Raw genomic sequence first — 144,179 nt, forward strand, 5'->3', positions numbered from 1 at the left:
AAGAAAAATAAATTTTCTTTCTCAAAAAAAAAAAAGAAAAAAAAATTTTAATTAAAAACAATATATAAATTTATAATTAAATATAATAAAGGGCCCCATTTAAAACTTTCGCCTAGGGCCTCCAAATTCGTTGAGCGGGCCCTGGCAACATTGTAAAATTTTTTACAATTGGCACAATTTGGCAGTCCGAATGGAGCATCATTTTAAAGGTTTGATGGTAAATCAAACCTATATTTCCCATTTCGCAGTCCCAATAAGAATGCTCTAATTGATATGCGTATTTTGTAGTTCAATAAGACATGAAATACCAGTAAATATTGATGTAAATCCGAAATTTTTTTTTTTTTTTAAAAAAAAAGGTATATAGTATTGTAGAAATGGACCAAATGACTAGCTAAGCTAAAGTCGCCAAAAAAAAAAAAAAACATAATTTAGCAAGTTATTAATGGTGGATTTGAGAGCTCAACATTTGACATCTATCATTTAAAGTTTGTCATAAGGTGAGTCACGGTAAAAGGTGTAAAATTTTGCATATACTTGACATTTTCCACCAAATGACCAATAGCTTATAAAATTAGAATTTTTTTTTGAAGGCCAAACAAGCTTCGTTAGGAAAAAAATAAATACAAAATACAATTCAAAGCATCCTTCATAATCACATTTAGACCTTCTACTAAATTTTGAGAGCCGTTTGGTTTCAGTGTTTAAACTCTAAAAACTATTGTTCCAAAAAAAAAATATATATGTTTAGTAGAATGGTTTTTTTAAGGGTGTTAGAAAAACGTTGCTCAAATTAAACTGTTTAAAAATTTATTTTAGAAAGCCCCTCACAGTAGCTTTTGGGTTTTAAGCAATATATTTCAGCGGCACGTTCGTAAATATATGCAAATCAATAGGGCCCATGTGCATTAGACAACACACCACACAGGTATCCCTCTCTCCCACGCATCCCCTCTCTCCCACGTCAGTTGTCCTCTCTTTCCTTTCTCTCCGAATAAAAAATTATAAAGTGGTAAAACTTTGTTGTTTTTTTTTTTTGTAGTACCTTCGAGTATTGGTTAACAATTCAATTAAATAAAATTTTTATAAGAAAAAAAAAGTAATTAATGTTTTGATAGTTTCTTTTATTTTCTATAAAAGTGATGTCTAAATTTTCTCAAAATGGATTATTAACTAATGCCCTAAAGGGTACTCATAAGCATTTTTTTTAATATAAAAAACACACATACCCAACACACAACTCATAATAAAATTGAAATATGATATCAAACACATTTTTTTATGGGCAAAACTTAGATATAGTTCCTTATATATTGTTCCTTAGGTTACCCTCTTAAAAATCTATCACTTCTAATTAAATAACTAGACTAACACAGTTTTAACGCCGTTCTCTCTCTTTGCTTTTCTTTTTTTCTTTTTTCTTTTTCACTTGCGCGTGTGAGAGAACCCGACTGCAAATTTCTTAAACTTCTCCCAAACAATATCAGAAAATAAAATTTGGCTATGGCAATAGGTCGAGTTCAGGTCGGGTTTTTTGATACCCGGACCCGACCCGCGACCTGGCCCAATTATTAAACGAATTTTTTTGGCAGGGCCCAAACCCGCCTGTCGGGCCTCGTCTAGCCACTTCTGCCGCCTATTCAGAAGCCCAATTCGATCCAATCATTAAAAAAAAAAAAAAAAAAAAAATTACAACCACAAATTGTTTCGATCACAAACATAAACAAAACTACAAATCAAACCCATCAAAAAAAAAAATACAAATCACAAACAGAAACTATTTTCAATCTTCAATATGATATTGTTCTACAATTCAAAATAAGAGTTTGAAATGATAAATCAAGTTTTGCTATCAATCACTAGACATATTATAACATTTAAATTTAAATAAGAAAGAACAACATTAGCTCTGTGTGTGCGTGTGCCGGTCCTTAAACCATGGACCCTTTGGTTTGCATTCATCACACAAAGCCAACAGAACACCAAATAAAAGAAATGGAATCACCAATTGAAAAAAAGCTCTTGCGTTAGAAATGTTTTGTACAGGGATCTACATCCAAACTGAACTACATGTGAGACAACACAGTATAGAACTAAAATGGTGCTACTTCAAAGGATAATCACCCTGTGGCTAAAAAAAATTAAATATATATATATATATATATATATTTGGAGGCTCTATGCTGCAAGTTGAAGCAACGAAGAGATGGGATCGTTGAGAGGCTCTATGCTATGACGGCGTGTTTCAGTCTCACAATCAGATTTTCGATGAAGATGATGGTGTAACGCCAGTAATGAATCAAAGATGACGACTACGACGACGGTGATGAGAGATGACAGCGACAGTAAGGATTTGGATTTGTATTGTGGTTTGTTCGAAGATCAGCAAAAGTAGGTGGCCGGCTGCAATGTGTGGGAGCCTCTGTGAGAGAGAGAGGGGCGGCTGAGAGGTGAGGGTTAGGGTTTGTAGGTGGCCTGCGGCAGTGCGTGAGAGCCTCTGTGAGAGAGTGAGAGAGAGAAGGGGGGGGGGGTTGAGAAGTGAGGGTGAAGGTTAGGGTTTGGGAAATGAAATCTGACCCATTCCAGTTTTTATTATATATGTATACAGGTCGAGTTCGGGCTGGGTATGCATAAAAGCCAAACCCGACCCGGACCGATTCCAGTTTTTTTTTAAATCCATATCCGACCCTATTATTTATCGACCTGGGTAAAATCCGGCCCATTAGGGTTGGGCTGGACCAAGTATCCGCAGGTCGGGCTTTTATTGCTATCCCTACTTCAGAATAGAGCTCCATAATTTTTTTTTTTTTTTATAACTCGATTTTGAGAAAATCGAGTTTCAAAATAGGGGCATTTCTCTAATTAGTTTCGGAAATTGGGCAAAATGCTGGATTTTTTTTTTTTTTTTTGAAAGGGGCATTTGCCCATTTTCTCCAATTGCTGTACATTTAAATTTAACAATAATGTTTCTTTATTGTTTGTTTAATTGAAAGTATTTTCTTGTGTTATAAAATTAAGCCCTTTTTATAGACTTGTTTATTAATTATATATTTATATTTGATAATAATAATTTACACATTCATTTCAATTGTTTGGTTTTTTTTTTTTTATCAACATATACTTTAGTGTTTACTTTTTTTAGACGTGACTAGATTATTAAATTTAATATTTACATTTTCAAAGTGTAAGTAATTTATGGGAAACTATCCACAATTGATGTATATTTGAAAATAAAATAAGTTCAAAATTCAGCAATTACTAGTCAATGTACGAGCAATTTATGGGAAATATCCCGTTAATGAATTCAATAAAATTCATTAAAGTATCTCAAAGCTGGGCCATATCAACATAAATGTGAGAATTATAAATTGTCATAGATTTTGTTCTAGTTGGTTTGAGAAGTTTTGTTCATGGTTAGTATGTTATCTCACTTGTAAGCCAATAGGATAGAGTAGTGGGACTTCCAAACCCAAAGGAAAAATTTATAGCTTCGCCACTAATGGGCTCCACTCAACTTTTCCCTTTGATCTTGTTTCATGATTTCTCGCTTGCCTCTCTCTTTTCAATTTTTTTCTTTTTTCATCTTAGGTGTTATAATTTTGGGTCGGTGCACTCATTTCACCCAGCATGCCAAAATTTCGGCCGAAATATTGGTACAGGCCGGCACTTGTTACTACATGAGGTACTCTTTTTTATTTATTTATTATTTTTTTAACATTGAACAGAACGGCAGGAATCATCCACGGTCTTCAAACCGGGTAGTTCAACTTCGTTTCTCACTGTTCACTACTTTTTGTGCATAGAATGGTTTCTGAGATTAGAGAACCATCTTGATGAATGGTTCCTGTTTTACCATGTTGGACCGTACAGTTTGGTCCGGGACTCAAAACCTTGCGCATTACTACACATAATTCTCTATTAATTTGTGGCCAAATTGAAAAGATTTTCCATGGAGAAAGTCCATTGAGAAAGTACAAGAGTCCATGATATGGACCTAATTTTTTTATAGTGTGATTGAAGCCTTGGGAAACAATGCCTCTTAATTTGATAAATTGACTACTTTGAAGAAATTCAAACCTTCACGTTTGACTATTTAACAATTTGTAACACGCATAAATTCAAGGTTGCTCTTTATTTATTGTCAACATTTGAATTTAAATAAGATAGACTTCCAAATAAATAGATGCATACTAGAATTCATATAATCTATCAACAAAACTTATCCTAATCCAAATTCAAACTAATTTAATTATTTGAATCAATAAAACGTATTATCATTATTTATCCAACAATTTTCAAACTAAACTAATCCTCCTGAAGCATAGGAATCACGAGTGCCAATGAAATTAAAGGGTGAGAAATGATATGTCCACAACATTTTTACAACAAATTCTAAGTGGCAGGTTATTACTGGTTGTTATTGTTGGGGCAAAAAAGTAATCTTAGTGTTAGGTTCAAATTTGAACCAATAACAACTAACCACCTGTAATTTGTTGTGAAAATTTTGTGAATGTAGCATCTCTCATTAAAGGGTAAGGGTAGATAAAGAAGGCACTTCCCAGGGTAAATTCTATATAAAAAGGTACTATTAGAGCATCTCCAATAGTATAGCTAAAAGCAAAATAATCTCTGTAATAGAAAATGAGACCAAAAAAATGGTCTCCAATAAATTCTCTAAACCCTAAATTTTTTTTGGGTCATGAACAGTAGCTCATCAAATCTGATGAACTACTGTACATTAGCAATTGAATTTTTTTTATTAAAAAATTATACTAGCTACTATTATATCTGTAGGGTCAAGATTTGTGGCTCAAGCCTAAAAGATCTAGAGTATAAGCCCAATAAACCCAAGATAATGAATTTGTAGGGAGTGGGTGAAAGAGCTGGACTGATGGTGAATTAAACAACGTTCAATAATGGTTTTACTGATGAATCAATGTAAGAACAAACTTAAAAATTAGATATATTCCTGTCCGAAAAGAAAAACCTGTGCATGAATCATTCTTATAAATCTCCTAGGCCCCCCCCCCCTCTGGGAGACCTCTTACATTATATATATCTCTTTTTAGATCATCTTGATCATACACTTGTTAGTCATCTGAACCTTCACTTAAGTGTATATCACATCTAGCATTTTCTATGGTTCTCTGTGAGTGGTGGTGGTTGATAATGCACTGTTCAGGGATCTTCTCCACATTAATGCGGCCAGAAAAGTTGCTGCAGTGCATTTAATGTGGTGGTAGCAGCTTTTCCTCTAGATATTTATCTGTTCTTATCATCTCTATGCATGCCTGAGATTTATCCTTATCATTGGAACCGTCAAGACAGTCACTCGAACCTCCCAGGTACTTGCTTAACTGAGATTCTTTATATCCGAGGACAACACACTCCTCAGACTACTGATGCTCTCTTTGGACTATGTTCCTCGATCATTTCCAAGTATATCTATCCCACCTGGGGTTTTTCCCAATCGTCTATTTCTCTTCGGACAAAATTTTAGTCTTCAAATAGGGCCTTAGGCCCAATATGTAAATTTGGGCTTTTATCCCCACAATAGCCCCTCAAAATTTTAATTTTTTTTCTCACATCCGAGGAGAAAAAATAGGATTTTGATTTGTTATAGAGAATAAAAGATAAAAACGCGAAGAATACCTGAGTTTACATGTGTGTGAGCATAGATCTAGGCGCTTCATCATTGCCGCTGTTGTTTCGGTATTTACGAAGTGGTATTAATACTCCAGGCAGTGTTTTGTCTCTTGCATCCAACGGTGGATCATCGACCCTACGGTTGATGTCTTTCCTTAGAATTTGGGTGAGATAACTCCCACCCACTCTCTGGCCCCTATATAAAGCCTTAAAGAAGACTCTCTCTCATTTACTTTGCGATTTCTTACTCTCCAGCAAACCCAAATGTTCAAGCTCATCCACTTTTTCAAATCATTCGTCTTATTTCTACAAAAACTCATGCAAATTCTTCCAAGGATTTAAGGATCACTCCCCAACCCTGTTTGTCTAAGTTTTAATCTCCTCAAACCCTTCATTTTCCTCTCGGCCAACGCTCTTGGCCCTCAAACTCTCATTTCTCAGTTACTATTCTGTGTCTCTCTCTATTTAACCAAAAATGGGTAAATTTCAATACCTTGTCGATAGTCCTGCCTTAATAGAGGCATTTAAGGAAACATATGTCATACCACAGGGAGTAAACCTGAGGTATTGTCCCCCAGAAAAGATATTATCCGACCGAAGAGAGGGAGAAGTCGTAATCCCTATGATAGCCTTCATAGAAGGAGGAATGACTCTCCCTATGGGTCCAGATACCAAAAATTATCTTCGTAACCATAGGCTTTCTCCTAATCAATGTGCATCAAATATGTTTAGGATCTTAGGGGCGATTGACGCTTTGAATCATCATTTAGGACTAGGGCTCACCTGGCTTGATGTAGTACACATGTACGAATGTCATAGCCAAAAGGGAGCGGGATATTATCTTAAATCCCGATCCGACATCGTTAGGCTCATTTCCTGCCTACCCAAATCTAATAAGGGGATGAAAGACGACTATCTAATCATCTCGGGCGCATGGCATGACGGTCTTCATTGCCCAACCCAACCAGGAAAGCCAGGTGAGATATCCCAGATTTAGGTTTCCTAACAATAGACTTAGGCTACCTATCGCTTAACATTATTTTCCTTTTCTCCATGTCAGCATCTGAGTTTCTAATTATTGTTGATTTCGTTGTGATGTTAACAGATAAAAGGCAAGTTGCTCCTCGGCTCAGCCTGAGTAATACTGACGCACTCAATTATTTACTGCGATCAGATATTTTCGTAAGTAAAGACGGACAGCTTCGGGCTGCCCATCTTATTCTCGGTTACACACCAAAATCAAGCGATTTTCAGCCGGTCGGCAACGCTATAACGCAAGGAGACTATCAGATTAATCGAATAGACGTCTCTCGGCGTAATTTTCTAATGCCATTCGACCTTGCCCCCATGCCACATCCAAATCTGCAGGCGGTACCATTGCTCATCCAGCCGGTTCAGCAGGTTCCCCTCGAACCAGTAGTAGTGGGTGAAAGAGTTGCTTCCTCAACTTCTTCACTTGAGGAGCAGATTGATAAGTTCAAATTTGAAGGAGAGGCCTCAGGAAGGGTTCCAGTCATTCAAGTTTCAGACGCCGAGGAGGAAATTGACAGGCAGTCCAGTGTTCGCAATCCAGTTTTGATTACTGCCCTGCCAGACGATTCTTGGGAAGAAGAGGAAGACATGTCAAGCCTGAGGGATTTAATGAAGGCCAGGAGAAAGGTGCCTGAGGCCAAAACGACTGATACGTCTCAACCAACTATCATCCTTCCTCCACCACCTCCTCAGGTACCTTCAGATCTCGGCCTATAGCCATTGCCAGATCAAAAAAAGAAAAGGCCCCTTACAAATACTGAAGAAAGGGAGGTGGTGTCTCCAAAAGGAACCAAGCAACAGAAGGTGGTCAAGGACTAGTGGAACAAAAGGGCTTCATCTACTGATAGCAGAGATGACCCTCTTATTGCTGAGGTGGGCCGAGGGCCACGCACCTAGTCCCCTAAACTGGAACTGGACGGTGCTCTCATCCCCTGGGATACCTGCCTCAAAAATTATCACAGGGGGAGGGTAGGTCTAGTTGCTGAAGCCCTGGAGCAATCTCCCATTCTTCCGAAGGACATGGAGTCTTACAGGTGCTTCAGCCAATACGAACTCTTCTTATCCCTCAAAAGGGATTTAGCCATGGTAAGTGAACTGATCCACTTCTTCAATTAAAATGTTGATCTTTTTTGTTCGTTCCTTTTTCTTTGCCTTATATTAAAATTTTTCATTCTACTATGTAGATTACCCAGCAAGTTTATGTGGCCGAAGAATTAAATAAAATGACTTATAATAAAGCCCAGGCCGAGGCCCACACTCAGTCTGAGGTTGAAAAGTCTCTGGGTAATCTAAAGGAAGATTACTCTTTGCTGTCTGAGCAACTAAAAGAAATAACTAGCCAGAAAAATAATCTTGATGCTGGCCTGAGGACCGCTAAGAAGTAGGCTGAAAACCAACGCAAGCAGTTGCGCATGACTAAGATCAATCTGGAGACAGAGCAAGAGTTGGTCAATGGTCTTCGAGCTAAGCTGCAGACTGCCAAGGAAGCTGCCAAATTGGCCCAGAAGAGCGCTCAGCTGGCCAAGGAGGCAGTCGAGGCCGAAAGGCAGGCAACCTATACACTCGGGGTGGAGGAGACCCAAGTCAGACTTACTGAAGAGTTCACGAAGGTCTGCAGAGAATATTGTGATATGACTTGGGATAAAGCCCTCAACGCTGCTGGGGTCCCTCCAAAGTCTAACTTGAGGCATTCCGGGAGTATTTATTATCACCTTGACATTTTCGAACTCTTAGAGGCCTCGGAGTAGCCTCCTTCCAAGTAGACCCCTCCTGCTCCTATTGAAGCTACTAAAGAGTCTGGTCATGGTGATGGTCTGGGTAAGCAATCCGAGGGTGTTCAGGAAAAAAATAAAGACCTAAAGAAGAAGAGAACTCCTCCTGAAGTCAAAGATCAAGCCTCAGACACTGCTGTTGCTCAGCCTAGCTAGACATCCGACCCTTTGGCTCAGACGAAGACTTAGATGTCTAGGAATTTTAATTTCGTACTTGTATTAGCTCTTTTTTTTTTTTTTTAAGTAAGGGATCGCCATGTACTTTCTTTCTAATCAATAAAATTGTTCATTTATTATTATTGCAAATGGCTGACTTGTAGTTAATATAACATAGGCAGTCTTAATAATGATATCATATTAATGATGAAGACAATTTACTCAAATACCAGAAGAAACATGTTGTATAAGAATTATTAACAAACAATAAAGGCAGTGAATGATATAAAGGCCTCACAGGTTTTTTTGTATACTTGCGAAGAATACTATTGAACACTGACTTTATCATAAGCTAAAATTTATTCAAATACTTAAGTTTAAATACCTAGAAAAATTGTAAGGGACTGTTAACTAATCCAAATCATCCGGTCCGTGAGCTTTAGGCATGACTGGATTTAAGCCTAAACACTTACGAGAACTGTAATGGAGTGTTAACTAACCCAAATTATCTGGTCCGAGGACTTCAGGCATGATTGGATTTAAGTTTAAACACTTAAGAGAATTGTAATGGAGTGTTAACTAACCCAAATCATCTGGTCCGAGGACTTCAGGCATGATTGGATTTAAGTTTAAACACTTAAGAGAATTGTAATGGAGCATTAACTAACCCAAATCATCTGGTCCGAGGACTTCAGGTATGATTGGATTTAAGTTTGAACACATATCCAAAAACTTTATGTAATAAATTGGCATATTGATCAAAGAAAATATTTGATTAATAATAATACTTTTTAAGGTTGTTTACATTCCAGGGGCGTAGTATTACATGACTATCTAAATCTTCCAGGAAAAACGCCACAATGCCAGCCCTTGAGGTAATACGATATGACCCTTCCCAATTGGGTCCTAACTTTCCCCAAGCTGGGTTCTTCGCTGTGCCCACAACATTTCTGAGCACCAAATCACCAGGTTTTAGAGGCCTTAGTTTTACGTTGGCATCATAGCCTTGCCTGAGCTTTTGTTGGTAATGTGCTAATCAAACCATTGCATTTTCCCTCTTTTCATCAATCAGATCCAAACTCTTCTCTAACAGCTCACTATTGCCAGTCGGGCTGAACGAACTAGTTCTCAATGTTGGGAATCCAGTTTCCAAAGGTATGACAGCTTCAGCCCCATAGGTCATTGAAAAGGAGGTCTCTCCAGTAGACCTACGAGGCGTAATTCTGTATGTCCAAAGTACGTGTGGCAGTTCTTCCACCCATTTGCCCTTCATGTCATCTAGTCTCTTCTTTAGTCCATTTACTATGACTTTGTTAATGACTTCTGCTTGCCCATTCCCTTGGGGATAAATATGGGTGGAGTATCTATTTGTGATCCCCAACTCGTCACAATAATTCCTGAATGCTTTGCTATCAAACTGAAGGTCATTGTCCAAGATGAGGGTATAGGGAATCCCAAACCGAGTGACAATATTTTTCCAGATAAATTTCTTTGCATCTACATCCCTGATGTTGGCTAGGGGCTCAGCTTCAACCCATTTGGTGAAATAATCTGTACCAACCAGAAAGTACTTCTTATTTCCTACGGCCTTGGGAAATGGACCCACAATATCTAAACCCCATTGAGCAAATGGCCATGGGTTAGATAATGAATTAAGGACTCCTCCTGGTTGATGTATGTTCGGCATAAACCGTTGACACTGATCGCATTTCTTAACTTATTCATGGGCCTCCTTCTGCGTGTCCGGCCACCAATAGCCTTGAGTAATGGCTCTATGAGCCAAAGATCTACCTCCAGTATGGCTACCATAGATTCCTTCATGCAACTCTTCGAGGAGTGATTCAGCTGCTTCAAGATGCATGCACAACAAGTATGGTCCTGAATAGGAGCGTTTATACAACTTATGGTTCTCGGATAACCAGAATCTAGTTGCCTACCTCCGAACTTTGTCGGCTTCCAACTTCTCTTTAGGAAAAATATCATCCCTCAGGAATTTAACTATAGGATTTATCCAACTGAACTCGGCTCTGATTTGATGAACTTGAACAACCTCGCTCCTTGTTCCCGTAGGCTTATGCAAGTCTTTGATGAGGATAACTCTAGGCAAATCTTGCACCGAGGATGTGGCAAGCGTGGCCAAAGAATCAGTATGTGCATTTCCACTTCTAAGGATGTGCAGTAAATTAAAAGATTTAAACTCTGACTGCAAGCATTTAACTCAACTTAAGTACTCCTGCATTCTTTCATCTTTCGCCTCAAATTCACCTTGTACTTGTCCGACAACTAGCCTTGAGTCCAAGAACACCTCCACTGACTTTCCTCCCATTCTCTGAACCATAGCCATTCCCATCAGTAGAGCTTCGTATTCAGCCTTATTATTTGTGGCCATGAAGCTTAGTCTTAGTGACTTTTCGTTAACAATCCTCTCTAGAGATATTAACACCAGCCCTACTCCAGAACCTTTCTGCTTTGTTGCACCGTCTACATACACCTACTAGAGTGATAGGCATTTCTGAGAGATTACGCCAACCGATTTTTCATCTATGTTTTGTGTTGGTATTAATTCTTCTAACGCAGGTTCAACGAACTCGGCTACTAGATCTGCGAGGATCTGTCCCTTTACGGAGGTGTAGGGCATATACTTGATGTCAAAAGCCCCTAGGATAGTGCCCCATTTGGCTATTCTTCTTGTGTAATCTGTGCTCCTAAGTATGGAGGTGTGGGGCATATACTGCCAGGATGGCCTTCTTTAGTGGCAAATATTGAATCTCAGCCTCATGCAATGATTTACTCACATAGTAAACTGGCCTTTGTACACCTTGGTCCACTCGTATCAACACCAAACTTACAGCATAAGGGGCCACAGCAATGTAGGCAAACAAGATCTCATCTGGCTCAGGACTAGACATGATTAGTGGCCGACCTATCTGCCAGCCGAGAAATAAACCGATTCAGAGCTGCAGCCATTCCAGTAAATTTCTAGACCTCTCTGGGATTTCGAGGAGGTTGTAAATTGTTGATGGCCTTTATCTGATCTGGGTTGACCTCAATCCTCCTATGGGTTACCATGTAACCTAGGAATTTGCCTAATCCGACGCCGAATGAGCACTTGGAGGCATTTAAACACAATTTGTATCTTTTAAGAACTTCAAAATTGTTTTCAAAATCTTTCATATGCTCTGAAACAATCTTGCTCTTCACCACCATGTCATCTATGTAAATCTCAATACTCTTACCTAACTGTGACTCAAACATCTTCGTCATCATTCTTTGGTAGGTGGACCCTGCGTTTTTCAAACCAAATAGCATGACTTTGTAGTGGTAGTTCCCAATAAGGGTGACAAAGCAGTCTTTTCTTAATCATCCAAGGCTAATGGTATCTGGTGATAACCTTGGAAGGCATCTAGGAAACTCATCCGAGGATGGCCGATAGTGGCATCTACTAGCTGATCAATTTTAGGCATAGGAAAATGATCCTTGAGGCAAGCCTTATTTAAGTCAGTGAAGTCTACACATACTTGCCATTTCCCATTCTTTTTCTTCACCACTACAGTATTTGCTAGCCACTTAGGATGGAAAACTTCCTTAATAGCTCCAGCCTGCTTAAACTTTATTACCTCCTCCCATACCGCCTCAGCATGTTCTCTGGATGGGCGCCGAAGAGGCTGTTTCTAGGGTTGACTAAAGGGTTGACATTTAGGTGATGACATATGAATTCTAGATCTACCCCCGGGGCCTCATAAGCATTTCAAGCAAATATATCGATATTTCTCATAAGAAATTCTACAAGTGCATCCTTCTCTTGAAGAGGTAATTGAGATCCGACCTGAAAGAACTTCTCTGGATCATCTCCGATGGCAACCTTAATCAAATCTTCACATCTCACACCCTTGGCTAAGTCATTGGTGTGCAGTGCCAGATGTTTTGATTGCTATAAATCCTTTCCTACATGGGTCGAGGACTCAATCTCGGGTTTATGCTGGATGGCAGCCACCAAGCATTGCCTCGCCGTAGATTGATCTCCCAGGATTTCGTTAACTTAACCCTTGAACGAATACTTAACTTTCTGATGTAGAGTAGAGGAAACAGCCTCTAGTGTATGAAGCCAAGGTCTAGCTACAATTGCAGTTGAATGGTTTTAGACCCCTTAAAACAACCAGATTAACCTAGTTAATTAGCCAAGTGATTAACTTAATCAATTTAAGCAATTCTAGGTTACCACAAATATATAATCATATCAAAAGTATAAAGCAGTGGAAATATAAAAGACACAATGATATGATCACTCAGGAAACCACACGGTAAAAACCTAGAGAGGATTTGACCTAGCTATCCTCAAGGTAAACTTGAATCCACTATGCGAAAGAATCGAAATTCATACAGAATGACTTACAAGCTCCTCGCTTGACTTCCTAATGCTACCCACCAGTAGAACTTACTAACACGACCATGTGCAAGCTCCGAATCCACGAACTCCTTCTTTCTTGGATTCTCCAATCAGCTACAAGCACCCACGCTTGATATTCTTTAAGCTTCAATAGTAGCAATCGAGTTGATCATCAAGATGCTGAAGTAATCTCTACCTTGAAAACCCTAAGCTTTATGTAAAGGAAAGCTCCTCTAGATCTCACAAGAGATTTACACAAAACAGTAAAGTATGAGCAACAACTCAACTGGAGCAACTCTAAAAACGTGGCTAAGGTTTTTCTTTATATACCTAGGGTAAAAACAGAAAACCCAAAATGTTTAATGAGTTAGGGCTGAGCTGGAAAATTCTACAGAAAAACATTCTACCCGAGATTCGATCGATCGAGTCTTTCTTTCGATCGATCGATCGAGCCAGGCCAAAATGCACCAATGCATCTGCAGCCTCTCGATTCCAACTTTACATGAAAGACCCAACTTTGAGCAAGCCTAAACAAGACTAAACAACCTGTTTTGATCATGGTTTGCCAACAATACAAATTAGAGTTCCAAATACATAAAATTCTAAATCTTTAGAACCTAACAAACTCCCCCTTTGGCAATCCGTGACAAAACACAAACACTGAGCTCAAAGTTTACAATTAAAAAGCCCTTTACAAAAATAATGCTCATAAAAAAAAAATTCAATCCTAACTACTATCCATCAGTTGCAAGTGTAGACAGCAGCTCAATTGAATTAACCTGTTTATTCCTGAAATACTCAACAAACACATAAACGCATGTGTGACAGAAAATAGTATATAAACAGGTATAACATTCTTGTATGATTCACATAGCACATAATAAAGACATATATCAAATGAATAACTCATAGAATATAAATCAATAAACAGTGAATCCAAAGCAACAAGAATAAAAAAGAAAACATGTATATCAATCAATGTTACTCCCCCTAACATGAATATCTCCAAAAAATGATATACAAGGTGAAGCGCCTAAATACAATCTAACAGCTCCACTAGCTCCTCAAAAAAAAAAAAAAACTCTCCCTAACTACAAAACTCCTCTACAAACTCTACTCCCCCTTTTTGTGATGGAATGCCAAATGGCAATCACAATCCATCATCAAAAGGAGGCGGTGAGGGTGAACAAAGATGTGCCAGATTAGCTCGCAACGCACGGATCTCGTCAAGCAAGTCCACCAAAATCTGACTATGAGCCGCCTGAACGGTCATGACAGTCTCCAAAGTACGACGAATATCAAAGTCATCTGATAGAGGTGGAGGAACAGTAGCAGTAGCAGCATCATCATCAGGATCAGGAACATCCTCACTAGAATGACCTGTAGAAGAAGAGGGAGGAGGTGCAGACCCAGAAGGTGTAGACCTAGGGTGTTTAGAGCTAGCTCGAAGGTGAGCAGCCCTCTGTCTAAGAAAAGACACACCTATAGGACCAATGACATGCACAGGCTCAGAGGAAGGGAAACCACTAAGATCAAGATAAAGAAGAATCCTATGGATAAAAATAGGATGAACAAGGGCATGAGAAAAAGATGAACTCCTATACACTTCGTTCAAAGAACGAAGGAACAAATGGGGAAAACTGATAGGAGCATCAGTAATTAGAGCATACAAAAATACACACCTCTCGAGAGGAATTGTGTGCAAATGAGAAATGGGCCAAAAGCAGTGACACGCTATCCTAAATAAAAGATAGTGTAGCTCAGAAAGTTCAGCAGTGGTGATCCTAGGATCAGAACCTCACTAGATAGATGACCCAGTGATGTAAGACATGACATCACTCAAAACTGGAGACTCATCATAAGGGTAGACAGGGTGCTGGACCAAGGGTACCCCTAGAGCATCAGCCACTACTATAGGAGTAATGGTGTACTCTACGCCTCGTATCCAACTCTTTACCAAAGTGTTGGAATCATAGACGCAGATTGAGATGTTCGAGTAGAACTCTCAAATCAAGGTAGCAGGTGGAGGAGGATCAGAAATATTCACCAAGGGTAGCCAGCCCCTACGCTCTAAGTTTTCCCTAATGGCAGGATCCAACTCATCTAGAATGACAAACCGCTCAAACCAAATCTTACGCCTAAGGTTCAGCTTCTCAAAGATTTCCTGGTTTTTCTCACGACGAAATTTCTCACGGTTAAAGGATGGAGGGGAAGGAGTAGGTGAAGGGACAGACCTACGAGCCCTAGTTTTCCTAGGCATGATGCTAAGGAAAGGACAAAGACACAAGAGAAAACCAAAAGAGAAACAAATAAAAACCAAGGGCAGACTACAAGTTAGCACCAAAAAAATATAGAAAAAAACTATATGATGCATGAACAGTTAAAATGGCATGATGCATGTACTAATGCAGTAAACAAAGTTCAATTTTTAGTTCAATTTCATAAAATTGGCTCGAGCAGAGAGTTTCTAACCAAAAACCCCCAAAAATTTGAAAACCACTTGTAAAATTTTGAGGCACATTGATGAATTAAGCAGTACAAAACACAATACAGAGATTATAATGCCTAATTACATCCAATCAACAAGCCAATTTTATCAAATTCAACCTAATTGAACAAAATCCCCAATTCGGAACAATTATAAACCCTAGAAATTTTAATTTTCCAAAAAGCCCAAAATTGATCAAATTAAACTACCAAGAACATGTTTATAGATTATCCCCATAAAAACCCATTGATCAATTTCACAAAATTGGGCTTGAAACATCAAAAATTCCAAAAAGAGAGAGGTCTGAAAATATAAGGTAAAATGCATGAAAAATGCAAATAAACTCAAAAATGAGGGGCAAAAGAGACTTACTGGCTTGAGGAAAGAGAAATCTTGCAAAAATTTTGGAGGAAAACGACAAAAAATTCGCTGTAGATCCTTGCCTAGTTGGAGAGAGAAAAGGAGGTTTGAAAAAACTTTTGAAAAAGAGGATGAATCAGTCAAAGAGTACTGTTTAAAAAAAAAAAAAAAAACCTGATTCATGACTTTTGATTGATCGAAAATTACTTTCGATCGATCGAATCACTCCGAAAGTTTTAAAAAGAATTTTAAATATTTTCGATCTATCAAAAATCAGAATGGATCAATCGAAACAGGCAGCGGATCACAGTATTTTGAGAAAAATTATAGTTTTGAAAAACTCAAACCAATTTTTGAAAATAACTCCTCAAAGCATTAAAATCAATGAAACACAATGCATGAGTATGAGATGAAATTGAATGCTTTTTCAAAAACCCAAATTTGTAATCCCAGTTTCTCCAAGGAAAGTATCAGCCAATTCTTCCTTTAAAATCACACGCAAAAAAAAATGTTTTGCATAATACTCAAGGTATTTTCAAACTTGGTTGGTCAGACCAAAAACACACACAATAACATGTACAGTGTTTAGCAGAGAGTAACTTGTGTAGTGTGTGCAAACTAGCAAAAACTTGAGATACATGTGAGGTCATATGTGAATAGAAATCAATCACAAAGTCTACAAAATTCATCACACAGAATTTAAAAGACACTATCACCCAAAGAGTTACATCATATAACTCCCACATCTCCTAGAACAAAAGCTTGCAATCATATAAGTTTCTTGAAATTTTTTTTGCCTCATAGTTATGTGAGATGCCATCAAGCCTAGTAGTACACACCAATTTTAATTATGTGAGATGGCATCAAGCCTAATAACACACACCAATTTTAAGCATTAAGCAATTAAGCTGAGGCATCACCTTATATTTTTTTTGTACATGTGCTACACTTTCTCGAGCACAGAATCTTATGATATGTACTAAGGTGTTCATGACTGGCTAGTGAACAGTGGTGAGATAGTTATTTATGCCTTTCTCAAAAGGATCAAGTCCGACAGTCAAATAACATGTGACTTCAAGATCAAGACAAAGTGATCAAAAACCATAAACATCTTTCCCACACAACATGCACTACAAAGATTCAACTAGTCAAGTGCAATAAATAAGCTCATCAACGCTAAACAAGGTACATACGACATGTTATGTGTAAATAAATTGATCAACCTTATTTTCAAAAACCAAGAAACATAGTGCCATTAACATCTTTTGCTTTTCCCTTTTTTTTTTAATTTTATTAAAAGAGAAAACAAATAAATCCTAGAATGAAATGCATGAATGTAATGCAATGCAAGTCTAGAACAAAAAAAAAACACAAAAAACAAATAACAATGGTCACTAAGGAATGAGCAATGAAGCACAAGGACCAAGAAAGCCAAAAGAGACTAGGGACACCGAAGCACACCAATCACTTGATGAAGGGTTTCAAACTTACTTCCATCAAGTGGTTTAGCAAAGATGTTAGCATTTTAACGATCAGTAGGGATATTCTCAAGAACAACAGTTTTCTTTTCAACCAAATCCCTAATGAAGTGATATCTAAGTTTAATGTGTTTGGTCTTAGAGTGCTGAACAGGATTCGTAGATATATCTATAGCACTAGAATTATCACAATAGACAACCATGGTGTCTTAAGAAATCCCATAATCACTCAACAGCTTTTTCATCCAAAGAGCTGAAAACAGCAACTCCCAGCAGCAATATATTCTGCCTCAGCAGTGGATAAAGAAACAGAATTTTGCTTCTTACTCATCCAAGCCACAAATTGGCTCCTACATAAAAACACCCCCAGTGGTGCTTTTTCTGTCATCTGCATTCCTAGCCCAATCAAAATCAGAAAATCTAGCAAGAGACAAATTAGACTCCTTGCTATAAAATAATCCATAATCACAGGTTCCACTCACATATTTATAATTCTCTTAACAGCATTTAAATGAGAAACCTTAGATTAGACTGAAATCTAGAGCAAACACCAACACTATAAGATATATCAGGCCTACTAGCAGTCAAATATAAAAGACATTCAATCATGCTTCTATACAAAGTAATATCAACAGACTCACCTGAGGAATCAATTGTTAATTTTGCATTAGCAGCCATCGGTGTTCTAGCATGAGTAGCCTTGTCCAGTCCGAATCTTTTAACCAGATTTCTTGCATATTTAGCTTGATTGATGTAGATTCCTGACTCAGTTTGCTTTACCTGTAATCCCAAAAAGTAAGTCAGTTCACCAACTATGCTCATTTCAAACATTGCCTTCATTTCATCTGCAAAAGAATGAGCAAGAGAATCATTAGTAGCACCAAAAACAATGTCATCAACAAAAATTTGAGCTACAACAAAACCAGTTTTATCCTTCTTATGAAAAGTGTTGTATCTGCAAATCCCTTTGAATCCATGCTCAGTGAGATATACAGTCAATCTGTCATACCAAGCCCTAGGAGCTTGTTTCAACCCATAGAGGGCTCTCTTCAATTTGTACCCTTGTGCAACAAGTCTTGATTTATTTCTGATCATAGTGCCATGTTCATCTGATTTGTTCTTAAAGATCCACTTAGTTCCAATCACATTTACACTCTTCGGTCTAGGAACTAGTTCCCACACATCATTCCGAATGAATTGATGAAGTTCTTCATGCATGGAATTTACCCAATCAGCATCTTGAAGTGCTTCATCCACCTTCTTCGGTTCAAATTGGATAGATAGCATAAGTGAGTAATCACATTCAAGGCTTTTGATATCAATCTCATGTTATCATTCAAACTACCAATATATTTGTGGAGGGATGATTCAGTCTCACTCTAGAGGATGGACCTTTAACTAAAGATGTGGAGGTACCATTCTGTTCAGATGGAGGACTGAGCTCACTTTGTACCTATTGAGTTTCACGAACCGGAGTGGATGGTCTGAATTTGATGGTACTGAAACTATATCATTTAACACCAATAACTCTTCCTCACAATGTGAAGAAATTAGAGATGAGTGCAGCGGAAAATAAACTTTAAACGGATCTACTTCATTCAATATTGATAACACGTACTAAGTGAATTTCAGAATTTGAAAACAAAGATCGTACCTTGAAGCGGTGAATTTCAAAACCGAAGATTGAAGCACTTGGGACTGCTTTTAATCTTCACTCCAATTCCACTAATGCCCAAGATGTGTGGTCTCTTAAATCGGTAACAAAAGGATGACTTGTGAGTGACAAAAACTCACATACACACCACTTCAATGTTTTTTTCACACACTGAAAATCTGAACGTTTTTCCCTTTGTATCTAACCAATTTATCTAATTGGGCTGGCCTTTTGGGCCTTACCAATTGGGTTTAAGTGTGTGGCTTGGAGTGGGACCAAAAGGGACCAATAAAACACTAACTCCAATGGGCCTTGGGCTTTTCTGTCAACTCTTGACAAGTCCAAAGTTACCATTAACTATATTTAATACCACTATATAAATATAGTTGCACTCTAGGTCTTATCTATAAATTATATCTCAAGACTTTATTATACATGCAACCCCTTCATAAAATATTCGTAGTAATACAAAGTCATTAATATAGACTGCCACTTTGTAAATTACTACATCTTAATCCTTGAGTACCCGGTTAATCCTTAACGTTATTCATTATATATTTATGAAATCCAATTCCATAAATATATACTTTACTCTTACTAAAGTGGTTAGGCCTAACTCTCTGAATAACAAACTCATTAAACTTATCTCAATGGAATACTTTATATCTCCGTTAAGAGACTATAAATTCCATCTTGAGAATACATGTTCCATCAACACTAAATGTGGCTGCCCAACATACTGAGGTTTTGACCATAACTTTAGATCTCACTCCTGATATATCAAAGCAACCTACACCTCATGATCAGGTCCATTACTCTCTCAGGATTAAGAGTTCATGCAAATACAAGTCGTGAGATTTATTATTCCTTGACAGTCTTTAGGAGAATAATAAATCTCACAGCGGTCCAGTTCAATATGTCTTAACTCTTAAAACATATTAACACATCAACCAGAAGTCACCACTTCCATGATCAAGACAAATCATCATGATTGATATGTTATAGTCTTCGTAGATGAAATGCCCAATTTCATCACCGACTACGAACTATAATTCTGAGTTTACAAAGAACTTGTGATTTATATCTTCTGTGACTTTTCACATAAATCACATACTATGCATCTCATGGACTTAATGATAATGTCCGAATATTCATGTTACCATTATTTCAGATAATAATAAAACAAATTTATTAAACACAATACTAAGTCATACATAATGTCATACACAATGTCAAACTTAATATCATACATAGCATCATACAATAGGATTTAAGGGCACTAATCCTAACACTATGTTTCCTAACATACTCAGCAGGAAGAGAATTATCAACTTCTAAAGACTTATCATGAGCAAGAGCAGTGCTTTCTGAAGGTGCTTCTGAACTCACTTCATCATTTATCACAACATTTGAAGATTCCATGACTGTTTTGGTTCTCAGATTATACACTTTATATGCTCTACTAGTGGAAGAGTACCCTAGAAAGTATCATTTGTCACTTTTTGCATCAAACTTTTCTAGGTTCTCTCTATCACATAGAATGTAACAGTCATTGCCAAATATCCTAAAATATTTGACAACAGGCTTCTTCCCTCTCTAGAGTTCATAGGGAGTTTTCTTGGAGTCAGGTCTAAAATACATACGGTTGAGGGTATGACAAGTAGTGTTGACAGCTTCTCCCTAGAAAGATTTTGGCAACTTTTTGTTGTGTAACATAACCCGTGTCATCTCCTGTACAACCCTGTTTTTCCTTTCCAGAATCCCATTTTGTTGAGGTGTCTTGGGCGAAGAGAACTCTTGATGAGTGCCTTGATCATTGCAGAAAGTAGCCAGCTTGGTATTCTCAAATTCTCTTCCATGATCACTTCTTATTCTGGCTATTACAGTATCTTTCTCAACCTGCAATTTCTTGCACAGATGTATCATCTTCTCAGGAGCTTCAGCTTTATCTTTCAAAAGCACAACCCAAGTATATCTAGTAAAGTCATCCACAACAACTAGAATATTCTTCCTTCTACCCAAACTCTGAACTCTGGCAGGACCCAAGAGATCAATGTGCAATTACTCTAGAGGTCTTGAGGTTTGAACACTAGTCACAGACGGATGCTTGGATTTCACTTGTTTACCTATCTGACACGGTCCACAAATGCACTTCTCTAACTTCTTATGACTGGCATGTCCCAAACGTTGATGCCATAAATCAACTTGATCAATCTTTGCACTAAAGCATTTGTTGTTCACACTTGGTGTTATCCCATAACAGTTGTCAGCTGTCCTTACACCAACACACATACAGTCACCTCCTCCATCAAGTATCTCACATTCATGCTTGGTGAAAAGAACATTTAATCCGTTGTCACAAATCTGGCTTATGCTGAGTAAATTTGCCTTCAGTCCATCAACATACCAAACATCTTCAAACACTGGCAATCCTGGAATATCCACAGTTCCAATGCCTCTGATCACAGATTTGCTTCCATCTCCAAAAGTGACTGTCCCAATCTTTCCTTCAAAGAGAGTTTTAAATAACCCTTTGTTTCCTGTCATATGCCTGGAACAACCATTATCCAAATACCAAAGACAAGAATCACATGCCTTTAAGGCGGTTAAAGCAGTATAGCATAAATAGTTCTTATCAAATGTGATTATGCCAAGATACTCAAGGGAAGTTTTAACAAAGACAACAAGAGGCAAAGACAATAAGTAGACAAGTTGATATATAAGCAAAATGATTTTTCAAGAATCCATGACAACAGGGGTCAAGGATCAGCTCAGAGATCAAAAAATCTCTAACAAGAGAGCTACCCGCTCTGATACCACTTGAACGGTTTTAGACCCCTTAAAGCAACCAAATTGACCTAGTTAATTAGCCAAGTGATTAACTTAGTCAATTTAAACAATTCTAGGTTATCACAAACATACAATCATATCAAAAGTATAAAGCAGCAAAAATATAAAAGACACAATGATATGATTACTCAGGAAACCACACAGTAAAAACCTGGGGAGGATTTGACCTAGCTATCCTCAAGGTAAACCTGAATCCACTATGCGAAAGAATCGAAGTTCATACAGAAGGACTTACAAGCTCCCCGCTTGACTTCCTAATGCTATACACCAGTAGAACTTACTGACACGACCACGTGCAAGCTCCAAATCCACGGACTCCTTCTTTCTTGGATTCTCCAATCAGCTACAAGCACCTACGCTTGATATTCTTTAAGCTTCAATGGTAGCAACCGAGTTGATCATCAAGATGTTGAAGCAATCTCTACCTTGAAAACCCTAAGCTTTGTATAAAGGAAAGCTCCTCTAGATCTCATAAGAGATTTACACAAAACAGCAAAGTATGAGCAACAACTCAACTGGAGCAACTCTAAAAACGTGGCTAGGGTTTTTCTTTATATACCTAGGGTAAAAAGAAAAAACCCAAAACGTTTAATGAGTTAGGACTGAGCTGGAAAATTCTGCAAAAAAACATTCTGCCCGAGATTCGATCGATCGAGTCTTTCTTTCGATCGATCGAGTCTTTCTTTCGATCGATCGAGCCAGGCTGAAATACACCAATGCATCTGCAGCTTCTCGATTCTAACTTTTCATAAAAGACCCAACTTTGAGCAAGCCTAAACAAGACTAAACAACCTTTTTTGATCATGGTTTGCCAACAATACAAATTAGAGTTCTAAATACATAAAATCCTAAATCTTTAGAACCTAATAGCAGTATAGGGCGAATATACATCTACAATGACGAAATCCACCTCTACTACCTCTGCACCAGCCTGCACAGGCAATCGTATTTGACCTTTCGGGGTAACAACTCTTCCTTCAAAACTCACTAGAGGAGAATTGTATGGTGCTAAGTCATCGGGTTTTAAGTTCAGCCCCTTGTAGAGATCAGGATACATTATCTCTACCGCACTACCCTGGTCCACCATTACCCTCTTCACGTCATACCCTCCAATTCTGAGGGTGATTACTAAAGCGTCATCATGGGATTGGATGGTTCCAACCTTGTCTTCATCCGAGAACCCTAACATCGGTTTAGTATCCAATTTAGCTCTCTTCGGACCATGACTAAAGTCCCCTGCGGGTAACTGGGCTACTGACATAACCTTGGATGGCCAGGATCCTGTTCTCCCCGGTGCAACGAAGATGACATTGATATTTCCTAAAGAAGGCTTTGAAGAATCATCTCTTCGGGGCTCCGAGTTCATCTGACTTCCTCGGCCACTGGAATGGTGCAAGAATTGTCTCAACCTACCCTTGCGGATCAGTTGATCCAAATGATCCCACAAGCTTCTGCAATCCTCTGTGGTATGCCCATGGTCTTGATGGTACTGGCAATAGAGATTATGATTACGCCTCTCAGGGTTTCCCACCATCTTATTCGACCACTTGAAGAATGGTTTATTCTTAATCTTTTCCAAGACTTGGTGCACTGGCTCTTTAAATACAACGCTGACTGCTTGAAGATTTGATGATCCTGATTGTCCAACAAAATCTCTCCCCAGTTTACTGTCGTTGTAACGGTTTGACCTGAAATCCCTTTTCTTCTAGGGGATAACCTTGTCCTTTCCTTTTCCTTGCTGTTGATCTTCCTCCACTCTTTTATACTTGTCAATACGGTCCATGAGCTGACGCACGTTAGTAACTGGTTTGCCAGTTAAGGACTTCCTTAAACCATGGTCTGTAGGGAGGCCGAGCTTAAACTTATTAAAGGCCACTCCATCACAGTCGCCTTCCATCTCATTGAACATCTCCTAGTACCTATCGAAGTATGTTTTTAAGGTCTCACCTTCTTGCATGCTTAAGGATAGCAATGAAGCCAATCTTTAGCAAGTGACAAAATGGGAACCAAATGCTTGGGTGAGTTCTTTGAATGAATTGATGGAATTTGCTCTCAGGCTGTCAAACTATCTCATCACGACTGGTCCAAGACTAGAAGGGAAAACTTTACACATCAAAGCCTCATCTTTAGAATGGATTGCCATCCTTTGGTTGAAGTGGCTCACATGGTCTACAGGATCTGTTTTTCCATTGTAAGTGAACGTCGGTTGATGGAAACGGCGAGAAAGTCTTGCCTCCTCAATCCTACGTGTGAAATGCGATTTGGAGATTTGATTCAAGGCCTTGCTCATAGCATCGTTCCCTACACCTCCTCGTGATGAACTTCGCGACTGCCGTTTATGATAATGTTCTTCTTCATAGGAAAAAGATTCACTAACTGGTGTTCGAGAACTCTACTTGTAAGTGACGTCTTGTTCATCATCAGAGTCTTCATCAGAATACGAAGAAATCTGTTTTCTCTTTGCATGGCGCAACTCTCTTTTCAGCTGATCGATCTCCAGCTGCATATTTTTGTTCTTCTCTACATGGGACATGTGACTTCCAACATGTGACTGGCTTCGATCAGTATGCGCAATGTGTACACTACCTTCACAATCCTGTCTCACTCCATGTTAAGAAAATGATCAATATGTTGAGATGTCCTAGATTCTGCTGGTTGTTTTCCTAGTTCCGCCATCATTATCGTTGCTTCCACTCTTGCTCAAGCTCTTCCCACAGACGGCGCCAATTGTAGGGTCAAGATTTGTGGCCCAAGCCCAAAAGATCTGGAGTATGAGCCCAATGAACCCAAGACAATGAATTTGTAAAGAATAGGTGAAAGAGCTAGGCTGATGGTGAATTAAACAACGTTCAATAATGGTTTTACTGATGAATCAATGTAAGAACAAACTTAAAAATTGAATATATTCCAATCCGAAGAGACAAACTTGTGCATGAATCATTCTTATAAATCTCCTAGCCCCCCCCCCTCCCTCTCTGGGGACCTCTTACATTATATATATATATATATCTCCTTTAGATCATCTTGGTCGTACACTTATTAGTCATTGAGCTTTCACTTAAGTGTATATCCCATCTAGCATCTTCTATGGTTCTTTGTGATGGTGGTGGTTGAGAATGCACTGTTCAGGGATCTTCTCCACATTAATGCGGCCAGAAAAGTTACTGCAGTGCATTTAATGTGGTGGTAGCAGCTTTTCCTCTAAATATTTATCCATTCTTATCATCTCTATGCATGCCTGAGGTTTATCCTTATCATTGGAACCATCAGGACGGTTACTCGAACCTCCTAGGTACTTGCTTAACTAAGATTCTTTATATCCGAGGACAACACACTCCTCGGACTACTGATGCTCTCTTCGGACTATGTTCTTCGATCATTTCCAAGTATATCTCTCCCACCTGGGGTCTTTCCCAATCGTCTATTTCTCTTCGGACAAACTTTTAGTCTTCAAATAGGGCCTTAGGCCCAATATGTAAATTTGGGCTTTTATCCCACAATATCAATTCTCTCTCTCCTCCAGATTTCTTTTTTTCTCTCATTCTCTCCATTGCTTCTTTTTTCTCTAATCTCCGTTGCTTCTTTTCTTTTTTTTTCTCTCATCTCTGTTGCTTTTTTTTTTTCTCATTCTCACCATTGCTTCTTAAGAGAGAGAGAGAGAGAGAGAGAGAGAGAGAGAGAGAGAGAGAGAGAATGAGAGCTACTGGAATGTTCTTGAATGTGAGGGAGAAAAATAAAATAAAAGAAGGGGTGTGGTGGGTAGAGATAGGCTGGACACGTGTGTGGAGAAGAAAAACAAGAAAAAAGAAGAAGAAAAAAAGAAATGAAAATGTATGGATGAGAATGAATTGAATGAAAGGAAAAATAATATAAAAATAAAAAATCTTAATTGAGAAATGCTACCACAATATTTTCACAATAAACTTTAAGTAATAGATTGTTAATAGTTAATATTGGTGAGTAAAAAAATAATTTTAGCAGTGGGTTCAAATTAGAATTAGTAATAACTTTCCACATAAGATTTTGATGTGATTTTTGTGAAAGTATTGCAAAAAATGTTGTGAATATAACACTTTTCATTGAAAAATATAATTGTTGGGAATGAATATAGGAAGAATAAATGATATAAAAAAAGAATAAAGAATGAATGAAAAAATAATATTTAAATAAGATAAAGAATGGGATAGAGAATCTGTTGGAAAGTGTATTTGAAAAAGTGGGTAGCTAAAAGGTAAAAGTCACTGTACATTCTCCAAACTGTACAAAAATTTGAAGAATCTGCTGAAAATTCTCTAATAGCCAATTCAACAAGAGAATCCACACACACACACACATATATATATTCATACCAAACATGGCTAACTCACTAAGGTAGACCTAAAACTATTTATAGATTAAGTGTGAGTTTGGATATAGCTGAAATCCAACCATGTCTGCATTTGCATTTTAAACAGTAGGTCCCATGCACTGTTCATGGACCCGCAAGTATGAAATTTGGCAAAATCAACTTTAAAACTAGGTCTCACGGCACTATTCACACATTTAAAAATTATTTTGCTATAGTATTTTCAGTTTTTAACAATAAATAGTATCCAAACATATCCTAAGAAGCACAAACACAGGTACAAGTACGACATAGTGACATGAGTAATATTTAAAAAATTATAACATAAAATGGCCAATACGACATCAATATGACATAGGTATAACACCCTAAATGAAGTGTCTATACTTCCTAGTTTATAGACCAAACAAGCCACCGAGTGGTTTACGTTGAAGAGGACAAGGAAATCGTCGACTTCCTCTTTAACATTCTGGCCTTGCCTGTCTCAACTCTCATGAACAAGGACTCTTTGTTGAAGCCCAAAGTCTACGTCCCTCATCGTGTTGAAGCACAAAGTCTACGTCCCTTGTGGTATTAGAGGCCCTCTTCAATTGCCAAACGTTAAATCCTCAACATACAGGATTCTATAGGCACACATACTTCACAGTTCATAGTACTGATGACCTTGGAGTTACATTATGCAAGGTTTTGAAACCCGGACCGGACCGTACGGTCTGACCGAAAAAACAATGAACCTCTCACAATCACGGTTCTTTTAAGCTTAAAAACCGGATTATGTTAAAAAATCTGGAAATCGTTCAAACCGTGGTTCAACTGCACGGTTCTGAGAACCGTGATCAGATCGCTTCTCACGGTTCCCTTTGAATATGAACCTTCAAAAAAAAAAAAAAAAAACAAACAAACAAACAAACAAACAAACAAACAAAAAAACAAAACAAAACAAAACAAAAAGAAACACAACTATTGGGAAGAACAAGTCGATCTAATTTTGCTTCACTCTCAAAAAACGTCTCAAATAATCCAAACACAAAACACAAAACAAAATCCAATTCTTACAATAATGTTGAATCAGACCAAGCAAATATGAAAAAAAAAAAAAAAAAAACAAGCCGATCTGACCCAGTCTGGTGGTGTGGTGGCGAACGAGGTTATGATGGTGAACGCTTCATCCTCTGCTGCTATTTCTCCTTCTTCTTTTTCTTATTCTTCTTCTTCTTTCTTCTTTTTCTCCTTCTCTTTCTTTTGTCCGTCTCCACTTTCTCTCTTTTAGTTTTTGTATTTTTTTTTTTTGTGTGTTTTTCCAAAGCCCCTCCACGTGATTACGTTGGAAAGGTAGAAGAGTTTCAGCCATTCATTTTTTTCACCTTCCCAACGTGATGTGACAACTCTTTTAATTCAAAATTAAGTACTTTTAATTAATATTTACAATTTTTTAAAAGAAAAAATCTATTACCGAAATTTGTCTTAGCTTTTTTTTTTTTGTTGTAATTGATGTGACAACTCTCTTAATTCTTAGTACTTTTAATTAATATTTACAACTTTTTTTTAAAGAAAAATTCTAATACCGGAATTTGTCTTAGCTTTTTTTTTTTTTTTTTTTTTTGGTAATTCTAACGGGATAAAGAGTAGCTAGTGGAGAAAAAATAATGGGTTTATATATAAATGATAGGTATTCAAATTCACAATTGTGTGATTCTTAAATTATTTTAATTTAAAACTATTAAATAATCTAAAATTTTTATTTTATTTAATATAATATAAGTGTCCTTCTAATTAGTATATTATTATTGCTATCACAAGTTTAACTAATCAACATATAAATAAATAAAGAATACCATATCTACCTTTACTTAGTATTTAATATTTCTTATTTGTTTTGGGAAAGTTGTGATATAAAAAAATACATTTGAAAGATAGATTTCTATATTTAATTTAATTATTTTAGTTAATTTTTTTATATTTATACTAATTTAATATAATTATTTATATTTAAATAATTATTAAATTAATTATGACATTATCACTGTTCGACCTCGGTCCAACCTTAAAAACCTTGAACCTCTCCCTTTTACGGTTCATTAAACGGTCCGGGTTTCAAAACCTTAATATTATGTAGATCCACAAAATATTCCCTACTTGTACAGTGATCTTGAGGTTGGGTACGCGAAAGGGGTGTTTAGAGCATTCACATCTCGTTTATACAAAAAATTCTATTTTTTCATCTCAAAAGTTACTTTATCATTTATACCATACTATTTTATAATATATCCAATATCTCAATTTTTATTTTACTATTCAGCACATTAAAATAATATAAATTATACAATAAAATAATATAAAATTATCTATCACTCCTTTCTAATTTCTGTCACTCTCTCAACCACACCTCCACACAGTACTAACCACCCTCTCAACCACACCACCTCCACACAGAAACCCAATCACCACCACACAGCAACCACAAACCCAATAAAAATTAAAATTAAAATTAAAAAAAAAAACAAACAAACACGGCACCACCAAGCCACCACCAGGCCTACTGCCCCATGCCCACCATCGCCATTGCCACCACCACAAACCCACATCAACAAATCACTGCCACGGCAACCCCCACCTCCACCCACCACCACCGCAATCCCCCACCACTACCACCACATCAGTTATAAACCCAACCACACACATACACACACACCCACACTCATCAAACCCATCACCACCACAGCCATCTACCACCGAAACACAACAGATCGGTGGAGATCGGACCAAGCAAATCCATGCCAGACTAAGGAAACACACTCATCAAACCACAGGCCAGACCAAGCAAACCCAACCAAGCACTACCCACATCGAACCAAGCTAACCCAACCAAGCACGCCCATGCTAATCTTAACCAACCACACCGTGAGAGAGAGAAAAAATCCGTCTCTCTTTAACATTGATTTTAGGTTAAATTTAATTTAGTCTCTTGAATTTCACTTTAATCGTCACATTAGGCCTTAAAATTTCATTTTTGTCAATTTATTCACTTATATTTTTCAAAACGAATTATCATTCTATCCAAATCTTTTTTCTTTTTTGAGAAACAAAAAAAAAAAAATTGAAATTGTTTTAACAATTTTTGAAAAATATTTTTTAAATATTTATAAGCAAACATATTAAATGGCATGTCACATAAATGATTTCAGTTAAAATTTTAATAAAAAATAATAATACTGCTTAAAAGGCAAAGCATACAATACAACACTTCCATGGGCCTAGAAATAGGCACAAAAGGCCAACATATATCCAACAAGCCCAAATACGTTATACAATATCCCAAGCCCATCCAAAGCGTCAGCTAGGGCTTATGCTAAGTGCTCAACGCGACAAGGTTATATCGGTAATTCTGTTATCTATATAAAACAGCATTCATCGTCTCCGCTTGCAAACCCTACTCAGCCGCTCTCTCTCTCTCTCTCTCTCGCAGGTTACTATCTCCTAAAACCCCATTTTCACTTTGCTCTTACTTTGATTTTCCTGCATCTAGATCTGAAAAATCGAAGTGGGTATTTGACAATATCAAAGACTAACCCTTTTTTCGTGCTTTTGTTTGCTCTGGTTTTGTATTTTTTAGGTAAGGAAGTGATTTGGGTAGAGTTTTCTTCGTTTTGCAATGGCTCCTGCTAAAGGTACATTTCTCCTTCCAACATATTCTTTTTATTTTTTTCATTTTTTGGGTTATTCCTATTTTAATCTATGTATGTGTTGCTGGGCTTTCAATTTTATATAAGGTTTAAGTTTTTTGGTTTCTGCTTTTCACTATTGTGAGCAATTTACGTTTCTGTTATCTTATATGTGTATTAATAACAAAAAAAATGGTGATGGGTGTGTGTAATCTTATAATCAAATTGGCAGTGTCAATTTTTAATGGGTGTATAGCATATACATATATATATATATATATGCTTTTTTTTAATATGTATATATTTCTCGTGTTCCTATGGTTATGCTCTAGGATAGCGCAACGCTTGAGATCCATAAAATTAATGTTTTGCTGTAAAGTTGGTACTTGGTGCATTGTAATTTCCTAGTGCATACTTAGGGGAAGGGGGGATTTGAATCCTGACTCCTGTTGGAAACACTATGAAATGCCATTTTACCTAAAGGTCATTGGCTATAGCGTCGAGGTGGGACGAAGGGGTGGTCTTTGCAAATCTTCTTCTTACATTTAACATGGACTAGAGCATGTGGGGAGTTAATTTTTTTATAATTTCATTAGGAAATGAGGAATCTGAAACTGTCCAAGGCACTTTTGCAAATCCTCTTCTTACATTTAACATGGACTAGAACATGTTGGGAGTTTTTTTTTTTTTTTTTTTTTNAAACCCATCACCACCACAGCCATCTACCACCGAAACACAACAGATCGGTGGAGATCGGACCAAGCAAATCCATGCCAGACTAAGGAAACACACTCATCAAACCACAGGCCAGACCAAGCAAACCCAACCAAGCACTACCCACATCGAACCAAGCTAACCCAACCAAGCACGCCCATGCTAATCTTAACCAACCACACCGTGAGAGAGAGAAAAAATCCAAAGAAGAGGAAGTGAGAAAAAACCCAACCATAGCAGAAAAAACCCAAAACCGAGAGAGAGAGAGAGAGAGAGAGAGAGAGAGAGAGAGAGAGAGAGAGAATCAGGGAAAAGGAAGTGAGATCAAAGGGAGAGTGGGAGACAGAGAGTGTGAGATAGTACAAGTAAAAATTAATTTAATATTATACCAGTTGCTACGGTACCATCATATAAGTAAGACGGTATTGTAGCACTATTGTAAAAAAAATTTACAATTAGAAGTCCGGGTAATGTCTTGTTTTGTGCATGCTAGAATGCCTCAACATATACCATTTACATTACCCAATATGAATGTTCTTATATATAGTGGTGGCTCTAGAAATTTTTGCTAGGGTTGTCATCAAATTTACATTATAAAAAAAATTATTAAAAAGAGAATTTGATTATATCGGAAAAAAAAAAAAAAAAAAAAAAACATGAATATATGAAGTTAATCATTTTTGTTAGGACATATGTGGAACTTGCTATGAACATATGTCATTTAGAATTGACTAATCTTTTGACAAAATGCACTTTACTTGTACTTAGGTAGATTTAGGATAGGTTTAGTACTTCAAGGAACAAGAGTTCAAGTTTAATATTGAAGCTATGCAAATCTGTTCAAGAAATAAATGAAAAAGTGTTGATTCATTAAAGTTACAGCTGCTTGACAGATAACCTATCTATCAAGGTCTCGACAGATAGCTCGATAGCTATATCTATCAAGAATTACGAAATCAGAATTTCCAGATCTGATTTTCGGCCCATGCTAACATATATGTGTAGGGTTTCTTTTCTCACAACCTTAGACATATATAAGGCTTATTTTAAAAGCTGTCACATAAGATAATACAAGGGGAACACTCACAAAAAGTGACCGAGTGTCTTATTCTATTTGAAAGAAGTTACTGCGTCTTTTGCACCTTAATGTTTTGTAACCAAGTACTTCTTGATCTTCATTATTAATGAAATGAAAAACTTTGTAGCCTACAATCTTTTTCAAGTTGGTAAGTTAGTCACGTACTGGGAGCTGTGCATCATTGGTTAGTCATGTACTGGGATCCGTGCAAAAGGGTGGCGTTCACATATTAAAAAGTTTAGAAGTTTTGAAGTGGTAGAAGGTTTCTTCTGTAAGTTCATCTACGGGAATTGTAGAGTCTAGGGACAAATGTTTTATACTAGACCTGAAATTTCTCTTTACTATAGTGAATTACTTTTCTAAAAGGTTTCCCCTCAGGTTTTTTACTGTGAAATTAGTTTGTTTCATTGGTTTTTCTGGGTCATCATATCTTGCCTTATTTACTATTCCGTTGTGCATGATATTGACATGATATTGATGCTTGTTTGTTTTAATAAGGTTTATTCATAATAAATCTAATTAATAACTTGGGTTTAAAACTTGTTAATTCTATCAACCGGGCTCTAAATTTCCCAATAATTTCCTTCAACTAACAAAATGAAAAGGCAAAAAGGGTCTAATGAGAGATAAAATGAGAATTGAGAATGCTGAAATGAGAGTAATAAAGTGAGTGAGAGTGAGCCAATTAAGCTGTCGAAAAGAACAGAATTGCTACATCTACAACGGCAATGAGAGTAAAGACTCACGGTTATGGTATCTCTCCAATAGTAATTATTATTATTATTTTTTTTGGAAAAATGGAATTAAAGATTATTTTTAATGAAATGAGTTGAGCGAGTTACAAATTTGAATTATTATGGTTTTTTAATTATTATTATTATTTGTTGTTGTCTTGCCTAACCTCTTTGTTTAGGCTAGCCCTGTGTGGGACGGAATATGAGAGTTAGGTGGGACAAAGACATTTTTACCATCCCTAATCGATAATGATAACTCTAACTCACCCCTTGAAGCTTGAGGTATTTTGCTATATCCAATATTAAAGTCCTGGAATTAAACTTTGAGAGAAAGTCTAGAGACGCAAATAATTTGATAATTGTTGATGTGGTAAATAAAAAAAAGTCATGTTAAGGACACAGATTGCTATTGATAAATAAAAAAATTTCATATTAGTAGTAGACCTAGATGAAAATCAGTAAAACCTTGTCAACTTAATCAGTGTAAAAAATGTTGTCAAAAGCTTAAACATTTCTATTAAAAAGAAAAAAGAAAAAAAAAATTGGCAAACTAGTAATACTGTTTCGCTCATTTCCATTATTAATGGGCCTTAATTGGCACAAAAAAACTTGCATACTTTCATGGGAAAGCCGACGCTGGCACCTCATAATGTCTCATAATGTTTCCAATGGAAACATGCATATGGTTCAATTTTCCCACTCTAATACAGGACACCTTATGATATTTTCAATGAAAACGTGTATAGTTCACTTAAACATTAGACCATTCCTCTTTCCCATGCGCTAAAACTTCTTTCCAATTATATATAGACCTATATAATGCACCTATCAACAGTCAATACCGCCGCTTCAAATTTTCTGAACTAAATCAGCCTCAAGAATTACAATGGCGTCCTCTAAAGTGAGCATGAAGCTTTATATAGATAGAAAGAATAGCCGAGTGCTGTTTGCTGAAGCGGGTAAGGAATCATCGACTTCCTCTTTAACTTTCTGGCACCACCAGTCGGAGCACTCCTTCCACATCTCAATCGAGAAGTATTGAGCGGCTTGCATAACATTTACGAGAGCATTCAAAATTCTAGCGGTGCTTACCTAAAACCAAACGTACTCAAAGACACTCTTCTGAAGCCCAAAGTTTACGTCTCCGGTGGTTGTGCAGACCCTCTCCTTCAATTGCCAAACGTCGAATTTTCAACACCCTGGATCATCTTTGGGTGTTATGAAAAGCACACATATATGTCTAAAGATTATGGCCTAAACTGTCCTATGTGCAAGAGACCTACGTACGTACTACTCTTATAAAATTATAGGCCCATCGTCAAAACCCTCCTCCCGTGAGGGAGGGTACGTGAAAGGGACGATTACGTACATGGTGTCGGATGATTTGGCGGTGGAACCGTTGACCTCAATTATTGGCACTCTTCGTAACAAGTTTAATGTCAAGGACATAGGGGCTCTTGACGAGAAAGTGGTTCATTTGGACATGGATGTGGTATGTTTAATCGCTCTTTTCTTTTTTAATTACCACACTCATTCTTTTACTTATTTTAATTTCTGTTCTTTCATTTGTTGAAAATTATACTAACAATTAAAAGCTTCTAAAAACTGAGGTTGGGTTCTACTTATTTCTCTATCTAAGGCCTTATACCTAAACCTTAAGTGGTCTTTTAATCTTAGCTAGACTGGTTTGCTCAATATATATATCATCAGCTTGACTGGCAAGTAGAAACTGTCATGATTAGAGTACATATATAATATATCGCGTAATGGCATGGCATGGGCATGGGCATATTTTCTCAGTCAAAAAATAAATAGGGCATGGAGTTATTCTTGTTCAATTTGCATTTCAAAGTTATTTGCAAAATAATAATAATAATAATAATAACAAAAGATCATTAATTTTAATGGCTACAACCACCGTATACTCTTAGTGCAATAATCACTCTACAAGTATAAGTGCTTATAGAGTGTGGAGGGCAAGGGTCGGAGAGCCAATATACTTAAAACCTACCATTTTTACTTAAAAACCTATTGTTGTATTCCCTTCCTTCGTTATCCACTCAATCATAATAAAAACACACTGAAGTTCTGTATTGTGAAAGTGTCACCTTTTTTACTAATAAATTTTTTGCTTGTGCATTTTGGCTTATTGTTAGGGTTTGAAATTGCTCAAGGCTTCTCTGCAATCGAAGAGTATTCTAACTGATGTTTTCCTCCCAATGTTGAAGAAGGAAGTCAAGATGGAGAAATAATTATCAAATTTCTGAATTCTGTGTGCTTAGCAAATTAATTTTGTTTTGTTTTGTTACAAATGCATTCTTAATGTCTGAATATTCAAATAATGTGTAAAACACCTATGAACGTTTAGACCCTCAATTTACAAATTACTAACACAAGCTTATAAACATACAATATATGTGTGGAATATGAAAATAAGCTAGAGTAGAGTTGGTAAAACAATCTAAACCAAAATTAATCATAACCACAACAGTAATTAAAAGGTAAAGATTAAGGGAAGAGAGATGCAAACACAAAGACAACACAGCGATGTGTTATCGAAGAGGAAACTGAAATCTTTGGCGTAAAACCTCTCTGCCGCCCTCCAAGCGGTCAATAATCCACTAGAGAATGAAGTTGGGATACATGAACAGCAGAAGACCCTCCAAGCCTAATCTACCCAGTTTACCTAAGCCCTCCAAACTTCTTGCTCCAACGAGATTACGCCGAATCTTTGTCTTCTCTAACTTACCGGATCCCGCTATAGCTCATAGCATTAACCAATATCAATTAGTCCCTTCCTAACTGCTTTCCAAACTCCAAATAACCTTCTCACTGATATGAGTATAATGAGATAAGGATTTGGCTAATGTACCTCTCAAGGATGTATCAATGGAGAGAGTGAGAGTAGATGAATTTGGAGAAACAAGGATGAAGATTGTGGATGAGTCATTCTTGTTTTTCTCTAGGGTTTCTCTCTCAAAATTCTCTCTGAAAGCTCTCTACAATACGTGGGTATAAGTGGTATTTATACTGGTGTGTGTTTGGAATACAAAATGTCAGTTTTTTTCAAACAGAGTGGTCTGATAACTTGGCCTCGCGACTTGACTGAGTCACGAGCTAACAGTCTGGCCAGTCTGGAAATTTTGTTCTGTAGTGCTCTAGCTGGTGTGACTCTTCAATTCTTCTACATGCTTCAAACGTGTGCCTCCATTGGTGACTTGCCAGCCGCGAGCCAATTGCGAGACCCAGCTGAGTGCACACTTTTAAGCTTTTCTTCACACTATCTTACACACTATCTTTACATGATTCCCCCCTAAATACAGGGTTTCTAAATGCTGAATTACAAGCAAATTGGCACGGAATAAAGTAAACATAATGGTTGATTAAATTCAACCTTACAATGTCAAATCTTGTTTTGCAACGTAATGAACCCTTGTGTTTATGTTTGTTAGCCAATATGTTCCAACAACTTTTTGTGCAAATTTTTGCTATGTTTTTATTTTTTCTTCTCAAGAAAAAAAAATGCAGTTTTGCTACTTGGGAATAATCTAGATTTTAATTAAATCGTGTCTCAAATACATAATTCTTTCATCTTTAATTTGTGTTTACTACTACATTAATTATCGATAAGATTGCTTGGGTGTGGGAGGGAGAAAGACTTGCAAGTTCACTAATACCATTATGCCTTCTCAAATTTAAGTATACTTAATTTATCTTATATAATATATTAAAGTGGAAACCCAATCAAGAATCTAAATTAAATTTGGATTGTATTTGGATTATTGTGTCGCTAGTGTCCTTCTAAAGGCAAAGTAACCATTTCAACATTTTCCATTTTGAGTGAAACGTACTACTGTACTGTCATATTTTTCTAATAACAAGTTTTTGAGTGAAATTTGTTTCAATAGGAGGTAGACCTCAAGGCTTCAAAATGAAACAAAGTTTACCCATGTTCGTTTTTAATATGATGTCTCAAGCGACTAGCTTAGTAGCCAAATCGTGAATATTTTACTTCGCTTGATCATGTACTTGTGCAATTTGTGGCACTTTATTATCGTCATTTGTTTTTTCTCTTTTAAGTTTAAACTGTATTCTACCAATAAAAGTCCTATTTTACACATTTTTCACCGAGATGGGTAGCGTCCTAAGCCTATTTGGAAGATCCTAAACTGTCAGAAAATTGTTTTTCATTCAAAGCTCAAAAATTCTAAAACCTCTAAATGTAAGTTCCATGGGTGTACTGAAATTTCATATTAGTGCTAATGAGTTTGTTTGTGGAATAAGTTAGTAGAAGGTTAGAGCTCATGAGCCATTACTATAATGGCCAATATTTTTGTTGGAAACATTAAATGATGTCAATTGAGCTACAAGCCTCTTGACAAAAAATCTTGAAATTTGAATATAGGAAAATATATACCTTAAGTCTCAAATCATATTGAGCTGACCTTATGGCCTTAAATTTGTGAAATATTAAATCTATACTATAAAATATCTTTATTGGATATGGAATTGGAATCATGAATATCTTTATTAGATACATAAAATTATAAATATATGTCAATGGTGAGCTACACAGATTTCTACTTAGTTAATACTGTATCTGTTTGAGAAGTGATGATGTTGTAAACCCAACCAACTCACTTTAATATTTAATGAAATTGGTATATTTCAAGTGGATAGGATCATTTTCCGCTAAGTTATCAATGAATTAGTTGAATTTTAGAATCTCGAGTTACCCTAAAAACCCTAAACATTATAACCACCAACAACTATTTTCTAGTTGATTCTAATAAATAAACAAAAAATTGTATTATCTATTTTCAAAAAAGAGTTGGTTAAGTAATTCCAATTCGTTCTTTACCGTTAGGATGGCCTTAATTGGCCCAATAAAACATTAAATTCTTTCATGGCGTCATGGGAAAGCCAACATTGGCATGCATGCAGGCTATGCAGCAATATTCTTTTTCTAAAACTATTTATCTTCCCCATGTATTAATTATTATTTATTAAAGCCTCTGTCCAGCCATATTATATATATGTAGAATAGATCTACATGTCCTTATAAGCACAGCCACAATTTCGATCAGTGTTATTAGCAATGGCATCCTCCAAAGTGAGCTTGAAGCTCCTAATTGACACAAAGGGAAACAAAGTCTTATTTGCAGAAGCTGGAAAGGACTTTGTTTTTTTTTTTTTTAATTTCATGTGGAAATGAGGAAGCTGAAACTTCCGAAGGCACTCTAGCTCAATTAGTAGTTTAGTACCTCCTCCCCCCTGCAAGTGCTTGGTGGAGGGTGATGTCATGGGTTCAAGAACCATTGGATGTTAATGCAACTTAACTAGAAAAAAAAATGGGAATGCTGAAACTCCAATTTCAATGGTATGCAGTAGAGAACATGTGTGGAAATCTCATGTAGTTAGTTTTCTCTTTGATATAGTCCTTGTCCATTCATTATGTGTGTTACTTTAAAACATCAGGGAATGGGAAATAGTTTTGTTAATAGGATTTCATTTACTAATCAGTGTTTCTGTAAATTTGTTACTGTGAAGTGTTTCTGTATTGTTGATTTGTCGAGCACACACAAGCATAACTCCTACCTTGTTACATAATGAAAATGTTCACAGTATTCGTGTTTATACCTTCTTGCTGTACATAAGATTTTAAAGATTTATCTTCTACAGCTGACAGCACAAAAAAGTCTGATCCAAAGGCTCAAGCCTTGAAGGCTGCCAAGGCTGTGAAGTCTGGAGCAACCTTTAAGAAGAAAACTAAGAAGATCAGGACATCTGTCACATTTCATAGGCCAAGGACATTGAAGAAGGCAAGGAACCCCAAGTATCCTCGCATCAGTGCTCCACCTAGAAATAAGTTGGACCATTATCAGATTCTCAAGTTTCCATTGACTACCGAGTCTGCAATGAAGAAGATTGAGGACAACAACACCCTGGTTTTCATTGTTGACATCCGTGCTGACAAGAAGAAGATCAAGGATGCTGTGAAGAAGATGTATGATATTCAGGCCAAGAAAGTGAACACTTTGATCAGGTAAATTTCAGTAATTCACACCTAAGATCAGCAAGCAAGTTTAGTTGGTTTACTTGTTGGCTGTTGACAAGATTGACATGATATATAAGAGAAGAAATTTGGATTGTTTTGTGATAAAACTGTCTTTTATAGAATCCTATTACTGAGATTTTGGTGTTGGGTTACATGGGATAGAGAGTGGACTGTCTACAACTTAATAAACCACTAATAATTCTGCTGTAGATTGAACAATCTGTGGTGCTACAGCTAACATTCAAAGCTTTCTTCATTCTGGCACTTCTTATTGTTCTTTTACACTGCTTTCTATTTGCGTAGACAAGGTTGGAAAATTTTGAGACTTTGATTTTGTGTTGCAGGCCTGATGGAACTAAGAAGGCGTATGTTAGGTTGACACCAGACCATGATGCCTTGGACGTGGCAAACAAGATTGGCATCATCTAAGATATAACTTTGTATCCAGTGTCTTGAGCAAAGTGACTCTGTCCTTCCTTGCTATGACAGTTTTGATAGTAATGAGGCATTCTGTTAGGACTACAAATATCAGTTGGTTATTTAAATTTGTATTGGGATCTATATTTTTTTTTACGACTTTTGCAAATGGATTCTGATTAGGATGATGAGAGTTATTTGTGGTGGTGATTTGCTATTGGTTACCCTATCTTTTCTATTTGCAATGCTATTTCTTCTGTTTCATAGAACCATTTTTGCTGCAAAACAGATGTGTATTAGATCATCTGTTTTTTTAAGTCTTGTTTGCACTCTGTTCTGTAAATGGTACCCCATTTGATACAACAGACAAGGGAGCTATGGCAACACAAAGACAGTTGATGTTTCATACATAGGCTTGTGATGATATGTATGTAGTCTGCTAATGAATGAGATTATACATGGTGGTAATAGCAGAGAACTTGGGGACAATGTCTTAGGTTCAACGATTAAATTCAAAATTCAACCAAGTGGATGCATCGGTCAACGCAACACAAACAATGTTATGTTTCTCTGAGGACCATTAAATTCAAAGTATGTGACTTATTGTTCAATATAACCACATAAGTAATAGGAACGTAAAAAGTTTCAGTACTTGAGGAGCTGTATCTGGCAATTTTATGTCTCAGCTGATTCTGACTGTTTAATACTAACTTTAAACATGGACTTGTAATTTGTGTTTTGGTCATCTCCTCTATCAGCCAAACAACGTTACAGACCTTTATTTTGCACGATGTTATCTTTGGATTAGACCATTGCATTTTGTATTTTGCATGGCAGGCTTGGCTTCTTATATACTTTTGATGACGCGCTTTTGCTGTGAAACGCAGTGACGTCTGCAAAGAATATCATTAAAGTGTAATTGCATGCCGCACGGGTATTTTCCGCCCTGCACGGGTGGTGAGGCGGAAATGAGGCAAAATTTTAGCCCTGCACCATGGGACGGGGCAGGAATAGATTTAGACTTTTTAGACCCGCCCTTCCCCATCCTTGTTCCGCTCCGCGTTACTAAGGATTATAATTATAAATTTTTCATACCTTAAAACCTTACTATTTAAACAAATATAGCAATATTAACTTATTTTATTCTATCAAATGTAGTTCTCTCCCTTTATTTTGTTATGTGTTATAGTATGAGTTTTTTTTTTTTTTTTTGAGTGAATGTCCTTCTAAACACTAGATATATTATTCAATTTTTTCTAAAAATTGATTTGATTTAATGAGATAAATTTAATTGTAATTTCAAGTATATTTTTATTAATTAAATAGGTTTCATTTAAAAAAAAAATTGTACTAGTTGTAGGGCAAATTAACAAAAAAGTAGAGTTTTACGGGGTGTGGCGAGGCTTCGCGGGGCCCCAAGGGGCGGGGATGGGGTGAGAAAGTTTTCCCCATCATGCAGGGGAGGGCAGGGCGGGGATGGAGTAAGACAAAACCATGCAGGGCTGGGACGAAGACCCCATCCTTCAGCCCTGCACTGCCCCGTTGCCATCCCTAGCAATAGCTTTGGCTGTACCGAATCTCAATCTCTTTATTTATCAAGGATTGCAAATATGATAAAACTTAAATTTTAGCATATGAAACTCAAAAAACCCACTCCATCAAAACTTGCATATACTAAAAGATTTGACATCTTGCTAATGTGCACTCTCATTTTTGAGAACGCACTGTATCAAGATGTTATAATAGTTTATTGATTTCTAATTCTCTCTCTCTCCTCAGACACGATTTATTTCTCCCTTTTTTTTATTCTTTCCTTCTTCACTGTTCAGGCCTGCCATTCCTCCCTTCCTTCCTTCCTTTTTTTTTTTCTTTTTTTTTTTTTTTCTTTTTTTTGCTCTCTGAAATCGATCTCCCTATGGCTCCTCGCATGAAGGTATCTCATGACTTGGATTATTCCTCCCTTCCTTCTTTTTTTTTTTTTTTTTTTTTTTTTCTCTGAAATCGATCTCCCTATGGCTCCTCGCATGAAGGTATCTCATGACTTGGATTTGAACCAATGAAGCTAGTTCCCTTCCAATTTTTTTCAGTGGGTTTCGATGGTGGGTCACGGTGGCAGTGATTTGTGGGTTTGATTTGGAGGCATGGTGGTGAGATCGGTAAGTGTGGGTTGGATCTTTGGGTTACAATTTTGTTTTGATGGCTGATTGTTTTTGCCAGATGGTTGTGGTTTTTTTTTTTTTTCTTCCTGCACTGGTGAGTGCTTGGCTGAGATTTTGTTTTTGTAATGGTTGGTTGGTTGTGATTTTGGTGGATGGTTGTGGTTATACTTTTGGTTTTTTCTTTTTCTTTTCTTCCTGCAGGTGGTTGTGGTTGCCGCAGTGGTGTTGTGACTTGTGGTGGTGGTGGCTATGGTGGGTTGTGGTTGCTACAATGGTGGTTATGGCAATTGGAGCGGTGGTAGGGGTGGTGGAGGAGGTGGTTGCTATAGGTTTTTGTGTAGTTGTTTTATTATTATTTTAATGAGTAGTTTACATTATTTAAATGAAATGGTAAAAACTATAAAAGTTTTGATGTGTGATGTATCTTAAAGTGGGGTGGTATAATAGATAAAGTAGATTTTTGAAGTGTTAAATGCTAAAATTTTTAGAATGCTTGATGGAAATGCTCTAAAGTGAGTATATGGTATACTTAAGAATCTCGGTATTGTATAAAAAACTCACTCAATCTCTTTATAAAGTGGGTATATGGTATACCTAAGAATCTCAATATAGTATTAAAAACTCACTCAATCTCTCTGTAAAGCGGGTATATGGTATACCTAAGAATTTCGGTATAGTATAAAAAAACTCACGATATTAGTATTATTATCTTAAATTCATGCATAAATGTATCAATTGATATATCCCCAAAAACTATTAATTTTTTATAGAGAAAAAAGGGGAATATATCTTGTGATATTATATTTATTTTATCCGTTGAACATTGGATAATAAAATAAATTAAATATCAGTTGCCATGAAAAGCTTTGCGCCTAACTTGAGAATATAAGAAAGCAGCGATTGTGGGATTCTCCTCCATTATAAACAGAATTTTTGAAATTTAAAATCTTAATTTCAACACTCCTTTGGTTGCAAAATACCAACCCCAGTGGGAACTGAGACATGAAAGATACCAATTTGTATCGTGTATAAAATAGACCACAAAGGATCTCATGTTTAAATAATGATTTAACAACTCAATGAAATGTTATTTTATATAGTCATCTTGACCAATTATTTAAAAAAAATTAAAAATTAAAAAAAGTCATCCTGGCCTTCAATAGGAATGAAAGATTTATGTGCATCATAAATTCATAATGTTCACTCATTTGGCAAAAATGCTTTCCTGCACATAGATTATATAACTTTCAATGTAATTTCATTATATAGCCATTCCTCATCAATGCACTGCTTCTTAGTATAAAAACTCACTCAATCTCTCTGTAAAGCGGGTATATGGTATACCTAAGAATTTCGGTATAGTATAAAAAAACTCACGATATTAGTATTATTATCTTAAATTCATGCATAAATGTATCAATTGATATATCCCCAAAAACTATTAATTTTTTATAGAGAAAAAAGGGGAATATATCTTGTGATATTATATTTATTTTATCCGTTGAACATTGGATAATAAAATAAATTAAATATCAGTTGCCATGAAAAGCTTTGCGCCTAACTTGAGAATATAAGAAAGCAGCGATTGTGGGATTCTCCTCCATTATAACCAGAATTTTTGAAATTTAAAATCTTAATTTCAACACTCCTTTGGTTGCAAAATACCAACCCCAGTGGGAACTGAGACATGAAAGATACCAATTTGTATCGTGTATAAAATAGACCACAAAGGATCTCATGTTTAAATAATGATTTAACAACTCAATGAAATGTTATTTTATATAGTCATCTTGACCAATTATTTAAAAAAAATAAAAAAAATAAAAAAAGTCATCCTGGCCTTCAATAGGAATGAAAGATTTATGTGCATCATAAATTCATAATGTTCACTCATTTGGCAAAAATGCTTTCCTGCACATAGATTATATAACTTTCAATGTAATTTCATTATATAGCCATTCCTCATCAATGCACTGCTTCTTAGTATGTAAAAATTGAGCAGTACTAGTTACTAACTAGTATTGGCTCTTGGACAATTCAGGAAAATGCACTCGCAGTTCAGAAAATGGTTTCTTCCCAATGGAAATGAGAAAATTCAATGATAACATCAAACATTGAAAAGTTGGAAGGAATCGATGACCGTGTGCAATTTGTCTTTCATCTTCTCCCACCTCCTCTCACTGGCCCCTGTGGTCAAAGTGTAGAACTTACCTGCCAGTATCAATGTGATTCTCAATTAAAACTGAAAAACAGACTTTTTTTACCAGAAAGAAACTTTATTTTTCAGTGTTACCCTAAGTTGATGGTATAATAAGTTGTTTCATGTGGGATATAGTCTGAAATTTCCTAGTGAGTAGTGGTTCTGGCCCAATAATGTTGTGAGGGAATAATTATGAGGATGTGAACCTGTCCTTAATCCACAATCACTCTCTTATTTCCCAAATAAGTAGTAAATCTATTAGGAACAGGCAAGGGTCTGTGACAGTGATAATGACTAATCTCTACAGTGATGCTTTCTCATGCATCTAAAAATCTTAACATATCCAAATATAGTAAGTACACCATACCATTGCCTATGGAGACTGTGCTGAGAGCATGGCGAGTGTAGTTTGGAGCCTTAGCAATGAACTCAAATGTGTAATATGCTTTCCCATCAACGTCATGCTGTAACATACAAAGACTGATCAATCAATCAACAATTTTAGAGGTAATAGTTGAAAACTTGCTCTATTCTTATGTGTGCTCTATTCTTATTTTAGAAGTATGGTTCCAGAATGGTAGAATTTTCCTCCCTAATGACCTTAGCCGTAAAATCTACAAGTAGATGATAAAATTGCAGCCAAAAAGGCAATATTGAGGGCAGCCTCATTGAGTCAGAACGGAATGCAAGTAGACTGTCATCTGTAATTATTACATAAACAAACATTTCATTATCTCTTCCTTATGTATTTGTACGTGGCATAACTTATTGGGGTTTAAGGTCATAATTCTTTTCAACCAACAGTATAACTGTATTGTTGACATATGTGTACTCTTTTAGTGAAGAAAACAGAAAATTGATTCTATCAAAAAAAAAGAAAAAGATGAAAGAAAATTGACATATCATTGACTTATGGAGATAAATTTGGATTGGAGTTAAAGACAAACTAAGTATAGTAATCTCTGAGACTAAATTCAAACTGTAGTAGAAATAAACTTGCCACCAAACTTTTTTTTTTTTTTTTTTTTTTTTTGAGAATAACTTGCCACCAAACTTAAAAATGACCAAGTTTCAAAAAGAGAAGAGACTAATATAACGAATTTCCATAGTACAGGGAATATTATATATACAATGCGGTGTGTTAGCCATGAGCAAAACTATGTAAAGCACAATTCTGATTAACAAAGTTTATTAAGGGAGTCAACCTCTGCTGCCTCAATTAGCTTTGTTTTTTGGGAAGGAGGGGCCAAGACCTTTTTGATCAATGTTTCGGCAATCTGTGATAAAAGTATGATGAGTAATCGAAACCTTATCATACACCAATATACACAGCAATTTAAGGAATGGACAAGGTAAGAATGGTTAAAGATGTTAATTCTACAGATTATAAGGCTAACCTCTTGTGCTGACCCAAGTTCTCGAATGTCCTGTTTGCTTGTTGGGATCACATTCACACTAACAGTTTCTAATGGTTCAATGACATCTTTAAAAACCTTGTCTTGACCTTCAACCACAACTTCCTGCCAACTCCCAATACAACAGAACATAGAGGAGCTACTCTTAACTTATGGTATTTAGTAGTTTACTGATAGACCAACCAAAAAAGGCTGACATGAGATACATACATTATAAACAAAAAAGAAGCACATAAAATGTGGCAAAGCACACCTGCCACCCAAATGGATAAACAAATGAGTATCCATCTTTCTTGTCCGTGACTGACAAATATCCCTTCTTAGTTTCTGCAGCAACTGAGCCATATCAAGGGTGTACTCTTAGGATATCAGCCATCATTATTTAAGGAAACCAATGCACTGCACAAATAGCAGGCATTGCTTTCCTGGATGAGCACTACATTAGTACAAAGATGTGGAAAACCCAAACTTATTGAAAGAAAAACTTTAAAAGGGGGGCTTAAAAGAAGGTAAGATCCACAGCATATTGAGATTCATAATTCTTACAGGATTTGGAATTTTGATTGACTAGAAAAATCCCAGGGGCAACTGCCCCAATAGCTAGCACTTGGCGTCTCCCGGGTCTATCTGCCAAAATTTAAAATGCAAATTAAAAGGATATGCAGTCAATGTTGTATGTTTGAATGAACTTATTTTCATCAGCTTATTTAGTTATTTTGATTATTATTCAAAAGTACAGTTGTTCATTGAAAAAAGAGACATGCTGTAAAAAAAACTATACTATTAAACAAAGTATAATGTGTGTGCACTTGCCTCTGTATACACTCACTCATACATAACATATACATACTCAAAAGAACAAACTAGAATCATGACAACCAACTACATTCATGTGCCAAAGGCCATCTAGGCTAGAGACATAACAATAACCTATTAGCTAATTGTATAAATAATTGATCTATTGGCCTAGGTACGAGGTAAAAGCCAAGACACTTTTAAATTAAATTAAATTTAAGATGGAGAAGTTTCAAACAACTCAAGAGCATTAACAATTCCAGTTGGACTCAATGAATTTATGGGGTTCTATTGCATTAAATTAAAGAAAAATAAAGTGCAAATATTGATTACTTGTACTGGATTTCCACGTGCATATCTAATAGAAAACACATTGAGCCACGGTTTCATGTCTAATTTTTAAATACAAAGCAATAAATTATAATAATGCACATTTAAATTCAAGAAAAAAAATTAATCAACCTTGAGAAAGAGACCCAGTTGAGGAACTAGCTGCTTGTTCAGCTTTAATGAGAAAAGAAATGCCAGCTCTTCTACAACAAGGTAACGTGCTGTGCTTCTGTGACCAAGCCATAATAACATTAATATAAACAAATAAGCATGTGAAGAAGACAAAAAAATAAACAAAAATTGAGAGACAAAGATAATGAGAGAGAGAGTGAGAACCTGAGGAAAAGAGTTGAGGAACAATGATGTTCTGTGGACCGAGGGTGAGTTTTGCAGAGACACCATTGTTGGTGATGATGGGGTTGTTGCTTGTGAACCTTCTAGGATTTAGAAAATTTGGGTGTCAATGGACTTTGTGGTGGAGACTTTATGTTATCTATTTTTCTCTATCTTGGTCTACTTATCTGTTGTAGTTTTAGTACTTGGTAGTTGGCTTCAAACATTTTGGACCCACTGACAACAGGTCTCCTAGATATGACACATCTGGTGGCTACATCATTTAGGTTTTTTTTTTTTTTTTTTTTTTATTTTATTTTTATTTATTTATTTATTTTTTTAATTTAATTTATTTTTTTTTTATTATTATCTTTTTGTTCTTTCTTTTTCATGGAAAGAAATCCTTTTCTCTCATTTGATGTAAAAGGGAAAAAAAAGGTTATTAGTTCTTTGAATCTTTAGTTGGATGTTTATCTTTATGTTCAACAAATAATGGAGGCCTTTTTGATAAAAAGCAAAATAATTGAGGCCATCCTTTTTCTTTTTTCTTTTTAATCTCCATTCCTATCTTACTATAATAGATTGGTATCTTTTCTTTGGGTAACATAAAAGGTCATGAATACGTAATCTTGTTTATAAGATTAGACATCGTTGCTTTTGAATTGAATAGTTTATTGTGAATTGTCATGTTAAATTTATGTTCTTTTTATGTATCTTGATTCCAAAATTTGTTGTAATCTTTCAAATAAATTTGTGAAGACATTAACTAAATTTGTTGTAATTATTATCACCTAATTTTTTTTTTTGAACAAATCACCTAATTTATTATTAACTAACTTATGAATATACAATATTTTTATCTCTACTTCGGATGAATTTGTTTTCATCAATTTATTTAGCTTGGGGAATTTTAATTTCAAACCATACAATTCAAGAGGTGTAACAAAATAAATCTTACTGTTTCAAAAAAAAAAAAGTCTTGCGGTTTCAAAAGCAATAACTTGAACCTTTGACGTTTTAAAAAATAATAAATTAAATCCCATAGTTTCAAAAGTAAAAAAATTAAACCCTTGACTAATGTTAAACCTTAAACATAATGGGTTGATGTTTATTTTGTTACTTTTAAAATTTTCATGGTTTAATTTGCTACATCCCTAAATTATAGAGTTTAAAATGTAAATTTTCTCTTGTGTTTATTATGTAAAGGTACTATTGTACATTAAAAAGTATGATACTTAAAAAAAAAATTGTATATTCTCTTTTAGGATGAAAATAATCTCAAATGAACAAACCCTAATGTTGTTAACTAAGTAATATTTTGTGGAGCAATATCATATAAATTTTTGTTTTACCCAAAATAGACTAATCACATATATTGAAAATGAGAAGAAATTTTACACCTATCATACGTGTTGAAGATAAGCTTAGTTGATATTGTTAATTAAAACACAACCTTGATTGATTTAGACCTTTCATTCTCAAATTCAATCAAATAACATCAAATAAGGAGTAAGTATTAAATGTTCTTTCAAATACAAATATTTTTTTTAAGAGAGCAATTCGATTTATAGTGTCCGCTCCTAGTGATACAAACATTAAAGCTCAATTTCATTGGCAACTTTTTACATTTAACAAACTAAACATGGTATAAGATTTCATCCTTCTCCAATAGGCATTACATGCCATAATATCTTTTGAATTTGCCCAATTGAAAATAGAAATGCTTTAGCAAATCCTAGGAAGTTTTATTTATTTATTTATTTTTTTAATTTTAGATAAATAAATCGAAAGCTAAATTGGTTAAAATATGACAAATGAAAATGTAATTTTCGAAGTTGTTGCAAACACATTTTCTTATGCAGTCATGTCTTAAAAGAGCAATACTCCCATAGAGGAGAAAAAAACAACACAAAAACAGATTGAGCAAGTTACATGTCTTGTTTGTGTATGCATGAAGATGTGTTTGATTAAAAAAAAAAAAAAAAGAATGAAATAAACAAATACAATACAACCCACATCCAAAAAAGGTAAATTATAAAAAAATTAAATTAAAAAAAAAACCAAAAAGGAAAGGCGTGGAACAGAGCAAGTGGACTGGCAATAAAAATAAAGTTTTCAAATAAAAAAAATAATAATAAAGTTCCATCCTCATGTTCCCTCTGGCATGCATAATGCTAGAACCATGATTTTTGTCACAATTTATTCATTTTATAAGTCGTTAGATGTAAAGTTGTGGGCTTTGTCACAATTTATTCATTTTATAAGTCGTTAGATGTAGAGTTGTGGGCCTATTTTTATTTCACTGCTCATGATTTGTCGCGTAAGCAAGTTGTGATAAAAATATATATTTATCATTCATTTAGCGTCAAACACAACAATTTATATATATATATATATATTTATATATTTTATAATTTTTAATTTTCCATAAATTAATAAAAATGGTCCACTAAAAAAACACCAAGTGTCACCACCTCTCACAACCTAAAAAGGACATAAACGTAAATTAAGATTCACACCCACTTCCTCATACAGCTGTGAACACATTTACCAACACCCATCATTGGTCACCGAATTTACCAAAAACACCACCAAACATTTTCAGGTTAACCAACTCAAATACCGTTTCGCCGGCATTTGACCGTTAACCACAATTTTATTTATTATTTATTTATTTATTTTTAAAAAAAACAGAGAGAGAGAGAGAGAGAGAAAGAGAGAGAGAGAGAGAGTTTCAGAGACTTTTTGGTGTCCCCATGGGTGAGTCAAAAATTCCACCCTCTCAAATCTTCTCTCTCTCTCCGCTTTCTTTCTTTGACTGAGTCACACAAACCCACCCGCCACGAGTCACGACTCTCATTTCTCTCTGTTCTTCTTCTTCGTCGTTGTTGTTGTCGCTGCTTCTAGGAGAGAGAAAATAAACAAAAAAGGCGAAGAAGTTTTCAATTTTTTTGAAAAGAAAATATTTGTGCGTTCGAGAAATCAATCGGTCCTCTAAATTTAGCAGATCTGCTAAATTTAGAGGGAAAGCGATTCAGATAAGATTTACTGAGTTAGATAGTGTGCGTGTGTGTGTGCGCGCGCGCGCGTGTGTGAGTGTGTGTGTTGGGAAAGATGATGATCTCTAGGGGACTGTTCGGGTGGTCCCCGCCGCACATACAGCCGTTAACGCCCGTGTCCGAGGTGTCCGAGCCGCCCGAGTCGCCGTCGCCGTACCTCGACCAGAGCGCGGACACGGCGGCGCAGCAGCTCGAGCAGGAGGACGAGATCGACGAGCCCGAGGAGATCGAGCCGCCTCCGGCCGCCGTGCCTTTCTCCAAGCTCTTCGCTTGCGCCGACAACCTCGACTGGGCGCTCATGTTCGTCGGCTCCTTCGCCGCCGCCGCTCACGGCACCGCCCTCGTCGTTTACCTTCACTACTTCGCGAAGATCGTCCACGTCCTCAGTATCCGTCCTCACAGTGATGGAAATCAACAACTACAGCTCGATAAGCTTGGGGAGGTATTTTTTTTTTTTTTCTTTATGCTCTTTTTTACAGTTTCCGAAACCCTAATTTTGGAGCTACACATTAGTTTTTTTGGTGATATAGAACAAATTAGGGTTTTTGTTGAGCTTTATTAGGTTTAATTAAGCTTAACTTTACTAATTGTGTTTAGCTTAGCTAACTTGACGAAATATTGAATAAGCAATTCAAAATTTTGGTTTTTTATTTATTTGTTTATGCTATTTGATTGGTAACTATGAAGTTCATAGTTTTGGTTGCTGAGTTTTTCTAAGTTATTGCTTTTAATGTATTGTATACTGTTCTATTACTTTGCGAATCGGTTTGGTACGGATTACGATTGCAAAAGGTTCTGTGAATTTCGTTACGAGACGTTGCTAGGCTGAAACTCGACAATTCATTCCTTATATATGAAGGAAAGTGAAGGGCTTGCGCGACTTCACTGCTTTAATATCATTCTTTTGTTAGCGAAGAGAGCAAAGGATTGCTGAAGTTTGTTCTTTGAGTCTTGTGTTCCCGTTGTTTTGTTTTCGAGAATTGAATAGTGTTAAGGGAACTTAGCTGAATAGTTTTACCTGGGCTTAGATGAGTGTAGTTGGTACTTTTTTTGGCTGGCTCTAAAATACTAAAGTTGCCATTTCCTACATATATGTTGCACTTAGAGGGAAGCCTAGATCAATATGGACTAGAACGAGCTTACTAGATGCTTAGACTAATTTTATAAAGAATTAATCAGACTACAATTTTATTTTGGGCTGGAGGTTAATAATGGCAATTGGCACTTGACTTTCAAGAGGTTTTTAAAGGACGCTCTCATAGTATATTTTTTGTGTAGTAAGGCTGCGAGGGATTCTTTTTTATTCAATTCAATTTCTATTATTAAAAAAAAAAAAAAAAAAAAAGGTTCTTGAAGAACTCATTTGGCATCGAAGGCCCACTATGTGAGCTGAAATAGAAAGATATTGATCATATTGAATGTTGTTCTTAGTTCTCAAATATTTTTGTTGTATTATTATCATTTATCAGTTTAGTCTTCTACAATCTCTAGAAGATGTGAATATCAGATATTTGGATGGGCTATTGTTTGTTTGCACCTAGGGAATTTTTTTTTTTTTTTTAAAATTATTATTATAATATTGGTAATTACACATTACAAGGACAGGAGATGCCATTTGAGCCAGAGCTCATTGGCGGTTTGCACCTAAGGTCTTTTGCCGTATGAAGAACCATTTTTGTCATTAAAAGTTGTACCTTATTTGAAAAATTCAACATTCTTTTTTATTCAGATTCCAAATACATTTCTTCACTACGAAGAATAGAGCATGCTTACGGAACTGGTAGTCCAGAGGGAGGATGTCGTGCCAGTCTGATATATGGATTGGTTTTCAAATAATGATGATAGTGCTATAGCATTTTATGTGAGGACCGAATTGGTGGCCTAAAAGTAATTAGCAATATTATTCAGTCAAAACATTATAACAATGACTAAGATACATGTAAACTGCAAATACAACTCAGGTCCATGACCTTTTTTTGTTTATTTTTAAGTATGACCCAGGTCCATGACTTGTGAGTTTCCTTTAGTTCTGAAGTTTCCATCTGAAAGAAAAAGTATCTTATTTGACCATATTATCACTTTTTAGCCATAAAAAATGAAAAATCAGAAAAGTCTATTAACAAATAGTTGGCTTTTGATTTTCTTTGGGGCTTAGATTCTCCCGCCATCCTTTTCCCGTTCTTTCTGTTTTAAGTAACAGCCGTCTGTTATTATCATTGGCATATTTTGTGTTTCACCCATCCTTATTTGGTTAGTTCTCTTTGTGATTTAGAAGTTGAAAATATGAATTTTACATTCATTCTTTCATATGTGAACTAGAATTCTAGATATGAGCTTATTTTCATGGACTATTTTATTGTTTTGCTGCAGCTTACTTTAACAATCCTGTATATTGCTGTGGGTGTTTTCGGTGCTGGTTGGATTGGTAAATTATCTATCAGAATTAGTCATTACGTTATTCCTGCTTTTGTATCATGTATGCTGCCTTCAATATTAACTTGTTCTGTGTAATAGAGGTTTCATGCTGGATTTTGACTGGGGAAAGGCAGACTGCTGTCATCAGGTCAAATTACGTGCAAGTATTACTTAACCAAGACATGAGTTTTTTTGATACCTATGGGAACAACGGGGACATTGTGAGTCAAGTATTGAGTGATGTGCTACTTATTCAATCTGCTCTTAGTGAAAAAGTAAGTTAAGATTTAACAAATTGCCTTGCATGTATTTTTGTTTTGTTTTGTGAGTTCTCCTTACAATAATGATTTTCTCTGCATGCATTATTTTGTCTAATCTGTTTATTGGCCTCTGATGATACAGGTTGGAAATTATATTCATAATATGGCTACATTTTTCAGTGGTCTTGTTATTGGATTTGTCAACTGTTGGCAGATTGCACTTATAACATTAGCCACTGGTCCATTCATTGTAGCCGCTGGAGGAATATCAAATATATTTCTTCACAGGCTTGCTGAGAATATTCAAGATGCATATGCTGAAGCAGCTAGCATTGCTGAACAGGTCTATTTATATTTTACTTTTATTTCCCACTTAACAACCCCCCACCCCCCCTAAAAAAAAACCCCCAAAAAAGATGAGGAAACTATCATTTCTGGCCTTTCAAAGTATAATAACAACTTGTATGCTGTAAGAGTAGTGTTTTGTGTTTATTTTTGTAATTTTGGTTCAGATTGTTATAAGATCTGCTCCATTGCAGATTCTGTTAAAGTTGTGGAGCCACTGGTTTGAATGTGTCTGCAGCTGTTTCTTAGATTAGATACCATCATACCAATCACTTTGCCACATGAATCTTGTAAAAAATATACATAATTTCCAGGGCTATTTATCAAACATGTATTAAAAGAAGAATACGTATAGATGTTGCAACTGAGTTAACACCCAATGTTCAATGGAAATTATTTCCAGCTTGATATCCCATCACTTTTTGAATCTGGTCTTTTGAGTATGAGAGAGATTTTGTGGAGGCTGAGAATACCCTCTCTTGTGAAAGAAGAGTAAATGAGGATGTGTCTGCAGCTGTTTCTTAGATTCGATACCATCATGCCAATCACTTTGCCACATGAATCTTGTAAAAAATATGCATAATTTCCAGGGCTACTTATCAAACATGTATTAAAAGAAGAACACGTATAGATGTTGCAACTGAGTCAACACCCAATGTTCAATGGAAATTATTCCCAGCTTGATATCCCATCACTTTCTGAATCTGGTCTTTTGAGTATGAGAGAGATTTTGTGGAGGCTGAGACCTCTTGTGAAAGAAGAATAAATGTGGATGTTGCAACTAAGTCAACACCCAAAGCTCAATGGAAACAATACCTTATTTCCAACTTGATATCCTGCCTCCTTTTGAATCTGGTTGTCTGAGTATGAGAGATTTTGTGGGGGCGGAGAATACCCTCTCTTGTGAGTCTTTGATATTTTCTCTTTTCTCTGTTGCTTGCTTTTCTACTCTAACATGTTATTCTTTTGTTTTTTCCTCTCACTATTACCAATGTGTAAAATTTTCAGATTTGGGTTCTCTTCTGCTGGTGATGATTTCTCTTCTGAACCCCAACCCTTTTTTTATATATATATTTTTTAAATTTTATATTAAGATCCTTTTGAGAGACCTCTAGGAACCTTCTTCAATGTATGATTCTTGTCAGATAAAATTGTTGAACTGACATGCTTTCTGGTCAAGTGATGAAAACTTCAATACATCTCATATCCCTAGTCCCCTTCTCTCTGTATGCGAGCATCTGAAATTTAGGCTCAGGCAATACACTCTCCTGCCTCTGCAACAATTATAGATTAACTGAAAACAAATTACTGACTTTATCTCTTTATCAAGTTTGCTGCAATTAGTTTTTTTTTGGGGGTGGGGGGGGGGGTGGTGGGGGTGTGCTTTACTGTGTTTTTACCAACGGTGTCCTTAATAGAGCCTCTTTCTGACTCTTTTTTTGTTAAGTAATGCAATTTTATTGATTTAAAAAAAGAAAAAGAAAAAAGCGTTGCCCAAGTATAGAGGGAGTATACATCTGGGGCTATACAATCAAACATGGATATTACATGAATTTATTAAATAAAAAACAGAACATAAAGTCAGACTGTGCAAAGCTGACATACAATCCTAAAAAGTTCTAAAGAAGAGTAATTTGAGATCAGCCATAGTTCTTTGTGAGTCCTCAAAACTCCAGTTCTCCATATACACCACATCAAACAATGCAGGCCAGCTACCCGCAACTCCCAACAAACTCTAATAAACCAAACACCATAGACCACTATTCTGTAGCAATAGGACAGTGAAGTAAGAGATGGCCAACTGATTCCCTATTTCATTTATACATATAACACCCATCTAAAAGCCACGTATTCTTTTTTTGTAAATTGTCAATTGTCAAGATTTTCACCAAAGCTGCAGTCCAAATAAAGAAAGCAACTCTAGAAGGAATCTTTGATTTCCATATGCTCTTCCAAGGGAAAGAAAGATCACCATTGCCAAGTAGAATCTTGTAGTAACCACTCGCTGTAAATCCCTTGTTCTTATCTGGTTTCCTGCACAGTTTATCCTCCCCATTGCCATTTACTGATACACTATAAACTATATCCATGAAATTCTACAAAGATTCCAATTCCCAATTCTGCACAGCTCTTATCTGACTATTAAAAGGTTGATTTTTTTTTTTTTTTTTTAATAAAAAGGAAGAGAAAGTAGGGCTCTCTTTGCCTTTTAAACCCAATAAGAATTGCTGGCTATGTGTAGCTCCTTTGCTTCTCAGGGAATGTTTGAAAAAAAAAAAGCTATGGATGAGGAGAAATTGAATGCTTATAAGACTGTGTGTATGTACTATAATTATTAAATGATCTCTACAAACTTATTTCTATAAATATTTTTTGCATTTATTAAGGTTTATTATCATCATCATCATCTATGTATTTGTATTGGGTTGATCATATAATTGACTGATGGTGATGGAACAACTTGTGGGGTCATCTTTTCCTGAGCAATTTGGGAATTACCTATAGAAGTAAACGGCCTATTTGGTTCTATTCTCCAAGAACAGTTGTCTCTTCTTAAAAATAAACAGTATGAAAGCACATTTGTGAATGTGTTTGCAAAAGCAGATTTTGGAAGGTTATTCTTGTTAACATCAATGCTCAAAGTTGCAACTGTTGTGTTTCGAAAGCTGTTTTCTGAAAATTATTTTCCAAGAACATAACAAGCAACACCTTTCTATTCTTTTGTTGGCCAGTACTTTCAGCATGTGTTTGTTGAATAGTATTTGTTGAATTGTTGAGGCTTCTTACTTCTTTAAATTTCTTTTATGAAGTGGCAGGTATTTTGTTCAACTTAGGAACAATTTTGAATTATAATTGTAGTCATTTTGGTAAAGCATTTAATGCCGGTATTCTGAAGCGTAAGTAATTTCTGAAATCATGCAGGCAGTCTCCTACATTAGGACATTATATGCATTTACAAATGAAACATTGGCAAAGTATTCTTATGCAACGTCACTACAAGCAACTCTGAGATATGGTATATTAATAAGCCTCGTGCAAGGACTTGGTCTTGGATTCACATATGGGCTTGCAATATGTTCTTGTGCCTTACAACTGTGGGTTGGAAGGTTCCTAATTACACATGAAAAAGCTCATGGTGGTGCAATTATAACAGCTCTATTTGCTATAATTTTAAGTGGCCTGTAAGTCTTTCTTAATTTTTTTTTTTTTATTGGTTGTGATGATCATTTCTACTGTTTTTGTTACATGTCATTTTTCTGTCTTTATTAGTGGGCTGAATCAAGCTGCAACAAACTTCTATTCATTTGACCAAGGGCGAATTGCTGCTTATAGACTTTTTGAGATGATAAGCCGATCATCCTCTGCAGTTAATCAAGATGGAACTACACCAGGTTCAGTGCAAGGAAATATCGAGTTTAGGAATGTATATTTCAGCTATCTGTCTCGTCCTGAAATCCCTATTTTGAGTGGGTTTTACCTCACTGTACCTGCTAAGAAAGCAGTGGCACTTGTTGGCAGAAATGGCTCTGGAAAAAGCAGTATTATCCCACTTATGGAGCGGTTTTATGATCCTACATTAGGTACGATGGTCTTAATTTTTAATTTCCTTTTCTTTTTTTTTTTTTTTATTTATTTATTTGGGGTGTGTGCATGTTTTGTGTGGGTATAGTGGTCACATACCTCTCCTCTTACAATGTTGCATATGATATCTCAGCAAGGTCCCATTGAAATCCACAGTATGCTTGCAGATTCCAATGGTTTTAATATTCTGTGGTGCAGGAGAAGTTCTCTTGGATGGGGAAAATATTAAGAACCTGAAACTGGAATGGCTAAGAAGCCAAATTGGACTAGTTACCCAGGAACCTGCTTTGCTAAGTTTGAGTATAAGAGACAATATTGCTTACGGAGGGATGCTACTTGCGATCAAATTGAAGAAGCAGCTAAAATAGCACATGCACATACTTTTATTAGTTCACTTGGGAAAGGATATGATACACAGGTGAATTTGCAAGACAAAATCTTCATTTATAACTCCGATCAATGTTTCTTGGCACTGTCTGGATCATTTTTGTTCATTAAATTAAATAACTCAGTTTCTTTTCAGGTGGTAGGGCTGGATTAGCATTAACAGAAGAGCAGAAAATAAAACTTTCTATTGCTAGAGCAGTGCTTCTAAATCCATCAATTCTTCTGCTTGATGAAGTTACTGGTGGACTTGATTTTGAAGCTGAAAAAGCTGTTCAGGAGGCTCTAGATCTCCTCATGTTGGGACGCTCAACAATAATAATAGCTCGACGGCTTAGTCTTATAAGGAATGCTGATTACATAGCTGTTATGGAAGAGGGTCAACTTGTTGAAATGGGTACACATGATGAATTACTAAACTTGGATGGCCTTTATGCAGAGCTTCTCAAATGCGAAGAGGCCGCGAAACTTCCTAGGAGGTATAATACAAAAGCAAATATGCATTTGTTGGCATGGAGCATTCTGGGTGACTACCTGGCAATAATTTGTTTAAGCATGTTGTTTCGTTGTGAGGGAACATATATTTTGTTACTTCTGAACTTGTTTGCCAGGATGTTAAATTCTTCCCCGCACCCCCCCCAATTCCTGCCTCCTTTTTTTTTTTTTTTTTTTCTAAGTTGCAATCTAAATAGGTGCTGTTTATGTATGCTACCTCCAGGATTCCATTGAGAAACTACAAGGAGACTGCAGCTTTCCAAATTGAAAAGGATTCTTCAGCAAGTAATAGCTTCCAAGAACCATCATCTCCTAAAATGGTCAAATCACCCTCTCTCCAAAGAGCTTCTGGCATGTTCCGGTCCTCAGACAGCACCTTTAACTCACAGGAATCACCCAAAGCTAGGAGCCCACCACCAGAGAAGATGCTGGAAAATGGTCAGCCTACGGATGCAGCAGATAAGGAACCTTCAATCAGAAGGCAGGATAGTTTTGAAATGAGACTACCAGAGTTACCCAAGATTGATGTACAGGCTGCACATCGACAAAGATCAAATGGTTCAGATCCTGAATCCCCTGTTTCACCCCTTTTGACATCTGATCCCAAAAATGAACGTTCCCATTCACAGACTTTTAGTCGACCGCATAGTCAAGCTGGTGATACTCCAGTGAAAGTGAAGGAAGCAAAAAATACACGGATTCGGGAAGCACCATCATTTTGGAGGTTGGCAGAACTTAGTCTTGCAGAGTGGCTTTACGCTGTGTTAGGAAGCACTGGTGCTGCTATCTTCGGTTCTTTTAATCCCCTTCTTGCTTATGTTATTGCACTGATAGTCACAGCATACTATGTTGAAGAACATCACTTGGGGCATGAAGTAAACAAATTGTGTTTGATCATTGCCTGCATGGGTGTGGTGACAGTGGTTGCCAATTTCTTGCAGCACTTCTACTTTGGTATAATGGGGGAGAAGATGACTGAACGAGTGCGTAGAATGATGTTCTCAGGTGAATGACTCTTTCCTTACTATTGTAGTAGTCTTCTTTAGATAACAGAATTGTGTTTATTCATATAACCTTATCTATTCCATGTGACAGCAATGTTGCGCAATGAAGTTGGATGGTTTGATGAAGAGGAAAACAGTGCTGACACCTTATCCATGCGCTTGGCAAACGATGCTACGTTTGTGCGAGCTGCTTTTAGCAACAGGCTTTCCATATTTATACAGGACAGTGCTGCTGTTCTTGTGGCTGTTCTAATTGGGATGTTGCTGCAATGGCGATTAGCACTTGTGGCGTTGGCAACCCTGCCAATTCTCACTCTTTCCGCTATTGCACAGGTCTGTACTGATAGTTCAGTTGTGATCCCAAATTTATATTTCTGATAAATAATAAATTCATTAATCAGTCCATGTTGCATACATCTATTGTTTTCATCAGCTTCGAGGAGCTTTACTTTTAGGCTCTGTTTTTTAGTGGAAAACGATCTGCATGCAGAAAAGTTTTTATTTTAATTGAAATTTTTATTATTAAAAATGGTATGTTTTTCACTGTTATATTGAATCACTGAAATTCTGTTTGTTTTGCATGGGAATGCCTCATATTTTCGTAATCTTCAATGGCTACAAGTAATGACTTGTTCATGACATGAACATAAAGGTGATTACAAAATACCTAAAATGCTTAAGAAGGAAATAACTAAAACCTAAACTCAAGAATAGGCATTAAGAATAATTCCATTTAAAGTTTTTGTAGGTTCCAATTTGCTCAACTATTTAAGTCTCTTCTTGTTGAATAAGGGACCTCAAAAAGACCAATTGGTGTCTTTGATCTGATGATAAAGAGCAATGATCATGGAGTGGATGCCAATGATCCAAATCCTATCGAATCTATCGAAAAAAATAAAATAAAATAAACTAGGCTTTTGCATTATTTAATCCAAAACCAATTGATTCTTATGGGTCCCATGGCAGAAGCCTGTGCATCAACTCCACTGACTCATCCACATAAAACCACTTCACACACTCTCAGCTAGCTAATTGTAATCAGCCAATAGTGACCACAATAATTCTTGTCCCATATTATCCAATCCATCCCACAAAAAAAATGTATGCACCTCACACATGTATTTGCTTTTGCATGCACACCCTTGCAGTGCGGGGCTGAATAACTATTGGTGTATGCATCATTTCATTAATTGATTTTCACAAACACACAGCTAACTATATATTTTTTTTCTAATTATTAAAAAGAATTGATTCTATACATTCTTTGATCTATAAGGGGGTGTTTTTTCCAAGTCTTAGACACAGTTGCCAACTCTATAGCCTTATGGTGACCCAAAAAAGGGTCAATATTGTGTTTAGGTAATAGCTATATTGTCTTTATATTTGGATCTACTTTTTTATGATCGTTTAGTCAATTTATTAACCTTACTGATGTGCCTGGATTTATGAAATATCTGCTGCTCTAATATATTTGTATTCTGTAGATGCAAAAGTTTCGTTTATATGATTCGCTTTCACTTATTCATTTTTTTTGATAATGAAGTACTAATGTATCTGAATATTTTGCGCCCAAATCCTTAATAGCTTCTTATTTAAATAATGTAGAAATTGTGGCTTGCTGGATTTTCGAGGGGTATCCAGGAGATGCACAGGAAGGCATCTTTAGTCCTTGAGGATGCAGTTAGAAACATATACACTGTTGTAGCATTCTGTGCTGGTAACAAGGTAATGGAGCTCTACAGGTTGCAACTGAAGAAAATATTCAAGCAGAGTTTCCTTCATGGAATGGCCATAGGTTTTGCATTTGGCTTTTCACAGTTTTTACTTTTTGCCTGTAATGCCCTTCTCCTCTGGTACACTGCATACTCCGTAAAGTACAAATATATGGACCTACCTACTGCTCTCAAGGAGTATATGGTTTTCTCTTTTGCTACATTTGCACTGGTGGAGCCTTTTGGATTGGCTCCGTACATACTTAAACGACGTAAATCTCTTATTTCAGTATTTGAGATCATAGATCGAGTGCCTAAGATTGAACCAGATGATAACATGGCATTAAAGCCACCTAATGTTTATGGAAGCATTGAGTTGAAAAATATCGATTTCTGTTATCCCACTCGCCCAGAAATGTTGGTGTTGAGCAATTTCAGTCTTAAAGTGAATGGGGGGCAAACTGTAGCTGTTGTGGGAGTTTCAGGGTCTGGAAAGAGTACCATAATCTCTTTGATTCAGAGATTTTATGATCCAGTTGCTGGTCAAGTACTACTGGATGGACGAGATTTGAAACTTTATAATTTGAGATGGTTGAGGAGCCACCTAGGTCTTGTTCAGCAGGAACCAATTATATTCTCAACAACCATAAGGGAAAATATTATATATGCTAGGCACAATGCTAGTGAAGCTGAGATGAAAGAGGCTGCGAGAATAGCAAATGCACACCATTTCATCAGCAGCTTGCCTCATGGTTATGACACACATGTGGGAATGAGGGGTGTGGATCTGACTCCAGGACAGAAACAGAGAATTGCAATTGCTCGGGTAGTGCTAAAGAACGCACCCATCTTGTTATTAGATGAAGCAAGCTCATCCATTGAGTCTGAGTCAAGTCGGGTGGTGCAGGAGGCTCTAGATACATTGATCATGGGGAACAAAACAACCATTCTGATAGCCCACAGGGCTGCAATGATGAGGCATGTGGACAATATTGTAGTTCTAAATGGGGGACGAATTGTGGAGGAAGGGAGCCATGATTCTTTGGTGGCAAAGAATGGTCTTTATGTCCGTTTGATGCAACCTCATTTCGGAAAAGGTTTGCGTCAGCACCGACTTGTTTAGAATGGGTTCTGTGATTGTTTGGGTTTGGCCCTTTATCTTCTCATTCTGCTCAACTGAATCACTGTGATATCTATACTGATGGTTGTTTCCTTGAGAATTATGGTGGAGTCTCCAGAGAGGGCAGGTAGAATGAGACTGCTGAGGCTGATAACATTGTTTATATGGCAGGGGCAGTGAGTATGCAGTGGCGGCAGTGCTAGATACGTTGTGCAAAAGTAGGTTTTAGAAGTAGGGTTTTTGGAGTGGGTTGGCCTTTGAGGAGGATGTGCTCTCAGGGCTGGATGCTTATTCTTTTGGAGACGGGCATCGCTAGATTGGTTGTCTCCATGGTATATTGATTTGCTTTTCAAGCAGGAAGTGGGTTGGAATTAATTCTAGTTTTTCTACTGAGGTGTGGTTTTCTTTTTACATTTTTAGTGAAACTCTCTCTCTCTCTAGCTTCGATGATAACGAATTTATTTTTCTTAAAAAGTTTTACTTCCATTGTGAAAAATGTAGAAAGTTCAGGATGAAAAAAAGCTGTAACCTTTGTAAATAAATACTGATAATTTACAAGCTATTCAGTTTTGCCTGTTTGATCCCACGAGTTAAAATATGCCATGAAGCTCCCGTTGTTAGATTCCGTAATTGTGAATTGGCTGATTATCACTTGCTGACTTGTGCTGTACTTGGAGCATTGAGCATGTAATTTGGCATTTGGTGTCCTGCCTAATTTGGCATAAACTCCTAGAGTTTTGTGTACAGATTTGGAGTGAATTCTATAGCTTTTTCCCCCTCATAGCTGAAAATGAAAATAATAAAGACTAATTTTATATCAAATCTACTTTTATGATGTCGAATCATGTCTTATTTTCTCAAGGAATTTGATTGTCTCACACTTTCATTATACACTCTTTATACATATCATGCAATACATGTGAATATTCTGGAAAAATGTAGATACCAGGTGAGAAAGTATTTGCGGAGTGTACAAGAGAGTGTGAAACAATAATCTTTCTTTCCTTAAGCCTAAGAGGTGTGGTTTACGCTACAAAAATGTGGTTCTTATCCTTCAGGTTTAGCTTGTCTTCCAACCATCTCAATATTGCAGTCTACCCTCATTAGTTGTCTGTTCACCCTAGCCCACTCTTACGGTTAAGTTTCTTGTCCCTTTTTTTTTTTTTAATTGCAAAATGTCTTGCAACACAAATTTTCGCGATTTTAAAAGAGAGTTTGTTGATGTGACTTGTGACTGGTCTATATTTATATAATATATTAATATATAAAAGTTGAAGCGTATTATTTATTCTTGTTATACTTTTATTGAGTTACATCAACGTCGCATTTTAGTCTATTTTGGTTCACTCGGCTCATTTCAGGTCATTTGGTCTACTAAGTCCATTTCAGTTTATTCAATCCACTTTGATGATGTTTTGGAATGAGAGGTTTGTGTAGAAAGAAGAGCAATTTTATTGGCAATAATGTCACATTCTCAACATAATGTTGGGAGATTTTTAATAAAAATACATTTATTTATGTTATTAAAGTCTTATATATATATATATATATATTTTTTTTTAATATAAGTGATGAATTTACTTATATTTACTTCCTTTTTAAGCTATTCAAGACATACAACTGTTTGTAAGGATTAGTACGAAACAAATTCTAATCACACATTATATTATTTACAAAATATTTTACCTTATATAATAATTGAATATAAAATTAATTATATTTCCTAAAAAAAATCTCACCTTATATAATAATTCAAATTTAAGCATACTTATCTTTTTTCTTTTTCTTTTTTCTTTTAATTCATAAGATATTATAAAAATCAACTAGTTTAGGACACTAAACAAGTAAAAGAGTATCTTTATTGTATATTTTATAAATTTTGACCACGTTTTCAAGAAAAATAAAAAATGAAGTAATGTATCTTCTCATTTTTACTATAATTTGAGGTAGTTTGTCTTTTACTTAAGAGCAAATAACATTTTCCACCCTAATCTTCCATTCAATTTGCAATGTCTGTCCAAACTATTGATTTGCTCGATTGAATCTTTAACTTGAAAGAATTGTGGTAATATAACCCTCACCATCTGCACGATAAATGGAGCTTTAATTTTGCAGAGAACCTTTACCATGCTATGTACAATGGCGCAGTTGCAAAATAAGACATTATTTAGTTAAACTCAATTGAAATAATTAATCACTTAATTATGATGAAGATGATGATAGTTGCATGAAGTTAATTTTTTTTTTCTTTAATATATACATAACGTAAATTAACAATTAAGCAAAAGGAAAAACTAATTTACATTCACATGTGAGATTGCCAGCTCTCTAACAGTTTTCAGATGTCAAGCACCTTAAAAGAGTCTGCTATCACTTTAAGCCTATCGCGATATCTTCTCCAATGCCTTTCATTTGCAACGACAATCATAGTGTAATATCTTCCTGTACAAAGAGAAAGTTGTTTATGATTTATTTAGGATAGCATTTTACATAAGTGGTTTTTCCACTTCCATTGGTATTGAATTGCTATGTTGTGATTAATTAGTAATGCTATTCATCATTCACTTGTGTTGGGGCTAATTGGAGCTGCTGCCTTTTATTGTTTTTTGGGGAAAGTCTTTTCATTCAGTTCTCTGATTTTTCTGGTACACATCTACAATGCCAATGTGACAGCCTAAGGTTAAATGTTAGACTATATTCCTTTCTACATCATTCACTGGCTTGCTTTTCTAATGTCACAGGTTTTTAACAATTTGAATTTCTCAGTTTCCCAGACCAGTAAAGCTAGATGCAACTTTTGGTGAGCTTTCTGCAAGATCAATAACCCCACTAGTCTGGTAACATATACGATTGATGCATAATGATGTAGTAACACAAATAAAACAGGGGAGCAGAACATTAAAGAAACATTATTATTGTGAGTGCTTGTTTATGTCATGATGGTCATGGGGTACTTTTCCCAATCTAAAAACTCTAGAACTAACTTCCTTCTCACATTCCTATCTCAATGCATGTACCTCCCCAATAGTGTTTATGTGTCTGTACACAAAATTAAATGTTTCAATTGATTTTAAGTTCTTTTTTATATCCGTGATAAATGTTTGAAATGGGAGCTTCTTTCTTAGAGACAAATGAGTTAAGATGCATGATGTTAATTCGGAAATGGAAACATTTATGATTATGATACTTCTAAATGGTAGGATACTTACCATTTCCAATTGCTATGGTTGCAAAAGAAACGTAGAGAAATTTGGAGATGTAAGTTGGAACTCAATGGTGTAATAATTTTTCCCATCAACGGTTTTTCTGCCAGAGGAGAGAAATTATATCTTTCATGGACATTCTGGAGTAATAGACACTGGAATTTTTATTAAGAGAGGAAGTGAGAAGAGGAAGGTACAAACCTCTTGCATGTTAATTATATCAGCTACTTGATTAGGTGCGGCATACACATGTTTCACCAAATAGTAAACTACCTGTTAAAACATAGTAACTGGTGAAGACCATTTAGCGTCCTCTAAAAAAAAGGACTAAGAAAAATTGCAATTCCTTACCTCTTCCATTGGGCCCATATCATGGATGTCTTTTTTATCAGTTGGTATAAATCTCACCCTAACATTATGCAATTGCATAAATTTGTCCTTAAATGCAGAATCATGCGCCCTGAAGTCAATTCCTGAACAAGAGACAAATAGAAATTACCTCTACAGAAAAAATTCAGTCTTCCTTACATAATGAAATGGTAAAGTATTCTCTCACACTCATTTTACACAATATCTACAATTAATACGCTTATATACACATTTTAAAAGCCGAAAATAAAATCTCCACATTTAAAACATAAAAGTAGATGTGAGAGTATCATTGCCCTAATGAAATTTTCTTACCCTCCATTCTGAGGGGTAAACATAAGAATACCCATCTTCAGAGTCAACAAAAGCTCGATAATTTGCAGGTATTTCTGCAGAGCATGATACAATATCAAGTTAATATTTGCAAGTACTGCTTCATATTAACATAGAGTTATAAAGTCAAACAAAGTAACTACCAACCATGATACCTTGAGCAAAAAGGGAACTTGCAGGGAGTAAACTGGCAGTCAGTGCTCCAACTTTCAATAATAGCAGCCTTCTCTTGCAATGACCTAAAATTCAACAGGATCAGGGCTCATGAGATGATAGACAAAGAAGTTCATAATGTTATGAAATCCAATCATAGTCTAGAACAAGGATATGATAACAATTTAACAACCCATTAAAGAATTTTTTGAAGTGATCATGTGTTTCACGTTGCATTGGAGAGCACTTGTCATCAATTATAGTACAATTCATCTAAACGGAATGGAATTATACTAGCAAGTGTCATTAATATTTCTATTGTTATTAATGAAAAAAAAAATCCTCTGGATGACTAGAACAAAAGGCCTACCCAATCCTCACTAACCCTGGTTACTTGAAAAAAAAAACCAGGGGTCTACCATTTCTCCAAGATAAAACTGATAGTTTACTTACTGATTAGGATGAAACATCAAATGGACCATGCCATCTAAAGTTCAATTTAGGACAACACCATAACTACGCATAGAACGCCTTGTTATCAAATGCAATTTTGATGAGAAAACAATCTTCCAAATAGGCATGTCTGTGAAGTATAATATGCAATCATGCACAAAATTGAAGAGTGTGAATAGAATTCAGGTGGGTGACTTACTTTCATCACTGGAGGCTGTCTCTCTTGAGCATGTGATGGTGTTGTTACGTGAAGACAATGCGGTATCTCTAGGTAAGTCGTTGGAGCAAGGCAAATTCAACTGGAAAATGATGCATGTTGCACAAAACCAAATACTTTATGCTAGAGATGCATATATAATCTGAATAAAAGAATGTTAAGAGACTAGAGAAGAAGAAGCTCATGCACTGACTTTGTTGGATGAAGTGGTTGAAACCCAGCTCAATGAGAGTGAGGACACGGCCATATTCAACTAGTAAGAGAAGCAGTTCTAGCTTCTCATAAAGTGGCTATTGGATAGTGTAGCTTGTCCTTTTGTGGTGGTTACGAGCTTGATGTTGGACTTGGTGTTTCCTTTTCTTAGTGGATGATACAGAGCCTAATGAGTGGGAGAGTTTAATTTTAGGGGGATAAGCCAGACTCAAGACTGGGCTAGCAGTGCATGAGTCCTGCCTGCTTTAGCCCAAGAAGAAAGAAGGAAAAAAAAAGCCCAAGTCCTGCATGCCTAACGTAGCCCAGCCCAGCCCAGTATAATTGCAGGATCTACCCCCTTTTACTACTAGAATTCTTTTTTTTACCGCTTAACAAACAATGTTATTCAGACCTTTTTTAGTATCTCACTTTTCTCTCGAATATATATAGCCACCTTTCTCACACATACCAAGTTATTATAGGAATAAATCTCATGTGTGTGGTATAAAAAAACTAGCAAGGAGTTTCGAACCTAAGACTAAAATTCACTTCTAGTCTTTAGAGTTTGGGTTATTTTGTTCTTGACCATTTTTTATTGGTCATGCCGTCAGTTTTTGACAGTTAAATTCCAAATAAATGAGGTTTATTAAGTCACAGCATTACCAATACGAAAATGAAATCAAACAAGAAAGATCACAATAAAAAATCTCTCCAAACTTAGGATTCCAAAAGTGTACAATTTTGTACTTTTAATTTGGGTCTTGGGGTACAATTTTGTACAATGTCACATAGTAAGGCAGGTTTTGGTGTCAAATTTTTTTAAGAATTTATTTTCCAATCTATACTTGTAACTATATAATATCTAAAAGATAAAGTGTAGTATTTATTATTACTCCACTCTTGTTGAGCCACATCAGAGTCACATTTCAATTCACTTCGGTCAACTCAGTCCATTTCGGTCCATTTGGTCCACTTCAGTCTGTTCGGTCCAATTTGGTCTATTTAGTCTATTTCAGTCTACGTCTGTACATTCAGTTTAGTTCAGTCCACCTCAGTCTATTTCGGTCTTTTCGACCCACCTAAGTCCATTTCGGTCCTTTCGGTCCAATTCAGTCCTTTATATACCATTCGGTCCAGTTCATTTCACCTCAGTCCATTTTGGTCCATTCAGTCTATTTCGGTCCACTTATATATATTCGGTCCAGTTTAGTCCACCTCAGTCTATCTCAAGACAAATTTAGGTTGAGAATACTTATTTTAAATCCCAATTTATTAAAAAATATAGATCTCAAACTTATATTCATAATAAAGGCATTATTCACTCCCCATTTATTAAGTGGTGCATGTGATTAAAGCTCACGGGATTGTTCTAACTTAGATTCAAAGTCACTGAAGTTGAAAAAAACTAATCAACATGGGCTATAGAGTTCTAGATTTTAGAGATTTTTTATTGGTATATTGCAAATATATGTTGCATCTTAGATTCACAAATCAAGAGAGATGCCACTTATTTAGCCAAAAAAAGAAAAGAAAAGGGAGATGCCAATTGCCTTTTTGATAGGAGCCAGAGATGTCATAAATTTGTAAATATATTAAAAAATAATAATAGTCTAAACTTTGGGAGAAGTGTGCAAAAGACAAAGGGCTCCACTAGACAAATGATCATTAAGAAACTGCAAAAATCATAATCGAACCCTTGCAGTTTGTTAATATTTTTGTTTTCTTTGGCTAGGAAGGAACAAGAACCATGGAGTTGGTCAACAGAAAATCTACTGATCATTGCTTTAGTAAAGAATATTTTAGAGGTTTTATATTCCCTAGGGAAGCTTTTCACGCTGCCCTTAAGGCCTTAATGAATATCTTATTAGTTACAACTTACAGGTGTGCAGTTGGTTAACTTTTTGTTTGCATGCGTTTATGGAAGAAAAATACTAATCACTTTTTTAATATTAACATCCATATTTAAGATTCTCAAAAAAAAAAAAAATCTATATTTATAAATTCTAACATTAGGGTCTAGGGAGAAGTTCTGCGATACTTAATGTAAAATTATCAATTTAATTTCTTTTTAGTACAGATAAGTGAGTCATTCTATGATTAGTACAATTCAATTTCCATATTAGTTAAGTTTCTTGTAACTTGGTTGTTACTTGGTTATCTCATAAAGGTGAACTTAGATTTGAATTCTCAATTCTTGGTTACTTGTTGTAAGGGAAGAAAAACATTTTTCATATAGGTAATTACATTAATTTGGGCAATAAGAGTGGGGTTGACACTTATGCAAAACAAGGATTGCGTGGACATTATTCTTGAAGTGGAATTTCTCTTAGTCCATCAATTTTACATGATGCATTTTTCATATAGGTAATTACATTAATTTGGGCAATAAGAGTGGGGTTGACACTTATGCAAAACAAGGATTGCGTGGACATTATTCTTGAAGTGGAATTTCTCTTAGTCCATCAATTTTACATGATGAGCTAACAGTCTTACCATAAACATTTGTATTTGTTTCTAGTTGTAAGGACCTCCTAGCTAGAGGTTGGCACGTAAAGTTTGAGCACGTCTACCATAAAGCAAACTTTTGTGTAGACCAACTAGCATCAAAAGGAAGAGAAAGGTAAGAGTATATATATATATATATATATGTATGTATATATATAATATAATATGAGTCCTCATCTTCTTTTTTTTTTTTTTTTTTTGAGGTGATGAGTCTTCATCTTTTGTTATACTCTATATTTAAAATATACATCAATTATATATGTAAATAGTACTATTATCTGAATTATACTAGTGTATAATAAAGATAATATAATTGATGGTTAATTAAATTGATATTATATCAATTACTACAATCTATCATCTTTAACTGTCGTTAAGTTTGTTATAAAATTTGTTGTATAGGTAACATTACTAAAAGAATAAAATAAAATTATTAAGGACATGCACCCATCAATATTATATCATGTCAAGTTATTTCAAAGGGATATAAATATGTAATTTGCTGAGGAGATGTAATGAATGCAATTCAACTACTTTAGAATTCCTTGATCTCTCCTCATTGGCCAGGCCAATAAACTGTTTAATCTAACTCCCTGACTTTTATTTCTTTGGCTGGAACATCAAGTTCAAGCACCCAATCATATTGCCGCGAAATATAGAAAGAAAACAAACTATAAAGTTCAGTTAAATCAGTTCTTTCCTTCGCAAATTTCAATGTTAATTTTATTTCTTTTTCGTTTTCTTTAAGAAAACAAAGATAATATTTAAAGCTCTCACCAGTACTCTTGAGTCCCTAAAGATTCACAAACTAGATCTTGGAAACTGGGGCATCACCATTATCACTCCCACACTAGCTAACCCCAAACGTGCTTACTTCTTCCTTTTCCTTTTTCAGTGATAAGCTTTCTCTTTATCTCTGTGTGTGTTTGTGTCTCTTTTACACAAACAGGCACGCCTTCTTTCATTCAAGTTGCTCTTCTTCAACATTGTTCTAGCTGGATGATTATAAAGAACTGAGTGAGAATGCAGAGATGGGTGATCCAAATGTACGTTCCTATCTTCATTTTCTGCACTATATTTGTTTAGCTTGAGCAGATATTATGTGTGAAGACATGTGTCATTCCAATTGTTTGTACTTTACCTGGATTTTATGTGTTCTTTATGTTCCATTCATTACAAGCGCTTCTTTTATTCCAAAAGATAGTATTTTGATTGATTGTGGTGGAAGTAAGGCGTTGAAACTCGATGATGGCCGGGTTTTTGAGCCTGATTCTTGGAATCAGTATGTTGGGTTGTCTCCAAATTCCCACATTGTGGTTTCTGGAAACAAAATAGGCAAGTCAAATGACTCAATTCTTTATAATTCTGCTCGGGTTTTTAAAGAAACTTCTACCTACACTATCAATACTAAGCAGATTGGCCGCCATTGGCTAAGGGTGCATTTTTGTCCAGTGGAGAGTCCGCATTATAATTTGAAATCTGCGGTATTTTCAGTTGTGGCTAATGGAATTGTGCTGCTTCATGGGTTTTCTTTTTTCAAGTCAGGCAAACAGTCCTGTCTTTTTAAAGAATATGCAATTGAGGTGGGTGGTTCAAGTTTAGAAAAGTTGGTGCTAACCCTGTCTCCCTTCAATGGTTCAATTGCATTTATTAATGGAATAGAGGTAGTTTCTATGCCTGAGGGGCAATTTCCTCCTAGTGCATTGCCTGTGCCACTAGGGCCTGCAGTTGAGATCCCCACTCATGTAGCTTTTGAGACGGCTTATAGAATTAACATGGGAGGTCCACTTCTAACTCCTAAGAATGATTCACAATGGAGGATATGGGAACCAGATCAATCTTTTCTTGTTAATGCTGCTACAGCTCGGAATGTAGTAGTTAATCACAGTTTGGTCAAATACCTTGATGGGGTATCAGTAGAAATTGCACCCAATTGGGTTTATGCAACGGCACAAGAAATGGCGGATGCAAATGTCACTGATCAGAGGTTTAACATTTCATGGGCATTTGAAGTTGAACCCATGTTCACCTATCTTATTAGGATGCATTTTTGTGACATTGTTAGCACAAGTCTTCATAATTTGGTTTTCAATGTGTATATTAACAATCAATCTGCTCTAGATTCTTTTGATATCTCAAGCAAAACAATGGAATTGTCAGCTGCTTACTTCATAGACTTTGTTGCCAATGTTTCAATGGTCTCAAATCGGATTTTGGTTCAAGTAGGTCCTCCTGATCTAAGGTATTTCCCAACCAATGCAATTCTAAATGGTTTGGAGATAATGAAAATGAGCAATCCCAGTGACAGCCTTGTCAGAAATCTTAGACCAGATTATATTGATTCCAAGACCCCCAAGAGAAAAAAGTGGGTACTGCTGGCAATAACTTCTTCAATCGGTTTTGCATTTTTGGCGCTCATCTCAGCGGCTTTTTACTTGTATTTGTGCCATCCAAAGAAGTCAAGGCGGGAGAACTCAGTTTGGTTGCCACTTACTACACATGTAGGAAATTCTGATAGCAAAGTTTCAATTGGTAGCTTTGCTTCAACAGCACATTCTCGTAGTCTCAGCCGTGTTCTAGCTTTCTCTGAGGTTCGTGAAGCAACAAAGAACTTTGATGAACACTTGGTTCTTGGTGTTGGGGGTTTTGGAAAGGTTTATAAAGCAGTGCTAGAAAATGGGGATGTGGTTGCAGTTAAGCGAGGAAACCCAAGATCCCAGCAAGGATTTACTGAATTCAGAAATGAAATAGAGATGCTTTCCAAGCTCCGTCACAGACACCTGGTTTCTCTTATTGGCTACTGTGAAGAGCTTGATGAGATGATCCTTGTCTATGAGTTCATGGCTGGCGGTCCCCTTCGTAAGCATTTGTATGGCTCAGGTCTTCCCCCACTAACTTGGAAGCAAAGGCTTCAAATTTGCATTGGAGCTGCAAAAGGTTTGCACTACCTTCATACTGGAGCAGCAGAGAGTATTATCCACCGTGATGTTAAAACAACAAACATACTACTTGATGAAAATCTCACTTCAAAAGTGGCGGATTTTGGATTGTCTAAATTAGGCCCCACTCTGGATCAAACCCATGTGAGTACAGCAGTGAAGGGGAGCTTTGGTTACCTCGATCCTGAGTACTTTCGTCGTCAACAACTCACAGAAAAATCAGATGTGTATTCTTTTGGAGTAGTACTAATGGAGGTGCTATGTGCTAGGCCAGCTATAAACCCTTCTCTTCCAAGGGAACAGGTTAACATAGCAGAATGGGCCATGTACTGGCAAAAGAGGGGGCAGTTAGAGAAGATAATAGATCCCCATCTTGTAGGATCTGTTAATCTTGAATCCCTTCGAAAATTTGGTGAAACAGCAGAGAAGTGCCTAGCTGAATATGGGACTGACAGGCCCACAATGGGAGACATCTTGTGGAATTTGGAGTATGCTCTTCAGCTTCAAGAGGCTTCTATACAAATGGTTTCGGCTGAGAACAGTGCAAATTATATTCCGGATATTCCAGAATGGGTTCCCCAAATTGAAACTGCTGAAGGTGGTGGTGCTGACAGTGTTAGCTACAAAGAATCTGATACAATAACATCAAGTGGAGTATTCTCACAGTTGGGGGATCCAAGTGGAAGATAGTTTGGCAAGAGGTAGCCTCTAACATGAATTTTTGTTGAGAATGTTAGTTCTTGTATTTTACCAAAAACAGAAAATTTTCTTTTTACATTGAGTCTTGTATAAGTAGTCAATCTTGATCTTGACTTCCAATAGGCTGACCTCTTAGAAGCTGATCGTTTCATAGCTTTTCAGATAAATGCAATGAAACGCTGACAATGAACGTCTTCCTTTACTTACATGGCTCGCTTCCCTGACTGATTCCTGTTTATGTTGCCACGTGCTTAGTTTTAATCTGCCTAAGTTGATCTTTCTGTTGTTTGTGCTCATAATTATTAATTAAATTTTCAAAGGTTTGTGTTTGGACTGCACTTGCGTGATAAAATTTTTTAATGTGCTAGAGAACCCTTTGTTACTTCTAGTTAAATTTTGAAGATATAGAATATAAAATTGATGTTGATATGAAGCAGAAGCAATAGTGAAAAAAATAAACAAGGATTTACGTGGTTTTGCTTGACAGCCTATGTTCACAGAAGCCCCTAGCGGCTACATTTTTACTATCATGAACTGTGTATACAATGAACCATAAGTAGTGTACATATAAGAGTTAGGTTCACCCTAATTGGGCCCACAATGTATTTGGGCCTCTTCGGCCATTACATTTGTAACCCATAAACAACAGTATCTTTAGTACTTCACTTCTAAGATTTTTCTCTGGAATCTGCAATAACATTGTCTGGATCATAACAGCCATTAGTGAAGGACAGCCTCTGAATCTTAGACAAGGGCAACAATTCCTTCTTACAGGCCAATGTATGGTGAGCACAGCTGAACAACTTTTGGACCAAGCCCTTTGTGCAATTTGGTTTTAGATTATAAAATTTTCGGATTGTATCTTTGGCAAATATGATGTTAAGTAAAAGGTTACAACAAAATGGAACGTGTGAAGTCAGAGTCTTGCAACTCCAGCTACCATGAAATTAACCTGCAGACGATTTCTGCCTCAAATCTTCCAGTTATATCTCTGTTTCCATCCCTTCATTTTTAGCATGTAAATGGGGAAGCCTACTGTTTCAGTCTGTTAGTACTGAGACATCTATAGAAGTACTAGGATTTATTTAGGAGGATTTCAATGTATAATTAGTGAAGGTTAAGAAAATAGTATTAGAATATTAGTAGTAAAAACTAGAAAGTAAAAACATATTGAAAGATGATGATGCTTCCTCAAGGTCAAGGACCTTGGAAGACAACTGAGTACTAAATTCTAACAGTCTAAATAAGTTTCAAAGGTCCAATTTTAGATCCATAAAAAAAACATGTCCAATTTTAGAGTCAAATAAAACAGAATATTTTTGTTAATGATGTCTAAGTCTCGCAGACTGCTTAGTCCAATTTTAGCTTCCTCATGATGTGAGCCAGGTATTGTTTCAGTCAGGCTCTTGAAATTTCATAGGCTAGTCCATTTAATCAGTACCATACCATAGAAGAACCAGTATTGCTTGCAAAAGTGATCCCAAAATTTTTATTCCAACCTCAGACATGTTTATCAACTCTCTGGTATATCAGTGTCAGCTGGAATATCTGCTCAAACTTGGACTTATATGGGACAAAACAAACTCAATCATAGCAAATGATGCAGGTTGATGCACGAGAATTCAGCTCCTTTTGCAAGAATTCAAAAACATGGTCGGTCCACTAGAGATAAAAATGATACTAGTCCTTTTGTCGGCATTCGAAATTTATATGCATGATGTTCAAAGATAATTTGTCACCAAAGCAATGTTTTTTGAGAGCAACTTTTTAACATTGTGCAACTACTCTTTTCTTCTTTTATTTTGGACCATATATATAAAGCTACAAACCCCGCGTGCTTATTTCTCTTTCCTAAGACTTTTTGGATGAACTTGAGCAGAGAATTCCCACTAAAATTGGCAACAAAGAAGAGACATAATTGCCAAAATAATTTGAGCATAGGTCAGTGAAATCACCATCTCGATTAAGTAATTCCCAAGAAACCATTCCATCACGGAGTAATAGCCAAACAGGCCCATTGTTTCTCACTTTTGAATGATTTTTCTATATCTTGTTTATAAGCTTTCAGTATTATGATCTTGACAGCTAAATATGATAAGCTTGAGGATATAGTTTTTTTGGTTGCTAAGCTGATTACAATATACTCCTATGAATAATCATTAGGTGATGAAGTTTATTCTTATTTGTTTACTAATTTAAGTTTTCAAAAGTTTTTCCTTTTGTTTTTGTACGTCATCAATTGAATTATCTTCCAACCAAAATATTGCAAATGAATTATTTAAAAAAAAAAAAATCATGTTTTTGGGGCTAAGTTGATTAGAATATACTCCAATGAATAATCATTGGGTGATGAAGTTATCCATTTTTGTTTACTTATTTAAGTTTTCAAAAGTTTATCCTTTTGTTTTTTACATGTCATCAATTGAATTATTTTGCAACCAAATTATTGCAATAATTGAATTATTAAAAAGCAAAACTTGTTTTACAAGAAAAGCTAGTATATCTTCCAACCAAATTTTTACGGAAAATAGAATCCCAAAATAGGAATGCTGTAAAAATGGAAAGGTGTTGACTTTGGGGATTAAAGTCTATCGTATTTGTACTAATTTAAGTTTACAAAGTTTATCCTTTTCACATGTCATTGATTAAAGTTTGTCCTTTTGTTATGCAACATAATTCACAATTTGTGGGCGCTATTCACCTGTGAAACTCGTAACCTATGAGTATAATCGTGCATATGGCAGAAACACCATATACCTTTTAATTTCTACATCTATATTTTGAGATTTTATTGACAGCTTTATTAAATTTTTTGAAAACAAATTGGAATTTAACTTGTGGAAAAAACCTTGACTCTTTTTTACATCTTGGATGATATGATTGATATTGAAATTTTTGTAATTGGTTGAATGCTATGTAAAAAAAAAAGTATTGAAACACCCTCAGCAATGATATCCCTTAACCCAGTTTCTCTTGAAAAGTCAAAAAGCTAGAGCACATATCAGTATAACTCTCATTTGAGATCTTTCACAAAATGTTGCCATATGCCTATACATGTGAGTTTAGGCTCCATTTGTTTCGAGGTTAATGCTTTTTTGAAAAATGATTTATTTTTCAAAAAATATTTTGTAAAAGAGATAAGTTCAAGTTAACCTGGTGTAACTTCATAAGAGTTACATCTTTTATAAGTCATAGATTTCTAAGAGATCTAATGATTGAAAAAACATCATTAAATGTTAATACTTTCCATCTTACTACCTAATTAATACTAGCATTTTTCTCTCTCTTATTATTTATTGCCTTCCACTTGATTAAAGGGCATTACCATTTTTAATAACCTGCAAACCTTACATATGCTTGAATGAGATTAGAATCTCACGCGAAGTCAACACAAAAACTTATTCTTGTTTTTTCAGTATCAATAGATTTGCAATATACCTTTATTCTTGCTCATTTTTTCAGTTTCCAAACAGAGCACTAGACCCAAGAGTTTTTTTTTTTTCAAAAAAAGATCTCTGTTCAAATGCAATAAACAGGATTCAACACCAAAAGAAAAAAGAGCAGAAGAAAATGAAAAGTAAAAAAGGAACCCAAAAGTCAACTAAAGAAGAAGGAAGAATGTGAAGCAATGATTGAAACAAAAGTTCTTTTTTTTGAAAGAGTGATTGAAACAAAAGTTAAAACTACACCCAATTATCAAAACTAAATATTTAGGAGAAAAACAATATATTAACGCGGAACAAAACCATTATAAGATTGAGAAATGATATATTTACAATATTTTTACAACAAATTTTAAGTGACAGGTTGTTACTAATTGTTATTATTGGGGCAAAAAAGTAATCTTAGTGTTAGTTTCAAATTTGAACAAATAACAATTAACCACCTGTGATTTGTTGTAAAAATGTTGTAAAATTGTTGTACATATAGCATCTCTCTTAAAGGATAAACTTCATTTAAAATTGTTGTAAAAATTTGAATCAATTGTTTTTGTACGTCATCAGTTTTCAATTTAAGTAAATTGTGCTAAAGTTGTTTTCGTAATTGGTCCACATAATAAGCATTAATGTTGAGCAACAATTGCTTATATAAATTTGTCTTTTGTTTGTGAAGTATTTATATTTTCATATTGGTAAATTTTGATTTGGTAGATGTTTACTAATTATCGAGACATTGGTTTTTATTTATTTATATTTATAGCTATGGATTTGTCTAAACAATTTTGGTCCCAAGAATGCATAAGCTTTTGTGTTGACTTTAGCGTGAGATTCTAATCTTATTCAAGCAAATGTAAGGTTTGTAGGTTATTGAAAATGGTAGTGCCCTTTAATCAAGTGGAAGGCAATAAATAAGGAGACAAAAAAATGCTAGTATTAATTAGGTAGTAAGATAAAAAGTATTAATATTTGATGATATTTTTTCAACAATTAGATCTCTTAGAAATCTATGGTTTATAAAAGGTGTAACTCTAATGGAGTTACACCAAGTGCAATTTGAATCCATCTCTTTGTGAAATACTATCTTTTTTTTCTTTTTTTTTTTTAAAATTTTTATGTTTAGTAGTGATCTTAGAAATGAGTTGGAAAACTATCACTTGACTTCTCTAATTTAGCTTAATTTGTTTTTTAGAAAATTTTAGTAGAAAACAACTTCTAGAAAATAAATCATACTTTTAATAGGGGTTTTCTTTTAACTATAAATACCTTTTCTTTAAATTATTTTTTCTTATTCTATCAAATAAAAAAAATTATCTTTACAGAAAATTTCCTATCAAATATAAGCAGCCAACTGTTTCTATTATTACACATGTTTAACTTGCTCCTCAATAAAGGGAAATGTGATTAAACAAAGATTAAGTAACTGAGATCAATCCTATCCAAAAAAAAAAGTAACTGAGATCAATCATTTCCTATGAAGTCGTAAGTGATAATTTATTAGTTTTAGTTTTTTTTTTTTTTTTTTTTTTTTTTGAGGGGAATGATAATTTATTAGAGTCGTAAGTGATAATTTATTAGTTTTAGTTTTTTTTTTTTTTTTTTTTTTTTTTGAGGGGAATGATAATTTATTAGTTATGTAGTCTATTTGGATTTAATGCAAAACAAATAATCAAGCTTATCTTTGCAAACTTTTACCTACTTCCACCACACGATCCAAATACATCCACAATGGCCCACCACTTGGACGGTCGATATTAATAACTTTGGGGACCCATGTAGGCCTATTAAGAGCCGACTCAATCTAACCTCAATGGTCCCACCAACACATTACAAAAATTGAAAGGGTGTTTGGTACATGTTTTCAAACAACAATTTTTAGTTTTTAAACAACATTAAACGTATTTTCACATACAAATTCTATTTGGTAGAGTAGTTAAACAACATATTTTTAGTTTTTAAATAACATTACACACACTTTTTCACTTACACATATTTTAAAAAATTATAAACAATATTACTTAAACTGTTCAATTAACATTTTCACCTATATGTATTTTCACACATATTTTTAAATACACGTACTAAACACTCTCAAAACTTACAAAAACCAAACACACGTTTGATTTTGAATTTTCAAAGGTCGGTTCGAGGATCTTGTCCAAATCCAAAAAAATTCGCCGACCAAATCGCGCGCGCGCACGAGGTTTATTGGCTAAAAATTCAGTTGGGGTCCCACCACGTGTCACTTGTCGGCGATCCAATTACGGACATCGCCGATTCAATCGAAACCTAAATTCAATCACGACCACACACGTGGCGACATAGGACCAACTCTTTTAGCTGTAAAGTGACCGACACGTGGGCTTCGAGAAAACCCTTAATCATTGATCGTAAGTATGTTTTTTTAACCGCGTACCGGCTAGACCGGTTCCCTAGCCGTTAATCCTGGTATATATAAAGAACTGTCCTAACTAAACTCTACTAATATAAGCTAATATTACTAGTACATAAACAAGAGAGAGAGAGAAGCAAAGAAACTAGTAATAAAACTCTCCAGCTCAAGAGAAAGAAGAAGAAGAAGAGCTAAACAAAAATTCAACAAAAATGCCAATTACTAGAATTGCAATTGGTTCACCGGGAGAGGCGAGCCATCCCGATGCCATTAAAGCTGCATTCGCCGAGTTTTTCTCTATGGTTATTTTTGTTTTTGCTGGAGAAGGCTCTGGCATGGCTTTCAGTAAGATCTCCTTTTCAAATATAAGTTTGTCATGCAATACCAAATCATGTTTAAATTTCTTTTTTCTGTGTAGAGGTTTTACATAAAAATTTATGGTCGATTTGATAATGTTATCCTAATAGCGTCGTTTAAGTGTAATAAAAATACGTGTAGGTGAAAAATTACAACAAAAACTGTTCTAAACAGATTATTTTTAAACTACTAAAAAATAAGTTGTTACAAATTGACACTAAGGTAACTTATCTCATGGCATTGGTGTCGAGATTGGATTTTATGAGTGTTACTTTCTCATAATTGGCAAGGACTTATTGGTGGATATTTTTGCAGACAAGCTTACAGGTGATGGACCAACCACACCATCTGGCCTTGTAGCTGCTGCATTGGCTCATGCATTCGCACTTTTTGTGGCGGTTTCGGTTGGTGCAAACATTTCTGGAGGGCACGTAAACCCGGCTGTGACATTTGGTGCTTTTATTGGAGGCAACATTTCTTTGTTGAGGAGCATTTTGTATTGGATTGCACAGTTGCTCGGTTCAGTTGTGGCTTGCTTGCTTCTCAAGTTTGCCACTGGTGGACTGGTAAGAAACTTTGGAAATGAAATTTTATATCTTAGACGAACAATATGCAAGTATATTTCTATCGTGAGATTTGAAAATTTGACTAATTTAATGCAGTTTTCTCATTTATTTGTGTGAATTTAATTTTGAGGTAGTTTGTAGAAATCAGTATTGTCTAAATTTTGAAGCAATAGTATTTAAGTTAACATTAAATTGAACGATTTGAAATTTTTTACCGAAGGACAAATTTTTTTTTTTTTTTTTTTGATTGGTAAGGACAAAATTTGTTATAGTAAATCTAACAACACAACAAATTTAATAATATTTTTTTTATAATTGGTGAGATGATAAGTTGCAATTGATGTACAATATAAAAGTGGTTAGTGATAACCTCACGTGAAAGTAATACATGTATGTCGTCTCAACAAATTGTCAAAAAAAATTCTAAAATTTATCTTGTCCATAAAGTGAGTCTATTTGACTCTTTCCCCCTTGGTTCATAAGCCCCAACCATGTACTTCAAATCAATGATTTATTCTATATTAGGTATACTTTCAAATCAAATATAATGTTTTTTATGCCTAACTTTTGACTTTGTACTTGACCCACTTTGCAGGAAACATCAGCATTCTCCTTATCATCTGGAGTGTCTGTATGGAATGCTGTAGTTTTTGAGATTGTGATGACCTTTGGCCTTGTCTACACAGTCTATGCCACAGCAGTGGATCCAAAGAAGGGGAACATAGGCATAGTTGCACCACTTGCAATTGGTCTCATTGTGGGGGCTAATATATTAGTTGGTGGTGCCTTTGATGGTGCATCCATGAACCCAGCAGTCTCCTTTGGTCCTGCTGTGGTTAGCTGGTCATGGACTAACCACTGGGTCTATTGGCTTGGTCCAATGGTTGGTGCTGCCATTGCAGCCATTGTCTATGACACCATCTTTATTGGGCAGAGTACACATGAGCCAGTTCCCACCAATGATTTTTAGGAATGTTGTATCTTCTTAAGATTTAAACCTCTCCTTCCATGTTATGGAGAGAAGAATAATGGGGAAAAAACTTAAAAAAGTGATTATTCTTGTAATGGGCTGGGGAGTGAACTTTGGATTTCATGTACTTTTGTTATTGGTTCTGGTGGTGTTGTTTCATCCATGTTTTAGGAATGAGTGAGCTTCTTGGATGTCTTCTTTTTTTTTTTTTTTTTTTTTGAGAAGCTAAATTCTTGGATATCTTCTTTGTTTTGCTATCATTTAGTTGAGCAGCTTTTGCACATGATTAATCACCTTGGGCAAAATTAGTCATATTTGGTACTGATCATATTTAGTTGAGACATGGGGAGCAATAAAATTATTGGATTGCATGACTAGTAGTGTAAATTGGGGAACCAAACGTTTGACTCAAAACCCAACAAGGTGTATGCATAATAATTAAACATTTAAATGAATTTCACTCTAAAGCGTGCAGTTTTTGTTTGACAAGGGAAAGTAAGCAATTCAAAAAAAAAAAAAAAGCAAGTTATATATTAATTAATGAATAAGTCAAAAACACAAATAAACACCCCCCCCCCACTTCTTCTAGGATTGGAGATCATAGAGATTCCAAGTTCTTCCGTTTTCATTTAAGATAATGATTATCACACACTTGTTATTGAACATTATTAGTACACAATACTACTTCCACGTTTTAGATAAGCTTTACAATCTCAAGAGATATTAAAAAAAGATGAGATGGAAAGAAGGAGTTCTAATAAAGAAACTACTGGAATGAAATATGTTTGGCTGTCAGCAGTCCAGCACATTCCTTTGTATAGCACACCAGGTAGAGAAATGAAAATATGTATTAATTATAAATCCTTAGAGTTAGAGTTTATTCTAAGGTTTTGTATCCAAAAAAAGAAAAAAAAAAGAGTTTATTCTAAGGTTCAAGGACCCTTTCAATTTCTTTTTTTCTTTTTTTTGAAGTGAAAAAAATATGTACCACGATCAAACTGCACTTATAAGTATATGTGGGATAAGATCTCCTCCTATTGAATCTCTAACTTTTATTTGGATGTAAGACATGTGACATTTATGAATTAAATAAATTTCGTTTATCTCATATCTAGCTAAAAATGAGAAGGAATTAGAGGATTCAATTGAAAGACTCCTTTCCCCATATATCAATTTCATGTAAAAATAGTTATAGGATGATAGTGCAACTTATCGGAGCAATCCTTCGCCTTAAGACACTGTTTAGTAACAGTCTAACAGACAAGCTAGGGGTTGCACGTCGTTGCGAAAAACTATAATTAGAGCAACGTGTAAAATATGATGTCGATATTTGCTGTTAAAAACGCCTTAACAACAAATTTGAAGACCTCTAAGTTTTTAAGGCTATAACTGTATACTCAATTGTCTGTTTGAGATGATTCTTTTTTTCAAAGTAAAATTTTGAGATCTACAAAATGAATACAGAAGGTTATTCCTTGACTCTTTTTCAGATCTATGCTTCATCTTTTGGCCAGAACTTTTCTTGTTTTGTGCTAGGCTGAAATAGTTTAAGAACAACTTGTTGGGGGTCTTTTCTTTGTGTTGCCATGTGTCAAGCCTAGATTGGCTTCACCTTTGGACACGGGTTCAAGATGGGGGTTGAGTTGAGTAAGGCTAGCTGCGTTGTCTCAAGAACTGAACACAAAAGCTTCAACTCACAAACAAAAGGGATTAGAGTACAATTGTACAAATACTAGCCTTATATGACTAATGATTTTGGGTAATTTAATTTCTTTGGCAGCTTTCTTTGAGGATTTCTAGCCTGATGACTAATGAGACAACTAAATTTAGGGGATTATGCCAGTGGGCATTTAATGAGAGTGAATAGGTACAATGAGGCTAATGAGCCATGAAACGTGGAGTGAAATAAAAGATAGCATAGTTTTTCTTGACTTTTGACTTACACTGAGACACTTTTGGGCTCAGAAATGTATGTGCCCCAAGTTCACATGCTTCTTCTTCTTTTGGGCTCAAAGTGTGTACAATAATCATTCTGTCATACTTGGGCCATTTTGTTGATTGGGTTTATGTATGGACCTTTGCAAGAATTTATTGGCCGATAGCCATTATTTATACATTTGTTCTTGTGTGAGCATTCACAATAGTGGAGCAAAAAATATAGTTATTTGGTATTTACAAAAGTCACTTTATCTATTTTACATCTTCACACCCCATAGGAGTTATATTTTTAGTTATTTGATTAAAATAATACAAATAACTCATTAAAATAATAATAAAAACATTCACACATACATACAAAAAACACCAGCACAACACAAACATCCACCACCACCAGTCCACAGCAGGAAAGAAAAAACCACCAACCCAAATCCTTAATATTTTTCCTCAACCCAGACCAAACAAATTCACCAATCACAAACAAAATAAAAAATCAACACAATACACATCGAAACAAATCGGCGATGGGGCTTGGGGAGATCGACGATGGACCAGAGTGTTGAGCTAGCACCCTAGACCACCATCAAACCCACCATCTAAGCTTGATCGAGAGAGAGAAGAAACAAGACCAAGAGGCACAAAACCCACCATCAAACCCAGACCACCGTTGAACAAGACTAGCCATCGCGGACCCACTGACCCACGCCATTGCCGATCACGCAAAAAGAAGAGAGAAAAGATAGCGAAGAGATAGAGAAGGAAGAGAGAGAGAGTTGAGGCTCTAAGTCTGATGAAAAAAAAGAGAAAAATGAGAGAGAGAGAGAGAGAGAGAGAGAGAGAGAGAAGTTAAATAAAATATATTATTATTTTTAGTTTTGGAGCTACAATGCACAACAATAGATGGTTGTGCATTGTAGCTAAAGAGGTAAAAATTTTACTGATAGCTCCACTGCTATAAAAGGTTTTTTAAGTATTTGAGGTGCTAAAAATACCAATATGGCTTTTTAGCATCATTGCTGTGGATGCTCTAAGTTGCAACACAAATAGTAGAGGTTATTTTATTTACAAGTTGCCATTTTTTTTTCATCAAGAAAAAAAAAAGTTGCCAATTTTTTAATCAGCAGCTTTTGACATGTCAAAATTTTATTATTATTATTACTATTTTTATAAAATACACAACAGAAGCTCCAGCTGATTGAAGCTGATTAAGCTACAGAAGCGACAGTGCTGTCAATATTATAGCTGTATTGTCTTTGTTACATTTATAACCCCATGTGGGCATGATTTACGCATAACTCATTAATATCTCCATTTTCTTCGACAAACTTGTAGTTGTGGGTATACTTCACGTGCGTTTGATTTAGCTTTGGTTGATACAAATGAACCTTGACTAAACTCCGCAAGCAAATCCCATCTGCCGTTGCTATAATTAGCAGCTCTTTCACAGCTAACTTAGTCAAATGCACTGCCAATAAGAGTTCATCCTCTTCATTTGTAAATCCCACCAATTTGACCACTTTGAGATGTTCAAGCTTTGAATGCCTAGCGACTTTCTTTGAGTATGTAGTAGTGATCGGCATGGAGTAACTCTTAGTATCAACCTGCAGAAAAACATATTAGAATAATGGTTAATTGATTGCCAAAATACAGCATTGGTTTTTTTTTACTTTAGCCCATGAACGGTTTTAGTCTCTAAAATTTAAAGTGTTAGCCTTTAATCTTTAATAGACTTAAAGTAATTGTTTTTAATTCCTACAAATCTTAAAGGGATCCATGTGTCCAATGAAATAATAACATGCTAGTTTTTAATTTGCTCATGTCATCTAACTAAGGGACTTAAAGCGATTATTTTAAATTTCAAGAATTAAAAGATAAAAATGCTCGTGGACTAAAGGAACCGCCCATTTATTTAACCTTAAATAATTAAATTAATCATTGACTAATAAATTAACCTTTTTGGAATAAGTGGCAGTTTATCGATAAAATGGTTGAGTCTTCTAAAAAATAATAAATAGATAAATAAAGGAAAAAGAAGTGTTAAGCAGAGCAGTGGAACAATGCAAAAGATGTGAGTTCCATTTTTTTTCCAGTTGAAGAAACTTACAGTAACAAAAAGTTGTTCCAAGGCAGGACACAGTTTTAGGAATGAGATTAAGGCATCACTGTTATATCCTTCTGAGGAATTATCGATCCACCATAACTCTTTCAATCTGTAGAACTGAAAATTTCCATGTAAATAGGAAATGGATGGCCAAATCAATTTCTGCAAAGTAAACAATATGAACTTATTTATGTAAGATAAGGGGACATGGGCTATCAGTGGCTTGTGTTTCAAGCATCATAAAACTTTGAAATCAGTACTAGAAAAAGCAGAAATTAGCAGAACATACCTCAAAAGTCCATTTGCATAGTGTAAGAATTTCAGCATTCTTAATGGTTAATAGACTTGGGTCAAAATCATTACTGCCAAAGCTATTGTCGCATGGCCCTTGTCTGAAATCCAGCATTGCATCCTTCAGATTAAAATGATTTTCAGTCAAGAGCCTAGGAAGCAGACCCCGATACCGGAAAGATCTAAGTTTCAAAGACCTTATGAAGAGAGATTTCAGTTGAGGACAATCAAAGATGGTTAAGCTTTTAAGCCTTGGACTGGAGTCAATTTCTAAAGTTTGTAATCCATTGCACTCAATGATCTTCAAGCTTTCAAGAAACTGAAAATTTGAAACTATAGAGGACACTGCCTCTTTGGATTGAAAGCCTACAGATTTTAGAAAAAGGGTTTTGACAAAGAAGGAAGATGAACTCGGCTGGTCAGTAAGGCTTTGGTGATTCAGTCCCAACTGCCAATCAAACTGCTTTTGAAACTCTTGCTTGCCAGTAGATAACTCCATGTGAAGTTTATTATTAGCTGCAATGGTAGCTAAGAGGATATTAGCACTACCTTTGCCAAAGTGGTATTGAAGCCTCCGGGGTTGCCTTAATGGATTAAGCTCATCAAAATGAGTCAAGAATTCAGAAATTGCAGTGACAGCAGCTTCTGTAGTTCCATGCTGCACTAAAACTGTGTTCCATAGGCTTGCCCATCTAGTCGAAAGGAAGCTTGTTTGTAGTGCAGATTCAGAAGGGAGAAAGGAAATGATCCGGCCGAGGATTTCATCTGGTAAACTGCTTAGCAAATCCAATGTATTTTCTTCCATGAATTCCTGTTGCGAAATGAGAGTGGTCTTAGTAGACTAACAGAACAATTATGCTGTATCAAAGAAAAAGAGTATAATAGTTCTTACTTTTTTGATAGCCTCTCTCAGTCTCAGGTGTTTGAAGACTCAGAACCAAGTTTATATTGGGCTTTTATTCCTGATAGCTCTTACCCTCTAAGGCTTTTTATCCTAAATAAGCTCCACCCCTAAATGGGACTGTTGCATTAGGAACAATTCTATGGTTTTCAGTCTTTTAACTTTCATACTATAATATATATCATTGTAGCGTATAAATCTTTCTTCAATTAAGAAAAATTCTGGTACTAACTTACGTTTTAGTAATAGATATTGATGAGGCTTAGGGGAAAAGAAATACTAGCCTCAGTTGATCAAAGCTTAGACTAGTCTTTTATTTAATAACAAGGGACAGTGCCAACCAATGGGATGAAATAGCTTTGCTCCAGGTGTTGGATTCAAGATAATTAGAAAATAAATTAGGGTGTGAATAATGAAATGGTCGTCTTTGTAAGCAAAGGCATTTTACTTGTCAAGTAGGCGGCATCCTAATATAAAATTTGTCACATGACATCTATTGCGGTCCCTAAGTCCATTTCAAGAGTTGCACTTGCACATTTTCTTCTTCTTAAATTCTTGGTTACTTCACAGTCTAGCTTGATATCAGGGACTTTAGGCAAAAATAACAAAAAAAAAAACCAATATGAAATTATAGTCATTCAATTATGAAGAGCTTCCTCAAGAAATGGTCTTTTTTTTTTTTTTTTTAAAATAACAAAAAAAAAAACCAATATGAAATTATAGTCATTCAATTATGAAGAGCTTCCTCAAGAAATTTTTTTTTTTTTTTTTTTTTTTAATTTTTTATTAAGGGAAATTTTATATTAAGAGTCCATTTGGGCGGTGATGAAAACTTTTAGCTTATTTGATTTTATAGCTTCTTTTTTATATTATTTATAGGTTTTATTGCACTTTTTGGTACTATTTAGTTAGCTTTTAACTTTTTTTTTTTTTACACTTTCAACAAATTTTTTTAAATTTCAGCTAAATAATCTGTTTACAGATCTAAAAAGCATAGTGTTAACATGAAAATGAGAAATTGAAGGTCTTTTTTGTTTTTGTTTTTCCTTCACAATATGATAGAACATCACATATGAGTTGGTTCAAGAAAGAGAAATTTAAGATATATGCATTTAAAGCCGGTTGAAAACTTGAAATAGTCAACGGATTATAACTTATTATCCTGAAATTCTTGGTGAATTTGTCGCTAAAACAGGTTTTGCTTTGTTTGATTAAAGTTCAATGGAAACGTTCGATTGATTGGTCAGTGAAACTTGTCAATGCTAACATAATTGTTTGACGTGAGAGGAGAGCCTTATTTTAAGAGTATTGTGTAATTACACTTCTTCCATAAAGTTATTATATCTTTAAAAAAATGTAGAGAAGAATTTATGAACAAATTTATAGGATTATTATAGTAATAGACCATGTGCTTGTCTGCTTGTGGGGTTTGAATAAAATAACAAAATCTAATAATTTGATTTTTTAGTATCGGGCCTGTAGCTTTTGTTGAAATCATCTCGAAGGAACGCCGTTTGTAATTTGTTGCTTTCTCCTTGGTTGTTTTGTGTGTTTAGTCATTTATCTTGAAAACAGTAAGGCGACATGAAAATTTTGAAAAATTATAACATGATAAGTCGGGTGGAATGTATATTTTGTGGGAAATCTATACACTTTGTGGAAAGTCTATACATTTTATGTGAAAGTTTGTATATTTTATGAGAAAGCCCATAAAATTTTCAGGAAAGTCTATACAATTTGTGAGAGTTTGTACTTTCATGTGAAAGTCTATGGATTTTGTGGGAAGATCTGTATATTTTAGGAAAAAGTCCATATGTTTCTTGGGTAATTTTGTATATTTATAGGAAAGTCTCTAAATTCTACGAGAAAATTTATGCATTCGGGTGAGAGTGATGGAGATTAGAGAGAATGAAGTAATAATGGACAATGGAGAGCAAACTTACGTTGGCATGAGAGTTTCTAGAATAGAAAGTTGAATCATGCATTTTCAAAGAGAAATTTTGCAGGCATTCTTCTCTTGGAGTTGACCAAAACAAATAAAGAGAAGAGAGAAAATGGAAAGGAAAACTTTTTTGAAGCATGTTATTTTAGGTGAAGATGAAGAAAAATAAATGGTAAGACCCAAGAGTTTTCTTTTTGAGCCAACCAAAAAATTTTCTACTCAAAATGGAGAATAAATTGAAGGAGAAAATTGGGCTGGTCAATGTGCACATGGGCAATTCATCCCCCTATTTTTTTTTTTTTTTTTTTGTGTGTGTGTGTGTGTGTGAACGTTGCCTCTTCCTTCCTTTTTATTATTATTTTTTATTTTTTTCCTTCCCTACAAATTACCCTTTTTTTTTTTGGAATTCTTGAGTCGTGGGTGTGATAGTTTTTTTTTTGGTTTAACTAGACATGATTTTTTTTTTTTTTGGACATGATTTTTTTTTTAATATATTGGGTGATTACTTTTTTTTTCTTATCACTTTTTTGTTTTAATTGGCCATCTTTTTTTAATAAGGGTGTATAAGTAAATTTATACATACTCACTTTGTTTCATCCCTCCATTTTTCACTCATAATCAAACAAAATAAGAGAAATTAAAATTTTTTCTATTCTCCCACTTTTTCATCCTCCCACAATTTTTTATCGTTCCCACTTTTCCATCCCTCTAACCAAACGAACATTTAAGAAAGACTAGAAAAGAGAATCAGTGAACAGAAAAATAATTCAATTGCACCATAAGTATTAACAATTTTTTTGACTTTTTTTGGAAACTGTCTTTTTTGTAATTTTATGTCATTTTTTCAGCGTTATAAGTTATGGGGTTTAGCTTCATTGAGAGAAAACAAATACTAGTATTTAAATAAGCTGTGGGACTATTTTTATGTCTTTTTTTTTTTTTTTTTTTTTCATTTATCTATTAACATTTCCCATTGGGATTGGTGTTTATAGATAAGACTAGAGAGAATAAAACAAGATAGGGGAAGACATAAGAGAGATAAGAAAGAGAAGAAAAAAGGATTGCGAAGTGGGGCCGGGTAGAGAGAAAATAAATGAAGATTGAAGACAAGTAAAAAGAAGTTGAAAAATTCATTATGTTGTCTAAATTTTCAGAAATTTTTAAAATAATATAAGAGATACTTTATTTTTTAATGTTTGTAATAAATTACAAAAAAATCATCTTATTTTTAATTACTAGATTTGAACCGGCACCTTGCACAGGAGACATTTTAAAAACAAAGAAAGGTTAGGACTTATGTAACTCTCCTATCCAAAAAAAAAAAAAAAAAAAGGAGAGAGAAAGCTTGTAATTTAATACAATTAGTCTCTAACTCGTGTGATACACAGGAAAATTCCAAAAATGAAATATTTATGAAACATTCTAAATAGTTTTTATTTTAAATAAAAAAATTCAAAAGCGATAGAACTCCAACGCTTGCGCTTACTTATTACACAGTCTAGAAATTATCCTATAGGATATATGTCCTGCCTATTTCACAAAAAACATGAATTTGTTCTAACACATCCGAAATCTCATTCAAGCATAGTTCATGCAACCCAATTGATGCCAACAACTCTGAGTTGGCGAGCTCCACAATCAAATCCCTGATTCATAGTTCGTGACAAGAGTGTAACACTCAATAAAGCATGGCAGCCATCCACAATGGGTTTCCTGGGCAAGGAATTAATTTAGTATGGACTATAATAGAAGAATCATAACTATCTCTAAAAATAATTCCAAAACTTGCATAATAGGTGGCTTTGAAAAAAGGCCAGTGCTATGTCCAGTTTTAAGATGAGGAGAAATAGGATTTGCAATTGTTGGGCTCACTTAACATTTTTTTTTCCCAGTGACAACTTATTCTTACCCCGCTTATTACCAAAATAACTTTAACTGTTTACTAGCCTAAAATATCTTTAAACTTTTTTTTTTTTTGAGAATAATTATAACATGCTGCTAATCCCTAATTTAAATCCATACAATATCATAAGCCCTTTGTTTGTCCTTTGTATAGTACTTTAATAATTAAAAAAAAAAAAAACATAATATTTCATTGGGACAAGTTAAAAATTAATTCTGTAAAATTTGGGACCTTGTCTCTTTTAATTGGTGAATATATGCAATACCTACAACGTAACAACTGTTCCAATAACAAAGTGTGATATAATTGAAAAAAAAAAAACAACACACACACACACACACACACACACAATCTCAAACTGACAACTAACTTGTCAAACCCTAAAAACATTCATAACCCATTTATCGTCAACAACCGAACAACTCCAAATCTCAATAATCCTTCCCAACCACAACCTACCAAATTTTGAAAAAAAAAAAAAAACCATTTTCCCATATAATTTTTTGATGAGAAACAAAGAAAAGAAAAGTTGTGATCTCTCTCCATAATTTGCTTTCCGATTTGTTATACCAATGACATATATTCAAGCAAAGACAATGTCTTGAGGGACCAAATAAGATTTGTGACACCAAGTGGGTAGAGATTGTCTATGACATTATCATTTATAGACACAATTTTGAAACCTGGACCGTTCAAAGAATTATAAAATTGAGAGGTTCAAGGTTTTTAGAATCGGACTAAGGTTGAACTGAGGTCATACCATGATGACGTTATAATTAATTTAATAATTATTTTAAAAAATATTAAATTAGTAAAAATATAAAAATTGGCTGAAATATAAATATTTATATTTCAAATGTATTTTTCATATCATAACACTCATAAGACAAATAAGTAATATTAAATCATAATCAAACATAAATAAATATTGAGTTTCTCTCAATGAATATATATATATATATATATATATATATGAGATGGGTTCAAGTTACACCTGGTGTAACTCTAAAGAGTTATACATTTTCTAAACCATTAGATTTAAGTAGATCCAACGGTAAAAAAAGACACTCATTAATACTAATATTCTGATTAGTATATCATTAATTATTCCTTATTTATTGCATTTCATACCTATCTTTAAACCCAAAAAACACAAAAAAGTATATGTCTCTCTCTAAATATTTTTTTCCCACCGTTTCTCAAAAAAAAAAAAAAAAAAAAATCCTCTATTGCATGCCTCTTTGTCTCTCTGTCTCTTACTCCACTTCTCTAGCTCTATTTTCCTCCTCAGTTAACTGAGCTGCTGAAACTGCAAGCTCAGTATCCCAATGAGTCAATTCCAATGCAAGACCTCGTTCAGTCGGAACAACCCTAAAGTATTGCGGGTACCTATGACAAATAGTGTTACGAAATTCTAATGGCAGCCCAAGATCAGTCCTCAAATGGACAATCTTCTCCAACAAGATCTGCTTCTCCAATGACATCATCAACAATTTCCTCAATTTAACAACCAACAAATCTTCCATCTCATTCCTAATCCTCATCTCCTCCAAATAAAGCCTTTCAGCTTCGGGTGTCAACTTGAACTTTAATGAAAAAACCCTTTCTTCCTTGATATCGAACACTGCAGGGAATTTCCTTAACAAAGCAATAAATCATCACTTCTTGTCAAGACCCAATTCCCTTCTGTACTAACCTAGCTCTCTAAGAGACATAATTCTATCAAGTTGACTCATTAGAATCTTCTGTATCTTCAACACTAGTTTCAACTTCTTGTCCCTTTGGATGGCATTGTCAAAAGGAAGTTATTTTCTTCTCTTCACAACAGCTCTAATGGGTCCAAGTCCAAATGGGGTTTTTCTCAGATTACTCAAACTAACATTATTACTACTTTGTTGCAAAACTAAACTTGTGCCCCAAAACTATGACCCGGTTGATGGGGAGAAATGGGATTTTATAGAAAGTTTGGGGTTTTGAAGAAAAGGAAATTTGTATGAGATAAATAATGGTGAGGAAGTAGATGGAGAACAAAGCAAGTGTTGGGGTTTCATTGTGAGCTAGTTATTATGGCAGAGTTGCACAACCAGCGGCTTCTTCTTTTTTCCTTTTTTTTTTTCTTTTTTGTCGGCGACCTAGCCATAGAGGTGAAGAGCGGTGGAGTAGGAGATGATTTTTTTTTTTTTTTGGGAGAAACGGTGGGAAAAAAAAATTAAGAGAGACGTATACCTTTTTGTGCTTTTTTAGGTTTAGAGATAGGTATGGAATGCAATAAATAAGGGATAATTAATGAGATACTAATCAGAATATTAGTATTAATGAATGTCTTTTTTTACTATTAAATCTACTTAAATCCAATGGTTTAGAAAATGTGTAACCCTTTAGAGTTACACCAGGTATAACTTGAATCCATCTCTCTCTCTCTTTCTCTTTATATATATATATATATATATGAGATGAGTTCAAGTTACACCTGGTATATCTCTAAAGAATTACACATTTTTTAAACCATTAGATTTAAGTAGATCCAACAGTAAAGAAAATACACTCATTAATGCTAATATTCTTATTAGAATCTCATTAATTATTTCTCATTTATTATCTCTCATTTATTATATTTTATATTTATCTCTAAACCCAAAAAAAAAGTGTTATATTTGACTCTCTCTCTCTACGTTTCTCTCTCTATCTCTTTCTCCTCTACCGTTATTCCACCTCCATGGATAGATTGCCGGCAGAAGAAGAAACAAAATAATAATATTGCATTGTTTGTCTAATGAGAAATTGTTGATAATTAATTCATCGCAGGGTTGCACCTGAGGTTTGCTATTTAGATCTCAACCAATTTTTGCTGGGATGTTACCCCATTCTTGTGATAGATCATAAGCTTTTTCAAGAAATTCTTGGACCTAACCTAGTTTGATGTCTCCACGATTTGGGTTGAAGAGTATATATATATTTTCAACAAATAATCTTTGACTTTGGGTGGGTGCAGACATGGATGTTTGGGACCTTTGGGTATATATTTAGAAGCTGATTGATTTTGGATCATAGTTTGTCTTCCCAGATAAGATATGATAGTAGATGGGACAGGTGTTTTTCATTTCTCAGTTTTTAGTGATGGATATTAAAATTTATTTGTATATATATTGACAAAGAAACAAGATTCAATTATATAACGAGGCAACATCACATTCAATAGCATCCTTCCTGATCACATGCAGAAACTGATCAGGTAAAATAGTTCCTGCTACACCAAAGTCTGAACCCAACCAAACACAATTCTAAAATTAGTATTTAAAAAAGAAATTAAAAAAAAAATTCTGCTGGCAAGTTGGCAATTATAAATATATCAAGCCATAGACTCAAAGATTTCAAAGTTCTTTGTTTCTAAATTTATCACAAACTTCATATTAGTGAGCTTCCTCCTACTTCTCTTTCAACGGTAATTTATTTATTTATTTTTTTTTAAATTTTGGTTTCTCTTTCTATTCTTCATTATATTTCATTTCCCCTATTTTTGTGTTTTGAATAAATTTGATTTTTTTTTGCCAGATCTGCGTGAATCATGATCTAGATCTGGGGCATTGGATTTTTTTTTTTTTTTGGTTGATATAAACTGACGGCTGAGATTTCATTCTTCACAGGTTAGAGAGAAATCAGAAGGAAATGGCACGCAAGAAGATCAGAGAGTACGATTCCAAGAGATTGTTGAAAGAGCACTTCAAGAGGCTCTCTAGCCATGAACTCAACTACCTATTAAATCAGTCCAAGTAAGAGATAGAGAGAGAAACATAGAGAGAGAGAGAGAGAGAGAGAGTCAAATATGACACTTTTTTGAGTTTAGAGATTGATATAAAATATAATAAATGAGGGATAATTAATGAAATGCTAATCAGAATATTAGCATTAATGAGAGTCTTTTTTTCACCATTGGATCTACTTAAATCCAACGGTTTAAAAAATGTATAAATTTAAAGAGTTACGCCTGGTATAACTTGAACCTATCTCTATACATATATATATATATGAAATTAGAGATGTATTCAAGTTACACCTGGTGTAACTTTACAAGAGTTACACTTTTTGTGAATCATTGATTACTATTAAATCTAAAGGTCAAAAAACACTCATAGTAGTGTCATTATTACTCTCTAGAAATTAGTGATTTAAGCATTAACTTTTCTTATTAAAGGTGAAAAAAAAAAAAAAACCACAGCATTAACTCTTTTTTTTTTCTTCAATATCATCATCTTCTTCCTCTTGTCTTTCTTTTTGCACTATACTTTCAGGCCTCCACCATTCATAAAATTCTCAATATTAAATTGTAAATACAAACTATCTTTATTTTGTTTTAATAAACATGATTACCATTTTGCAAATTCATTTATTATGGAGGGAGTATCATGTTGCCATTACTTAATCACAGTATATGGTCTAAAAAAAGGAGAATTTTTTTTTCATCCATTTGAGTTTTGGCAATACCTTGAATAAAATTTTTCATGAGGGTTTTAGAAATAATTAGTCTCAACAAAATACTATGTCCGTCGGTAGTTCTGTAATGCTCAGACAAACATTCCTTTCCTCTTCTGGATTTGGGAGAACCCGCTTCGCCTTTGGCTCTGCATTAATCTTCTTCTTCTCTCACACACACAGAGATAGGTTTAGCAGAGTTGTCAAGAACTCAAGATTTCTATTGGCGAGGGGAAAAGTTGAATTTTATTATTCAAATTGCAGTGCTCCCAAAACAGTGAACTATGAAGTATGAACTCAATAAAGTTGAATAAAAGAGATGCCTGTGAAGGAAGGAAAAAAGAATCAACAGGCGATATTGTACTGAAGTGAAGAATGGAGCCAATATTATCAATATATCCCACTTTTTCGAATAAATAAATGGTATTTCCATTTTTTCCTAGCAAATAAATAAATGCTGTGGGTTTTTTTTTTTTTTTTTTTTTTTTTTTTTTTTTTTTTTTTTTTTTTTTTCCATTAATAAGAAGAATTAATGCCTAAATGACTAATTTTTAGAGAGTAATAATGATACTACTATGAGTTTTTTTTTTTTACCCTTAAATTTAATAGTAATCAATGGTTCACAAAAGGTGTAACTTTTGTGAAGTTATACCTTGAACCCATCTCATGAAATTAATATTCTTAAACTTTTTGTTAGAGTTCAATATTCTATATTTCTATGCAAGTCTTCATCTAAATTATCTTAAATCATATTTAGCCCATTTGATTACCCAATATTTTTTTATTATGCCCAAACCCATTTAGTATATATGAAATTTAAAAAAAAAAAAAAAATACAAAAATGGGAGGGGCTAACATTAGTTTGTTCGTCCATTAATTGATCAAGTACAATACAAACACAAGCCCAAGCCAATTTAAGAAAGAAATAAGTGGTTAAAGGCTTGCAAGCATTTGGTACAAGTGGATGACGGCTAAGCTTGCCTAAGCATTGGTTTGTCTGTCCATCGTCTGCAATAACTTGACCTTCATTGTGACAGCCAAGCAAAGAAGACCTGCAAAAATGGCGAAAACGCAACAAGAGCGAGAGAGACAGAGACAGAGAAGAAGAATAAGAAGAAATAGCGATGCGACCTCATGGTTTGACAGCATCTCATGATGGTTGAAGTTTCAACAATGGCTGTAAGTACCCAAAAAAAAAAAAAAAAAAAACTCTAATCTAAACCTGTATTAGGGTGGTTTCACTGATTTTCTAGCATAGTGGGGTTTTATGGGTTAAAAGAATCGTTTTGGTGAACGGTTCACGGTTAACCCAGTCAGACTGTACGGTCCGGCCTAGGTTTCAAAACCTTGTTTACAAATTATTTAAGGACTTCTTTAACGTTGACAACGTTTTGGTTTGGAGGTTCAAGGGCTTTGATTCTAAAAGCTTTTGTTTTTGTGTTTCTTTTTTCTTTTTCTTTTTTTTTTGGTCTGTTTGTTTGCTGAGAACCCCACATGAGAACCCCACAACAAATATCCATGGTTTCAAAGCTGATAATTTTGTAGGGGTTCCTTGGTGGGAAGGATTGGATTTTGCAATGGCAGAGGTTAGGCTGATAGGCTCTTTATCTATAGAGGAAGAGAGATTGCAGATATAAATATAAAAAAAATAAAGCAGTGGATGTTCTATTTCCAATAGGCAACAATTGAACATTTTGAAAAACCTCTTGATCGGGAATAGGAAGAATCACTGCTAATCAAGACAAATTTGAAGAAGGTCCGAATTAATGCTCAATTAGTTGAAAGAATAGCAAAATATTAATTACAAAAGGAAGCGATAATATGTACCTAATATGGACTTTGATTTTTTTTTTTCCAGTATAATGGCAATTGAACAGGTAAGAAGGAGTGATTTAGTTAAATGAGGAGAGGAAGAGACCAAGGAGGGAAGAGAGAGAGTTTGGCGTTAGAAAGCTGAAGTTGTGAAGTTTTGTGTAAGCCTGAAAGACCAGAAGACAGAGAAGGGTTAGAATTAAAGACTATTTAGCTTGGTTGGGGCTTTATGGTGGTCAGCATTAACCGTAATATATTAACCATAATATATAAAGATTGGGCTTTAAAGTGGAGATAGGGTTGAGAATAATTTCTTTTTAATAGTATATTAAAATTATGAAAAAAATTTAGAAAAAAGAAGGGTAATGATGTGGTTGCTGATGTGGCTCAATGTGAGCGTAACAACATTAAATGCTACGTTCAGCTTTTATTATTATATAAATTGATCGATTTTTTTCACGTGGAAAACTTGGATTCGAACTCCATCTCACTTGTTTTAAGTGAAAATAAATAAATAAAGAGATAGAAAGTTTGAAAAATCGAAGAGGCTTACATTAGCAACATTACGATTCTATCATGATTGACTTTAATATTAGACATTATTATTTGAGGTATTACTAAAAGTTATTTTTTTTTAATAAGTAATAAACTCCAAAAAGTATCATTTGGAGTAAAAAATGGCTATAAATTTCCACCAAGAAAAAATAACAAAAACAAACATAACAAATATATCAATTTTGATTGAATTGAAATAAATGTTTTCAAGTTTCAACCCATATTTTCTACTCCCATATTCATCCCCTCTTTACTTTAATTAGTGACAAGAGAGCATGTAAAAGTATTCCCCAAACTTCTTCTAGATGCCAAAACCTTCTAGAAGTGTTCATAGGAGTAGTTAACTAATATACTTGAGAACAAAAAGACTATAAAACTCTTACAATTTTTTAGCCCATCCATATCTCTAGGGGTAAAACCATAATAGAAGTACCAAACAAAAAGACCAAAAAAAAAAATCTTAACTTTCTTTAACTTATAAATGCTTGTAGGGGCAAAAAAGTGACTACATAGCCTATTGCATCACACACTTTTGCTAGCGGTATTGACCAAGCAGCAAAATCAAAAGACTTTACAAAACCACCAACTATATGCAAAACAAACCACCAAAACCCTTTTTTTTTTTTTTTTTTTTTTTTTTTTTGTTAGTGGTATTGACCAAGCAACAAAACCAAAAGGCTCTACAAAACCACCATCTATACCCAAAACAAACCACCAAACTCTCATATTTTATATAGATTATAGAAGATATATTTAACCTCCTTAAATATTATTTTAGTTAAAATTTTTGAATTTTGTGGTACTTTATTTATTTTTATATTAATAAATTATTAAAATAATTATTATTTCATCATGGTCTAACCTCAATCGAATTTTGATTAAACCTAAAAAATCTTAAACATTTTGTTTTTTACAGATCGTTGCATGGTCCGGGTCTAAAAACTATAATTGTTACTTTATTTAAAGAAATTGATAAGAATAAATAAATTGTTGTCTCAATTAATTGAAACTTAGATGGATGTTACATATTTTGTTAAAACATTTATTATTATTTTATCTAAAATGCATGTTGCATGTTTGTTAAGACACTTATAGTTACTAATCTAAATAACTTGTTTTATCAACTAAAAATGCATGTTGCATGGTTTCTTAAAACACTTATTGTTATTTTATCTAAAGAAATTGATAAGAACTAATAAGTGTTGGCTCTATCTAAAAATTGTTTTTATTCAAAATAGGGTTTGACTTACCTCTAGTACTTTTTTTAACTAATGTGTCATTTTGTTTAANCTACGGCCTCCTTGAAAATTGGTAGTTTCATTATTAGCCCAACTGATAATTCTCTTTTCGAATCTGCATGAATTAATTCTCACCAACTCCCACCCCCTATAAAAGGTGGCGAGATGGTTTCCCCACAACCCATGGACCTTTCAACACAAACAGAAAAACAGAACACATTCTTTCCAACTTCCCAGGCCCTTTTAACAACCCCGCCGGAATTGTGACTGGAACTGGCAAAAAGCCGGTATGGCCGCAGCCCCCACTGGGCTTTCGGTGCGGCAGAATCTAGGCATAACCCCGATGGCGCCTACAAGGTGGCCCGGAGGGATGTTGTTAGAGTACCTAGCGTCTTTCCTCGGAGCGCACCCCCGACGAAGAAGACGTGCGAATTCACATCATGGGCGGTGCTTGAGTGTTGCCGTCTCCAACGGCCAACACTCGTAAGGATTGGAGAGAATCAAGGGAACATCATGGGGGAAGGTATCCCAGAGCCCCTGCATCTGCTCCTCTCTTTGTTCCAGCTCCGCCTGGTCGAGAAGGGAGTTATCGGTGGCCTGGAAACATGATGGCCCTCCCCCTTCTCTGCCTTTGTCAAGCTCTCCCATTCTCTTTATACCATAAAGGGACGGCTTGACACTTCCCACTGGCTAGTTTTTCTTAGGGCGGCTCCACCTGGGCCTCTGATTGTAGAAATAGCTGGTAGGATTAGCTTGTAAATTTGTTTGTAAAACATGCCTGCCTGAGCCTCTGATTGTAATTTGTACTCTTTCTATTTATGAAATAACAATATCAAGATTTCTCTTTTCGCTGTCAAATCTTCTATATATATATTTTTTTCAACCTACTGTAAAACGAATACTTAGAACACTCGCCTGGTGCGTCGGCCAGCACCCTAATCCTCCCCCACAGACGACGCCAATTGTAGGGACTCAGTTTGGATTGACCCTGAGTATGAATGGGTTTTCAGCCCAACAAGCCCAAACAATAAATTTATAGAGAGTGGGTTAAAGGTTTAGGCGCTGGCCGTCGTTCATCAAGCATCAACTCTTATTTATAAAAAGATACTTAGAGTTTCTTTACAACTGGGAGGATGCTCCTCGGCCATGGGCCGAGGAGGCCTTTTGCTTCTCTTCCCCCCCCCTCCCTTTTTACTTTACTTGCTTTCCTTATATAGTCTTCATCTTCCTATCTCCTTATTTCATCTGTTGATCATTCATTTGCCTCTCTTCTGGCCGTCCGTCCCGTCAGAGGCCTTATCAGTACTCGAGTGGTTCACTCTGATCAACGTTGCCCTGCTAAGGGGTTATATCCCCATTAATGCGGCCAAGGGGTTAGGTGAATACATTAAATGCGAGGGTGACAGCTTACTTTGGGCCTGATCTTTCCCGAAAATCACCCTTGTCAGGCCGAGGATGAGGAGGTTCTCGGCGTGGATTGGGAAAAGAGGCTTTCCCCAATTTAGCCTTAAATAGTCAGTGTTCTTCAGCATGGGCCTTGGGCCTGCTACCCGATGGGCCGAGGCTATCAGGCCCACGGGCCCCACAATAGGCAAGTCACATTTTAATAATTTATTACGCCAGGTTGAGGTTGCCAAAAGAAAATGTGAGCAAATTTTGTCTAAATATTTTTGTCCACTTTTCACTCTCATTTTCTCTCCAATTTGAGAGAGATTATATTTTGGAGGAGGAGGAGAGAAAACTTGTGGGTCTCACCAAAATCTTTCATCTTTTTCACTCTCAACCGAACAACCAAAACATCATTTTCTCTTCACTTTTCTCTCATTCATTTTCTATCCTCCTTAAAATCACTCCAAACAAACATAACCTAAGTAAAATTTTTGTACAAAATAAAAATTAGGAAAAAATAAATACTTGATTTTATTCAACTTGAATACTATAAAGAAATACTTGTTTTTGGTAATATCGAGTATCACATTATTTTTTTATCTACAGAATTTCAGGTCAGTGATCTTATGTTGGCGATTTATTAGGAACTCAAATTCACTAAACTCAAGTACTATTTAAAACTTAATGATGTGAAATTCGAATACTAAAAAAGTGATACCTAAATATTTCTGAATAGTATTAATTTACCACAAATTTTAATATTTTTCTAATATACAACTAAACTTTATAAATTTCAAATTTGTTATTCAAATTTCCCATCTCTTAAAAAATAAGGAGATTATCATGGTAATTAAAACTTATCACAAAATTATAATGTTATCTTAACCAAAAATTAAAATGAAACTAAATGAATAAAAGATAGACTTTATAATAATTTATTTTTTTAAACAATTTGTAGTCTATCATAACTTGTGTTTTGATATAAACTCAAATTCCTATTTTAAAAGAAAAACTAAGTATTAATCCAAACTAAAATTCAATTAAAGTTATAAAATAGAGGGAGAAGACTCTGTGATGGGAAATGAAAGAAACATAATACCAAAACACAATCTAAAAAATAATACATGGCATGACGAATGAGGTGGTGCAAGAAAAGTATAGCGACATTAAATATTTCCGCGATATATATATATATATATATATAGAGAGAGAGAGAGAGAGAGAGAGATTTTGATTTTCCTTTTTTTATTTGGTTATTTGTGAATCTAATTAAAAGTAATATTTTCTGTGATTAATTAATATGTGTAATTTTAAATTTAAAGAGAAATTTTGAATAAAAATTACAGTGACTATCATGTTGCTACTATGCAATAACTATAAGTAAAAGTTTTGTTATGTTAAAATAAACTTTAATGGACATAACAAAGCTCTTGAACAAGTTTAATTTCAACTAAGAATTTTCTAAAAAAAAATTCAAGTTTGAAAATAAAAATCGAGCTTTGTGTTAAGCTTTGATTTTGATAACAAAGTAAACAATACAAATTTGAGTACTATAGTTATTACTTCTTATCACAACTGTCAGATCCCAACAAGATAAAAACATCCTCAAAAATAATTTTCACCGTAAATTAATTAAAAACCTTTATAAAAGTAATAATAAAATCTTCAATTACATATAAAAGAAACTGCAACAGCCTTCCTCCAAGAAACCTCAATTATTTGTATGGAAGAAGAGGAGACTTCAGTGTATGTCTTGCTTTCTTGTGTGAACTGTGGCCAGTTACTTTTTGAAATTTCATCTTCCAAACATGTTTTGGGTTGGTTTGGGAATGAAGAATCCCATGAAAGTTGCTTACTGAATTTTCAATATCATGGAAATAACTCTTTGAACTTTCTAAGCACCATACACGTCCTTGCGGTCAAACTTTCACATTGCAAAATCTCGAAAGCTTTGATGGAAACCAAAAATCCCTTGTCAAACTGTTAATATTTTAATTAAAAGTTGGCAAATTATTGTGAAGATAATATGAGTGCCTGCTTCTAAAAAAAAAAAAAAACTTAAAAACGTGGGGTCTACTAAATTTAGAGTTGTTTAGTCTAGTTTTAGGGTTATGTTTTCATATCTCCAAACTCAAAATTTTGGAGAGAGTATTGGAAACTGAGTTTAGGACTGAGGCTGTTTTCAATTTTTAAGATATGAATTTGGGGCATGTTTGTAATTAGTTGCAAGTATCTGGAGCCCAAGTCAGTGACTGTCAAATCCAAGCTCAGTTGCAAGCTTTTTCTTCCTTGAGTTTACCTCCAACTTCACAAGTTCTCTTTGTAATTACAATCCAAGCCCAGTTGCAAGCTTTTTCTTCTTTTTCTTAACCTCCAACACTAGTCCTCTTTGTAATTACATGCAAGTAGGTGGAGCCCAAGTCAGTGACGTCAATCCAAGCTCAGTTGCAAGCTTTTTCTTTTTTTTCTTCTTTGCGTTACCTCCAACTTCACTAATCCTCTTTGTAATTACATGCAAGTAGGTGGAGCCCAAGTCAGTGACTTGTCAAATCCAAGCTCAGTTGCAAGCTTTTCTTCTTTTTCTTCTTTGCGTTTACTCCAACTTCACTAGTCCTCTTTGTAATTACATGCAAGTAGGTGGAGCCCAAGTCACTGACTTGTCAAATCCAAGCTTTTCTTCTTGAGTTTACCTAATCCAAGCTCAGTTGCAAGCTTTTCCTTCTTTTGCGTTTTCCTCCAACTTCACAGGTACTTTTTTGTAATTACGTGCAAGTATGTAGAGCCCAAGTCAAATCCAAGCTCAGTTGCAAGCTTTTTCTTCCAAACTTCACAAGTATTCTTGTAATTACGTGCAAGTATGTGGAGCCCAAGTCAGTGTCTTGTCAAATCCAAGCTCAGTTGCAAGCTTTTTTCTTTTTGGGTTTACCTCCAACTTCACACCTAAGTACAGACACCCGCCTCTGCCTCTGATTTTTCTCTAGAGCCATTACAACTCCAGTCACCTCATTTACTCATCTCAACCACCTCTTCTTCTGATTTTCTCCAGAGCCATTACAACTCCAATACCACCCCTTTTACTCATCTCACCCACTCTTTGAACCTGAGATAAATTTTCTCCGAGCCGAATGTGCAATATCACATGATAAAAGAAACTCCTTAATTATTTATACGTACGATTGTTAATGGACTAAAATTTATTAGAGTAGAAATTGGGCAGATACATAGAGGTGGTGTCAAATCAAAGATATTCTTTATTATAACTTATAATTCCCGAGCAAGTGATGAAATCTTCAATTTACAATTTGCATGTTTTGCATGTTCGAATACGTGAATCTAGCCTTATCTCTAAAAACATTACTAAGAGGTGATGACTTTTTCAAATGAGGATCACTGATTTATTAGGGAAAGAAAAGAGAAAATTTTTCATTAATGATGGAATAATATAATTGGAGCAAAATTTTAAAATCCCAACTGTGAAAAAATGAAAAGATCTCCCCAAGTTTTTCTTACCGACAAGTGATTAATGGTATTTCCGTTACTGAGTTCTAAACTTGTAGAACTTATTTTATAAAAATTTCTAATTACGTTATTTGTATTTTTAAAAAATATATATAAATAAAAAATATATAAAAATACGTATAATATTATTTAAATATTAAAAAAATTTGTTTAAATTACTGTACCAAACCGACCCGTAATTTCCTTTAGTTAGGGTCCCCTGCATCAGTGTGAGTGAAATAAGTGTGGAAATTCATTTTACTTGGGATGGGTTGGGAAAAGATCAGCGTGAGTGTGAGTGTGAGTGTGAATTGTGGACTGATAATGCACCGCGTGGACTTCATTGACCAGAGTAGGCCCTCAGGCTTTTGAGACAGTGGGTTCCACTTCCAGATGGCAATGGATACTTTGCTTAACTGTATAGGGTACTTTTACTATTTTCACTTTTGGTTAGGCAGGACTTCAATTATTTTTGAGTTTTACACCACCCCCAAAAAAATTGTTAATAAGGACTAAGGAGGAATATCTTATATTTCGGTGGGCCTCAATTGGTTTAAAATCAAACAAATTTTAAAAAACTCTTCCAATTTTTTCTATATCTTTTTATTATATATAAATTTAAAAAATATAATTATTCAATTGTATTGAATGTTCTTATTATATCTTACATATTTGTAAGATTTTAAAAAATAAAATATTAATAGCTATATTATCAATTAAATATTTAAAATTTAAATTTTTATAGTTTAAAATTTTTATAAAAAATAAATTTATTGATTCAATGCTAAATAATATTCAATTTAAATAAAATTTTATGGGTGTTAAGGGTATAAACAACTACGGATAAATTTTTAAAATTTAATTAAAAAGATAGAGAGTTAAAAGAGTTTGTGAAGAAACCTTGTCCTTTTGCTTTTCATCTTGGCGGACACACCACTAGTATTAGAACTTTAAAAAGTTCCATTACTTTGTAAATAAGTGGAGAAATTGACTTCGCTCTATGCATTGAAGTTATGCTGGTACCATATAGTAGCACAATTTATCCATAAAGCAAATTGTGAGGGGGCAAAAAGATGATAATAGGTTCATGTGAAGACACTTTTCTGTAACTCACAATGCCGCGTAACAAGTTGTGTTTATGGTGTGTTTGGATATCGTTTATTTTGTTAAAATTGAAAAATTATTGTTAAAAATACTGTAGATAAAGATAAAAATTAGTTGAAATAGTATAATGGGGCACATGAATAGTGCCAAAAAGTATAGTAAGACCCATAAATAGTAGCAAAAATAAGCTGAATAGTGAATGTCGGGCCCGTGGGCCTGACAGCCACAACCCATCGCGTAGTAGGCCCAAGGCCAGCGCCGAGGAGGACTGACCAGCCAAGGCTAAGTTAGACAAAGCCTTTTTTTTGACCCACGCCGAGGACCTCTTCATCATCGGCATACTAAGGATAATTTTTGGGAGGGGGAGAAAAAAGAGAAGAAAAAGGGCTCTTCGGCCATGGGCCGAGGAGCATTCCCCCAGTTGTAAATTAATTCTAAGTGTTTCTTAATAAAAGAGAGTTCATGCTTGGTGAACGACGGCCAGCGCCTAAACCTTTAACCCACTCTCTACAAATTTATTGTTTGGGCTTGATTGGGCTGAAAACCCATTTGTACTCAGGGTCAAATCCAAATTGAGTCCCTACAATTGGCGCCGTCTGTGGGAAGGATTAGGGTGCTGGCCAGCGCACCAGGCGATTGTTCTAAGTGGTCGTTTTACAAAAAAAAGAAAAAAAAGAAAAAAAAGAAAATAGAAGATTCGACAGCGAAAAGAGAAATTTTGATATTATTATTTCTTAAATAAAAACAGTACAAATTACAATCAGAGGCTCAGGTAGGTGTGTTTCACACACAAATTTACAAGCTAATCCTACCAGCTAGTTCTACAATCAGAGGCCTAGGTGGACCCGCTCTAAAAAAGCTAGCCGGAGGGAAGTGTCAAGCCGTGCTTTTATTGGTATAAAGAGAATGGGAGAGCTTGACACAAATAGCAGGGAAGGGGGAGGGCCATCTTGTTCCCAGGCCACCGACAACTCCCTTCCCGGCGCGGCGGAGCTGGAACAAAGAGAGGAGCAGATGCAGGGGCTCTGAGATACCTTCCCCCATGTTGTTCCCTTGATTCTCTCCGATCCTTACGAGTGTTGGCCGTTGGAGACGGCAACACTCGAGCACCGCCCATGAGATGAATTCGCCTGTCTTCTTCGTCAGGGGTGCGCTCCGAGGAGAGACGTTAGGTACTCTAACAACATCCCTCTGGGCCACCTTGTAGGGCGCCATCGGGGTTACGCCTAGATTCTGCCGCACCGAAAGCCCAGTGGGGGCTGTGGCCATACCAGCTTTTGCCAATTCCAGTGACAATTCCGACGGGGTTGTTAAAAAGCGCTTGGAGAGCTGGAAGAATGTGTTTTTTCTGTTTGTGTTGAGAGGTCCATGGATTGTGGGGAAACCATCTCCCAACCTTACATAGGAGATGGGGGTTGGTGAGAATTAATTCATGCAGAGTTCGAAAAGAGAATTATTAGCTAGGCTAATAATGAAGCTACCAATTTCCAAGGAGGCCGTAGATCGTTGGACCCGTGTTAATTCACGAGGACATTAATGAAGGCGCGTTTCGCGCACCGAAGCGTCAAGCGCGGAACACGAACAGACAAAGGACGCTTCATAAATGAAAAAGATGGGGCCTCGAACTGGAGTCGAGATCAACGCCACGTGTAAAGATCATAATCCGATCCAAGGAGGAATCACCTCCAGTAAAGCGGTCTGAGGACACACCTCTACTTGCAGAAAAATAGAAGTGATAGACAGAACAAAGGTATTGCATGGTCCTCGGACCCAAGCCTATGGTAAAACTATTCACACCATTATACCTAGGTACTAGACAGAACCAAGGTATTGCATGGTCCTCGGACTCAAACCTATGGGGAAACTAGATACTTACAGAAAAATAGAAGTGGTAGACAGAACCAAGGTATTGCATGGTCCTCGATATTTATTTATCCTTTTTGTTAGACATTGTTTCAATTGTTCCAAAAATAATTAAATGTGAGCAAGAATACCATATTTCAAATCAATTGTTTCTCATATAGTGAAAAATTCAATTGTTTCATTTAAATCTTAGAAAAATGACATTAAAATTTCATTATGCTTAAAAATAATTACTATAACATAATAAATATATTTAATCTTTCTAATTACATAGAATAAATACTACAATGTTACTTCCACACACACACACACAAATATTTAATTTTTTATGGCTTTTGCGTCAATTGTTGTTATAGCAACTAAACATGAGAAAAAATGTCATATTCTAAATTTGTTATTATTCCAATTAAAAATTATTTCTTATATGGAGTTTATAAAAATTATCATATAAATTTATTTAATATAAATAATTAATGCACAACTATAGATAATTAATATATGCATTTACTCTATTGTTTGTGTGGGGCCCGTGGGCCTGACAACCTCGGCCCATCGGGTAGCAGGCCCAAGGCCCATGCCGAGGAACACTGACTATTCAAGGCTAAATTAGGGAAAACCTCTTTTCCCAATCCACGCCGAGAACCTCCTCATCCTCGGCCTGACAAGGGTGATTTTCGGGAAAGACCAAGCCCAAAGTAAGCTGTCACCCTCGCATTTAATGTATTCACCTAACCTCCCTAGCCGCATTAATGGGGATATAACCCCTTAGCAGGGCAATGTTGATCAGAGTGAACCACTCGAGTACTGATAAGGCCTCTGATGGGACGGACGGCTAGAAGAAAGGCAAATGAATGATCAACAGATGGAATAAGGAGATAGGAAGATGAAGACTATATAAGGAAAGCAAGTAAAGTAAAAAAGGGAGGGAGGAAAAAGAGAAGAAAAAGGCCTCCTCGGCCCATGGCCGAGGAGCATCCTCCCAGTTGTATAGAAACCCTAAGTATCTTTTTATAAATAAAGGTTCATGCTTGATGAACGACGGCCAGCGCCTAAACTTTTAACCCACTCTCTATAAATTGATTGTTTGGGCTTGATTGGGCAGAAAACCCATTCATACGCAGGGTCAACCCAAACTGAGTCCCTACAATTGGCGCCGTCTGTGGGGAGGATTAGGGTGCTAGCCGGCGCACCAGACGATTGTTCTAAGTGGTCATTTTACAGTAGGTTGGCAAAAAAAAAAAAAAAAAGAAGAAGGAAAGAAAAAAGAAGATTCGACAGCAAAAAAAAAAGAAAGTGTAATCCAGAGTATAGTTTAGGATGGTAAAATATATATATATATATATATATATTTTTTTTTTTCCATTTACCTGACGTGGATACTAAACGACCCACAGTCTCCAAGTGAAAACGGCAAAACAAACTCATGTATTTTACTATCTTCTCCGCTGCGCTGTTTGAGAAAAACGGTGCGTTTCACTGCTTCTTAGCTTTACAAAGAAAACCCCCCAAACGGTTCGTCTCTCTCTCTCTGGAAGAACAAGCCGCCATTGTTGTAGTATAGTAAGGATGGTTTTATCGAACAAGAAGCTGAAGAGAAAGCTAAGAGCCGAGCTTGCCGAGACAATAACGAAAACCGTGTCAGAATCAGACCTGAATAACGGTGGTCTGACAAAACCAGACCCGAATGCAAAGCCCCTATTGTCTCTGAAAGAGCTTATAGACTCGGCGACGCAAAAACCTAGATTGACAAAGCGAGAGAAACGCAGAAAAAATCAATCTTTGGAGGACCCAGAGGCTGTGAAGAGTAGGAGAAGTGGTGGTGGTGGTGACCCTGAAGAGAAAGAAGGTGGGTCTGAGAGTTTGGTTGAGAAGAAGAAGAAAAAGAAGAGGAAGAGAGAGGAGGAGGAGGAGGAGGAGGTAAAGGATGGAGCTTTGGATTCAGAGGAAAATGGGGTTGTGAAGGAGGCCAAGAAATCTAAGAAGAAGAAGAAGAAGAAGAAGGTTAAGAAGAAGACGGAGGAGGGTAAGAGTGAGGAAGAGAACAATGGTGCTGAGCTTGGGAGTGAAGGGAAAGGGGTCATGGAGACAAATAAGAATGGTGAGAGGTAATTTGAGAAGATACCCTTGTGCCCATTTTGGGTTTTGTCATTTTTGTTCACCTTTGTTTGTATGATTATGTTGTGTTTATTTGGCATATAGGAAGTTATGAGGTCTTAGCTTCTTCTTAGTATACAGTAGGAAAGGTACTTGTTTTTTCATTGAGTTCTAAATTTGTCTATATATTGTGGTTTTGAGTTGATTGTGCGGTATGGATATTGAATGCATTTGTTATTCTGTTTGGTTGGCAAGAGAAACTGGCAAAAGGAGAAGGAAATTAGCATATTGAGCATGACATTGCTTTTTCCACTCTAAATATGATGCTTTTACTAATGATTGTAGAGACTTACTTGGGTAGATGCAGTGATTTCATACAAAATATGTATTCCTATATATATATATATATATATATATAATTTTAAGTTAATGCTTGATGTTGGTTGATAATATAAGAACTAAAAAGTGTAACTCACAGCCACTAAGCCAAATAGTTGTATTTTGATTTACATTGGCCATAACAATGGCAAAACCTAAGTTTAAAGATATTAGATCGTTTTAGGTCCTCTCCCCTACATTTTCCTTAAATAAACAAAAAATCATCTTCTCATATAAAAAAGGATATTAGTTTGAATTGGTGGTGTCTTCTTTCTCTATGGGAATGATGATGGTTTTGTAGCTTTTCACTCATTATGCATGTTTTCTATATTGTTTAACAGTCAACCATATGAGGAGGTTGCTAAAAAAATCTATGTTGGAGGCATTCCATATTACTCGACGGAGGATGATATTCGAAGTTTCTTTGAAAGCTGTGGTACTATAACTGAAATTGATTGTATGAAGTTTCCTGAGAGTGGGAAGTTCAGAGGAATTGCCATTATTAGTTTCAAGGTAAGTAATTACATAGATTGTCTACCACATTTAGATCATTTAGACTGGGAAGTTTTTCTATTTTGATAATTACAATTGTAACATAACTTTGATGAGTTTTTTTGCTCCCTTAAAAGTTAGATATTGGTTGCTATAGAAAACAAGTGAAAAATAAACTTATAAATATGAAGATATCACATCAATGCTCTTGATTTATAAGATTACTGAGGTGATCTAAATACCTAACTGGCCAGCCTAGCACAAGATTGGTCCAAATCACGAGATCTTGTTTTCAAAAAATTGAGAAAGGTTGTGGCCGTGTGTGTGTCTGCTTGGAAGTGGCCAATGAGTTCTGGCAAATGTCAGTTCCTCCTCCCACAAGTATGGGTGGAATGTGAGGTCATGCCATCATGGGTTTGAAACCATTAACTCCATGACTTCCAATAAAAAGGTGGATCAGTTCAAGCAGCGGGATCAGTTCAAGCAGCGGATCAGTTCAGTAGGGGTTGGGGGTGGTGGTGGTGACAGAGAAAGAAGGAACAAAAGGAACAAGATGGTTCCTACCTGGACTGTTTGTTGTTCCGGTTTGACCGTTGGGCTGGACTAGAACCTCTTTGGGCATAGTTTGGAGAGGCACGTGTTGCTATACCTCTGGACCATTCTTAGTTGAAGGTGGCTTCTTTCTTGTAGGAATCACAAGGGTTTCAATTTTTAACTAATTTCAAGCCTCTTGTTTCTTGCTGTGCTTCAATGTTAATACCCAACCTTTGGCATTATCCTTTCAAATGCATGCTTCCTCCTCGTATGTGATGCATGTAAGATATTAGGAGCATACCTTGAAATGTAGGCTCATTTATACCTTAGGCATGAACCGCATACATGGATAAAAGTTTCTTATTTTCATTGTCAACTAAATCTTTATGGAATAGCAGAGAGGCCAATTTCTACTATGATGGCATCTAAATTGGTTAACAGATTGGATAGAGCAACTGAAATTTGCTGAAAAACAAAAAGGCAAAGTTTCCAAGTGTTTGAGATTCTTTATTTTTTCCTGAAATTTGCTGAATTCTGAATAGTGCTTGTTTCCTAATTCCTGGTCTGCTTGATCTTTCTGTTAAATTTTCAATTCCTGCTTTGCTTGATCTAACTCTTACATTTTTACAGACTGAAGCTGCAGCTAAACGAGCCTTGGCCCTTGATGGAGCTGACATGTGAGTAGCATATGCACAAAATTTCCCTTCAATTACCCATGTATATTGTTTTTGCGTAATTCCACATCATGCTTATGTAGCTTCTAATGTATCAGGGGTGGACTGTATCTAAAAATCCAGCCTTATAAGGCAACAAGAGTCATCAAATTACCTGATTTTGCCCCCAAAATTATTGAGGGCTACAATAGAATCTATGTTGGAAATTTGTCATGGGATATAACGGAGGATGAACTGCGGAAATTTTTTTCTGACTGCAATATATTATCTATACGTTTTGGTGAGGACAAGGAAACAGGGGAGTTCCGTGGCTATGCCCATGTTGATTTCTCTGACAGTTTGTCACTGACAATGGCATTAAAGTTGGATCAACAAATTGTGTGTGGAAGACCTGTCAAGATCAGTTGTGCAGTCCCTATGAAAGGAGCGGGAATCAAGTCAAGATCTGCGCATACAAGCGAAGTAGCTGATAATGCTACAAGTCAAGGAGCTGATAATACTAAAAATCAAATAGCTGATAATGCTGCAAATCAAGTAGCTGATAAAGCTGAACAGAGTTCAGTCAGTGGTAAGATAAGGAGGAGAACATGCTATGAGTGTGGTGAAAAGGGCCATCTATCATCAGCTTGTCCAAAGAAGCAAAATGCTGATCCAAAAAATTCTGGTGCCAGTTAAGCATCTAGGGAGTTACAGAATCGTCATCCTTTGTTTCTGTTGATCTATCAATATTCATAGATAGGTGAAATAGTTTTCTTTTTGTTTAATTTTATTTCTCTTTTTAGGAACAACTTTTGCTTGAATTTGTTGGAACGGCCTGAACAGCCACGTGTATTTGCTGTTACAGTTAGCATTCCAAATTTTGTTCAAAATGATTGCTGCAAAGAGTCTAAGGAATCAGTGAAGCAAATTATATTTGATTATTTCTCCTATTAGTACTCATATAAATGATGTAAATCTTATGTTGTTTCATTAGGTCATTAATTTTCAATCATTCGGATGGTACACTTTTTGTTGCCCCATCTGATCTAGTGAGACTGGTATTAATCACAATCATTGTCATGTTATCTCCTTAGTTTGTAAACCTTATTATAATAAAATTGATAGTAGCTTTAGCATTTTCTGTATCAGCTATCACCTATGGTTTCTTCCACAACCCCTTTTGGCCAAGCAAAGTTCACAACATCCGGGCTTCTTATGAGCAACGTTTAAGGATAGCTCTGGATGGTGTTCAATTGCGTTCTGAGGTTGGTCTTGTGCTTATTCCAGAAAGGACACAATCCCCTTTAAAGGATTCTGTTTGCACTCAATAGTAAATAGTAATTCATGATTCTATCCTATCCAAATACTTGAAACAAACCAAATGTCAAACAAATTGGTTGATTTTCCAAATCTCAGACGAAGCTTAGCACTAGCTAGCCAAATATGTGACAAAAATATTGTTAGTGATCGCGACTCTCGTAACATTTAATATGATTTTGGACATTTCCTCCTATTTGTGACTAGAAAAACTGGAGTGGAAGAGTATCTTGCACTCAGCAGCACATAATGGATGGCCGGGAGATAGTATTTGATAAATCAAGCTTTAGCCTTAATCAGTAATAGCTCTTCTGTTTGGAGCTTCACAGTCAGCAGATTCTCTATTAGCTTCGGTGGTTTCAGTTTGGCAGCTATAGGATATGGTCCAACTTGCCTTCCAAGAGCGTCATGGTTTCACGGGACTAGCCTTTGGCTTTTACTGATGCATTGAAAAAGGAAGTTCTGTCTTAAGCCTACTTTAACCCGTGAGCTTGTTAATAATAGACAATACATTTTATGGAACATGTTGGCATTTGGCCCTACACTTGCACCAAACATTACAGAGATCGTTCTAAATTATTATCGTTCTAAATTAATGCCTCATAAGAAATTTGCTGCATAAACTTATATGCAAATGACCTTAAGATTGGTTGATGTTGATTCAAATTTCAGCAATGACAAAAATTGATGGGCTAAACTTCAATTGTTTTACTTCTTTATTTGATAAAAGCTGTCGGTTTGCTCCCTCTATTGACTAACCAAATCCACCAGCCATGCTCTATATTACTATATATTACTTCTGTCATTTCCCAAGCCATGTTCTTATAAATATGAGTTCCCTCACTTTCCCTCTAATAACATTTCTTCTATTCCTCTCTTTACCTGACTACCTATATACAACTTTTTAAAACTTCACGTTTCCCAACTATATTTATATTTTTTATGTTCCTTAAGTAATGAATTGCTTTACTTTGTTCAGATAATTATGGCAGTCGATTCAGCAGGAAGGAAAGTGTTATGCATGCCAAGGCAATGGCAAGACAGAGGCACTAGTCCTGAGAGAACCAAGGTTTGGATGGAGCCCAAGTCGAAGACAACTGAGCAAAAAGTTCCCGTCATTTACTACCTCTCCCGCAATGGCCAGCTCGAGCAACCTCATTTCATGGAGGTCCCTCTCTCTTCACCGAAAGGACTCTATCTCAGAGGTAAATTCCATAAAACAAAACAAAACAAAACATAGTAAAACTCAATAGTATCACTTGATCAAATATGAAGCTTGAATACTTAAAGAGTCAGAGACCCAAAAGTGCACTAAACACAGTATGAAAATTCAATATTAGTAGTATCTTCTTGTTTAAAATTTTCTGTTTCTCAGATGTGATGAACAGACTAAATTTTCTTCGGGGACAAGGCATGGCCAACATGTATACCTGGTCTTCAAAAAGGTAAATCTAATTATATTCCCTGCACATATTTTGCTCCTTTAAACTCTGGCCAGTTTCTAAGAAATTGGAAAAATGCTAAAGCCACTACCAATTTTACTGTCAAAGGCTTACAAACTAACCTAATAATGAATGTGATTAATGTCACTTCAACAACATAATAAATCAATGTTTAAATTACTTTTTTGTGATTGGTGACACATCAAATTGTAAGACTAAAGTACTAAAATTTGTAATTTTTCCTAGGTATAAACCAAACCTTTTCAGCTAAACAATTACTCAACTAAGCGTAAGAGTCAAAATTTTAATACTATCTTGAAATTTTCTTCATATTATTTTTCAGCAACAAAGCCTACTTTAACCCGTGAGCTTGTTAATAATAGACAATACATTTTATGGAACATGTTGGCATTTGGCCCTACACTTGCACCAAACATTACAGAGATCGGTCTAAATTATTATCGTTCTAAATTATTGCCTCATAAGAAATTTGCTGCATAAACTTATATGCAAATGACCTTAAGATTAGTTGATGTTGATTCAAATTTCAGCAATGACAAAAATTGATGGGCTAAACTTCAATTGTTTTACTTCTTTATTTGATAAAAGCTGTCGGTTTGCTCCCTCTATTGACTAACCAAATCCACCAGCCATGCTCGATATTACTATATATTACTTCTGTCATTTCCCAAGCCATGTTCTTATAAATATGAGCTCCCTCACTTTCCCTCTAATAACATTTCTTCTATTCCTCTCTTTACCTGACTACCTATATACAACTTTTTAAAACTTCACGTTTCCCAACTATATTTTTTTTTTATGTTCCTTAAGTAATGAATTGCTTTACTTTGTTCAGATAATTATGGCAGTCGATTCAGCAGGAAGGAAAGTGTTATGCATGCCAAGGCAATGGCAAGACAGAGGCACTAGTCCTGAGAGAACCAAGGTTTGGATGGAGCCCAAGTCGAAGACAACTGAGCAAAAAGTTCCCGTCATTTACTACCTCTCCCGCAATGGCCAGCTCGAGCAACCTCATTTCATGGAGGTCCCTCTCTCTTCACCGAAAGGACTCTATCTCAGAGGTAAATTCCATAAAACAAAACAAAGTAAAACTCAATAGTATCACTTGATCAAATATGAAGCTTGAATACTTAAGAGTCAGAGACCCAAAAGTGCACTAAACACAGCATGAAAATTCAATATTAGTAGTATCTTGACTATCTTCTTGTTTAAAATTTTCTGTTTCTCAGATGTGATGAACAGACTAAATTTTCTTCGGGGACAAGGCATGGCCAACATGTATACCTGGTCTTCAAAAAGGTAAATCTAATTATATTCCCTGCACATATTTTGCTCCTTTAAACTCTGGCCAGTTTCTAAGAAATTGGAAAAATGCTAAAGCCACTACCAATTTTACTGTCAAAGGCTTACAAACTAACCTAATAATGAATGTGATTAATGTCACTTCAACAACATAATAAATCAATGTTTAAATTACTTTTTTGTGATTGGTGACACATCAAATTGTAAGACTAAAGTACTAAAATTTGTAATTTTTCCTAGGTATAAACCAAACCTTTTCAGCTAAACAATTACTCAACTAAGCGTAAGAGTCAAAATTTTAATACTATCTTGAAATTTTCTTCATATTATTTTTCAGCAACAAATAGATTGTGTCATTTAATTTTTATATATTATTTTTTCATTCAGGAGCTACAAGAATGGATTTGTGTGGCAAGACTTGTCTGACAATGATTTCATATACCCTTGTCACGGCCAAGAATACGTTTTCAAAGGTTCACTACTCCTTGAAACTTCTTTAAGCTTTCGATCCTATGAAACAGTATCATCAATATCATCAACCTCAAACAATTCCTTCGACACAAGCACTTTGAGTATAGACTCCAATATCCCTACAGTCATTGTGAGGAAAAATAATCAGTCATGGAATTCATTTGACGACCTTCGTGAATATGAAGTTTACAAGGCCAGAGCTGGTGGGGAATTTGCTGCAAAAGCATCTAATGCAGCCACACAGACTGAGGATAAGGGGTGGCAGAAAAGGAAGGATAGTGAAGAAGTTGAAGAGTGCGAAGGGAATGATGTAACTGAGATGAAGGGTCATGAAGAGGTTCACTTGGCATTTTCAAAGGATGGTTTTGGAGGGTTAGGTAGTTTGGAGGGGTCTAAGAAGGTTGGTGTTAGAAATCTGCTGGCGGAGAATGATTGTCCCAGTGAGAAGAGGAAGGCGTCTAAGGTTCTGATGCAGTTGATCAGTTGTGGATCAAGAGGGATGAAAGATCCATTGTGAGTCAATAGCAAGAATGGATCCATTTCATGTTATTTAAACTTTTAAATAATGTGACATTCAGGGCTGTAAGTTCTACAAAATAAATTTTTAATCATAAAATGGGCCATGTGTATTTCAAATGAAACAGAGAGAATCTTGAGTGTGTAAAGTAGGACAAGTACCGTAAGAAGTACAAAAATGAGTTGTGGATATTTTTATCAAGAAATGAGCTATGCACATTATAGTCAGTGCACTATAAAGTGGAACACTCTTATTGTGATCGAAGAATTTTTTTCTACTGTTCATGAGGTCATTAGTTGGGATTTCTTTGTTGCTTTTGAAATTTGAAGACATAGGCCAATGCAGTTTTCAATGATTGGATTGAATATTTGATGTCCATATTCATGATGTATTTTTCGCTTGTAAAGCATTACTTATGGAATGTATTTTTACCTTTTGTCTTATACTCCTTGCTTAGCTTCCTTTTGATTGATCTGTGTGGCTGAGCTTCTTTTCTTTTCCTTTTCTTTTTTATAGGTAGATAATGAGAGAGGGAGGAAATGGGAGATTTGAATCACAAATATGAGACACAACAAAGGATGTCATTATCCTAGACTATCACTTGATTCCCTGTTTGGTTGAGCTTTGAGTACACTAGTGACAGGTAAATGTCTACGGTGAGACCGTTAGCGCATCATGTAAAATTGATGGACTATGAGAAAATCCACTTCGAGAATAATTTCCATATAATTCATGTCTCACATAAGTGTCAACCCCACTCTTATTTCCCAAATTCATGTAATTATATACATAAAAAATGTTTATTCCCCCTTACAACTACTAACGGACTAACGAAAGGTTAGAGAATTCAAATCCAAGTTTTCATTTCTGGGATAGCCGAGTAACACTACCAAGTTACATGTATCTTAACCAACATGGAAATTGAATTCTACTAATCATAGAATGACTCACTTTTCTGTATTGAAAAGAAATTAAATTGATAATTCTACATTGTGTATAGCAGAACTTCTCCCAAGACCCTACTGTTAGAATTTATAAATATGGATGTTCGTTTTAGAAATGATTAGTATTTTTCTTCCATACTGCATGCAAACAAAAAAGTAAACTAACTGTACACTCGTAAACAAAAAAGTAAACAAAATGGTATTTTTCTTTCACTAAAATATTTCTTTATTTAAGCAGAGATCAGTAGATTTGCTGTTGACCAACTCCATGGTTCTTGTTCCCTCCTTGCCAAAGAAAACAAAAATATTAACCAACTGCAAGGGTTCGATTATGATTTTTGCAGTTTCTTAATGATCTTTTGTCTCGTGGAGCCCTATGTCTTTTGCACTTTTCTCCCAAAGTTTAGGCTATTATTATTTTTTAATATATTTACTAAATTGTATGACATCTCTGGCTCCTTCTCCTCTCATAAGGCCAAATGGCATCTCTCTTCATTTTTGAATTCAAGATGCAACATATATGTGCAATATACCAATAAAAAATCTTTAAAAACTGAAACTCTCTAGCCCATGTTGATTAGTTTTTTCAGCTTCCAGTGAATTTGAATCTAAGTTAGAACAACCACGTGAGCTTGATCACATGCACCGCTTAATAATGGGGAGTAAATAATGCCGCTGATTATGAATATGAGTTTGAAATTTATATTTTTTAATAAATTCGGATTTAGAATAGGTACTCTTAATTCAAATTTGTCTTTTTTCTATTCTTAATTAGTACTCTTAACCCAAATGTATTTCAGTTTGGTGAGAGAGTGTAAGTAGGTGTATGTGTGTTTAACAATTAGTTTATTTCTCAAAAAAAAAAAAAAAAAAAAATAGTAGGTGCACCGAAATAGACCAAAATAGATCAAAGTAAATTAAATAAACTGAATGATCCAAAAAAGACAGAACTTACCCAATGGTATCAAAATGGACTGAAATCATAGTTTTAAAAATTGGACTAGACTGGCTAGTCCGACCGGTTCAACCGGGAACCAGCCTTCAATTAGGTCTGGTTATGGCAAAAAATCGAAAATAGCCTAAAAATCGGTAAATAGTGCAAACCAACCTGTTCAACCTGAGAACCGAAAACTGGCGTGGTCGAATTGGTTTTGCTCCTCAAAATAAACTACGTCATTTTTGGCTTTTTGCTTCACAAAATTAACCCTAAAGACTCACGCCTAACTCCTAAACAATCTTATCTGTCATCTCACGCCTCACTCTCTGAAATCAAGCTCTCTGCATCTCTGCCTCACTCAAGCTTTCTCAAGCTCTCTTAAGCTCACCCTCTCTGAAATCTTGAATACGCCTCACTTTCACGGTCTCACCTCTGAAATTTTTTTTTCCCTTCTCATCATTCCTCTCAGCATCTGAAGCTGTGTTTTGGGTTTTGCTTGGGTTTTAATAAGTCACAGATAGAATTCTTTAAAAAGACTTGTTTGGTTTGGACTTGTTAACTCTGATATGAGATGGGTTTTGCTTGGTTGTTAATTCTTAATATGTTTTTGTATTGCTTAAACATATAGTAATCTAGATGACTGGAATATGAGATTATGGATGCAATTCTTTGATTTTGATTTCTGATTTCCTATAAATTTCTTTTTTTGTTGGGGTAAATTTCATTATTATAATTGATTTTTGAAGTTGTTGACTTTGATATCAGTTGGGTTTTGTTCAATCTAAATCTAGGTTCTATTTGAAAGTTAATTAAGGATGGGAAAATTTTTGTCTGCATAATGGTTTCTTCTGAGCTTAGGCACCTTATTATTTATTGATTTACATGCTTTATTTCAATTTGTTTTGCTCTGTTCTAGGCACCGTATTATTTATTTATTTACACCTTGCCTGCATAATTGTGTTTGGATTTTAAAGTTAATCATTAAGTATCATCAATGACCACTGTTTGTTTAGTGTTTTATTTTCTGTTTGTTGTTAAACTTAGTAGTTGTTTGCCATTTGGATGTAAATGTAATGACTAATGAACTTATTTATTTGGTTTTGTTGAAAGTTTATTATGTTAAGGATGACTGTTTTGTAATGTTATTATGTTAAATTCTTTAAAAAGATGTTATATACTTATATACTTGTATTTTTTTTTAAAGCAAACATATTTATTACTATTGGTTTGTTAGTTTTAGTATATTAAAAAATTATTAATTATTTATATAATTTAAATAAATAATAATTAAATTATTTATAACGTTATCGGTTTAACCATCAGTCGGATCTCGGTCCGATCATAAAACTGGTAATTAGCTCTTTTTTCGGTTTTTTCACCGTACCAGTTTTTAAAACCATGACTGAAATGTATCAGAGTGGACCAAATGGATCGAACTTATCTAATGAGACCAAAATAAACCAAAATGCACCAAAGTGGACCGAAATGAACCGAAATGAATCGATTAGAGCGAATGGACTTAATTGACCTAATGAAATTGAAATGAATCGAAGTTGACCAAATGCTGGCATTTAATCAATTGAGGATCCATAACCCATCTTAAAATTGGTAAGAAGACTTACACTATGTTTGGAAAACACAAGGGAGATGGAAACGAAAGAAAAAGGGACAGAGAAGGAAAAAAGAAAAAGAAAAAGAAAAAGAAAGGAAAGGAGTAAATAATGGGCTCTACCCATAATGGCTTCTAAGTGTTTGGTTTACAAGAAGGAAAAAAGAAAAAGAAAATGGCTTATTAATGGGCTCTACCCATAAAACTATTTATTCCCTCTCCTTTTCAAGGAAAGGAATTGATGGGCCAGAGAGGAAAATAAATAGGTCCCTTTTCCACTTCTTTATCACTATTCATCTAAACCAAACACTGGAGTTACTTTCCTTTCCCTTCAAACCAAACATAACCAGAGTTAGTGTAGTATCAGTATGAACTGGGCCAAGCCTAACCCACCTTTTCTAAAGGTTTAGGCTTCATTAATATAGGCAAGCTTTGTTTCCAAATCTACTAATCTCTGGTCCAAAAACAAAATTTTATTTTCAAAAGCTCTGTTTTACCGATCAAAAATAAAGGCAACAAAGGCAGAGCATTTCAAGGGTTAGGGTTTCGAATTTGAACATGGAAGTGAAGAATCTGCTCAAGGACAAGAAATTCTGGTTCGCCTCTTTTCTCATTGCCTGGGCTGCTGCTCTCCAAGTAAGCTAAATTCGTATACATCCCCCAACCCACACTGTTGTAGTACACTCAACATTGTATTATATAATACTACATTCATTCAATTTTGTGATAGAATTTGTGGAAAATTTTGTGGGTTTTGGTGCAGGGGCATATGATATGGTTGCAGAAGCAAGACTCATTCAAGCAGAAGTTTGGTAATATTGATCAAAACACTAGTGATGCTGAAGAATGAGTCACTTTGATATTAGATTAGATTTAAGCAGAGCTACATTTTGGGGGCAAAGTTTTTAAGTCAAAAAGCATGTTTCTTTTTTGGAGAATATTTGTGAAACTGATCACAAATTTACAGTCTTTATGTAAATAAAAAGACCCATTTCTTAATTTTTGAATATTGTCTAGTTTTTGCTCTGATTGGCTTGGTTACTTGCTAGTATGTTGGTTGAAGATATTAGTGTTGTGGGCTTGGATCTAATTTTATGGGCAGCACCGCGGATATACACTAAGTTTTTAGTAATGGGAATTGGGAAGATAGCTTGAAGCATTTCAAATGGTACTTTGCTTAATGTGGATGCTGTACAATGCTTTTGATATTGAGGAAATAAAGTGGTTATGTGTTGGAAAGAAACTTGTAAAAACTTGCATAACTCCTTGACTGAAAGGCTGAATTCAGAATCCTTAAGATGGAGTTTGGTTGTTTTATAGGACAGTTTGTAATGTTCAGGTTAGATGAAGATTTTAAGTTCAGTGAAACACCACGTTGAATCCATACATAATTTTTGCGTAAATGAGTAGCATAATCAAATGCAAATTTGATAGCAAATACATCTATCAGTTAAAGTTATAGAACTAGTTGAAGTTTTTTATAAGTAATACCACTCTTGCTAATAGGTTATATATGTAGCTTTGAGTAGCTTATATCTTGCGACCATTGAGATTTTCTTCACACCAATTGTATGATAGACATGGAAAAGAAATGGAAAGACGGTAAACATGGGACGTTTTATCCTGGTACATCTGCAGCTTCTAACATGCAGGAATCAAGAAATAATGGCGTAGGATGAAGGCCATTTTATGATGTTATAACAATATGATAGGATAAAACAATGTTGCTATGTTCTTTCACAAGTGTCAAATAATAAAGAAATTGGGGCCTTAACATATATGTGCTTTGTATTACTTGGCTTTTATATGTATAATAAATTGCGATAATCTTTTGGGATATTTAGTTAACACTTGACTGCCACATTAGATGTGAGTTTCCCTGGTGGGTGTCCTTGAAATTCTTATTAGTAAAATTCCAATGTCTTGTAACTTCAATGCCCCTAAATTTTGTTATTCAATGACTTGTGGTAGCAATTGGTGAATGATGATCGCTAGAATAGCCCAATGGGGGTATCATCACTGCTTGAAGAAACAATTCTTATAAGCTTGCCAGTACTTGCCACAGTAGCAAATTGTGTGAACGCAAACCTATAGTGTTGAGTCTGTTGACATGAGTTGGATGGAATGATGGTATAGGGACAAATTTTAATTGTTGATTCCCATTAGTGGTAGAAAAGGATCTCATGTTGCTACACAATTCTCCATCAAAGATCAGAATGTATTCTTGTTACTACATGCATCTAATGTCTTCACTTGAAATTATTCCACTGTAAAGGTAGAATCCATAACATTGACATGAATTAGATGAAATGCTGGTGTAGAAACAAATGTTTGCTGTTGCTTTCTACTAGTGACAGAAAAGGAACTCATGCTGCTACTCAATTTTCTATCAAAGATCAGATTGCATCCTAATGTCTTCACTTGATATTATGTCCCCATGAATACCATGATTTAGTTTTGAGAATATGAGGGTTATAATTTGGAAACTAATTGATTTTAAGGTGATCTAAGTAGTGAGGGTGACCAGGATATGAGCATTTTGGTCATTTTTCTGCAGTTGTCTCTTTCTTTTTCTTGAAATATTCTTAAAATCTTCAAGAGAATTTCTCAGGGATGCTTGATGTATCATTTCAATTGAGGAGATGTATGGTATTTTTATGTAATGTAGTATACGAGCTTCATTTCCCCTGCATTCTTTTGATGGATTTGCATATCTTGTACTAATTGCTCTTGGAAGTGAAGATGTTTGATTGTTATCACTAGGGCATAATTACATGTCCAAATCTATGAACCTTGTAATGTTGTTGTCCGTATTTTCTATGTTTCTTCCCTTAACATAGCAATTCTGCTTCAAGACGATGGCCGCAAGATGAAATTAGATCTGGTGTACAATTGCACTAATGTGAGAAAGAAAAGTTCAAAAGATAAGAAGTTAAAAGGTTAAAAGATTTTCTGATCCAAGGGTTAAGATTAAAAGTGCGCTTTTTTAACTTTTAATCTCAACTCTTGAAAGGTAATTGGATGGTGCAATAGCCCTAGCACGGGATCTCAATTCTTATCACCCTAGGTGGGGTAAGATGGGATTTGAAAAAAATGAGCTACATTGTAGGGCGAGTACTAGATGCGTCGAAGAAGTGCAAGGCATGCATACACGAGGATAGAATTTGGAAGACTTGCTTATGCTAAACACAAATACTAGGTAGAAGTAGAGGTTATGGTTCAAAATGAGTGCTTGTACAACTTACTAATTAAAAAAAAAAAAATGTTCACTTTTCTGAGTTTCTCCTAGTAAACTGTCTGTTAAATTTGCATTGTAAAAACCTATTCCCATGTCCATAGTCAGACCTTCATTCATCGCCAAGGAAGGAAAATGATTAAAAGAAATTGTATGATACTTTTTGTTTATATAGGTCTGTTTGAATACAACTTATTTTTGTTGAAACTAAAAACTGAAAATACTGTAACAAAATAATTTTTAAATGTATAAATAGTGCTATGAGACCTGTGAACAGTACATAAACAGTGCGTGAATAATGCGTTTTGTCTTTTGCACAGTAAATTCATGTGATGTTACTGTTCACATGCTAAAAAAAAAAAAAAAAAAAAAAAGGCTGAAAACATCAACGCATAGATATGGACGCAGATCCAAACAAAGACTAAGTCTCATGCCTACTTAATTTTGAATGTGAATATAAAAGATATTATTTTATAATAATATATGAATAGTTAAGATTAGATAAGTATATATGTATTTTGTACTTCTTGTCCCTAATTTGAATGGACAGTTTAGAAAGACGGCATTTATGTTGTGTCATTATAGTAGGTACATTTCGCGAACTCTTGTACTATATTTTTAAGATCAAGAGAGATTAGCATTTTTAGTGGAATATCCGTGGGATTATATCCCAATAGTCAATGCTAAAGTCAATATTCAGTATGGCTTGCAAGATATTTTCAAACTCTCACACAACCATATTTGATAATACAAACAATGGACTTTTACTTCATTAGTAATAATGCTCTCTCTCTCTCTCTCTCTCTCCCTCTTACAAGTTAACAAGGCATTTCAAATACTTGGTATTAAAAGATTTCGTATCCATGTAGACTTTTAAAGGTGCAGTCATTTTAAGATGGTGTTACACATTGTATACGGAAATTCTAGAAAGTAATGAAAGGCCAATGATAGATAAAAGTTAGAAGAAGACAAGTTCAGACATAGTACTTTGAGCAAGCACCGATCGAGCCGACCATTAAAGATTCCACGACAAGACTTGCAGAGTAGTCTACAAGTTTTTGTTTTTGTTATCTTTTGTTTTTCCCTGAAAATTGTTGAGTAATCCTTACTTCTTTAAGTCTTTATGGTCACCAATGATCTAGTACGAGTTGTTTATCCTATCATTTTCCTTTCCACGTCAGTGAGTGTGAGGACTCACTCAAAGAGAAGTTAACTAAACTACCTACTTCATATATGATTTGCTTAAATATATTAATGTCCAATTTTTTTCATTTTCGAATTTAATTTGATAGGTGCGACCGAGAATGAGAGATTTGAATACTACAATTCTCCTAAAAAGAAACAGGTTATGCGTATGCTACTAAAATATAAGACTCTTGATTAGTGCTCAAGGTCCAAATTTGTTAAATAACTCTATTCCAACTTCATTATATCTTTGTCTTTCTATCAATATAGCAGACTCTTGGGTCTGGTTTCTCAAAAAAAAAAAAAAAAAAACTTCATTATATCTAATTCTATTTTGAGTGCAAGCATAGTGATTTTAGTCTTATACAAGCAAAGTAATTGTATTTCAACTTGTATTTTAAGTGTGTGAATATATATATATATATATATAATATCATTGATCCAAGTTGAACGGTTTCACCAAATCCAAATTCTAAGCCAGGGTAAAACGATGGTGAGGAAGTCAAAGTGGTGTATTAGCTTGACCAGGGAGCAAAGAGTAGTTCAAACTTAAAAGTACTGTTCAGGAGTTCTTGGTAGGACAAGTTAGACCAACCGACCAAGGTACTTATTAGACCGGCTGAGTAATTGTTTAGCTACCAGATCCATTCTAGAAACGTTTATTGAACTTGAAATTAATTAGCATACTTTTTTTGAACCGTTGTTACTCAAGAGAATACCAAAAATTAAAAAAAGAAGAAGAAGAAGACAATGACAAAACCTACCCTCCCCCAGATAATGCCTCAAAAAGCCAAAAATGAATTAAAAAAAAAAAAAAAAAGAATGAATAATTTTGGTTCTTAAATCAAGTACCACAAATAATTGAATTATGCTGGTACCACAACTCCTCTACCACTTATAACTCGCTACGTGGTCAAGTTGTGGCACTAGCATAATTCCAAATAATTATACAACTTTTTTGCCACAACTGTGATATGATAGAATGTGAGTATTGAAGAAAAAATTGCGCGTCCATGCGTAAGTGATAAGAAACTATTCATAGTTTGCCATGTCAGAACTATGGAATAATTTTTTGTTCTAAAATTGCTCAGGTGCGAATATATGTTGCAATCCCTACAATATTGTGATCAGCTGGACCAATTATAAAATACCAACTCATTTAAAAAAAATACCTCAACTCCAACTTAGCAAGTTGATGTATCAACAAATCCCACTTCTTCTTCTTCTTCTTCCTCCCCTATTTTTTTTTTTTTTTGCAACAAATCCCCTAACCAATTTATATAAATTTATTTTTGGCAGCTTGTGAATAATACTAATTCATGATATAACCAATTAACATAGGCGACCATCGATTATTTTTCCTTAATCATAACTTAATGATATGTATGTTTGCACTTACTTTTTAATTTGCAAGTTGGTTTGGTAGTAAACTGCATCATTGATCTCAATATAACTCAATTTCATAATCCAACTTCATCTCTAAAAAGAAGTAAGACTTTATTATTAATTATCTAAAGCAATTATATTTTCTAATTAATTAAGTTAACTACGCCACATTGATTGTGATAGTAATATGAAGTAGCAACTATGTCAATGGAAAAAGATGGAATTTAATGCTTAACTACGTCAAAGTGCAATAAAAGTAATCTATTCTAAATATATATATATATATATCTCTCTCTCTCTCTCTCTCTCTCTCTCTCTCTCTCTCTCTCTCTCTATGATATCATATCAATATCGCCCCCCACCCCCAAACCCCCTTTTTTCTACCCAAAAAAACATCAATATTGTCGCATTGATGCTAAGTTTTACCATAAGATAAAGTTAGAATATCTTATCAAAAAAAAAAAAAAAGTTAGAATAATGCTTATGGTACTAAAGTAATTGCATATTGAGAGGGTAAATATCAATATGATAAAGTAACTATAGAGAATAAAAATGTGTCAAAAAATTCAGTTACTTTTTTTCAAAAATTTAAAAAATATATATATATATATATATATCTTAGATCAATGTTCTTAGGATATTCATTAAAATTTACTTTATTTATATCAACATGTTAGTAAGATATACAATAACCTGAAATTGACAATAATGATTAGTCCTGCAATGTGTCCCTTACTTGGAATGTGAGTCTCTATCTATATTTGATGTCTTTTTGGTGTTATCCCCACATGTAACATCATTTTTAGTCTTTTAGACTACTTGTCTATTGTGTTATAACATGCTCTACTTGTAATATTTTAGTGAGAGAGTAGCATCTCATCCATCATGTGTTAATCATGTCATTTGTTGTCTTTGTAGCCTTTCATGATGTGTTGCATTCCTCTAATGCTATTGTCATTTTTTTATTTATAATAAAACTAACAAAGCAAGGCCGATCTAAGTCTAGGCCTTGGCCTAGGGATAAAGACAAAATTTAGCTACAAAATTGGTTGTAGTTTTAGACTACAACCTTACTCGATATCTTTTTATTAGAGGTAAATTTTGACAAATCCACTATTAAATAAAAAATCTTCCTTTTATATTCTTTATAGTTACAAAATTTCTAAAAAATTAAAAATCAATAGCTATGTCATCAATAAATTGTTTAAATTGCCAATTTTTGTATTTTAAAATTATGCATAAAATATAAACTTATAGATCATATAGTAAATAATATCTAACTGACACAAAATTTAACATGTATATTAAGAGTGTAAATAACATGCAATTCAACAGTTAAATTCTCAAAATATGTAATAATGTTTATTTTATTGAGTAGGGTTCTAGCCTTAGGCTACAACCAATTTTGTAACTAAATTTTGTCCTAGAGATAATAAGTGATTTTTAAATATATATATATATATGTGTGTGTGTGTGTGTGTGTGTAGGGGTGATAGGCCCAGTAGTATATATCTATGTATATGTTGGGCCGGGGCCCAATCCGAGAATGTCTTGTAGTCCGAGGACGGATAAATGCTATTATGAAAGTTAGCATTAGTGAATACAAAAAGGGGTTTGGTCATGATGATCCAATACGGTGGTCCAAGGAGGATTGCTTCCTCGGCGAAACAAAGCAGAGGTTAGAATGTGCGGTCTGCCATCCAAAAGTAACATTTCAAGAGATTCTATTGATAAGAACACACATCATGAAAGTATAAGACAAAGGAAAGCTATGAAATATTTAAGAGAAAGCTGCTATCACTGCATTTAATACTCTGTAGCTAACTCTTTGACCACATTAATCAGGAAGTGATATCTGAACAGTAATTTTCAGTCTTACAGCTACTCTCAAAGATTTCAGGAAGGTGCTGATGGGAAAGAATTAACACCAGCAATCTAATCTACTCGTGGAGGGTGGAGATGAAAAAAAGGAAGATAGTATAAAATAGACAGAAGACCCTGAGGGAAAGGAATTGGGAAATTAAGAGAAAAAAAAAAGACTCTGTATAAACAAGAACTGGACTTGAAACCAAATTCAAGATCAATATATATATATATATATAAGAATAGATCTCTTCGGATTGAGTGGAGGATGATTTTCTTTAGATAAAACCTGTTTATTTTTGCTTTCAGGTCATCCAAACCTATCATAATTGCTATCCAATTCATTAGAGCCTAGTTTTCTGACCCATTCTCTACAAATTCATTGTATTGGGCTCTTAGAGCCAAAATCCTTTTGACTCTTGGGCCTGAGATTCAAATTGGGTCCTTATAATATATATATATATATATATATGAATTGTATATTTTTTTAGAATACTCAAAAAAATTATGGATTAATATAAATTCAAGCTAATCACTATTAACTAAATTAATCACATTAAAAGTAAGAATAATGAATTTTTAAATATATATATATATAATATAGAACATTAACCAAATATTATTTTAAGTGATATTTAAATATCAAATTTTAAAATGATCACATTAGGCCTCAAACTGTATATTGAGCGTGTTTTATAACAAAGTGCCCCAATCTAATAAGCTGAAATTTTTATTTATTTATTTATTTTATACATAAATAAAATATATTTTCAACCTGTAGTGTCTGTTCCGTGATAATTAATCTTTATTATCGGGACAAAGTTTGGCTATAAACTTAGTTATACCTAATGGCTACAACTTTACTCAATATATTTAATTGGATGTGAATTTTGACAAATCTAGCACTGATTGCATCATCTTCTTATACTATACATGCTTGCAAAATTTTCAAAAAATCAAAGATCAACAGTTATGTTATCAATTAAATATTTAAATTTTTAAGTTTTTGTAGTTTAAAATTATGCATAAAAAATAAGTTTATGAATTGAATAGTAAATAATATCTTATTGATACGAATATAAAGAATATACAATTTAACAGTTAGATTTTTAAAATATATAACAATATTAATTTAGTCATTGAGCCAAAATTTGTTCTTATTATCATGTCAAGACACCAATTAATTTTTGAGATCGACCGAGTTTGATAAGTTGGCATGGGTAATTAGGGGCAAAACTGCAATATCTAGATATGTGTCTTGGTAATTTGGCTAAACGTTCACATGAAATTATAAATGACATGGCCTAGTTCATACAACTGTCTTGTCATACAATCTCAAGTCAATTTATATTCCTCATCACCAGCAGTGTCAAGACACACTAGCTACCAGCTTCTTGCGGGACCATATATATTATCTGATAGCACTAATGGTGGACATAAAATACTGACTTTTATGGTCCTTTCTGTGACTTTGTTCTTAAGATCTCTCTCTGTGTCATATAAAGCATTTGAGTACGTGGAATGGATTAATTTGATACACAGGATGAGGACTTCAAAAGTGAAGTGGTTAAAAAAAGACTCTCTGTTACACATGATATGTGAAATTCAAAGGAAATTACGTTTTGGAAAATGATAAAATGGAAATGATCAAGCAAGGAAAGAGAGAGATTGCTGCTGCGCGCGGCTTCACACTTAAACAACTTGAGCTTTAGCTATGTAACTTGTACTCTAATTCCTGCAACCAAAAGGAAATTCTCTTTTCTCTTATCGTCACCACTTACTTAATTACATGATTATCATCTTTTGGTTGTATCTGTATGCTTTTCAGGGTAGGTGAACACTGACTCATATACACGTCTTCTTAATTTCTTGGGTATGACTTTTTCAGTTTTTTGGCTTTTTCAAAGGTATGCTCTTTGCACATGTAATACTGATATCTATATTAATTTGCTGAAATTTTTAGTTCCCACACACATGAATACGGGCAGTACCTTAGAGCACTCATACATGTATATATATTATAGAAAAATTGTGTCAAATTTACAAATTTAACTTCAAAGCTACCTACTTCAATCCATCTATAAATATGTATATTTACATTTTTTTTTACGATAACCATACGTGTAAATAATTACACAATTATTATTCATGTGCAAATCTAGTTTTTAATATTTTTTTTATTTGTATATGCATAGAGAGATGATTTGAGTAACTAATATAATATTTATAAAAAAATATTTTAATGAAATATAGTATAAAATAAACAATTTAATGTGAGTGTTTTTGAAAAGTGGTTGTATAAAATATAAAAAGTAAGTTTTTTATAATGTGAGTGTTTTTGAAAAGTGGTTGTGTAAAATATAAAAAGTAAGTTTTTTATATAAAATAAAATATAGAAGTTTTTGCAGGAATTAACGTGGATGCCGAACAATATTTATACATTTTGATGTGCAATATACAACTCACGGATAATGATCCAAACAAAATCGTAACAAACACAATACCAAAAATAGAAGAATATACGTGATTGGACGATCTAACTACAAGTGTTTAACCTACTAGGGTTTCACGGCTCACCACAAAGAAATCTAAATTTTTTACTTCATTATTAGGGTTTTGTACCAGGGAAATTTATATAGCACCTAAGATCGATTTTTAATAAATTTTCCAAATACCGATATTCCAATGGTTGTATGTACCTATAAATAAAAAAAATCCCTTAAAGAAAAAAGAAAAAACAGAAGCAAAAAAAAAAAAAAAATTTATAACTTGATTTTCATTCAATGCCATATATATTACTTCTAAGTCTTTCTAACCATTAGTTTCCAAGCTTGTACATAAATAGTAGACACACACACACACACACATATATATACATCTGTGAATTCGTATGCTTCTGTGTTCTAAATTACTGTTTGTTCAATTCAATTTGAATACTGCTACCAGTTACGAATTCTCAACTAGTGTAAAATCTAATGGCAGAAATTAAGAAAGTCAACTCTGTTTTTAGCTTGACTAAGAAGCAAAGAATGTGATAAGAACAAAAACAAAAAAAAAAAAAAAAAAAAAAAAAAAAAAAAAAAAAAAAAAAAAAAAAAAGGAAGAAGAAGAAGCAAAGTATGCTTCAGATAAAGTCCAAACTGGTACCTATGGTTGTTAGCAGAATTTAGTCAAAAATACGACAATCGGTTGCACCAACTGTTTATATAACCTAGCTACCTGTGTATCTCTACGGCCTAACTGTTTGAACTTTGCTTATAAAAAAAAAAAAAAAACTGTTTGAACTTTGAACAACATATTGTACAGTCTTCTTCTAAAAAAAAATATTGTACAGTCTCGCACTAATTAATGCCTAAGTTGTAGCGTGCAAATAACTTTAAATTGTTGCATATATTTATGTTTACCAATCTGGCTAGCTAGGACCAAAAATAAAAGAGAAAAAAATTGTTGATCATGTAAAGTGGTGCTCGTTTATAGTAACGTTATAACAATAACAATGGAGGAAAATTTTGACAAAGCATTAATTAAGAAATAACAAGGAAATACTTTTATTTATTTATTTATTTTTGGTTGATTAATAATACTTAATAATTTGTGACTTTTTGTGTAAATTATTTGAGCAAAACCTTTGTCTATATTTTAAATGAATTTAAGAAGTGGTTTAGCAGTTTTGGACACAAGCCAATAATTTGACTTTAGACTCGATTATTTGATTTGAGCTAAGCTTGTTCACCCACTAGCAATATTTAATTTATCAATCTTAAATGTGTATATATATATATATATATATCCGCCCTTTGCGTTCAGTAATCAATGACGAACCTGCAGACGGTGAGGCTGAGGATATAAGTGATTGATGATAGTGATAAAGACAATTATGTTGTTATTTATGTTCTCATAGTACCAAAGCAATGTCAATAGTGATTAAATTATCGATTTATATTATCTTATGAGGCAAGTAAACTCAGCTAGTTAGCCAAAAAAATATGCTACTCAAATATATTTATGAATGTCAAGGCAGGCATGGGTTTAGCCACAGCCAAGAATAGCAGTCATTGTCTAATTCTTGGAAAAAAAAAACTAGCAAATTCCTTTATTCGTTCATACCCGTACTGGATGTAATTTATAGTTGATTTAGTCTAACACCATATTATTTTTAAAAAACAATAACAACAAAAACACATTGATCCTGATCAATTGGTGGGAAGTTTCTATATAATTGTGTGAGACATGACAAAGCTTGTGCCCAACACGCACAATTATTACTTGTGAGACACAAATGGATGGGACATGACAAACTTGTGCTTCGGGCTTACTACACCTATAGTAGATCAAATAGTCTACGCTAGCTTTTATGATACTGACTGAAACATGTACCATACGATTTCTTCTTCTTCTTCTTCTTCATTTATTTATTTATTTATTTATTTTGGCAAGTCAGTATTATGAACCACACGGCACTGTGATTTGGAGACTCAAACTCAGTTTTCTTATGGACCACCATGACCTGGAAAATTTTAAATGGCCTGGTTTTTATATTGAAGTATTGATATCGACTACAACAAGAAGCTATATGTAATATATATAGTTTTGTTTTCCATGACACTTTAATTGGGTGATTAATGATAATCTCAACTCGGTAAATTGTAAAATTCTAAGGAAAACCATGGTTTAAATCCACCTTATTACTATCGAAATATTATATATATATATATATATATGTAAAACACATTGTCATATTTTAATTCAAAATTTTGAATTGACATTTTGATAGTATGAGATAATATCAAAGTATTAGCCCGAGAACGACACTGCACAATCTTTTTAGATCACATTGGACAGATTAAATTGAAATGAAAATGATATTTCAATTAGTTAAAGCAAGAAGTGATTGTTTTCTCTTCTTGAAGAAAACTATAGTCATACATTTTGTACTTAACTAATTTACTTAAATTTTTTTTATTATTATTGACCCACAGACCAACCAATCAAGCTTTTCTTTTATTTTCTAATTATTATTTTTATCATTGATCAAGTAGTTGTAATATTTTCTCATAAAAAAAAAAGGTATTTGTAATAATTCATAATATACCATATGATACATAGATGATAATTAACACTGAGAAATCAACCATTATTTGTTGTTATAGAATGATCCAAATATATTTTCTTGTAATAAAATTTCAGCACACTTCTAATATATTAGCACCTGGGTATTGCATCAAAGTATTACAATCGCTCTTGTGTGTGTTTTCTAGGGTAAATCACACTTGGCAGCCTTCCTTCTCTCTGTCTCAAATTTAAATATATATACTAATTTCTAAAAATTGGACTAAATTATATATGTAAATATAGATGTGTGATTATTCTGTATAAATTAACAAAGGTATAGATTGTAAACTACAGAATGCATAAAACATTGATCATTCCGTATCAAAAAAAAAGAAAAGAAAAAAAAAAGACATTGATCATGACTACATAATTAAGCTAGCTTAACTGATGATTACAAATAACAATCAACCATGGGTGCTGGCTTCAGCTTCAGAATCACCAAGTCATTCTCAAAAGGAGTCAAGTTCAGATCCAGACACAAGGCTCGTCGATTATTAATAGTAGACAAGCCTTGTGAGGAAGCGAAACTTAGAGGACTAGTCGCCGAGCCTTGTGAGGAAGTGAAACTTAGAGGACCTTGCATGTTTTCCGTAAGATTCAAAGGGACTTGGCTTTCATTCAAGGCTGCCCTATGCCTCCTCATGTGACCCCCCAAAGCCTGACCTATTGCAAACTCAAGGCCACAGACTGAGCACTCGTGTGTTTTGGGCTTGGGTGGTGAGCCTTGTGACTGGGAATCAAGGCTTCCATGCTCTCCTCCCATCAACCTCGGCTTCTTGTGGCTTGCCCGGTGACCACCCAGTGCTTGAAACGATGGGAATTGCCGGTTACATGTTTTGCATTCAAAAACACGGCTAGGAGAGTTGGAGAAAGCTTCAATTTCACTCCCACGAGAGAGTAGCATCAAGCAGTTTGCCACGGTTACACTATGATCAAACTCTCTCTCTCTCTTCATCATGGCTCAGAAAAAAAACACAAACTGGGTTTTTGGAGAAATCAAGTTACGTTTGAAAAGGTTTCAGGATTTTTGGTGTGAAAAATAAAAGTAGCTTTTGTTTGACACAAAGAACCGAATGAAACTTAACTAGTCTATGGGCAATTCATATTTATAGAGTTGGCTGGTTTTTTATTTTCAGTAAATTTTTGTTAGTTGAAGAGTGTGACTTTTTTTTTTATGAAGTTGACATTTCAGAATGACACTAATAACCTCGTTAATTGCATGATAAAACAAGGTGACTAATGGAGATTTTGGGGAACGAAGTAAAATATGGTGTGGATTGTGTGTGAACAAACTGACATATGTAAAAACGTAAGCATGAGCACAAGGCTGAGCTAATAATGAACGGAGAACAAGTCTCCAAGTGTTAAAGCCTCATGTGAGCATTTCCGAGAATCTTCAACTTCTAGAAGAATCCAAATCTCACTTGATTCCCAAGTATGAAAGAGGAAACACCCAGCCTAGTGCACAAGCAAGCAGCAACGTGAGTCAGCGAAGGGAAATTGTGCCAATTGTGGGCACGAGTCGCCAGACTTAATCCAAGAAACCAAGAGCCGCGTTCTCAACAAAAATCTGTACAAACCCATTAAATTCTTTATTATTAAAATGGTTGCTATGAATTAAATTCCTTTAAAAGGGACCCAAATTTTGTTGTATACTTCATCGTTAAGGATACGTTTTATCCTATTCCTAGAAATTTCAATTGGGAAATAATTTATCATGAACCAATTTCGAGGAAATAAATAAAACCATTTGTGAGTATTTTTCACACACACTCCGAATGTGTAATGAGGTTTTTTTTTTTTTTAATTTTTTTTTTATAGTTTAATGTAATTTTTCAATTTGAACTTATCTATTGTTAGTGAGATTATACAAGAATAAACTTTGAAGAAACTAAAATTTAATCATTGTGCATCTTTGGTGCAATGGTCACTCAATAAGTATAAATGCTTGTAGGATGTGGGAGCAAGAGTTAGAATTCAAGTCTCCTAGAGGGAGCTTCACATATAGATACACTTAGGTGGCGTTTGGTATGAGGGAATCCACATTACTTTTAGCATCCAAATTCCTAAGAATGTGATTCCTTGTAATCTTGATGCCTAGGAATGTAGCTATTCCTATATTTGGTTTCACTGAGAATCTTTTGAGATTCTTAGGAATGTGAGATGATGGTTTATTTCTAAGAATTTTAAATGAATAATTTATTTTTCTCATTCTATCTTTAAATTTGAATGTAAACAACCAAGTCCTTTAAAAAGAGTCAAAGTGGCATCCTCCAACCTGTGGTGGGATTAAAACAAATTATGATGGAGCTACCTTTGATGATTCGGGCGAAGTTGGGATTGGGGTGGTTGTAAGGTCAGATAGTGGTGAAGTGTTAGCAGCTCTCTCGGAGAAAATCACCCTACCATCTTCAGTAGTTGTGTTAGAGGCACTAGTAGCACGACAGACAGCTCAATTCGTGGTTGAACTTGGCTTACATCAACCTATTTTTGACGAGGATTCAGAATTGGTCTATAGGGCACTCACTTCTGATTCCTCTCCTCGATCCAGCATCGACCATATTATTAAAGACACATTGTCTATTGCGAGTTCCTTAAGAACTTATTTCTTCTCTCATTCTAGAAAGTGAGGCAACTCCGTTACTCATATCTTTGCTAGGAGAGAAGCTGGATCTTCTTTTCCTTTGTTAGTTTGGATGGAGGATGTTCCGCCAGACATTTTTCACTTTGTTTCAACTGACATTCCTTAGTCTATTTTTTAAATAAAAGATCGATCTTGTTTCTCAAAAAAAAAAAAAAAAAAGGTCTTCCTCTAAATAAATAATGAAAAACAAAATATAAACTATTAATTATGAGAAATTCATTAAAACTGTAATCTAACATTTTAAAATGACAAGTACAATATAAAAATAATTATTTAAATTCTCAAATACTTTATTCTTGATAATAATTTTTAAAAGAGCTTAATCCATAACAAAACAACCTGACAATGTTTAGGTCTATAAGACAAGAGAAAATATATTGATAATTTGTTTTATATTTTATCTTAATTACTTAAATGATAAGGAAAAATGGTTAAAATAGTCAATTTATAAAAAATATAATTCCCTTTAACCTTGAGAATCTAGATACCCACATGTTTTAAAGGGAATTCACATTCCTACTAAGAGGGTTTAAAGGGGGAATACAAATTCCCCTAACATTTGATTCCCTAGTGTGATTTGCAACCAAATATGAGAATCTTTAAACATTCCTAGGAATCCTAAAACATTATATTGTTCTAAACGCGCCACACTAGATTATGCTAGAGTAGAATTTCTATCTTGTAGAAAAAAAATTTTTTTTTTAAAAAAACTAAAATTTAGGATTTGAAATGGAGTAAATTGTTGGTTTAGTGTTTGCTAGTTTTTAGGGGAAAAAAATAATATATTCACAACATTTTCACAACATTTTTACAACAAATCTTAAGTGGCAGGTTATTACTGGTTGTTATTGTTGGAGCAAAAAAGTAATTTTAGTGTTAGGTTCAAATTTGAACTAATAACAACTAACCACATACGATTTGTTATGAAAATTTTATAGACATAGTACCTCTCGAAAAAAATATTGTATCAAACATGTTTGAAATATATTTAAATAGAGAATGCTAATTTTTAGGAAAAAATTTTCTCTAGTAATTTTTTTTTTTTTTTAATTTTGTTGAATTATAATTTTAACCCAATTTTTTTTTTTTAAAGAATAAAGATTATCTAATTAGATTATGGGTATTTTTATAATTTTTAGGAAAAAATTTTCTCTAGTAATTTTTTTTTTTTTTAATTTTGTTGAATTATAATTTTAACCCAATTTTTTTTTTTTAAAGAATAAAGATTATCTAATTAGATTATGGGTATTTTTGATATTTTCTGAAATCATAACTAACTTTTTGCTCTTAATATACAAATATAAAGATTCTAATTATCAAATTTAAAAAAAAAAGTTTGTTAATTTATTTTTTAGAGGTTAAATTTGAATAATCAATAACCAACGCATGGAAAATCATATAATAGCACCCAAAAAAGAAAAAAAAAACGATTGCTAAGTGGTGGGGTTTTGTGCTAATTTCTAAACCTTGACTAAATCTTGGAAATCTTAATCCCATGGTGCCTTTCAAATCCTCTAGAGATTTAAAATAAAATAAAAAAAGACTATCAATTTTTCATGTTTTTCACGCAGCAGGTTGTGAAATGTTATTATCTTTCTATTAATTGCAAGTAGTTTTGTTTTTGTGGAGGGAACACACACACACTCACTCCTGTTCTCTTTCTGCAGGTGGTGAGTCATTTTTTTGATAGGAAACACACACACACTCCACGTTTTCGCCCATAATTTTGATGTTGAATTTTATGTAAACTTGAGTTGGAAAGTTTGGCGTACCGTGTAGACTGTTCTAGTTCCGTGTCTTACAATCTTAGGGCATTAATATTGCTTGCCTAATTCTATCTGTGTCATCCTCATGACGTGGACTATCGATGTTAGCCATACATAGCCAAATCCATATGGGTCCTAAGTAACTGTCAAAGAACAACTTGTAGATTTGCACTACAAACAATTGGTTTATCTCTTTAAGAAAGAAAAACAAACAAATCAGCAGTCTTTAATGGAGTTGCTATCGTGGGTTGTTAGATAATTTCTGTGAAAGTGAAGAGAATGACTTTGCTTCATCAAGTTGGAAATGGGTGCCTTTGGAACTTGGATTCTTTGTATATAGTATATAAATGGTGCTATTCAACTAATTCACTTCGAGGTTGTTCAACAAAGACTGATACTACTGTATGTTAATGTACGTATGTGTCAGTCAACCATTGTTAAGTTGTGGAACTTTCATTGCACCAACTTCTTTGTTTCCAAACATGACTCCATAAGAAACCTCAATAAAGTTTATCACTTATCCACAAATATATAATTTTCTTCTTCTATGTCCAAGGAAAAAAAAAGGAAGATTCTTTGAGATTTTTTTATTTAAATAAATTTGAAATAGCTTTAAATTTGACTTCCTTAAGAAACCTCAACAAAGTTTATCACTTATCCACAAATATGTAATTTTCTTCTGCCATGTCCAAGGAAAAAAAAGGAAGATTCTTTGAGATTTTTTTCTTTAAATTAGTTTGAAATATTGTAGCATCTTCTACCTAAAGAAAAGTAGTTGGATTTTGAGAGATGAGAAATGCTGTGTCTGCAACATTTTTACAATATTTTCATAACAAATTTTATGTAACAGGTTGTTATGAGTTATTATTGGTGGGGTAGAAAAGTAATTTTAGTAATAAGTTCAAATTAGAAACAATAACAACTAACCACTTATAATTTGTTGTACGTAACATATCTCTTTGAAAGATAGATGATCTGTATACTCCTTATCCGAATAGTACTTCCCCTGCGTCCTATCACTCAATGTTAATTGGAACTAGCATTGGTCTTATACTTATACATGTATATTAAATGGTTTACTTGTTTGATAAGAATGCTTATATAGTTGTATTATACAAGTATCATATATATAAATTAAATTAAAAATTTCATTTATACAATAGAAATCAAACAATAAAATACTGAAATTATATTTTGTTTCCATCAACAACAACTATGTCCATATTTTTCGTTAAGTGCTACATAAAGTTGTCGTGGATGTTTAATTTGTTTAATAAAATAATGACACGTAATTTTCATTATGCCACATGGCATTATTTTATTGGACAAACAAAACATGCATGAAAAGTTTATATGGAAATTAGGGAAAAATATGGATGGAGGAGTTATTTGATGCAAATGAAATATAATTTCAAGAGGCAAAATACAAATTTTGAAACTCCAGGATATAAAATCCAAAAACCCACAAACTTTAAGGTGTAATTTATACTAATTTTACTATAATGAGTAGGGCTGTCCAGCACCCGCTCTGCCCGACAAACTCGACCGGCCTGACGATCTCTAACCCGATAACCGCACAATCTAAGCGGTGGTTTGGTCGACTACGAGTCGCCGGAGTGAAGACCCAATACGATCGGTTCGAGTCGCGGTTTAACTACCTGAGAAACCAAAGAACTCGACCCACTCGATGCCTATATCTCTTCCAGTCACAAATCTCGACTTCTGGTGAAAAACCAGTAAGTCTAAACTCAAACTCCGTTGAAATAATGAGATCTCAACTAGATCTCAACAAATATAGAGAGATCTCAAAGGATATGAAGGAATATTGGCTAGATCTATCTCTCTCTGGCGAGATTTCAGCCAAAATTCAGCGAGATTTCAACCCCCGATAGTGAACTCGAAACGGACTGATACGCACCCGATAACCGACAAGACCCGATTCGGCCGATCCGAAGCTCCACCCAGGACGGTTATGGGTTATGATTTCTCCAACCCGAGTGTGTCAGGTCGAGTCCAGGTTGGGCACTGACCCGACCCAGGCCAACCCGTGAACACCCCTAATAATGATCCATGTCCTTTGGCCTCTGCTATCCAAATAAAAAAAGACCCAAGTCCTCCTTTCATGTAAAATTAGTATTATGCTTGTTTGATTCATGGATTAATCAAAAACAATATGCAATCTAAGAAAATATTTAAATAATAAAATAAATAATAAAAATAAAATAACAATGGTGAAAACACAAGGTGTAATACCAATTTTTTACTAAAACCAAAACAAAAAAAAAAAAATTATAATAGGCATAAAATAGTTTGAATAAATAAAGTATGTTTTAAATTTCTTAAAATTTTAAATAATTGAGATTTATTAGAGTAGTGTGGGGCCAGAGAATTTGGCAACCCCGACCCATTTCATAATGAGTCCAAGGCCCACGCCGAGGAGGAAGAAATGTTCGAGGACAAACAAAGAAAGCCCAAAGTGCTGAGGAGCATAGCCGAGGATAATCCTGTCCTAGGTCAACCAATATTATAGAAGGGAAGAGCGGCACGCCACCTAAGGCAACCTCCTAGAGCATTCCAAAAGGAAGGACAAGTACAATGAACTAGTCATGGGAGCATGGTGGTGGAGCAATTCACGGAGAAACTGTCACCTTCGCATTAAATGCCCACAACTAATGTTCTGGCTCCATTGATGAAGAAATGACTCCTGAACAGTGCTACCTCGGTTATCGCAACTCACAGAATGCCAGAGAGGACGCCTGATAGGACAGGCACTCAAGTATAAGCTTGGATGATCAACGGGTGGAAGGTCAAGATCGTTTAAAGATGACTATATAAGAAGAGAAACCCACCGTAGAAAGGGGGCTGGAAAAAGGGAGAGAAATCATTATGGCGATCCCAAGAACTCCTGTAACCATTGTCACCCAACATATATACAGGAGTAGAGCTCCTCGGATTGTGCCAAGGACAAACTTCCTCTGATAAACATAGCTCATTTCTGTTTGATCAACATAAAAACCCATTTTAACTGTTACCCCTCACTAAAGCCTAGCTCTTTGGCCCGCTCTATACAAATTCATTGTATTGGGTTCATTGGGCCTAGATCCCATTCATTTTTGGGCTTAGTCTGAAAATCGAGACCCTACAAGTAGTATTTTAATTTTTTTTAAGAATTTGGTAATATATTTTTATTTAAAATAAAATATGTTAATAATTTTAAGAGATATACTATGTTCAAAACATTTTCAAAATAAATTCTAAATGACAGGCTGTTACTGATTGTTATTGTTCAGGCAAAAAAGCAATTCTAGTGGTAGGTTCAAATTTGAACTTATAACTTTCTCAAAAAAATAAATAAAACTAATAACAATTAAGCACCTATGATTTGTTGTGAAAATGTTGTAAAAATATTATGGACGTAGCACTAATACATACATACATACATACATACATATATATATATATATATAATTGAAACATCTGAAACTCTCACAATTTTCCACATCAGCACAATATTTAAATAAAATTATTATTTTATTTAAATAAAATTATTTTTGTTTAGTCTAAACTTAACAAGGAAATATATATATAATTGAAACATCTGAAACTCTCACAATTTTCCACATCAGCACAATATTTAAATAAAATTATTATTTTATTTAAATAAAATTATTTTTGTTTAGTCTAAACTTAACAAGGAATGAAACTCTATCTCTCTAACAAGTTTAACTTAGACACAAACTTATCATTTTTTTAAACAACCTACGTCAGCACAATATTTAAATAATATATATATATATATATAACCGAAACATCTGAAACTCTCACAATTTTCTACGATAGTACAATATTTGAATAAAATTATCATTTTATTTAAATAAAATTATTTTTGTTTAGTCCAAACTTAACAAAGAGTGAAACTGTATCTCTCTACTAAGTCCAACTTAAACTCAAACTCATTATCTTTTTTAAACAAACCACGTCAGTACAATATTTAAATAAAATTATCATTTTATTTAAATAAAATTATTTTTGTTTAGTCCAAATTTAATAAAAAGTGAAAGTCTATCTCTCTAACAAGTCCAACTTAAACTCAAACTCATCATTTTTTAAAAACAAAATTATTTTTATTTAATTCAAACTTAACAAGAAGTGAAATTCTATCTCTCTAAGTAGTCCAACTTGAACATAAACTCAAACGTTGATAATTTATCTCAAAATTTGCGAAATTAATCATGAACACTATAAAAGCAATGCAAACCCCAATATTTTTTAAAAAAAAGCCGAGTAGAGGTATGAACTCTTCTTATGTTATTTTCTTTTCCTCTACTTTGTTAAAAAAAAAAATTATTTTATGGCATTTCATGTATTTTTTAAAAAGTAATTTTCATACATGAACCACCAAACTCTCTTTAACCGTTTTTTAAAAGATAAAAAAACTTGCAATAATTGAAATTATTTTTTGAATGTAACCCATCTTGCTTTAATATTTCTCTAGTGTTTAGTCATATATATTTTGTTTTATTTCAATAATTTTTAAGCAGTGAATTATCTGATTCTTTAATATTTTTTGGTCTTTCAGAAGTTTTAATATCTAAATTTTTTAGTTATTTTTTTTAGTATTTGAAATTGTCTGACAAATTTTTTGTAAGCCATTGCACGTTCAAACAATAATTTTTTTATCAAATTGTAACACAAATTGAAGTCATACAATAACAAATCATGCAATGGTGTAGTTTTTTAATCAATTTAAGATTTTATAAAATTATTTTAGTCTACTTCACAAATAAGTAGGTTTCTGTGTATAGCACGGGTTAACGACTAATTAGTCATATAATGAAATTATATCACAACGTGTAAGACCTAACTTTTATTATTAAAAAAAGTTAGATTCTTAAAATAATATAATTTATTTTTAATTTTTAGAAATACTTGGTAGTAGACTTTTGATTGAAGTAATAATTTTAAAATTTTTTTAGAATTTTGGTAATAGAATTTTACTTTGAGCATCTGCGATACTTATTTTTAATTACGTGCTTATATTGCTCAACATGACATAAGATCATAAAAAAGGAGAGGGCCTCCGCTTAGTACAATCAAAGTGTGTAGATCCTATAGGATACCACTTTTATAGTATATATATATATATATATTGATATAATTCAACATTAGCTTATATAATATTTAATTTTATTGTAAATATTTTGTTGATAATTAATAACTGAATGACTACTTAATAAATAATTTCACAACTCGCATATAGTCATGGGTCTTATAGTTCCATATGAAATATTCTTTTAGATAGATTTTAGTTATAACTTATGTGAATTTCTAATATTTTTAATAAGTGGTGACTCATTGAAGACATGAATTGAAACGATAAAAAAGTTAATGGTTTTAATTGAAATCGTCTAAAAGTTAAGGTTTAGTTGGCGCAAGGAGCGTGTTACCACATGCCGTAGAGAAAAGATGGTTACTTGACGTAGCATTATTATAGCTTATAAGACCTAGCATTATTATTTTATTGTAAATACTTTGACAACAATTGCTAAATGATCGATTATCATATATTTTCACAACTCTCATGTAATGTATCAATTGAAAAAATTTAGTTACAGTACTTTAGGTGCTGTTTCTTAAGTTTCTTTCTTAAGATTCAACTGTGTGATTATTTAATTAAAAATACATTTCCATCTTATGAGAAAAAATCTACATAACAGAATCTTAAAAGGAGAACCTATGAAATAGCATTTAAATATTGTACCTAAGTCTTACTCTGTATCAAATGTCTTATAATTTATAAGAAATTATTCAAAAAAAAATATGTTTAATTATAGTTTATTTGAATTTTTTTTTTTAAGCTAATAATGATAATATATAGCATATGCTTTACATAGAGAACCTTTATATGTATATGGTGATAGGAATAAGTTACACTAGTGCAACTTTATGATTCTCAAGAAAAAAAAAAAGTGTAACTCTTTATGAATGTTATACCACTCAATAGATTTTAATTGAATTAAAATTTAAAAATCCTATTTTTGAATTGCACATTTTCATTATCTTTAACACGTGATGACGTGAATCAAATTTAGTATTAATCTTAATCAGATATTATTTATTATTTTGATAAATGAACTCATGTTTTGTGTATAATTTTAAAACAAAAAATTTAAAATTTAGGCATTTTATATATGAGATTTTTATTAATCTTTGATTATCTTAAAATGTTACTTTCATATAATTATAAGAAAAAAAAAATGTAATCTAATAGTAGTAAATTTGCCATAATACACATCTAATAAAAAAATTAAGAGGTGTAATATTTCCAAAAGTTGCACCTAGTCTACCTGGAATATATATATATGTATGCACATAAGTGTGTATATAAAAACACACATTTGAAATTTTATCAATATGTTTTATTTTGATTAGCCCATTCATAAATTTTGCAATTTTTAAATTTTTTTTTTTTTGAAGTTGTATAGTAATTTCCATACTCTCATTTAAGGTACAATGAACCCTATTTTACTTACCTATAAAACAATCCTCTTTTAAATTTTAACTCATTTGGAATTATTTAAGGTAGCATTTGGTATGGGGTAATGTTTTAGGATTTCTAGGAATGTTGAAAGATTCCTATGTTTGGTTGCAAATCACACAAACGAATTAGATGCCAAGAGTATCTAGATTCCCACATAACCCCCTTCTTTTAGGAATGTAGATTCTCTCTGAAATAGGTGGATATCCAGATTCCCAAGCTTAAAAAAATTACATTTTTTATAAATTGACAATTTTACCATTTTTCACATATCATTTAACCAATGGAGATAAAGCATACTTATTAAAAAAAATTGGAAATAAAACATAAAACAAATCATCAATATCTATTCCTTTATTTTTATCTCTCCCGCCACAACAATATAAATTCTAAATTAAAATAAAATATTTATATCTCCTATTTGGGACTGGTTATTTGCTAAAATAAAATAAAATATTTATTTTTATTAACAGAACATGATGTTGTGATTTTCATAAAGAACAAGAATTTAAATAGTTATTTTGTATTATACATGTCATTTTGAAATGTTAGACTATAATTTTAATAAATTTGTCTTAATTTATAGTAGTTTATATTTTGTTTGTTATTATTTATTTAGAGGAAGATTAAAAAAATTGATATTGGGTTTATAAATCTAATGATAGTATGAGAAAAATAAATAATTCATTTAAATTGCTATGGATAACCCAAACATAGGAACAATTACATTCTAAGGCATTCAGATTGCAAGACATCACATTCTAAGGAATTTAGATGATGGGGGTAATGTGGATTCCCCTGTACCAAACACAACCAAAAGGTATTTTGGTAGCTTTTTTATGACTTAATGGTGCGTTTGGGTGGTAGGATTTGGACATGCGGATTTGGATTTGAGTATTAAAATCCAAATATCTTGTTTGGATGCTTTGAAAAAGATTAAGGATTTAGATTTGATAAATCGATCAAAAATTTTAAACCTTTAAAATCCTTAGATTTGAAATGATACCTAAAATCAATGGATTTGAAATCATGACATTTCAAATATATTGATTTAGAACTCAAATTCTATTGGGTTACATGTGTGAGTGAAGTCTCACATTGAATAAAGATGAGAAGAATGAGTGGTTAATATAACATAATTGAGCACATACCTATTGAGCTTAGGCCTTTTGGATTTAAGTGTGTCTCTATATGTTATATTAATTATTCAAGGAAGCTTCCCAAGGTGTTTATATCCCCAATAAGTGGTATCAGAGCCCATGGTGGTGTGTGGCGAAAGTGGTGAGGTGTTCATGGTCCTTACCCAGTGGGGATAGAGAAAAGCCTAAATGACCCACACACAAAGATCCTAGAGAAAAAAAAAAAAAAAAAAAAAAGGCGCCTAACAAAGGAATATTGCTAATGGTGCTAAATAATGATGTGATGCGAGGTTCCCATGGACATGGACGTGCGGGGTTCCCATGGATATGCGTGTGGGGTTGACACGTGATTCCCATGGATGGCGTACGAGAGACCCATAGATGATGCGTTAATGAAGTGAAAAGCCCATTAGCCAAGGGGGAGTGAGTAGGCCTTGTTCATGGCCCACAGAGAGGTCTTGAAGCCTACAGAGTAGCAAAGACTCACACATGAGGGAGAGATTGTTGGGTTACACGTGTGAGTGAAGTCCCACATTGAATAAAGATGAGAAGAATGAGTGGTTAATATAACATAATTGAGCACATACCCATTGGGCTTAGGACTTTTGTGTTTAAGTGTGTCTCTATATGTTATATTAATTATTCAAAAAAACTCCCCAAGGTGTTTATCTCCCCAACAAGTGGTATTAGAGCCCATGGTAGTGTGGGGCAAAGGTGGAAAGGCTATCGAGGTTCCTTTCATAGTTGGAGTAGGAACGGGGTGTGTGTACTTGAAACCCTTTCGCAAATGGAGCAAGACAGGTCCCTTTCGCAGTTAGAGCAGGGATGGTATATTACACCAAGCAAGCCCATAAAGCTCACACAAACGATCTTGGAAAAAGCCCAACAAAGGAGTATTATTGCCAATGGTGGTAGACAATGATGAGGTGTGAGGTTCCCATGGACATGGACGTGCGGGGTTTCCATGGATGTGCGTGCGGGGTTGACACGTGATTCCCATTGATGGCGTACGAGAGACCCATGGATGACGTGCTGATGAAGTGAAAAGCCCATTAGGCAAGGGGGAGCGAGTAGGACTTATTCATGGCCCACAGAGAAGTCTTGAAGCCCACAGAATGACAGAGACTCACACGTGAGGGGGAGATTGTTGGGTTACACGTGTGAGTGAAGTCCCACATTGAATAAAGCTAAGAAGAATGAGTGGTTAATATAACATAATTGAGCATATACCCATTAGGCTTAGGTCTTTTGGGTTTAAGTGTGTCTTTATATGTTATATTAATTATTCAAGGAAGCTCTCCAAGGTGTTTATCTCTCCAACAAATTCAAATCCAACTTTGAGTTTCCAAAAAACAACTTAAAAATTAAGAAATGCAGAATGTGCTTTTATATTTGGTATATAGATACCGAAGACATATGAAAGATCAATAATATTGTGACTAATAAAAGCTTATGTAGAATGACTTGAATGAATATATATATATATATATATGAAATTTCAAACCTATGTCATCCGAAACACTTTTATTACTGAAATTAACTCTTCAACAAAAGCATAATTATATAAATTTTTTTGAGAATCAAGCATTATATAAATATACAATGCTTACTTTTTATTTTATTTAGTCAATTTAGAAATGTTAACTTTGATGGAGCACTCTTTGCAGAAGAAAACAAGGTTGGCCTTGGTATTATAATCCGTAATGATGACGAATTGGTTATGTCTGCTTTAACACAATAGATTCCACTACTTGCTTTGGTAGAGATGGTGGAAGTGCTAGCAGTGCGTCGAGCTCTTTGGTTTGCAAAGGAGTTGGGTTTTCGAAGATTGATAGTTGAAGGTGATTTAGAAGTCATTATTAACTCAATCAATTGTGGCAATATGACTCAATCTAAGTTTGGGCATAGCTTACAAGACATTACTTTTCTTTGTTCTTTTTTTAGTCATGTATCTTTTCGCCATATTAAGAGGCAAGGTAATTTTGTCGCTCACAGACTAGCTAGATGAGCTGTAACTAGTCCATTGAATGTTTAGATAGAGTCTATTTCTCCAGACACGATTGATGTTTACAATTTTGACATTCATTTTAGTACTTAATAATACTCCCCATTGATAGGGGTTTCTCAAAAAAAAAAGTCAATTCAGTAAATGCCCAACGCGATTAGCCCTTTTCTCCTTGTATGGGCTTATAGGGGATAATGGTCACTTACGTAAAGCTCAAAAGTGGGCCTATCAACGAAGTGGTCTTTACAAATAAGTTCATTAAATATATCATTCTGTCTCATATAATAAAAACTAGGCCTTTTGTTTTTTCTTTGGGCTTTGCTAAACCTCATCCCATGCTTTTGAGGTTAAGTTTTTCTTCCCTAT

General features: G+C 34.5%; 11 protein-coding genes and 1 pseudogene across 14 annotated transcripts; 7 read left to right on the plus strand and 5 right to left on the minus strand.

Moving 5' to 3' along the window:
- The first annotated feature begins 29,525 nt into the window (after nt 1–29,525).
- LOC112016445 (large ribosomal subunit protein uL23) lies at nt 29,526–39,100 on the plus strand. The gene is made up of 4 exons (XM_024049010.2): nt 29,526–29,634; nt 29,782–29,836; nt 38,039–38,402; nt 38,759–39,100. The coding sequence occupies exons 2-4, from the start codon at nt 29,821–29,823 to the stop codon at nt 38,841–38,843; spliced, it is 465 nt and encodes a 154-aa protein (XP_023904778.1). The 5' UTR covers nt 29,526–29,634; nt 29,782–29,820; the 3' UTR covers nt 38,844–39,100.
- A 3,783-nt stretch (nt 39,101–42,883) lies between these two features.
- LOC112016455 (psbP-like protein 1, chloroplastic) lies at nt 42,884–46,232 on the minus strand. 2 transcript variants are annotated; one of them, XM_024049019.2, is made up of 8 exons: nt 46,067–46,231; nt 45,863–45,959; nt 45,152–45,232; nt 44,859–44,941; nt 44,588–44,710; nt 44,396–44,467; nt 43,558–43,654; nt 42,884–43,201 (listed from the first exon to the last, which is right to left on the minus strand). In XM_024049019.2, exons 1-8 carry the CDS (start codon nt 46,130–46,132, stop codon nt 43,098–43,100), a joined length of 723 nt encoding a protein of 240 aa, XP_023904787.1. In that variant the 5' UTR covers nt 46,133–46,231; the 3' UTR covers nt 42,884–43,097. The 2 variants fall into 2 exon arrangements, with proteins under 2 accessions (XP_023904787.1, XP_023904788.1); XM_024049020.2 differs by lacking the exon at nt 44,396–44,467 and having other exon boundaries at nt 46,067–46,232.
- A 2,481-nt stretch (nt 46,233–48,713) lies between these two features.
- LOC112016424 (ABC transporter B family member 20) lies at nt 48,714–61,025 on the plus strand. The gene is given in 12 exon segments (XM_065761878.1): nt 48,714–49,564; nt 51,493–51,547; nt 51,637–51,812; nt 51,940–52,140; nt 55,065–55,324; nt 55,413–55,723; nt 55,923–56,048; nt 56,051–56,145; nt 56,250–56,587; nt 56,827–57,608; nt 57,699–57,940; nt 59,213–61,025. Coding segments are annotated over 12 exon segments (4,203 nt in total). The 5' UTR covers nt 48,714–49,177; the 3' UTR covers nt 60,443–61,025.
- A 1,595-nt stretch (nt 61,026–62,620) lies between these two features.
- Nucleotides 62,621–65,523, minus strand: LOC112016465 (photosynthetic NDH subunit of lumenal location 1, chloroplastic). The gene is given in 10 exon segments (XM_065761876.1): nt 62,621–62,881; nt 63,649–63,678; nt 63,681–63,735; nt 63,737–63,745; nt 63,844–63,915; nt 63,994–64,131; nt 64,327–64,400; nt 64,500–64,583; nt 65,150–65,249; nt 65,361–65,523. Coding segments are annotated over 10 exon segments (720 nt in total). The 5' UTR covers nt 65,415–65,523; the 3' UTR covers nt 62,621–62,777.
- Nucleotides 65,524–68,558: 3,035 nt separating this feature from the next.
- LOC112016448 (receptor-like protein kinase THESEUS 1) lies at nt 68,559–71,704 on the plus strand. Its single transcript, XM_024049013.2, has one exon. The coding sequence runs from the start codon at nt 68,965–68,967 to the stop codon at nt 71,491–71,493; it is 2,529 nt and encodes an 842-aa protein (XP_023904781.1). The 5' UTR covers nt 68,559–68,964; the 3' UTR covers nt 71,494–71,704.
- Nucleotides 71,705–77,418: 5,714 nt separating this feature from the next.
- On the plus strand, nt 77,419–79,415 carry LOC112016439 (aquaporin TIP1-3). Its single transcript, XM_024049002.2, has 3 exons — nt 77,419–77,676; nt 78,004–78,254; nt 78,850–79,415. Exons 1-3 carry the CDS (start codon nt 77,544–77,546, stop codon nt 79,222–79,224), a joined length of 759 nt encoding a protein of 252 aa, XP_023904770.1. The 5' UTR covers nt 77,419–77,543; the 3' UTR covers nt 79,225–79,415.
- A 2,880-nt stretch (nt 79,416–82,295) lies between these two features.
- Nucleotides 82,296–84,650, minus strand: LOC112016466 (F-box protein At2g39490). Of its 3 annotated transcripts, XM_024049033.2 has the most exons (4): nt 84,447–84,646; nt 83,553–84,365; nt 83,267–83,425; nt 82,296–82,763 (listed from the first exon to the last, which is right to left on the minus strand). In XM_024049033.2, exons 2-4 carry the CDS (start codon nt 84,357–84,359, stop codon nt 82,425–82,427), a joined length of 1,305 nt encoding a protein of 434 aa, XP_023904801.2. In that variant the 5' UTR covers nt 84,360–84,365; nt 84,447–84,646; the 3' UTR covers nt 82,296–82,424. The 3 variants fall into 3 exon arrangements, with proteins under 3 accessions (XP_023904801.2, XP_065617960.1, XP_065617959.1); XM_065761888.1 differs by having other exon boundaries at nt 83,267–83,380; nt 83,553–84,650; XM_065761887.1 differs by having other exon boundaries at nt 83,553–84,647.
- A 4,906-nt stretch (nt 84,651–89,556) lies between these two features.
- LOC112016459 (protein WHAT'S THIS FACTOR 1 homolog, chloroplastic-like) lies at nt 89,557–90,797 on the minus strand (annotated as a pseudogene).
- A 14,871-nt stretch (nt 90,798–105,668) lies between these two features.
- Nucleotides 105,669–109,321, plus strand: LOC112016427 (phragmoplastin interacting protein 1). Its single transcript, XM_024048991.2, has 4 exons — nt 105,669–106,334; nt 107,043–107,214; nt 108,358–108,404; nt 108,500–109,321. Exons 1-4 carry the CDS (start codon nt 105,796–105,798, stop codon nt 109,074–109,076), a joined length of 1,335 nt encoding a protein of 444 aa, XP_023904759.2. The 5' UTR covers nt 105,669–105,795; the 3' UTR covers nt 109,077–109,321.
- A 2,350-nt stretch (nt 109,322–111,671) lies between these two features.
- LOC112016464 (protein SOSEKI 5) lies at nt 111,672–113,922 on the plus strand. The gene is made up of 3 exons (XM_024049030.2): nt 111,672–112,221; nt 112,390–112,459; nt 112,850–113,922. The coding sequence occupies exons 1-3, from the start codon at nt 112,002–112,004 to the stop codon at nt 113,448–113,450; spliced, it is 891 nt and encodes a 296-aa protein (XP_023904798.2). The 5' UTR covers nt 111,672–112,001; the 3' UTR covers nt 113,451–113,922.
- A 3,349-nt stretch (nt 113,923–117,271) lies between these two features.
- On the plus strand, nt 117,272–117,939 carry LOC112016426 (uncharacterized). Its single transcript, XM_024048989.2, has 2 exons — nt 117,272–117,576; nt 117,704–117,939. Exons 1-2 carry the CDS (start codon nt 117,499–117,501, stop codon nt 117,788–117,790), a joined length of 165 nt encoding a protein of 54 aa, XP_023904757.1. The 5' UTR covers nt 117,272–117,498; the 3' UTR covers nt 117,791–117,939.
- A 12,007-nt stretch (nt 117,940–129,946) lies between these two features.
- LOC112016444 (zinc finger protein ZAT12) lies at nt 129,947–130,809 on the minus strand. Its single transcript, XM_024049009.2, has one exon. The coding sequence runs from the start codon at nt 130,677–130,679 to the stop codon at nt 130,113–130,115; it is 567 nt and encodes a 188-aa protein (XP_023904777.1). The 5' UTR covers nt 130,680–130,809; the 3' UTR covers nt 129,947–130,112.
- Nucleotides 130,810–144,179: the final 13,370 nt, after the last annotated feature.

Source organism: Quercus suber, unplaced genomic scaffold (genome assembly GCF_002906115.3).
Source record: "Quercus suber isolate HL8 unplaced genomic scaffold, Cork oak 2.0 scaffold_433, whole genome shotgun sequence".
In the NCBI taxonomy this organism is placed as follows: Eukaryota; Viridiplantae; Streptophyta; class Magnoliopsida; order Fagales; family Fagaceae; genus Quercus; species Quercus suber.

Excerpts from the sequence above, each read along its gene's own strand:
- LOC112016445 (XM_024049010.2), top strand. Across the intron at positions 38,403-38,758 it reads AAAGTGAACACTTTGATCAG|GCCTGATGGAACTAAGAAGG; the intron begins GTAAATTTCAGT and ends TTTGTGTTGCAG.
- LOC112016455 (XM_024049019.2), bottom strand. The coding sequence starts at position 46,132 with ATGGTGTCTCTGCAAAACTCACCCTCGGTCCACAGAACATCATTGTTC. Across the intron at positions 45,960-46,066 it reads TCCTCAACTCTTTTCCTCAG|AAGCACAGCACGTTACCTTG; the intron begins GTTCTCACTCTC and ends GCTTGGTCACAG. Across the intron at positions 43,655-44,395 it reads AGCTAATTGAGGCAGCAGAG|CATGACGTTGATGGGAAAGC; the intron begins GTTGACTCCCTT and ends TGTATGTTACAG.
- LOC112016448 (XM_024049013.2), top strand. The coding sequence starts at position 68,965 with ATGTGTGAAGACATGTGTCATTCCAATTGTTTGTACTTTACCTGGATT.
- LOC112016439 (XM_024049002.2), top strand. The coding sequence starts at position 77,544 with ATGCCAATTACTAGAATTGCAATTGGTTCACCGGGAGAGGCGAGCCAT. Across the intron at positions 77,677-78,003 it reads AGGCTCTGGCATGGCTTTCA|ACAAGCTTACAGGTGATGGA; the intron begins GTAAGATCTCCT and ends ATATTTTTGCAG. Across the intron at positions 78,255-78,849 it reads AGTTTGCCACTGGTGGACTG|GAAACATCAGCATTCTCCTT; the intron begins GTAAGAAACTTT and ends CCCACTTTGCAG.
- LOC112016466 (XM_065761887.1), bottom strand. The coding sequence starts at position 84,359 with ATGGAAGAAAATACATTGGATTTGCTAAGCAGTTTACCAGATGAAATC. Across the intron at positions 83,426-83,552 it reads TATGCAAATGGACTTTTGAG|AAATTGATTTGGCCATCCAT; the intron begins GTATGTTCTGCT and ends TTTACTTTGCAG. Across the intron at positions 82,764-83,266 it reads TGGAACAACTTTTTGTTACT|GTTGATACTAAGAGTTACTC; the intron begins GTAAGTTTCTTC and ends GTTTTTCTGCAG.
- LOC112016427 (XM_024048991.2), top strand. The coding sequence starts at position 105,796 with ATGGTTTTATCGAACAAGAAGCTGAAGAGAAAGCTAAGAGCCGAGCTT. Across the intron at positions 106,335-107,042 it reads ACAAATAAGAATGGTGAGAG|TCAACCATATGAGGAGGTTG; the intron begins GTAATTTGAGAA and ends ATTGTTTAACAG. Across the intron at positions 108,405-108,499 it reads GCCCTTGATGGAGCTGACAT|GGGTGGACTGTATCTAAAAA; the intron begins GTGAGTAGCATA and ends CTAATGTATCAG.
- LOC112016464 (XM_024049030.2), top strand. The coding sequence starts at position 112,002 with ATGGCAGTCGATTCAGCAGGAAGGAAAGTGTTATGCATGCCAAGGCAA. Across the intron at positions 112,222-112,389 it reads GAAAGGACTCTATCTCAGAG|ATGTGATGAACAGACTAAAT; the intron begins GTAAATTCCATA and ends TCTGTTTCTCAG. Across the intron at positions 112,460-112,849 it reads TATACCTGGTCTTCAAAAAG|GAGCTACAAGAATGGATTTG; the intron begins GTAAATCTAATT and ends TTTTTCATTCAG.
- LOC112016426 (XM_024048989.2), top strand. The coding sequence starts at position 117,499 with ATGGAAGTGAAGAATCTGCTCAAGGACAAGAAATTCTGGTTCGCCTCT. Across the intron at positions 117,577-117,703 it reads CCTGGGCTGCTGCTCTCCAA|GGGCATATGATATGGTTGCA; the intron begins GTAAGCTAAATT and ends GTTTTGGTGCAG.
- LOC112016444 (XM_024049009.2), bottom strand. The coding sequence starts at position 130,679 with ATGATGAAGAGAGAGAGAGAGTTTGATCATAGTGTAACCGTGGCAAAC.